Source organism: Stenella coeruleoalba, assembly GCF_951394435.1.
Source record: "Stenella coeruleoalba genome assembly, chromosome: 19".
NCBI classification, from domain to species: Eukaryota; Metazoa; Chordata; class Mammalia; order Artiodactyla; family Delphinidae; genus Stenella; species Stenella coeruleoalba.
In genome coordinates this window covers 5,365,616-5,509,794 of record NC_137165.1, presented here as the reverse complement: position 1 = coordinate 5,509,794, position 144,179 = coordinate 5,365,616, and the positions used below count along the sequence as shown (strand labels likewise).

The 144,179-nt window shown below is 44.8% G+C and overlaps 1 protein-coding gene across 1 annotated transcript; it reads left to right on the top strand.

The window, feature by feature from the left end:
- The first annotated feature begins 50,314 nt into the window (after positions 1 to 50,314).
- MYOCD (myocardin) lies at positions 50,315 to 143,842 on the top strand. Its single transcript, XM_079905746.1, has 14 exons — positions 50,315 to 50,800; positions 85,390 to 85,455; positions 95,346 to 95,401; positions 97,070 to 97,145; positions 99,571 to 99,732; positions 112,640 to 112,812; positions 115,771 to 115,896; positions 120,971 to 121,215; positions 122,800 to 122,953; positions 130,066 to 131,004; positions 133,099 to 133,242; positions 134,541 to 134,669; positions 137,594 to 137,651; positions 139,976 to 143,842. The coding sequence occupies exons 1-14, from the start codon at positions 50,746 to 50,748 to the stop codon at positions 140,548 to 140,550; spliced, it is 2,958 nt and encodes a 985-aa protein (XP_079761872.1). The 5' UTR covers positions 50,315 to 50,745; the 3' UTR covers positions 140,551 to 143,842.
- Positions 143,843 to 144,179: the final 337 nt, after the last annotated feature.

The following is a 144,179-nucleotide window of genomic DNA, read 5'->3' as shown; positions in this document are numbered from 1 at the left end:
AACGAATCACCTTCCTCTGCTCCTAGAATCCTCTGTTCCCATGGTTGGCCCAGCAGGGATCTCACTGGTCCTCAAAAGCCATGGGTGTGACTCTCTTGTTCTATAGTCAGTGACAAGCATTAGGGTAGGGACTCTGCCTGTTCCTCTTTATAACTCTGGCATCTAGCACAGAGCCTGGCACATGGTAGTTGCTCAAGAAATCTTTGTAGAAAAAAAATGTTTCTAATGAGTGAATTCTCAATGGCGTCTAGTAATTAGGGGACTGAGCAGTTCACTACATGGCGGATCCTTCTTTTGTCTGTTTTAAATGTATAAGCTTACTTACTAGTTGTAAAATGAAGAGTACTGTGGGTCTTCTGAAACTAAATCTTTCCAGTTTAGGATGACATGGTTTTGGTTTTGGTTTTTTTTTCTAGGTGGCTTTTTAAATATTTTATTTTTAAAAAATTTTTATTGAAGCATAGTTGATTTACAATGTTGTGTTAGTTTCAGGTGTACAGCAAAGTGAATCAGATATATAGAGATATATAGAGATATAGATATCTGTATATCTATAACTATAGATATAAAAGAGCCCAAGGAACCGCTCCCACCTTTGAGTGAAGACTTCCTCCTTAATGCTTCGTCCAAGGACTTCACCGTTCCCCCAAACACTGCATCTCTTCAATCTGAAGATGCTAAACTTTCGGCTGTCATCTCTGAAGTAGTTTCCCCAACCCCAGCTCCACCCACCCACTATGCGGGTCCACCCCCTGACACTCCGCAGAGTGATGACAAAGAACTTGACAATGCCCGGGATCAACTTTCTGACAGTCTCGGGCAAAGACAGCCTGACCCAGATGGGAACAAACCCCCTAGAGGATAAAGTCGAGGCAAAAGCGAAAGCTGAACACAGAGACAAACTGGGCTAAAGAGATGACACCATCCCACCTGAATATCCACATCTCTTGGATGATGACGATGCGGTCGAATCAGCGACGCCACCTACAAAGAAACCTGAGGCATCAGAGAAACCTGCAGATGCCCAAGACCTCACTGATGCCCTCTCAGGGGACTTTGACAGCTGTCGGTCAACTACAGAAACCTCAGAGAACACAGCAAAGGACCAAGACAAGAAAACTGCTTCCAGCTCCAGAGCACCCAAGAATGGGGATAAAGCAAAGGATTCTGCAAAGGCAAAGGAGGAAACTTCCATTCGAAAAGCTGGTGGAAAAAGTACAAATTAAAGTTCACACTATCTGGTATCTGCATATTAAAATCTTCATCTGGTAGATGGTGACTTTTGAAGAACAAAAGGCTTTGATAGCAGAAATATTTTCTGAGTGGCTTCTAGACAGTGGTATTTGTTGAGTCTTTTGACATCCTAAACATTGTTTGTTATTCTTTTCCTGAAAAGAAACTGAATTTGTCTGGTTCACCTGTGTTATTCTACTGAGTATTGATAAACTTTGAATATCTATATATCTATATCTATTTACATTTACATTCTCTTCCTTTGTAGGTTATTACAAGATACTGAGTATAGTTCCCTGTGCTGTACAGCAGGTCCTTGTTGGTTATCTATTTTATATATAGTAGTGTGTATATTTTAATCCCAAACTCCTAATTTATCCCTCCCCTCCTTCCCTTTGGTAACCATAAGTTTGTTTTCTGTGTCTGTGAGTCTGTTTCTGTTTTGTAAATAAGTTCATTTGTATCATTTTTTTAGATTCCACCTATAAGCAATATATATTTGTCTCTGACTTACTTCACTAAGTACGATGATCTCTAGGTCCATGCATGTTGCCACAGATGGCATTATTTCATTCTTTCCTATGGCTGAGTAATATTCCATTGTATATATATCCCCCCCTTCAAAATGTCCATAGAACTGCTATTCTCCCATAAAGAAAAATTAGCAAAAAGTCTGCATCAACTTTGCAAAACAAGGAAGGGTATTTTCTGCGTGACAAAAAACTCTGAGGACTTTCTGTTAAATGTAGTGCCGATCCGAGCCCACCCACAGTTTCAGACACGCAGTGCAGCACACACCTGAGCAGTAAAGGAGAAAGCACCCAGAGGTGAGCTTGAAAGCCACTGACTTGAGAGTTTGGTGGGACGACGTGTGAGTAGCGTTAAAATATTGCTGGAATAAGTGGGGAAGTTGAGGCCAGTTGGCAAAGCTGACAACATCTTTGAAAGATGATTCAAATAAACTCTACATGAAAAAGAAATTATGAGACAGGGAAATGTGAAGAGAGACTGGACATTTAATGATTTCAAGTAATTACTGTTAGAAACAGACTCACAGACATAGAGAACAGACTTGTGGTTGCCAAGCGGAAAGCGGGGAAGGAGAGGGATGGACGGGGAGTTTGGGGTTAGTAGATGCAAACTATTACATTTAGAACGGATAAACAACAAGATCCTACTGTATAGCACAGGGAACTACATCCAATCTCCTGGGATCAACCATAATAGAAAAGAATATTTTAAAAAGAATGTATATATATGTATAACTGAGTCACTTTGCCATACAGCAGAAATTAGCACAACCTTGTAAATCAACTATACATCAATTTTTAAACGTACATTTATTTATGGCTGCGTTGGGTCTTTGTTGCTGCGCTCGGGCTTTCTCTAGTTGCGGTGAGCGGGGGCTACTCTTCGTTGTGGTGCGCGGGCTTCTCGTTGCGGTGGCTCCTCTTGTTGCGGATCACGGGCTCTAGGCACACAGGCTTCAGTAGTTGTGGCTCTTGGGCTGTAGAGCACAGGCTCAGTGGTTGTGGCACACGGGCTCAGTTGCTCCACGGCATGTGAGATCTTCCCGGACTAGGGCTCGAACCCGTGTCCCCTGCATTGGCAGGCGGATTCTGAACCACTGTGCCACCAGGGAAGTCCCACATACATCAATTTTAAGAAATAAAATAAAATAAATAAATAAAAAATTAAAAGTAATTACTGTTAGAATTTTTAGATATAGTAATGGGACATGGGACTTTGGTTGCGCTTTTTAGAAAGAGTTTATATTTTTCAGAGACATATACTGAAATAGAGTTGATCCTCATTATTTGTGAGTCCATCTTTGCGAATTTGCCTCCTGCTAAAATTTATTTGTATCCCCAAAATCGATGCTCACGGTGTTTTTACAGTCCTTGGAGGACATGAGCGGAGGGGTGAAAACTGAGTCATCCGACACCCCACCTGAGGTCAGCAAGGCAACAGCCGCCCTTGTGTCCCTTTTGCCATCCATTTAGTGCTACATGTTTTGCATCTGTGTGCCTTTTGCTGGTGACTTTATTGTTTAAAACGATCCCCAAGCATATGCTGAAGTGCTGTCTGGTGTCCCTAAGCGTGGGAAGGCTGTGATGTGCATTTCGGAAGAAAGATAAGTGTGTAAGATAAGTTTCCTTCAGGCATGAGTTACGGCTCTGTTGGCCATGAGTTCTGTATTAACGAATCCATGATATATAGTCACTAAGGTGTCTTTAAACAGACGTACGCATAAAACAAGGGTATGTATTAATCAGTTGACAAAAACTTCGTGACCAGAGGCTCTCAGGAACCTAACCCTGTATGTTTCCAAGAGCCATGGTTGAGTATTTGCTATTTCGGTATTCACGAGACTTCAAAAAACATCACTACCACGAGTAACAAGAATCAGCTGTCAACACGGATGAACTGATGTGTGTCTGAAATTTGCTTCAGAATCGTCCAGAGGATTAGAAGCAGGAATAGAAATGAACCAGGTTAGCCCTGAGTAACTCGCTGAAGGAAAGTTCATCACACTCTACTCTCAACTTTTGTATATATTTGAAATTGCCCATAACCAAAAGGTTTTATTTTTAAAAGAGAGAGTGAAAGAAGAGCAGAAACCCAAGTGTGGCCTTTTCTTCAGGCATTAAAAGAATCATTTCATGTATTCTCTAAAGAAATATAATTATTTAGAAGGAGGATGAATTAAATTTCATGTTCAGTATAAATGATCCAGGGCCACGTAAAGTTAATATATACAAATCCGCAAAAGCAAAAGGCAGTGAACGAGGGTGGGCTTTTATAAATTGTAAGGTAATATAGAAACTTCCATGTTGTTTTAGAAAGTGAAAAGCGAAAGGCAAGAGACATCTAAATAAAAGACCATGTTCTGCCATTTCATTATAATAAAGCTCAGTTTCTAACCTTCACTCTTGTTTATTCCATTAATAAAACTGCTTCAGGCTCCTGGGAGGGCTTTGGCCCCTCTGCCCCAGCTTAGCCTCTGAGAGTTCAGAGCAGGGCAAGGGCAGGGGCGAACGCCCTACTTTATCTCCATCAGTTTCCATCACGATGCCTCTACTTGTACTCAAGCCCTCGGACACTAATTCCAGTCACTGGTCCCAAGTTAAAGCCTTTCTATCATTCCATCTTCCCTCACCTCTAACAGTGCTCTCCAAATGCATCCTGAGTGGTCCTAGAGCTCCAGGGAGATTTCCCAGGAATGGGAAAACAGGGAGAACTAAAGGACCCCGCAGCATGGAACCACACCACTTTTCTTTTTAATTGAAGTATAGTTGATTTACAATGTTGTGTTAATTTCTACTGTACAGCTAAGTGATTCAGTTATACATATATATATATATATATATATATATATATACATTCTTTTTTTATATATTCTTTTCCATTATGGTTTATCCCAGGATATTGAATATAGTTCCCTGTGCTCTACAGTAGGACCTTGTTGTTTATCCATCCTGTATATAATAGTTCACATCTGCTAACCCCAAACTCCCACTGCATCCCTCCCCCAACCCCCTCCACCTTGGCAACCACCAGTCTGTTCTCTGTGTCCCTAATTCTGCTTCTGTTTCATAGATAGGTTCATTTGCATCATTTTTTTAAGATTCCGCATATAAGCGATATCATACGATATTTCTCTTTCTCTGTCTGACCTACTTTACTCAGTATGATAATCTCTAGTTGCATTCATGTTGCTGCTAATGGCATTGTTTCACTCTTTTTTATGGCTGGGTAATATTCCATTGTATATATGTACCACGTCTTCTTTATCCATTCATCCGTTGATGGACATTTAGGTTGTTTCCGTGTCTTGGCTATTGTAAATAGTGCTGCTATGAACATAGGAGTGCATGTATCTTTTTGAATTACAGTTTTGTCCAGATATATGCCCAGAAACGGGGTTGCTGGATCATATGGTAGCTCTATTTTTAGTTTTCTGAGGAACCTTCCTACTGTTTTCCGGAGTGGCTGCACAAACTTACGTTCACACCAGTGGTGTAGGAGAGAACCACACCGCTTTTATCTGCTTTATAATGTGGGTTTTGCACAAGATTTTGCAAGGGGAAAAACAATAGTCTGCTTCTTAGGAAAGAAAACATTGCGCAAGCCACGCTTCTGAGATACACGGTACACTGAGGGGACGTGAGGGCTTGGTGGAGACACACCACAGCTGTTCCCCACGGACCTGGCTCACTTCAGGTGAAAGACACACTTCCTCGGAACATTTCACCCTGTTTCTTTAGAGAAAGCAAGCCCTTTCGCAGCCCAGATCAACATCAGTACCTCTGAGATGCTTAGCACTGGCCGCTTCAGGTTGAGAAAGATGTCGAGGACCCTGAGGGATTTTTGAGGCACCGTCCTCATGACCATTTCTTGAGAGCCTTTTGTTTGCCAGTTGTCGCGCTGGTTACTTTGCATTTATTTATTTATTTTTAAGTTTTTATTTTTTTTCCGGTACGCGGGCCTCTCACTGCTGTGGCCTCTCCCGCTGCGGAGCACAGGCTCCAGACGCGCAGGCTCAGCGGCCATGGCTCACGGGTCCAGCCGTTCCGCGGCACGTGGGATCTTCCCGGACCGGGGCACGAACCCGTGTCCCCTGTATCGGCAGGCGGACTCTCAACCACTGCGCCGCCAGGGAAGCCCTGCATTTATTATTTTATTTAATCCTCCCAGCAAACTTGCCAGCTGGGTGGTGGCTTTCTCGTGTATTAGTCAGCACCCTTTTACAGGCAAGTGACAGACACCCAGACCCTAAGCCACAGAAACTCACAGGAACCAAGTGCAAGAAACACCAGACAGAGCCTGCCTCTGGAAGGACCAAAACCCAGGGCTCCAGCCCTGAAAGGGTGGCCGCTACCTTCACGCTCCTTGGTATCTATCTTCACCTTGACTTGAACCCACAGGGGGTCACTGGACGTGCCTGCTTTGTCACTGCAATATTCTCAGCAGATAGACCAATGCCTGGCATGTGGAAGGCACTCAGAATATAACTGTTGAATGAATGGATGGAGTGAAAGCAGGATATGGAGTTTTGTAAGTCCCATTACCCTATGCTCATACCAAGGACACAGGCACTTCCCGGTGTACAGTGTATCAGGGTGAGCACTGAGCAAGTGCATCCCCCAGCCTCTCTCCAGCCGGCCTCCATTAATAGACGATTACATCTTTCCCCTCATAGTTAGCTAAGTTATCATTCCACATGTTTTTTTAAATGTGATATGTGTGAATCTAGAGGTAAAACAAGACCAGAACACTCTCTATGAAATATACAGGCAGGTGTGCACACAGCCGCCGTTGGCTTTGGGTTATTGCGGAGACTACCACAGTTTTCTAAGGAATAATCCCTCTCTGTTACAGTCTACCAAGTAATTTCACTATGCTTTTATAATTTTAATTTGGAAAAGAAGCGTCTTCCCATGGGTTTGGTCCTGAAGAAAGTCAAGTACTTGACCTCAGATCCCCCTACATAAAATGAAAGTTTTAGACCAAAGGTTCAAGGAATCTCTGGTTCCTTCTAAATTTCCTTCTACTTGTCACTCACCCACACTTATGCCCCGTTCCCATCAGTCTTTGTTCACTACAGTAAGTCCCCTACATACGAACAAGTTCTGTTCAGAGAGCGGGTTTGTAAGTCCAGTTTGTTCGTAAGTCCAACAACATTAGCGTAGGTACCCAACTAACACAATTGGCTATATTGTACTGTACAGGTTTATAGTACTTTTCACACAGATAATACATTAAAATTTTTTTTAAATAAAACATTTTTAATCTTACAGTACAGTACCTTGAAAAGTGCGGTAGTACAGGACAACAGCTGGCACACAGGGGCTGGCATGGAGTGAACAGGCAAGATGAGCTACTGACTGGAGGAGGGAGAGGAGGTGGGAGACGGCAGAGCTGAAGGATCGTCAGCAATAAGAGACGGAGGGCGAGCTGCCATTTCACTCATGCCTGACGTTGATGGTACAGGTTCTGGTTCCTTGCTGGAACCAGATGCACGTTCGCATCTTTGAAAGTTCGAAACTTGAAGGTTCGTATATAGGGGACTTATGTACTTGGGACCAGATCCAGTGTATTTTCCTCCATTTGGGCTTTTAAGAAGATGCTATATTTCCCCTACATCAGCCTCAGGAAGGCACTCCAGTACTTAAGAAAATATAAGATGCTAGTAAGGCTTCTAGAAAGGGAAGCAGACAATAAACAGATAATACCATGATATGTTATATAATATAGAATTCATTATTTATTAATTTTATTCAATTAGTTAAGATATATAATGTCAGGTAGTGAAAAGGTAAAGACATAAAACAATGCCATCCAATAGAAGTTTTTAATTTCTACTAGCCGCATTTAAAAAGTAAAAAGAAAGTGGTAAAATTAATTTTCATAATATATTTTAGAAAACCAAATATATCCAAACTATGGTCAACATGTAATGAATATAAACATTGAGCTATTTTACATGATTGTCTTCTCATACTAAATCTCCAAAATTCATTAAAAAAAAATCTGTGAAACCGAAGTATACTTGACACTTTCAGCATATTTCAGTGTCAATGGTTAAAGTGGAATCGGCAGTCCCATCAAACAATAAAGTTGTTTAACAGGAAAATCATTTACACCCCATCAGTTTTTAAATTTAAGTTAAAGACAATTAAAAATTCAGGGACACTAGTCACGTGACCACCTCATGAACCAGCAAGGCAGAGGGAGTTACAGGGTGGGAGATGGGGGAGAAGGCAGTTTCAAGTAAAGACGTCAGGAAGATCTTGTGTGGAGATGACCCTCGAGCAGAGACATGAATGGAATGAGAGAGGGAGTCTGCCAAGATGGGAGAGAACAGCATTCCAGGAAAAGAGAAATAAAAATTGCAAAGGTCCTGAAAATGGGACCATAAATCCCAACGCATGTACAACCTCCGAAGACACGACCTTGGGGGAGTCTATTCTACTTGTTCTAAGGGTGCCGTCGTGGTGCAACATCTCTTTGGTGTTTGGGGCACAAGGTTCCTAAAGTATGCATCGTTTCCCCTTTCTGCGGTTCATTAGAACAAAACATGAGATTCAAGTGCGTGATTAGAAGGACGTGAATGGAGTTTGAGGCTCTGTGTCTGGTCTTAGGGCTGAGTCAGCCGTCTCCCTCTGGCTTCATGGTGTGCGCCCCTGAAGAGAAATCCGAAGAACAAACTCTCTGGATCACACCTGGCAGCGAGGTGCTGCTTGCTCTCAGCCACCTCTGTCCTTGAGAAGGGTTCCTGGTGTCCCTCTGCATTTAGCTAATCTCGGTGTTATTTTCTCTCGCGGTTTTCTGGACAGCTGACACCTTTGACAGTGATAATCAGAAGTAGGTTTCCAAACAGTGCTATTCACGGCCCACTCAGAGCATCTGAGCGAATGGATGAAAGCCCTCCTTATCTCTGCTTTTTCTTAGGCAAGTTAGACAGAGGTGTGTAGCTGCCGAATAATCTCAACCAGGGACAAAAAGTCTAGAGGAACCAAAAGACCAAGAGCTGAAAGGCCCCTCACGTGGGCCCTGAGCTCCAGGGCCGGCAGCGCACAAGGTTGAGTGAAGCTGGGGAGCCAGTTCTTTCTCCACGCTTCGATATCCCTGTGTAAAAAGCAAAATACCTGAGTGTGTGCACAGTATCGCCGAAATGAATTAGAAAGATAGAAGGGTTTAAGCTAAACCAAACATAGATTTTGCGAGGGTGATTGGTTGAAAACTTTTTTCCTTTTATCAACATTGTCTTTAATAATCAGTATTAATTAAAAGTTGTAAAAGTGAAAAGATGCCCACTACCACGAATCATTGGAGAAAGGAAAATCAAAGCCAAGTGAGATGTCCCCTCACACTTGTTAGAATGGCTATCGTCAAAAAGACAAGAGATAACAAGTGTTTGCATGGATGTGGAGAAAAGGGGACCCTGGGAACGCTGTTGGTGGGGATGGAAATTGGTGCAGCCACTATGGAAAACAGTATGGAAGTTCCTCGAAAAATAGAACTACCATGTGAGCCAGCAATCCCACCTCTGGGCATATAGCCAAAGGAGATAAAGTCATTATCTCAAAGATCTTCACCCCCATGTTCACTGCAGCATTATTCACAATAACCAAGACATGGAAACAACCTCAATGTCCACTGATGGAGGAATGGACGAAGAGAAAGTAGTGTACTGTTTACAGTGGAATATTACTCAGCCATAACAAGGAGGAAATCCTCCCATTTGCAACAGCATGAATGGACCTTGAGGGCGTTATGCTAAGTGAAAGAAGGCAGACTGAGAAAGACAAATACTGTATGATCTCACTTACACGTAGAATTGAAAAGAGCCAAACGCATGGAAGCAGAGAGTAAAGTGGTGGTTGCCGGGGATCGAGGGTTGGGGGAAATGAGGAGAAGATGGACAAAAGGTACAGATTTCCTGTTATAAGATGAATAAGTTCTGGGGAGGTGATATACAGCATGGTGACGATAGTTAATAATTCTGTATTATATACTTGAAAGCTGCTAAGAGGGTAGATCTTAAATGTTCTCACCACAAAAAAGAAATGGAACTACGTGACCCCATGGGACTAATGCTACGTAGGTGATCATTTTGCAACATGGAAGTGTTTCACATCAATACGTTGTACACCTTAAACTTAGACAATGTTATATGTCAGTTATCTCGATAACATTGCGGGGGGAAAAGTTGGAAAACAAAAATTCTTGCAACTTTTCATTTAAGGTTAGTCCTGTCCCGTCTTTCAACACTATCAGCCTTGATGACGCTGCTTCCAGAGAAAGTTTGCCCAGGCTTCTCTTGAGCCCATTCCCTGAAATAAAGCCCCATGAGGGTGAGAGTATGCTTGTCCTGTTCACCAAATAGCCTCAAAAGCTCACACAGAAGTGACACTTAGAAAATATTTGCTGAATATTGAAGCACCCATGTCACGTAAGAACTCATCGCCCAAACTACAGGACAGGAGAAGAGAGCAGAAAACAGGAACCATGTGCCTGGTTGGGGGGCGGGGGGAACATGAGGTTTTAGAAAATGAGACCCTGAAGGCATATCTGGGGTGAGATGAGGAAGGAGGTTCCAGGCTGTGTAGAGAGAGCTGCTTTGAAGTCCATCAAAAAGCTATGGATTTTTTTTTTTTTTTTTTTTGCGGTACGCGGACCTCTCACTATTGTGGCCTCTCCCGTTGTGAAGCTCCGGCCGTGCAGGCTCAGCGGCCGTGGCTCACGTGCCCAGCCGTTCTGCGGCACGTGGGATCTTCCCGGACCGGGGCACGAACCCGCGTCCCCTGCATCGGCAGGTGGACTCTCAACCACTGCGCCACCAGGGAAGCCCAAAGCTCTGGACTTTTAAGTCCAGGGACGCAAGGCACTGGGGGCGCCATAGCACCTGCCCTTGGAGGTTCAGGATGTTTGAACCTGAATATGTGTCTGCCCTGAGCCTGGGGAGCTAAGATAAATCAGGCACTGGACTCAGCCCAAGGCCATTTAACGCTAATGGTGAGCTCCGGGCGCCCAGACCAGCAGCTGCCAGTTAGAATGGGGCTCAGGGATCCCTCAGGGGAGAACCAGGAAGCAACGGGGAGCAAAGGACTTCCCTTGCCCCTCCAGTCTGATAGCACCTTTCCATCCTCGGACCTTCCATAATCATATCTGAAGCGTTCTCCCTTAGGAGGGAGAGCAGACTTTCTGTGCTCTTGGAGAAGGAAGATTTCAGCTCAGTCTGATAAAGAACATTTTAGAATCCACCGAACCACACAGAGAGTAGGCTGCCTCCTGAATCAAGGTCACGACCCCAGCCTGAGGGACCACATCAGCGGCATCATGGGGGGGAATCGCCATTCAGAGGGAGTTGAACTTGGTTATCCACCTGTGTAATGATAGCACCCCTTTGTGAGTGGAACCAGCAGCTGTGGCCCATGCCCGGTGCCCTGAGCACACCCCTGCTCCCCTCCAACCTCTGAGCAGAGTCAGGACCCCAAAGCCAGATGGCCCGCTTGTCCCCTGCAAGTAGGGTGACCATCTAATCAATCATGCAAATTTGGACACTTTTACAAGTGAAAGGGGACAGTAATATTATTATAACATACCGCAACAGGGCCGATAGGGAGCCGTGGTCCCCTAACTGGAGCGCACCAGCAGAAAAAAGCCCCAGCCTCATGGTGGGACCTGTGATTCTAAACCACAACACTGATTAATGGGCTAAAAACCTGCCTGGTGCGATTAGAGCCTGAGGATCTCAATGAATCCAGCAATAAGTATAACATGTGGGGTTACGTAAAGCCTCTTGGCTCGGAAGTCTGTTGGATACAGAACACATCGTGTGGGGTTACGGTTGAAGGAGAGCCCTCAGGTTTTTGAAGAGCAGAGGTGATTAAGAGAAGCAAGGCCGGGGTGAGACGTGTTTCAAAACTGCATTTCCAAAGAGACCTTTTTTTTTTTTTTGCGGTACGCGGGCTTCTCACTATTGTGGCCTCTCCCGTTGCGGAGCACAGGCTCCGGACGCGCAGGCTCAGCGGCCATGCCTCACGGGCCCAGCCGCTCCGTGGCATGTGGGATCTTCCCGGACCGGGGCACGAACCCGTGTCCCCTGCATTGGCAGGCGGACTCTCAACCACTGCGCCACCAGGGAAGCCCGAAAGAGACCTTTAAAGGCTCTTAAAATAAGAATAAGAAACTCTCAACTGTCTGTATCCAGTTATACCATTTTCTTTTCTTTTTTTTGGGGGGGGGGGATACCATTTTCTTTTATCTGGACAGCTTTGGGGGATATCTAGAATAGAATTGGGGGAGATAAAGCCCTCTGCTATACTGTCTCCTCACAGCACTGTCACCAAGCCACGCCCCCAAGCTGGCACTGCCTGGGTTTGCTAAGGAACAGTCATAGGACCAGGCATGTTTCTAAACATCTGAACATCAGGTCCGCATCTGTGAAGCCCAGCACGGAGGCCTTTGCCCCTGGGTTTCCACTGTAGCCCAGACCTCTGTGACTTCACTCTCTATTGACCTTCACAGCAAACCAGCTGACGTCATGCCAAGCCCTGCAGAGCTACCGGGGTGACTCATTTAACAACATTTGTAATCTTTGTAAGGTGCAGTTGCTCCATAAAAGAGTTAAAAAAAAAAACCAAGTCAGGAGTCCCTCTGGTGCAGACAATTTTATTATGGCCTGTGCTCTTACTTTCTTCCACTGGCTTCCTATCACCCCACTCCCCCCTCCCCGGGCTCAGACTCACACTGGAATGGTTTGCAAAACTCCAGTCTTTTCTGATTGGGTCCATCTGAATGGAGCCGCACCACTGTCTTCACAAATGGCATTTCCATTAACATTTCTATTTCCGTCCATTCGGGGCACCTAAAGATTTCCCACCAAGATTTACATCATCTATTTTAAGAAAGTGCTTTTGAAAAGCCAGCGCTTTGGCTAAGTTTAAGTCTGACTTTCTCAAGGGATGCTTAAAAGAAATACACAAAGCTTTTTTTAAAAGAACCTTTGTAAGTTCAAAATAACATTCCAAAAGGAGTCACTAGAAAAACATTCAGGGGAAGAGAAAGACTTTCTTTTTTTTCTTGCGTTTGGGGCAGTCCTGGCTTCATTCTCATGTTCTGTGTTTGTTTTTTGACGCACAAAAGTCAAATAGCCCCACGAGTCAGGTAATAATTGAAAGAAAAATGGGTTGTGCCTCCCATATCTAGGATATTTACAACAGAGGGAAGAGTCAAGCCTGTCTGGATCCATTATTCAATAGGCCGGGTAGAAAGAGAAGATTCTGACAAATGGTGGATCAAAGGCAGAGCTTTGGAGATTCTCTTAGATCTTAGAGGAGAAGCGTCAGAACCATTGCCCAGCTATGCCGACTGTAACTTTCCATCACGCTGATGACCCACGATCTTCTGATGCCGTAGCCCGATGGAATGCCTGACATGCTTGGACAGCTGCCAATCAGGAAGATCAGCCGTGGGCGATTGCTTCAACAAAACTGAGATTCGACGTGATTGTTCTCCTAGGCGTGGAGACTGACCTCTACTGACAAAGCAACATGAAGGTGTTAGCATACGGTGTTTGTTTTTCTCTCTCTGACTTACTTCGCTCTGTAGGCTAACACATATATATGGAATCTAAGAAAAAAAAGAAAAAAGGTCATGAAGAACCTAGGGGTAAGACGGGAATAAAGACACAGACCTACTAGAGCATGGACTTGAGGATATGGGGAGGGGGAAGGGTAAGCTGTGACAAAGGGAGAGAGAGGCATGGACATATATACACTACCAAACGTAAGGTAGATAGCTAGTGGGAAGCAGCTGCATAGCACAGGGAGATCAGCTCGGTGCTTTGTGACCACCTAGAGGGGTGGGATAGGGAGGGTGGGATAGGGAGGGTGGAAGGGAGGGAGACGCAAGAGGGAAGAGATATGGGAACATATGTATATGTATAACTGATTCACTTTGTTATAAAGCAGAAACTAACACACCATTGTAAAGCAATTATACCCCAATAAAGATGTTAAAAAAAAAAAAAGATGAATGCCGTCTCAGTGAAAAATGGGTTTTGCTGCGAAAACTGAAAAACCGTATTAGTGGTCTAATCATAAAAAGAGTCGAAGAGGAGGTTTAGGACGAATATAGTGGGACCACAGTGTCATCCGGGTCCCAGGCTCCTAACTGTTTCCTCTACCACCTTGAACATGTGGCTTCCATTCTCCAGTTTACCTCATGGTCCCAGATAGCTGCCAGGTCCCTATTCATCATGACTGCATTCCAAGTAAAAGCAGAGAGGAGATGGGGGGAAAGTGTGGTCCTTTCTCTTTTTGGAGTCCCACACAACACCTCCATTGCATCTCATTGGCCAGTTTGGTCACGTGGCAGTTAGGAGCCACAAAGCAGGCAGAGAGTTTCTACTTTGGAAAGGTATCCCCCCCGCCAGTCTCTTCCATAAATAGAGACTGCAGTGAGTCTTTTCATATCTTCCAGAGGCACCAACTTGCCTAAACTCAGCATTGTAGACTACAGAAGTCTTTATGAATGTTGACTTACCCTTGGACATAAAAAATAATCCAGAAATTTGAAAAGAATAACATTTTCCATGACCTACAATAAATGGTAAGTGTCTAATCCTTAAAACAGTAGGTAAGAAATATCTCCTGGGCTCTCTCCAGAAATGGATATGAACAGATAACCTGTGTTTTACTCTAATAAAGATGTGGTGTCCTAAATTCACTTTTGAGGGAAAATGAGAAAACCATTAGCTTCTAGAGAACCCACCCACTGTGCTTGCAAGGTTCACATCCAGATTCTCAGGTCTGCGTAATTCTACTCAGGATGGCTTAAGGGGTGCCAGTCTGGGTGGAAGTTACGGGGAAGTGGAGGTGGTAAGACCTGTCTTGAAGGTTACTTCCATAGCAAGCACAATGCCCGTAATTTGCTCAAAGTCTGTTGATTTCAAGTTTCATTTTCCCCACTCCCATGACAAGGCAGCTTTGAAGACAGTCCTGTGTTGGAAGCTTTTTCAGTGTTACTACACAACAAATGTCTACAGGGCAGGTGCTACCACCGGAATCGGGCTGTATTCAGACACCTTTCCACGGGAACTGCTTCCCTGGATGCCCGCTCTAGGTTCTGAGCTCTTGACTGAGAATACTCAGTGGGTCTTTCAGCTTTAAATATTTCTTTCCATTTTAACACGTGATACTTTGCTTCTTTCACACCAAAATATATAATGATGAACATCAAAGACTTATTGGAGACTGTGTCCGTTATCTACACACTATGGAAGGAAAAAAAAAAACCATGTTGGTCATGAAACCATTGACCGAAACTGTTATCTACAACAAACTCCGGTAACATGGTACTGATGGGGTCTTTTTAGTGTATTTTCCCAGCCTGAGATATAATTGACAAGATTGTAAGACATTCAAAGTGTGCAACGTGGGGCTTCCCTGGTGGCGCAGTGGTTGAGAGTCCGCCTGCCGATGCAGGGAACACGGGTTCGTGCTCCGGTCCGGGAAGATCCCACATGCCGCGGAGCGGCTGGGCCCGTGAGCCACGGCCGCTGAGCCTGCGCGTCCGGAGCCTGTGCTCCGCAATGGGAGAGGCCACAACAGTGAGAGGCCCGTGTACCACCAAAAAAAAAAAAAAGAACCAAAGTGTGCAACGTGACGATTTGATATATGCATACATTGTGAAAGGATCCCGCCTACTGAGTTAATTAACCCATCCATCACCTTACATATTTATCTTTTTTTGGTGGTGGTGGTGGGGGGATACATTTAAGTTCTACTCTCTTAGCAAATTTCAGTTACACAGTACAGTGTTATCAACTGTAGTCACCATGTTATGTATTAGATCCTCAGACCTTATTCATCTTATAACTGAAAGTGTGTCCCCTTTTACCAACCTCTCCCTATTCCCCACCCAGCAGCCCGTGGCAAGCACTTTTCTACTCTGTTTCTGTGTTCAGGCTTTTTGCTTTATGTTTGTTTGGGGGTCCACTATGTCACCCTGTCTTCCATAGGCAGATCTTGATGTCATTGACAGGAAAGTGTCTCCAGCTTATTCTTTTCTTCCTTCTCTTCTCCCATATGCCCAGAGGCACGGGCCTGGCGCACACAAATAGGTTCAGGGACCTCCTGAAACTGCGTGTCCAGTTGTGTGTATATGTGTATTTGCGTTGGGAGCAGGACACATATCAGAGTCTCAAAGAGGCCTCTAGCCCTATTTTATACCTCAGCAATGCAAACCCCTCCCACCAAGGCTAAACACGCGAGGTTGTCTCCTGCCTCTGAGTCTGCCAGGGGACAGAGAGGAGGCGTCCAGGTAGAGAGAGCCGTGCTGTCTACCTGGTAAACTCTGGCTCAGCCTTAATATTCCAGAACAAAGCCTGTCTTCTCTGTAAAACTTTCGGAGACCTCGAAGGAGATGCAGGCTTTCTTTGCCTGGGTGGTGCTGCCTCACCTCATTTCATCATATCCTGTTGTTGGCATGTTTTTCTTTCCATTTGTCTGTGAATTCTCTGAAGCTCAGATTGACTTTTCATGTAGGTATCAGCTAGTACTACAACTAGTACATCCCAGTGAGTTCCCACTGGATGGGTAGGTGGGTGGTTGGTTGGATGGATGGATGGATGAATGGTGGGAAGATGGGTGGGTTAGTGGATGGGTTGACGGAGAGATGGATGGATGGGTGGGTGGGCAGATGGGCAAATGGATGGATGGGAGGATGGGTGGATGGTGGATGGACAGATGGATGGAGGCTTTCCTTTCATTGCTGGTTTCGCATTATCCACAGATCCACTTTTGTTCCCTAATATGTTAGTCATTTCCTTAACTCAGGGCTAATATTAATTTCAGTGCCTACTATTGCTGAATGTGTAAGCTTTAAAATAAGCGATGCTGCTTAACTGAACTTTGATCCATCCATTTCTGTTTCCTCTGGACAAATTCTAGAGCTGCAACTCTGTTCTGTAAATGGGTCCTGTCTGGTTCCTGAATAACAAATAGTGTCTTCTCTTTGATCGGGGCTGTTTCATGCTTCTTCCTTTCTCGAGAAAGAAAACAGTGTCCAGTCTCAGGCTTATCTGAATGTAGCACCATTTTCCACAAGTTGTTTTTGCCTCATCTCCTTTACATGGCTCTCTATCAATGGCTGGTCCCCGCTCTCCACAGTAACTAGGTTTAAAAAACTGTCCGTTTGGCTCCTTCCTGAGGTTTTGCTAATTTTTAAACTTTCCAGTGCTGGCTTGCATGTTTTAAATTTGCTTATCTCTAAACTTACTCCCAAGAGCCGATGAACTTTCCCTTCCATGTTGATAAGCCGTGAAAGAGTGAAAAATTAGGAGAGGAAAGAGTTACTGTCTCACAAGCTGCGAGTTTGCCTGTCTAGCGTGGCGTTTGCATGAGGCTCATTATTTGTGGCAATGGTGTGTTCCACAGGCAAAAATAACTTTTTAAAAAAAGAACATCTCTGTACCCTCCTGAAATCATCTCAAAAGGAATTCAAGATTTCTCATGAAACGTAGAAACCTTTATCATGGCCCGAGTGGGTCCTTGTATACTTGGCCACACCACATTAAGTCTAATCTCAGTAACATTAGGGTCCAGAAAAAGCTAATAGAGACTTAATGATGAGGTAATGAGAACAGAGGTCAAGGGTGGGAAACAGGTTTTCTATTTGGAGCCACACGACCATGGGAAAATCTCACTTGAGGACCATAAACTACCAAAAAGAAACAATGGAAAGGACCATTCTGATATGGGACCTTTCCCTTACCTGAGTTTAAATTAAGCCCAAAGGAGGTCATGTTTTGAGTCATAAAGCATATTATGTCAGCTTCACATGAGAATCAGCTAAGGAAGAGAGAAAGAGAAGGAAGGAAAGACAGAAAGGGAGAGTTGGAAACAGAGGAGAGGAGAGGATAAAGGAGAGAGAACACGGCTGGAAAAAATAACCAGCACTTCCTCTGTGCCAGGTACTCTTCTAGGTGCTTCCTTCATACTGGTTGTTTGAACCATTGTAAATCTACAAGACCCATATTATTATTCTCTCTGAAGAAGTGATGCATAGAGAGGTTAAGTAACTCACCCAGTCAACACACCTAACAGGTAGAGGAAGTGGGATTTGAACCCAAGAAGCTAGACTCCAGGGTCTTTGCCTTGACGACATTGTGACTGCAGGTGCAACTGAGGGACTGGGAAAGCTGAGCTCTCCTGACCCCAGGCTGACTGTTTGTATCCCCTCGAAATTCATTGAAACCTCATCTTCAGTATGATGGTATTTGGAGGTGGGGCCTTTGGGAGGTGATTAGGTCATAAGGGTGGAGCCCTTATGAATGGGATTAGTGCCCTGATAAAAGAGACTCCAGGTCATAAGGGTGGTCATAAGGGTGGAGCCCTTATGGGTGGAGGTCATAAGGTCATAAGGGTGGAGCCCTTATGAATGGGATTAGTGCCCTGATAAAAGAGACTCCAGGGAGTTCCTTCACCCCACCTCCCGTGTAAAGACAGTTGTTTATGAACCAGAAAGTGGGCCCTCACCAAACACCAAATCTGTCGACACCTTCATCTTGGACATCCCAGCCTCCAGAACTGGGAGAAATAAGTTTCTGTTGTTTATAAGCCACCCAGTCTGTGGTATCCTTTTATACAGCAGGAACGGACTAAGACACCATGGAACTCCCATCCCAAATCCCATTCAGGGTCCAGCTGCCCACATCCCTGCTTTGTACGTTCCACCCCTCTGCTCCCACCTTGGGCTCTTGATAAAGCATTTCCAAGTGCTTTCCTAAGAGTTCTTTCCTTCCCTAAGAGTTCTAGTCTAATAATAAGCTTTGCCTCTAGTTCAGAGGACACAGTAGGGAAAGCCCTGGATTCAAGGTAAGTTGCTTGGAGCGGTGTAATGGATACAGTAGTCTGACACCCAGAGCCCCCAGCTGCTTGGAGTGTTGGGGACTGATGCCTCTCAGCTGAATCCCATTTAGAGATTTGCTCTCAGCCAAAGAGAATTACCCAAGGTTCGATCCCCTCCCCAGGGGCACATACACTCAATGACTGGTCCATGAGGATGGTGATAAGGAGCCCCAGCCTCATTGCCTGAAGGCAGAACGACTCTGAAGGACCATCCCAGCTCCAGAGCTCCTGGGATTCAGAGCCAGGACTAGGATGAGGAGATGAAGGTGCTCACCTCAGCTACAAAACCTAAGGGGGCACCCAAAGTCTCAGTAAACAAGACAGATACAATTTTAATGCAATATTTTTTTTTAATACTGCAAACAAAGAATCCAGGAGAACTATCAAATTTTTCAATGAAGACTGACCTTGACCGGGGTGAGGAGAGTGAGGGCAGTCACACAAGTGCAGGGTTGGATTTTGACTGTATTTAAAATTTTGATAGCGTGTTCATGATGGACTTTTTACCGTTAGCTTAATTTTTTTTTCCCGTTGCATTAAAATACTATGTATCGTGACGACTGCGTTTCCTGGCACCCCTTACATTTCGTCCCAAGGCAAGACTTGCTTCACCCTGGTCCCGGTTCTACTGGGATCTGCTGGGGTTTCCATGGCAATCACATTACAGCTTAACTTCTTTCCTTGCTTAATTCTGCTTTCCTCACTCTCGTAAGAATTATTCCCCACAAGCCTTCTACGACCACACCTAACACTGTCAGAGTCTGTTTCCTGACTGAGGTCACGGAGACAGCTGGAGCAGGAAGCTTATATGATGGGCAGACTTGGGACTGAAGCTCCGCCCTGCAGCCTTCTCAAAGTGCGATCCCAGGCAGGGCACGCAGTCCCCGTCTCTCGGTTTTCCTCCAAAGTAAAAGAGAACAGCGATGCCTATCACTGATTTGATGGTGGGTCTCCGTGAGGAGTCAATGAGCTAATGTAGGGAAAGAATTCAGTCTAGCAAATAACAGGTGTTTGGGAAACGTTCTTATCTTTCCCTGTTTCATCTCCATCTTTCCTGAAGCCCTGAAACAGACAAGACCGGGAGCCTCGGTATAAGGGATGAGACCCAGTGTCATTGGTTTTGCCAAATCGGCCTGGGTCCGACCCCCCTACAGCTAAGTCAACACTCTTTATCCTTTGCTTGCTGATAACCTGATCCACTGCTTCCTGGTAAAATCCCTAACGCGGGAGGTCTTCCCTCTGGGTTGTCTCTAAACATCCATGATTAGGGACAATTAGGGACCAGTGTGCCTGCCTTTCCTCTCCTTTCAGCTGAGGAGGAAGTCCTGATGGGCCATTATCAGGGGCGAGACATCACCTGTCAGCCACAGTCTCAGGAATCTATGGCTCGTTCAGGCCCAACACCAATCTCACTACCTTTATCTGTGTTCCCCAAGTGCCTCCGACTGTTTGCTTCCCACCGATAGAGGAATCCAGCTTCTCCTTCTCTCAACAACCAGAAAAGGATGCTTCAGTAACAAGAAACTAAGATAGGTGTTATGGAATGTCAAGGAACTCGGGAAAACCACATAGGGGATGCAGCCCCTCCTTCAAGGAGCTTCCAAATTTCCCACAGGAAAGAGGGCATAAACATACACGCGAGAGACAGACAAAATCCATAACCACAGACCTATGATGGGATGTACCCACCTCCCTGCGTGCCGCCTGTCAAAACCCATTAGGGCTCCTGGGACACCTCCACAATTAAGTGTCCCTCTCTCCTGCGCCCGCCCCCTCTCCCACGCCAGACAGAAGCAGTTTCTGTCCTGTCTATTTCCCTAGCAAACTGCAATGCTGTTACAATACATATATGTAACAGCTCACTGAAATGCTCTTCTCATTTCCAGATGCTTCGCTCTAAATTCGGATGACTGTGTCCACTCTTGCGTGCTTTTTCATGTGTCTCTTCCACAGTGATTTGTGCAAAACAGGTGCTCAGTAACTGCTTGCAAATGAGTGGCTGGGCTAGAAAAGGCCAGGGACCATGAGTAAAGGAAGGAAGAACAGATTTCCAGGGGAGGTGGATTTTGTGAGATGGCTTTTGAAGGAATGGAACAATATGTCCCTCTGGAGTAGGAGTTACAGGCTGGAGCTCCAAGGGCGCCGTTCCGCCCACCCAAGTGTTTGCTGGGCTGGCGTGGTGTTGTGAAATTTTCAAATCCAGAGGCTTGAGGTTAGCATGTGCATCCCTGCTGAACAGCATGTCCCATCACTTCCTGTCTGCTCTCTGCATCTCTGTTACCTGCCTGGCTCCTAAGGCCATTGGCGTTTGTCTCCTGCTCTGAAGCAGCCTGTCCATAGCTGCTTCCCTCTCTAGAGCTAAGTCTGCCTGGCCAAAACACACGGAGGATGAAGGCAAATGTGTGTGTTTTCCCTGATTTCTCTGCCGTCTCCTTCAGTGTAGATTAAGATCTCTTCTTTCAGGGCCAAATACAGATCTGGGAAGAGAAGGGACAAAGCAGTTATTGAATACTCCCCCTCTGTATAACTAGGCTTTGTTGCATTTAATCCCCACAGCCGCCTTGAAACTGGGTGTCCCCCATCCCCATTTTACAGATGAGCAAACTGAGGCTCAGAGAGGTTTAAAAACTTGCCCGAAGCTCCAGAGCTGGGAAGTAACCAAGCCAGAGCTCAGACCTAGATCTGTACATCCTACATCCTTTACCTAATCACAGCTTGGAGCTGCCAGGGAGGAGAAGCAGTACAGAACCTCCGTTTTCACGGGCAGAATCCTGGGAGGGAGGATTGTCTGAGAACATGTGCTCAGACACATGTTCTGAGCCACACAGGGGTTTGCATGCAAGTAATTCATGTTTATCTGCAGTAAGGCAGGAGACTCATGGGCAGATAATCCAAAAATAGTTTCTCATTTTTCTTGGGATAAATATAAAGTTTTGGCAACAGACACCCCTTTCAAAGTGTGTTTTGATTAGAATTACACGGAAAGGCGTTTTTATTCTATGAGGATTTGCCAACTAACAAGCAAAAGGGAACTGAGAAGTACGCCAGCCCGACCTTTCTCCTGCCACCAGCAGGAGGACTGTGTCCAGGACACAGAGCTGTCAGTGGAAGGACACTGGGTGGATGTGAGCCACCTGGGCTAGGGCTGAGTGTCTCCCGCTCTAGAACTCGAATCGCAACGCAACCCTCCGCATTTCACAGACACATTTCTTACTTCAATCTGGTTAGGAAGTGTCTCAGCCATGGTCCCAAGGCAAGTCGGTAGAGAATAGGAATTAGTCATCTCTAGAGCCCTTAACATCATCTCTTTTCAATATTAACTCTCCTCCTGAACCGAATTCCAGAGTCAGGAATAGCCAGGAATTGAGGTAAAGAGATATTTGCATATGCCTCAAAGTATGCACCCAAAGCATGAGGGACAGAAAATGGTGGGTGGGCACTGTTCTATTTTAGCCCAGAAACTGGGCTTCCGGGAATACCCTACTTCTGAACATTAACGAGGATCTTGGAGACAGTCGTGAGGCAATTTGAGTCAAGGGGACGGAGCTGAAGCTTGCAATCAGGCAGACCCGTGTGGTCTGGGGCACCTTGTTTAACCTCTCTTGGCTTTCCCTTGAATGCAATATTCAGTTATGGTGGGAACTCACAGAGGCAGCCGGCATGTAGAGAAGACTTGATGAATGCAAACAAACGGTCTTGTTGAGGGCGGAGGGATCCTCGTGCTGCAGTCCTTGTGGATGCATCTGGCTTCATGATTTATTGTTAAAGTTATTGATTTAGTGATTTACTGGCGGGTCTGTTTTCTTTCTCCCAAGCACCTGCAATAGATGAAAGGGAAACTAAGAAATTGCCACACAAAGAGAAGCAAGATCTGTCCTCCCAGCCCTTTGGACTCAAAACCCGTGCTCTTCTGTACCACAGTTAGATGTCGAGGGCGTAAGTCATGACACAGCTGGGCAGAGAACATGGGGAGGGGAAGAGGCCAGAAGTGAGAAAACCCTAGAGCATCTGCTTCTGAGAGCACAGGCTCCAGTAGCCCAAGGTTAACTGAAATTGTCCAGCGTGCACAGGAAGAGCCAAACCAATGCACACAATGTTTCTGTCTTTAAGATGAGGTCTGAGAAGGCCTGGGGTTTACCATCAACGTAGTCTTTAATTTTCACTTACTGGATCCTAGCTGATACTCAGGAAAAACTCGGGAATGGTCCGATAGGACCCAGTGATCCCATTTCGTGGATAAGAGAAATTGAGACTGAAGAAAATCAAATGACTTTTCCAAGCATACACAGTGTGTAATGATAGTGCCTCCGTTAGAACCTACTTTACTGAAAGGGTGTGTTCATATGCCTTGTACCTGGTGGAGGACAGAGGCTGTATCTCGTTCATCTTTGTGTCCTCAGTGGCTAGCAGACGACTGGGCTTCTTCAGTAAGGATTTGTTGAAGGGATGACTTTCCTACATAGTATCCTACTATGGAGTGTTATGAATCGCCATGACTCCCTCTCCCAAACAGTATGTGACTTGGGGTAATCCTGGTGACCACAACTGAACCAAGTATAAGTTAGTGAGACAAATATTTATTTAGCCATATTAAAGAGTCTTTTAGTACAAATGTTTTTACATAATCATAATTCATCAGTCATTTCAAAATCAATTGTTTTCTGACTTTCTAAATATAATCAAGATATTAAGAGCCCAAATGGCTGCCCCAAGGAAGCCCACTCTGCACAGCTTCTGTGGGAAAGGGGGAGGGAGGCTATAGGAAGAGCCGTCGCCAGGACCATTGCCCCCCGAGCTGCACAGTTTCTGCTCAGCGCGGGGTCTGTCTTTCTATAAAAGAGCTTCGGGAGAGACCTTCAAGATGGCGGAGGAGTAAGACGTGGAGATCACCCTCCTCCCCACAAATACATCAGAAATACATCTACATGTGGGACAACTCTTACAGAACACCTACTGAACGCTGGCAGAAGACCTCAGAATTCCCAAAAGGCAAGAAACTCCCCACGTACCTGGCCGTGTGGCTGACAGGGTCTTGGTGCTCTGGCCGGGTGTCAGGCCTGTGCGTCTGAGGTGGGAGAGCTGAGTTCAGGACATTGGACCACCAGAGACCTTCCAGCCCCACATAATATCAATAGGCGAGAGCTCTCCCAGAGATCTCCGTCTCAAGGCTAAGACCCAGCTCCACTCAATGACCAGCAAGCTACAGTACTGGACACTCTATGCCAAACAACTAGCAAGACAGGAACACAACCCCACCCATTAGCAGAGAGGCTGCCTGAAATCATAATAAGGTCACAGACACCCCAAAACAGACCACCAGACACGGTCCTGCTCACCAGAAAAACAAGATCCAGCCTCATCCACCAGAACACAGGCACCAGATCCCTCCACCAGGAAGTCTACACAACCCACTGAACCAACTTTAACCACTGGGGGCAGACACCAAAAACAATGGGAACTACAAACCTGCAGCCTGCAAAAAGGAGACCCCAAACACAGTAAGTTAAGCAAAATGAGAAGACAGAGAAACACAGCGGATGAAGGAGCAAGGTAAAAACCCACCAAACCAAACAAATGAAGAGGAAATAGGCAGTCTACCTGAAAAAGAATTCAGAATAATGATAGTAAAGATGATCCAAAATCTTGGAACTAGCATGGAGAAAATGCAGGAAACTTTTAACAAGGACCTAGAAGAACTAAAGAGCAAACAAACAATGATGAACAACAAAATAAATGAAATTAAAAATTCTCTAGGAGGAATCAATAGCAGAATAACTGAGTCAGAAGAATGGATAAGTGACCTGGAAGATAAAATAGTGGAAATAACTACCGCAGAGCAGAATAAAGAAAAAAGAATGAAAAGAATTGAGGACAGTCTCAGAGACCTCTGGGACAACATTAACTGCACCAACATTCGAATTACAGGGGTCCCAGAAGAAGAATAGAAAAAGAAAGGGACTGAAATATTTGAAGAGAATGTAGTTGAAAACTTCTCTAATATGGGAAAGGAAATAGTCAATCAAGTTCAGGAAGCGCGGAGAGTCCCATACAGGATAAATCCAAGGAGAAACATGCCAAGACACATATTAATCAAACTATCAAAAATTAAGTACAAAGAAAAAATATTAAAAGCAGCAAGGGAAAAACAATAAATAACAGACAAGGGAATCCCCATAAGGTTAACAGTTGATCTTTCAGCGTAAACTCTGCAAGCCAGAAGGGAGTGGCAGGACATATTCAAAGTGATGAAAGGGAAGAACCTACAACCAAGATTACTCTACCCAGCAAGGATCACATTCAGATTCAACAGAGAAATTGAAACCTTTACAAACAAGCAAAAGCTAAGAGAATTCAGCACCACCAAACCAGCTTTACTACAAATGCTAAAGGGACTTCTCTAGGCAGGAAACACAAGAGAAGGAAAAGACCTAAAATAACAAAGCCAAAACAATTAAGAAAATGGTGGGGCTTCCCTGGTGGCGCAGTGGTTGAGAGTCCACCTGCTGGTGCAGGGGACACGGGTTCGTGCCCTGGTCCGGGAAGATCCCACATGCCACGGAGCAGCTAGGCCCGTGAGCCATGGCCACTGAGCCTGCACGTCCGGAGCCTGTGCTCCACAACGGGAGAGGCCGCAGCAGTAAAAATGGTGATAGGAACGTACATATCAATAACTACCTTAAATGTAAATGTATTAAATGCTCCAACCAAAAGACATAGACTGGCTGAATGGATACAAAAGCAAGACCCGTATATATGCAGTCTACAAGAGATCCACTTCACACCTAGGGACACATACAGACTGAAAGTGAGGGGATAGAAAGATATTCCATGAAAATGGAAATCAAAAGAAAGCTGGAGTAGCAATTCTCATACCAGACAAAATTAGACTTCAAAATAAAGACTATTACAAGAGACAAAGAAGGACACCACATAATGATCAAGGGATCAATCAAGAATAAGATATAACAATTGTAAATATTTATGCACCCAACATAGGAGCACCTCAATACATAAGGAAAATGCTAACAGCCATAAAAGGGAAAATCGACAGTAACACAATCATAGTAGGGGACTTTAACACCCCGCTTTCACCAATGGACAGATCATCCAAAATGAAAATAAATAAGGAAACACAAGGTTTAAATGATACATTAAACAAGATGGACTTAATTGATATTTATAGGACATTCCATCCAAAAACAACAGAGTACACTTTCTTCTCAAGTGCTCATGGAACATTCTCCAGGATAGATCATATCTTGGGTCACAAATCAAACCTTGGTAAATTTAAGAAAATTGAAATTGTATCAAGTATCTTTTTCGACCACAATGCTATGAGACTAGATATCAAATACAGGAAATGTCCTGTATCCTATACACTAATGATGAAAAATCTAAAGAGAAATTAAGGAAACACTCCCATTTACCATTGCAACAAAAAGAATAAAATACCTAGGATTAAACCTACCTAAGGAGACAAAAAAACTGTATGCCGAAAACTATAAGACACTGATGAAAGAACTTAAAGGTGATACAACAGATGGAGAGACAGAGCATGTTCTTGGATTGGAAGAATCAACATTGTGAAAATGACTGTACTACCAAAAGCTATCTACAGATTCAGTGCAATCCCTATCAAACTACCAATGGCATTTCTCACAGAACTAGAACAAAAATTTTCACAATTTGTATGGAAAGACAAAAGACCCTGAATAGCCAGAGCAATCTTGAGAAAGAAAAATAGAGCTGGAGGAATCAGGCTCCCAGACTTCAGACTATACTACAGAGCTACAGTAATCAAGACAGTATGGTACCGGCACAAAAACAGAAATATAGATCAGTGGAACAGGATAGAAAGCCCAGAGATAAACCCACACACATATGGTCACCTTATTTTTGATAAAGGAGGCAAGGATGTACAATGGAGAAAAGACAGCCTCTTCAATAAGTGGTGCTGGGAAAACCGGACAGCTACATGTAAAAGAATGAAATTAGAACACTCCCTAACACCATACATAAAAATAAACTCAAAATGGATTAAAGACCTAAATTTAAAGCCAGACACTATAAAACTCTTAGAGGATAACATAGGCAGAACACTCTATGACCTAAATCACAACAAGATCCTTTCTGACCCACCTCCTAGAGAAATGGAAATGAAAACAAAAATAAACAAATGGGACCTAATGAAACTTCAAAGCTTTTGCACAGCAAAGGAAACCATAAACAAGACGAAAAGACAACTCTCAGAATGGGAGAAAATATTTGCAAATGAAGCAACTGACGAAGGATTAATCTCCAAAATTTACAAGCAGCTCATGCAGCTTAATATCAAAAAAACAACCCAATCCAAAAATGGGCAGAAGACCTAAATAGACGTTTCTCCAAAGAAGATATACAGACTGCCAACAAACACACGAAAGAATGCTCAACATCATTAATCATTAGAGAAATGCAAATCAAAACTACAATGAGGTATCACCTCACACCAGTCAGAATGGCCATCATAAAAAAATCTAGAAACAGTAAATGCTAGAGAGGGCGTGGAGAAAAGGGAACCCTCTTGTACTGTTGGTGGGAATATAAATTGATACAGCCACTATGGAGAACAGTATGGAGGTTCCTTAAAAAACTACAAATAGGGCTTCCCTGGTGGCGCAGTGGTTGAGAGTCCGCCTGCTGATGCAGGGGACGCGGGTTTGTGCCCTGGTCCGGGAGGATCCCGCATGCCGCGGAGCGGCTGGGCCCGTGAGCCATTGCCGCTGGGCCTGCACGTCCGGAGCCTGTGCTCCGCAGTGGGAGAGGCCGCAGCGGTGAGAGGCCCGTGTACCGCAAAAAAAAAAAAAAAAAAAAAAAAAACACCTAAAAATAGAACTCCCATATGACCCAGCAATCCCACTACTGGGCATATACCCTGAGAAAACCGTAACTCAAAAAGAGTCATGTAGCACAATGTTCATTGCAGCTCTATTTACAATAGCCAGGACATGGAAGCAACCTAAGTGTCCATCGACAGATGAATGGTAAAGAAGATGTGGCACATATATACAATGGAATATTACTCAGCCATAAAAAGAAACAAAATTGAGTTATTTGTAGTGAGGTGGATGGACCTAGAGTCTGTCATACAGAGTGAAGTAGGTCAGAAAGAGCAAAACAAATACCATATGCTAACACATATATATGGAATCTAAAAAAAGAAAAAGAAAAAAATGTGGTTCTGAAGAACCTAGGGGCAGGACAGGAATAAAGACGCAGACGTAGGGAATGGACTTGAGGACACGGGGAGGGGGAAGGGGAAGCTAGGACGAAGTGAGCGAGTGGCATGGTCATATATACACTACCAAATGTAAAATAGATAGCTAGTGGGAAGCAGCCACACAGCACAGGGAGATCAGCTCGGAGCTTTGTGACCACCTAGAGGGGGATAGGGAAGGTGGGAGGGAGACGCAAGAGGGAGGAGATATGGGGATATATGTATATGTATAACTGATTCACTTTGTTATAAAGCAGAAACTAACACAACATTGTAAAGCAATTATACTCCAATAAAGATGTTAAAAAAATTAAAGAAATATATAATCAAGAAGCCTGAGTTATAATTCTTTTTTATTTTAATTAATTTTTATTGGAGTATAGTTGATTTACAATGTTGTGTTAGTTTCTGCTGTACAGCATAGTGAGTCAGTTATACATATACACATAGCCACTCTTTTTTATATTTTATTCCCATATAGGTCATTACAGAGTATTGAGTAGAGTTCCCTGTGCTATACTGTAGGTTCTTATTATCTATTTTATATGTAGTAGTGTATATATGTCAATCCCAGTCTCCCATTGTATCCTTGCCCCCTTTCCCCCCGGTAGCCGTAAGTTTGTTTTCTACAGCTGTGACTGTTTTGTAAATAGGTTCATTTGTACCATTTTTTTCGATTCCACATATGAGGGAGGTTGTATGTATTTTTTCTCTGTCTGACTTACTTCACTCAGTATGACAATCTCTAGGTCCATCCGTAACTCTTTATGAGGCATTGAAGTAGCATCACCCTAAGGTGTTTTTTGCTTAGGGACACAGATTTAGGTGGAAATAAGATGAGGAGGTGGGTCAACTGGGCACATCTTTGGAATTAAAGATGCCACCTTCAGAATTTCATCTGTGAATAGTCCACCATTTCTTAGTCCTCTAAGATAGTGTATTTTGAAAGAAGAACGTTCTTTTCAGCCAAAAAAGAAAAAGTCCTTTTTTTCTTACATCAAGATAACTCTGCCCTTCATCACCTTTGAACCCATCGCCTTGATCTTTGGTTGCATTCTCACCCGTGTGTGATGCCCCCTCCTCACTGTTCAGTTCACTCCCCTGCCTGACTCTCTATGTAGACAGAAACTCTAGGGGCAGGTGTAGGATGACAAGGGGAAGGAAGAGGTCAGTGGCTTTGCACACTAGAAGGAGGACTGAGCTGACCCTTGGGTGGGAATCTGTAACAAAGTTGATTAAACATGTAAGCTGATACATAATTCTCTGCTGTTTGTAAGGAACTAGAAAGCCCTGGTTGACATTCTCATGGGGTAAAGGGAAGGGGGGAGTATGAGTTGGTTTGGGATCATGAGAGGGAAAGCGTGAGTCAGCTCAGGCTGCCATAACAAAATTCCACAGACTGGGTGGCTCAAACAATAGAAATTTATTTCCTCCCAGTTCCGGAGTCTAGAAGTCCAGGATCGAATTGTCAGCAGGGTTGGTTTCTTCTGAAGCCTCTCTTCTTGGCTTGGAGACAACTGTCTTTTTGCTGTGTCTTCACTTAGCCTTTCTCCTGTGTGTGCACCTCCCTGGTGTCTCTCTGTGTCCTAATCTCCCCCTCTTATAAGGACTCTAGTCAGATTAGATTAGGGCTTCCTGCGACAGCCTCTTTAAAGACCCCATTTCCCAAGACAATCACATCCTGAGGTACCGAGTGTTAAGGCTTCAACATACGAATTTTGAGAAGATATAATTCAGCCCATAACAGAGGAATATGTAAAAACACCAAAATCAAGCTTCATCTTCATCACAAATTTTCTCAAGGCAGAATTAGACATTGGACCCAGGAAAATGGAAAACTAAATATGTTTTCTAGAAGCAGTCATTTTCTGGTAAATGTTTAACCACCATTTATCAGGGATGAGGGGCGCCATGACTTGTAGTGTTTGCCAATGTCTCTGGTGTAAATATTCCCACCACCAACTATTTCAAGTTAGCACTGTGATGTCACCGAAAATGGAGTTGGGAAGAGATGCATGCCATCAAACCTCACGAACAGTCCAAGCTGGCTTCAGCACACCTGCAAAGACTGGGACATTGTGTTGTCCCACAAAGAGTGGAATGGTGTAGGGATGTCGTCTTGTCTGGGCCACATTTCTTCTTCCACAGTTGCCTCTGGTTTGAAGTCCCTCCTTGCTCCCCACCAGCTACTGGGTCTCTAATCTGGCAAACTAAAGATCTGTGAATCTAAATGTTTCCCTTTTCCCTTCACCTGGACCCGAACTATTTTAATACCAATACACAAAATCCTTGATAGAATCCATCTCAACTCTCTATACTGGACATATCACCTGAATGGTCATGGAGGAAAAGCGGTAGATGTATGAAAATATTCCACAGTCTCCAAAAAGGGAACTGATCTGATAAAGGAAATACCCCCCCCATTTCAGTAACAGTTACTGAAATAATCATAGGCAACCTACCTCTAATATGTATTTTCAATGTTCTTCAGGAAGATTTTACACTTATGAAGCTGATCCTGAAAAGGAAGCAATCTGACATCAGAAAATATTTATTAGCAAGTGAAAAATGACAGATACATTTTAAAATTCAGTGAAGGTGGCACATATCAAATGGAGTCTGTATAAAAAGTGCATAATTTAATTACAGTATAAGATCAAGACGTTTCCACATAACGTGGAGTATAAATGATAAACGTGGTAAAGTATTAGGCATGATCCAGAAAGTCTAGTATTTATGTGGAACAAAAATTCCAGAAAGAGATCAGAGTATTCAAAGGATCAATGAACAAAGAATTAAAGGAAAATCCTTCCTGAACTAACAAAAGACATGAGTCTTTTCACCAAGTAGCGCACCTAAGAATAAACTAAGACAAACGTCAAGACGTATCTTGTTTGCGTTTTCTTCTAATTCAAGTGTGGGAGGGGAAGAACCCATAAGAATCCATGTATTTTTGTAAAATTACTCACAGAAGAAGTCAGTTCTACATCAAACTTCTCCTTTGCAACACTGAAAGCAGAAGTCCAGTTTACAGATTTCAGATGAGAAATTATTGCAACAATGGGAAATGTTCTTAGACTTACACACTTTAAAATGACACCAATACACCCATTCCTACAAAGTTAATCAGAGAAAGTGATTTCACAAAAGCAGATAAGTATATAAAATACAAAGATATAACGCTAGCTCGAAGAGAGAAAAGTACAAATAGATGATGGTGAGTAATAAGGACAATAAGATTTAAAGTTTTACATTTTTTTGTTAAAATGATTTTGACACTGGATGCAAATGTAAGACCAATTCTTGCCAAAAATACTGTATAATGAAAAAAAATTTTTAAGTCTGAATACTTTCCTCTATATTTAATATTCTTGATTAATTATTGAGAGTTATTACTGAGAGTAGCAGAGGTTAAATTATACTCTAGTTTGGGGCTTCCCTGGTGGCGCAGTGGTTAAGAATCCACCTGCCAATGCAGGGGACACAGGTTCGAGCCCTGATCCGGGAAGATCCCACATGCCGCGGAGCAACTAAGCCCCTGCACCACAACTACTGAGCCTGCACTCTAGAGCCCACGAGCCACAACTACTGAAGCCCGCGCGCCTAGAGCCCATGCTCCGCAACAAGAGAAGCCACCGCAATGAGAAGCTTATGCACCGCAACGAAGAGTAGCTGCCGCTCGCCGCAACTAGAGAAAGCCCGCGTGCAGCAACAAAGACCCAACACAACCAAAAATAAATAATAAATAAATAATTTTATAGAAAAATATTTTTTAAAATGCAGGGGTAGACTACCATTAACCAAAGAAGAATTCAAGGCAAAAAGCATTTAATGACACAAGGTTATGTACCAGTTACTGTTTCCTCAGCTATAAAATAGAGGAAATAAGTGATATTAAGAAAATAATGGAGAAAATAATAAGTTCTGTTTGAATACTAAGTGAAATGATGCTTAAAAGTATTTAGCACAACGCTGCCTGACACATAGAAGGAGTTAAATAAATGATGATTATGTAAAACAAGAGATATCACTGACCAATTCCTTCAAAATTTCTCGCATATCTCACCTTTGTTCTCCATTCCCATTTCTATGACCCTAGCACAGTCTGTCCTTAAATTTCTGCTGGATTACAAAAATAATCCACTATCTGCTTTCCCTGTCTCCAGTATTTTTACAAACTTCAATCCACCCTGCACAGATTAATCCTCTTAGAACACTATTTTAAGTGTTCTTTGGCTCAAAATTTATATACGAGATGAAATCCAAACTTTCCAGCTTGTTATTCAAAGCCCTTTAAAATCTGCCATGATCCCACCTTTGCTTATAGGCTTACGCTGTACCACTTCTCTATATGAACTCTCCATTCCAGGAATGTCTGCCTTTTCAATAGCCCTGAAACATATTTTAATCACGTCTCTCTGTGTGTCTTGTTCACATTTGTAATCTCCCTCCACTTATTTCCATGTCATCCTTCCCTGCTTTCACCTCCCAGCCCCAACTAGATCTCCTTTTCTCCTCTTCAAATGTAGTCTAGCTCCTACTACAAAGAAGCTTTCCTCTTATGATGTCCAAAGAATCAGGTGCTGTATTCTAATACTTAAATAAATCCTCCCTTGTATCATTATTCATCATATATCATTGAATTCAAAAGCATTGATTATAAGGTAAGACATTATTGTATGAACTACTGAGAAAGAGAAAAAACTTCCAAGTACAGTGTGACATTTCATTGATTTTTTTTCTTTTTTTTAATTGCAGTATAGTTGATTTACAAATGGTCAGTTTCAGGTGTACAGCAAAGTGATTCAGAGATAGATAGATAGATATTCCTTTTCAGATTCTTTTCCCTTATAGGTTATTACAAAATATTGAGCATAATTCCCTGTGCTGTACAGTAGGTCCTTGTGGTTTATATATTTTATATATAGTGTGTGTATATGTCAATCCCAAACTCCTAATTTATCCCTCCTCCCTTTCCCCTTTGCATCCCATTGATTTTTAAGAGGCATTGTATTTTGGTGATAGTAAAAGATAGAAGAATGTGCATCTTGGATTCAGTAAAATACAGCGAGTGATTCATACATACATTCATTATTCTGTAAATACTTCCTGACTGCCGACCATGTGCTCAGCACTGTACCGACGGTATCATCGAACAATACCGACAAGACACCTACATTCAAGCTTATGTTCTGGTGTACACACGCCTTTTATGGCCCCCGCCCCCAAGAAAGGACGGTAAGGTCTTTAAAGGTAGAAATGAATGTCTTATACTTTATATCCCCTAGTAGGTAATATTTCACATAGTTTTGCACGTGGTAGACACTCTAAACATTTAGTGTGAGGTAATGAATTTTAAAAAAGGTGCACATAACGTAATAAAGTCTGTTCTAAAAGAATACACAGTCTGTTAGAACTACTTAGCTTACAGGCCTCTCAACGTGCGTGTCTTTACAGGACTTCATAAGTCAGGGGGGAAATATTCAAAAAGTGTGAGATGAAGCAATCGCGTTACGTCCTGTACCTGAGAGCTGTCTCAGGGATTCTCCGGCGGAAGCAAAGGAACACAGAGAATTAGAATTGATGCGTTATTCGTACTGCCTTATGAAATTACTTTCTTCCCAATTATTTACAATAGCAAGTCAGCAGGTCCTTGTCACATGTTGAGTTCAGATTTCTGGGTTTTACTGTTGATGAGCCACTGCAGAGTCCACGCTGTCTAGAAATTCGCCTTTGTCCTGGGAATTCCATCACCTGGGAGGCTGGCACTCAGACGAGAGTCGCCAAGCTGGGGGTGGGCGCAGACTGCCAGCCAGCATCTCAGCATCTCACGGCAGCTTTGTCCTTCTCGTCTTCAGTTTTATTCAGGAACTTGGGGATTCTCAAGACTGCGGGATGTATCCCTTGAGAATGCTGAGGGCCCATTGTAATCTTGATCCACTTCAGCTCTTCATTCTTGGACGTTCTAAGCACACTCCTTGCAGAACTGAGTGAGGAGAGGACCGTGCAGGCTACCAACGATGCTTATTTATTCTGTCAACAAACTTATAAAGAGATTTACAACGTGCTAGGCTCGGTGTCAGAGGGTGGAACACATACAGTAAGGTATATAGTCTCATGTGAATGCAATGGTCCCTTAAGTGAGGACTGTCCTTTAGAGAACTTCCATACTTTTCATTGTTCTCTCTCATTTTCATGTTTCACCCTCCCAACTACACAGTGGAACAGCCAGGAAACATCTTAGTCCCATTTCACAGATGACGAAGGTGAGGCCCAAAGAGGTTCAGAGAACTGCCTGAATTTAGATGGCTACAAAGGCCTCCCAAACTCAGGCCTCCTGACTGTAAATCAAATCCTCTTTGCCAGATTATACATGTAGAGAGTCAGGGATATCAGAGACAATGGATGGAATTTCAGAGTAATTCCACCGAAGTCCTGGATGGGCTTCTAGAAATATTCCCCCCATCCCCAACCTCCAAACGCACACAAAGAATCATGCCAAAGAGTACCAACTGGTTGAACATCTGAAGGTCCAAATATAAATGACACACAGAAGCTTCTGAGCAAACCAAATTAGCAATGGAAAGTGACAGGGAAGTTGTCCATGTCCCCGAGTGTTTCATTCAACCCTCTGTTCTTGTCTGTGGCTTGGCCTGACCGAAGAGCTCCAGATGGAATGGATAGTGTCTGGGGCCAGTCTCGGGCTTGTGTTATGACTGCAAGTGGGCATCTTGCCAGCTTGGGCCTTCACTCTGTCCTCCCCAAATGACCCTGGCCTACTTGGGCTGGCTGAATTATTTAAATATTGTACATTACTAGTTAATAGACACAACATATTGAAAGTTTTACAATCAAATATTTATGCTGCTAGAAAACATTTTACATGATCTTTAAACAGCCATGTCTATTTATTTTCATTCTCTGATCTTTCTGTTTTGTATCAGAATCGGAGAATTTAGCCTATTTACCCAGAAGTAAATATTATGATGAAAACATGGGTTGGCTCAAAAGCAGACTTAGTAAAGTGCAGAAGTATTTTTTGTTAGCGTCAATTGCGCAAGAGCCCCGGCGTGGTAATCCATTAAGACGTTTCTTTGGGATGCTTGAAGCATGGAGATGAATGTTTCATGGCTAGACACTGCCTCTACCTGCCTCTGGCCTCCTTCACGGAGCAGCCTCACCATCCTTTCCGTCCATTCACTCCTTTTGTGAAACGGAGAGAAACTCTTCTGGGGCAGAGAGTGGGCGTTTGCAGGTGACGGCAGTCACGGAAATACATTTAATACGGAACCTTGTGCTGCAAAGTAAGAATTGACACGCAATGATCTGAAGTCTTCTGTTCGGCAGCTGGGGGCCACGCGGCCCTCAGCTGGCCTCCTCCTTTTTTGCCAGATACTTCTCACTTCTGAATACTTCTCCCTAACTCTGTCCTCGTTGCTGCTTTGTGAGGCCTGAGAGCTAGTCACCATGTTTCAAGGGCAACTTATCTCTGCCGTAGAGAGGGTCCAGCCAGTATCTCCTCTTATTACTGAGTCAGAGAGAAAGACCCTCCTTGAATATCAGTGGGTTTTCTCCATGTCCTTTCCAAAGAATAGTCTTAAAGATGCAAAGAGGGCACTAGAAAGTCAAAGGGCCAGAAAGCACCATCTCTGTGATGAGCCTTGCATGGGCCCCCATCTCTAACTTTGGGCTCAAGATCTAATTTCGACCCCTTAGCCTTAAAGTGGCTCTGCGTGCTCTCTACTCCTCGGGCTTCACTCCTCCACTGATGCCTGGTTTTTCCAAGCTCTGGCTGAACTCCCAGTCAGGCTCGCTCTTCTGTCTCACCCCCTCTCTTTGAAGGCCAGGTTACCTGCAGCTCCCTTACCTGATTTACCAGGAGCCTCGTTAGATTTGGAGAAGGTCGTGTGCAGGGCTTAAGGCGAGTGGGACCCGTGTCTTAAGCCATCTCCTAACCTCCTTGAATTTCAGCTCCTGCCCCTAAAAGAAGAGGAAGATGTGTAGGTCACGGGATTACTATGAGGAAAAATATGTAAGAACTTACATGGATTATATGCAAAGTGCCTCATACTGTGTATGGTCCAGACTGAGTGCTCATCCATTAAGGAGCAGTAACTATTATTATCACTGTGTGTGGGACAGATGCTCTGACTTTCTATTTTTTTTTAATGTTTATGTATGTATTTATTTGGCTGCACCAGGCCTTTAGTTGCGGCACTAGGGATCTTCATTGCAGCATGAGGGATCTTTTAGTTGCGGCATGCATGTGGGAGATCTCATTCCCTGACCAGGGAACCTGAGCCCCCTGCATTGGGAGCTCGGAGTCTTAACCGTTGGGCCACCAAGGAAGTCCCTGACTTTCTCCAGGGTCTCCCAGGTCTTGATCTCCCCCAGTTGCTCTCCAGTCCTAGCATGTTTTTTCCCAAGTATCTAAACATTAGCTCTTAATTAGTGGTTCATAGCTACAAGAAGAGGCATGGGGATAGGTCATAGGAAAGAAAGAGAGCAAGAGAGAGTAAAGAAAGATGGGGTGGGGGTTGGAGATACAGGTTAGAACATCCATGCTTTAGGAGAATTACTCATTATATTAAAGATCATAGCCAGTAAAGAGAAGGTAAAGAAGAGAGGCCCCTTTCTACAGGAAAGATGGGATTAAAATGAGATAGGAACTTGAGAACTGGACAGGCAGCCCTGAGTCATAAAAATCTTAGTTCAATTCCCAAGAGGGGTCCTAGACAAGACCCATTTCCACAGATCTCAGCTTTCCCGACTGCAAAGTGAGATGGTCCCATTGGATTCATTGAACAAATGCTTAGCACCCATTTATGGGGCACCGGCAGTGTGCAAGGTGCAGTCCTAGGCACTGGGGTTGCCTAGCAGCACCAGAGAGACAAGATTCCTGCCCAGGTGTCAGCCGTGGAGACAAAACAGACCCACAAACGAAAAACCAGATAACTGAATATGATCATTTCAGTCCGTGATAAGGGACTGGAAAAAAAACAAAACAGAGAAACTGATAGAAAGTGGCTGGGAAGAGTGGGCTGCTTCAAGGAAGAGGTCAGAGAAGGTCTTTCTGTGAAGCTGATTCCCATGTGATTGGAGCCTGGGCCCGTAAAGATCTGGGGGAAAGTGTGTTGCAGGCAGAGAGACGCCTTGGCCACTTGTGGTGCTGAAGGAAGAGAACGGAGTGGTCCGCAGGGCCCACAGGAAGGGAGCACAGGCAAGACTGCCTAGTGAGAGCTGTGGTCTTCACAGGGGATGCTGCTGGGGTCAGGGGACCCTGGGAAACACGCACCCTGACCTCACTCTCCCACCTCCGTGGAATCCCAGCCAGAGCTCCCCGTTGGCTGGACACACCGGGAAGTCAGAGGGCAAAGGAACCTATTAACCCTGGCCGTATTGGTCAACCTCCCGAGCACTGCCCCACCCTTGTGACCCCCTCCCCAGAGTGGAGGGTAGGACAGAGGAAGAAGGAGGAAGATCGGAGATGAAAAAGGAAGAGAGCAGATGATATCCAGAATGGCCATGATGAGGTGTGTGCTGTAACTCCGAGGGCATTGGGAAGCCCCTGGCAGTTTTGAGCAAAGAAGGACTTTAAACAGATTTATGTGAAAAAGATCAAGCTGGCTTCTGTGTGGAGAACGGACTTCCCGGGGGCAAGACTGAACGTTGGGAGAATATTTACGAGGTCATTACACCATCTAAATAAATGTTTTAAAATGCATGTTGGGGTGGTTTAGCATGGTGGCTGAAGATAAAGAAAAATAAATGGATTCAGGAAACACGCTGGAAAAACATTTTAGAAGCAAGTCCTGCCATTGCCATGAGCTAAAGGGAGACCCTTCTCCAATGCTGATGGGACATAAGAATGTACGTACACCCTCAGAGTTGCGAACTCTGGAACCTCGGCACCAGTACCAACTCATGTGGCTCTTGTAGTGCAAAGTGCATTGAGATAAATGTGTCAGCTCTATGCCGTCTTTATTTGTAAGAAGGAGAGAGGAAATAAAGAATTTTCCGAGCCTGGCATGTAGAAAAAGGATGTGTCCAGTCGACCCGATAAATAACAAACTGTAAAGTCTTCTAGTTTTATTGTTGGCATTATCATAAAGAACATGCTGTGCTTATTATCTGGTTAAAGGGGTTTCATTCTTTGTGATGTTGAAGTGAGTTATAATCTTTAATAAACAAATAACGTCAGTAATTTTTAAATTCCAGAGTCATGAATGTTTGTAGGATTTTTTTTCCCCTTTCTCTCTCTCTCTCTCTCTCTCTCTCTCTCTCTCTCGGATGACGCTTTTTGTCAGATATCAGAAATGCTTTTGCTGTGATCCCAGATGACGTATCATTTCCAGCTAAAGAGCTAAAGTCCATCAATGTCTCTAAAAATCCATCGATGTCTCTTTAATCACAGACTATATCAGTGATGAGCAGTTTAAAGGCTGGTGCTATAATACCAATCCCAAACCATTATTCACTCCTGAGAAGTTCTGATGTCCCATAAATAAATGTAGGTAGACTACCAAATGCATATTCTTATGGAAGGTAGGCCTAGCCTGTAGCTGGTCATAGATCAAAGGAAACTGGGGGAAGATTTTTGGCTCCTCTGCAAATAAATGACTTAAGATAGTCGAGGGAATTGATCTTTTCTGCCAAATGTATACATAAGCATCACACCCCCTAGAATCTTTAAAAATAAAGAACAAATATGTGAAGCACTTCAGACACATCTGAGGTCAAGTCACAGCCCTACCACGAAGCAGCTGGACGATCTCGGTCAAATCGCTTCACCTCTAAGCAGGGCTGCTTAGAGCAGGGGCTTTGGGAAAATATTTTTCCCGAAGGCAGGGCTCCTGTCTATATAAACACTCTGAGTAACTCCAAATCAGCATGGCAGCATCATTCTGGCAGCCTGATAACACACCAGTGAGAGGAAGTTATCAGCTCACCAGGCTGCCCTCCTGGCACCAGGGCAGGTCACAAGGATCTGAGATGATTCATTAATTAGGCTGCAGTTCTGGAGTTCATTGGGCATCTGGTCAACCCCACCACAGGCTAGAGGGTTAGAGAACAGCCCAAAGGGGAGAAACAGAGACCAGGAAGTAGGGCCCACCCTATCTGACTTGGGCTCAGAGCACCTAGCCCAAATGACTCTGCTGGCCTCCACAGTTCTCAGAAGACCTAGAAAATTTCAAGGAAGGCAGTCCAAAGCATAGGGGGGCCCCTGAGATATGGCATCTGGGTCTGAGGATAGTACCCTCTCCGGACCCCAGTTTCCCTACCTGCAAGATGGGAATAAAAAGTGTACCTACGTCCTAAGGCCATTGTGAGTATTAAGTGAGATAATAGAACCATTCAGATCCCTAGTATAGAGTAAGCATTTACTTCATGTCAGCTACTGTTGTTGCACACGTGTGTATTATACACATAAATGTGTTTATACACATAAATACGTATGTTATAGCCCAGATTCAGAAAACTTTTGGATGACAGATGTATCTATCGGTATTTAACACTTGGCTCTATTCTCTGGCAGGTGCAGTGTGTGTCCAGCTTCAAATCACCCATCAGCAAACCCAAACAGAGCAATAACAACAACAAAAAAGAGGACACAAAGCCTTTAGAGTTCTGAGTTCTAGCTTCACAAATTTCTACCCAAGTAGATATTAGTTTGCAGGCTTTTTCTTTTTCTTTTCAAGGAGGGCAAGAATAAAACTTCCAAAGTCTAACTGCCTCAAAATTGAATATTGTTTCCATTTTTATGAGTCACTTAAGCATGGCTCATTCCACATTTGTATTTCCAGTGGAATCTTTAGAAAAAAAACTCAGATGCCAGCCAATCCAAACCTGCAGCTCAGGGATCTGACTGTAGCATCCCTGGCAATGGCTCCCCCACTTGCAGGACCACAGTCTGCTATGAAGCACTGATTTCATGCAGGGACAGCCTGGCCTGATGAAACTGGAGGGTGTTTAAAGGATGTTGACTTTCTCACTGCGTTGGAATGACTCTGGCTGTTTCCACCACAGAAAATAGTTATTTCCCAAATGACCACCATTCACAGACTCTAATATGTAGCATTTGTAGAGCACTTTAAAGTATGTGAGGTGCGGGACGTCCCTGGAGGTCCAGTGGTTAAGAGTCCACGCTTCCACTGCAGGAGGCGTGGGTTTGATTCCTGGTCAGGGAACTAAGATCCTGCATGCTGTGTGGTGCAGCCAAAAAGTAAAAAAAAAAAAAAAAAAAAAAAAAAAAAAGTATGTGAGGTGCTTCTCTGCACCTTAGCTTTGCCCATAAATGCCTTGGTCAATGGATATGCACGACTGTCAGCATTGCCATCACCGCCACCATCGTAGCCATCTTTGGAGGGGAGCGCTCCTTTTGGGGGAACTTCCCACGTGCCAGGCTCTGTCCTGAGTGCTTTATGTGTATCTATTTACCTATCGGGTCCTCTCTGTAACTTTTTGGATTAGACCACCATCTTACAGATGAGGACACCGAGGCACAGAGAACAGAGAGGTTAAGTAACTTGCCCAAGGTCACACAGGTAGTAGAAGGTGGGACCAAGCAATTACATTCAGGCATCTGGCTCCAGAACCCACAACTTTTGCCATGACTAGCCTTTATGCCACTGCTGCACCTGACCACAAAGGGGAAAATTACACCTCCAACGGCTCCATGTTTCAATAACCTTTCCAAACCCAGCCCTCTGCAGACATGTACATTTTATTGAATCTTCTGGGATTCATCTTTGGTCATTTTTAATAAGTTTTCTTTCAGACACACCGGAAGATACCCCCAGCTTCATGTCATGAAAGCCTTTGACACACAGTTACCATTCCTTAGCTTTAAATGCTAATGTAACAAAATCCTGGCTTTTATGGATTTTTTTTTGGTGGGGGGGAAATGGGTCAGTACCAAGGTCAGTTCGTAATAAAGAATTTTCCAGAAGAAAAACAGAAATTGGCAACGTACTGTAAGAAAATCCTGCATGAGCCAGGAAGCAATGAAGAGATGTTTAAATTTTCCCTGACACGAATACTGACCACCCAGGGGAATAAAGAAAACACCTGTTGAAGCCTGGGCACATATATACCCAGAGAGGGAAACCAGAGTGGGCTTCTGAGTCACCTGTCAAATTAGAGGCTGCGTGAGCTCGTGAGAAGAACAGCCACACACAGGCCTTGAGACCCGAGACCTGGTCTTGCCTCTACCTAGAGGGACAACTTCCCATGAATCAGTGACCCTCTCTCCTGCGTCAGTTACTTCAGCTGTCAAAAAGTGTCTCAGAGAACTCCCAGAATGGCTACAAAGGAAAGTACACACTCCAGGGCTTTAAAAAGTTAAAAGTACATGTGACCTTGGGGAAAAGAAGCATGAAAATAGTGCAATTATAAGACAGGAAAATCTTAGGGCAGGGAGGGATGAAAAAGTGGAGCACAGAGGATTTTTTCAGGGCAGTGAAACTACTCTGTATGATGCTGTAATGGTGGTTCCGTGTCATTACACAGTTGTCCAAACCCAGAGAAGGTACAACAGCAAGACTGAACCCTAATGTGAACTGTGGACTCTGGGTTATAATGATGATTCAATGTAGGGTCATCAGTTGTCACAAATGCATTCCTCGGGTGGGATGCTGATAATGGGGGAGGTTGTGTACGTGGGGGTGGGGGAGGGGAGATACAGGAACTCTCTGTGCCTTCCACTCAATTTTGCTACAAACCTCAAACTGCTCTAAAAAAATTAAGTCTTAATAAAAACAAATCTTATAAAAAGAGAACTACTAAGGATTGCAACCCCTGCCTGAACATGGTGTAGGTTTCAGTCTGAGGGTTTCAGGAATCCATTTCTATCAAACTGGCATATCTGTTCTCATCATATCCATAAGGAGGAATTTTGTAGCAGAAGCATTTGGTGGGTCTGAAGGTCCCTTGACTATTTGCTGAAATGAACGATTTTTTTTTTCCAAGTTTCCTTTTACTGAGACCAGCTGAGGGTATTCCTGGTTAACAAGCCTCCCACCATGAATTTTCTTTCCTGTTGTCATAGCTGGTTGGAACAGCACTTGGAATTTTCCCTTTTCAGACATTCTCACTTGGAATGTACTAATTATAAAAGTCAGATGTCAGTTTCAGTTAACCTGTTCTAACTCTCTGTGTGGTGTTTCCAAGGGGAGAGAAATAGCCTTTCTAGACCAGGTCCCCTAGAACTAAAAGTTCTCCTCCCTGACTCACAGCCCTGGAAACGTGGGGTGAGATAAAGGTGAGGTTTGGAAAGCTGTTGAGTGATTGGGGTCCAGGAAACAGCACTGCTGGCCTGCCCCGCCCCTCCCTGCTGGGGCGGTGCTTCTCCATTCCTTGGCCATAATAGGCGTCCAGGGTTAATGAGACTAGGCATGCGTGATTTGTAAGGTCATCTGAAGCAGGTCAGGGATTTATGGGCCTCCATTCTGTTTTCTGGGGAGCGGGGGAGATGGCAGGAGACTGAAGCAAAGGGAAGAGTTAGGAAACAGAATGTGACCAGTTGCAAAAAAAAAAAGGAAGGAAAAAAAACAAAGATTTGGAAGAGAAAGCACACTCCCACATCAGATCACACTTTATGAACCAGAAGCAGTTTCATCATCTCTGGAAAGTGTATAAGTTTGCATCGGGCCCTGAATGGAGTGAATCAGAACAAAACAGCCCCTACACCCCAGGTGTCATCCAACCAACCCCTGTTATAACAACTATTTGAAAACCACCATTTAAGATGCCTTGGTAGAGAGAAAGCATCTAAGATGTAGCCAAAGCCCTCAAGAAATGTATAATATATTTGCAGAAGAGAAGATCAAAAACCAGAAACACTATCCTGTAGACAGTAATTCAAATACAAAGTAGGTCAAAGGGCAGTCTATTATGAGAGGATCAACACAGGAAATCAGCAAAGTAGAACAAAAGGAAAAATAGTGGGTTACAGATAAATGAACAGGACATTTCTGTCCCCCAATAGCCTAGAAACTAGTGGAGGGATGTTCATGTCAAAAGTAATCCATAATACTTGATCAATGCAATAACAAAGTGTAAGCGAGATATGAATGCAGCAAAGCAAGGAGGGTGTGATTAATTCTGCCTGGGCCTGTCAAAGGTTTTCTGAATAAGGTAAAGTTTGAATTGGGTTTTGAAGTATAAGTAGGATGTCTCTAGACAGAGAAAGGAAGAAGGAATTCTAAGTAAAAGAAACGGAAAGGAAGGGGGACTTCCCTGGTGGTCCAGTGGGTAAGACTTTGCGCTCCCAATGCAGGGGGCCCGAGTTCGATCCCTGGTCTGGAAACTAGATCCCACGTGCATGTCGCAACTAAGAAGCCCGCCTGCTGCAACTAAGAAGCCCACATGCTGCAACTAAGACCCGGTGCAGCCTAAATAAATAAATAAATATTTTTAAAAAAGAAGAAAGAAACAGGAAAGGAAGAAAGAGAGAAAAGCCTCAGTGTTTTTAAAATTCTTTGTTATTGCAGGTATACAGAGGATGAAACGGGAAGAAAGGCAGGAAATAAAGTAGGAGTTAATGGGTCCAAATTACGTGGGGTTCTCCATGTCGTACTTAGGGGTGTGGACATTATCCTTCAGCAGTAGGGAGCCAAAGAAAGGTGTAGGCAGGAAGCAGACTGATCCCGCTTATGATTTAGAAGTACCATTTTGATGACACCATGGAAGATGGGTTGGAGCAGGGAAAGAGAAGGGCAACCACTCAAGAGACACTGGTAATAATCCAGGAAAAAACCAAGGGGGGCTTGAAGTAAGGAAGAGGCATTAGGAGCAAATTAAGGGGTAGGTTCAAAAGGTATTTAGGTGGAGAATGGAAAAAGCATGGTGACAGATTGGTGATGGGGCGAATGAAGGGATGGTGGGCCATCTCCCAAACCAGAAACTCGGGGGCTACTGTTCTGTTCACTCAACAGGAACTGCAGGAGAAAGAGTAGGTGTGTAGGGAAACTTGGTGAGTGGAAGTATAAGTTAGGTGTTGTACCTGTTGTTTTGAAGAGCTTGGGTAAACCCCAGCAGAGAAGGCGTTTGGATATGTGGGAAAGGACCAACAATGCCTGATCCCTGAGAGAATCTAGAAAGACAAAAACTGACAAGTGTCTATTGGACAAGTAGGTAATTATTTGTCGTCCTAGTGCCCTCACAGAATGGACAAAACAGGGCTTCCCTGGTGGCGCAGTGGTTAAGAATCCGCCTGCTAATGCAGGGGACATGGGTTCGAGACCTGGTCTGGGAAGATCCCACACGCCGCAGAGCAACTAAGCCCATGCGCCACAACTACTGAGCCTGCGCTCTAGAGCCCGCAAGCCACAACTACTGAAGCCTGCGCACCTAGAGCCCGTGCTCCACAACAAGAGAAGCCACCGCAACGAGAAACCCACACAGTGCAACGAAGAGTAGCCCCTGCTCGCCACAACTAGAGAAAGTCCGCGCGCAGCAACAAAGACCCAACGCAGCCAAAATAAATTAAAAAAAAAATAAAAGACAAAGGGGAATTGAAGAATTTGCACCATGCAAATGGCACCCATCCAATACTGAATGACAACCATGAGTCCAGCTGTGGGCATCACACTTCCAAATTCCATACTCCCCATGGCAAGCAAGTCACAGCAGTGTGACAGGCTCTTGCGTATACCCTGGACCCAGGGACACCATCATTGCATAAATTCAGTGCAAACCAGATTAAGCAATACTCGTAATGGAGCTGGGACGACTGGTGTAGATTGATTCAAACACTGTTAAATGCACATTTTTTAAAAATTGAAGTATAGTTGATTTACAGTGTTGTGTTAATTTCTACTGGACAGCAAAGTGATTCAGTTACACATATATATACATTCCTTTTTAATATTCTTTTCCATTATGGTTCATCATAGGATAGTGAATACAGTTCTCTGTGTTATACAGTAGAACCTTGTTGTTTATCCATTCTATACATAATAACTTACATCTGCTAACCCCAACCTCCCACTCCATCCCTCCCCCATATTTTAGATTCCACATATAAGTGATATCATATGGCATTTGTCCTCTTTCTGTCTTACTTCACTTAGTATGATAATCTCTAGTTCCATCCATGTTGCTGCCAATGGCATTATTTCATTCTTTTTTATGGCCGAGTAATATTCCATTGTATATATGTATCACATCTTCTTTATCCATTCATCTGTTGATGGATATTTAGGTTGCTTCCATGCCTTGGCTATTGTGAATAGAGCTGCTACAAACATAGGGGCAGATGCACATTCTTTATTTCAGATCTATGCTCCTCCCACCCTCTTAAAGTGAGAGCAGCAAGGAAGAAGCTGAGGAGGAGGTGATGACAGATGCATGACTTTTTAACACAGTGACCCTGTCCTCCAGCAAATGTGGCCCAACTCAGTGGCTCTAACTCTGAATTATCAAATCGGATTCCCTTTTCCTGGGCAGGAACTAGGATAGAGAAGTGAAAGAGAGAAGGGAAGGGTGAGAGGTATTGCTGGTAAGCAGGGGAAGAAGAAGGAGCTGCGACAGATACTTTCCACTGAAACTACTTTCTTTACATGTGTTTAACTTAAAGTCTTTGTTTAAATCAGGCAAAAGTCTTTTTGTACTCACGTTCATGAAAGAAAACAGGCTATATGAATAGGGTGGGTCACACGAGTTCCATCTGAGATCTCATTACTAGTGTAATAATGACGTTGGATTTCTGGTTTATTGGGAGTTTGTGGAGGCCCTGCCACCCTATTCTTGTCCCCTGGAGGTCCAGGATCACATCTGCTTTATCTTTATAACCCTTACAGTGCTAGAACAAGGTCTGTGCTTTATAAACATTTCTGGAATTGAGACTGATAGGCTGAAATTGACAGGAAATTGACACTGAAATTGATAGGTGGAGGCTGTATTCCTGAAGTAGGTAATTGGTAGTCCAGATTTCACCCCTCCATCCCAGGATCTAGGTGGAGCTCCTTGGAGATTAGAGCACAAATTTCGTCACAGGGGTCGCCAAGCGGGACTGCATGAATCTCCCTGAGCTCGCACACATGTTCCACTGGCCCCAGAGATGGACTTACTGTGAAGGCAATGAAGCTGAAAATTAAGGGACTTGCACTGGTGCTATGGGTGCCCGGAGGAGCTGAGAATTCTCGAGAGTTCCAGGTGGGAAAAGGAAACCAGGATGTAACTAGGAGGCATTTCTGAGTTGCCATTTCCAGTCAGTTGACTTCAGGGTCCCACGAGAAAGAACTGAGTCTTCATACTCTAGTCAGTTGTCAATCAGAGGTGATACGCTACATTACCCACCACATTTCTAATTTAGCACTCATTTTTTATTTTTAAAAATTTTTTCCATTATGGTTTATCCCAGGATATTAATATAGTCCCTTGTACTATGCAGTAGGACCTTGTTGTTTATCCATCCTATATACACTAGTTTGCATCTGCTTAACCCCAGCCTCCCAATCCATCCCTCCCCCATCCCCTTTCCCCTTTAGTAACCATAAGTTTGTTTTCCATGTCTGTGAGTCTGTTTCTGTTTCATAGATATGTTTATTTGTGTCATGTTTTAGATTCCACACATAAGTGATATCATATGGTATTTGTCTTTCTCTTTCTGACTTACTTCACTTAGTATGATCATCTGTAGTTGCCATTTGTAGCTGCAATGGAACATTCTTTTTTATGGTTGAATAATATTCCATTGTATATATAGACCACATCTTCTTTATCCATTCATGTGTAGCTGGGAGGGGTGGGTGATGTGACAGATGACACTGCCATGATTAGATTCTGTTCTATGGTCAAAGTAAAGAGGTTTTGCAGGTATAATTAAGGTTCCTAATTAGTATGACTTTGAGTTCATCAAAAGGGAGTTTATCCTGGATGTGTCTGGCCTAATCAGGTGAGGACTTTAAAAGAATCTTCCCTGAGAGTGAGATTCTCCTGCTGGCCTTGAAGAAGCAAGCCACGATGAGTTCTAGAGCTGCAAGGAACTGGATTCTACCAACAACCAGTGAGTTTAGAAAAGGATGCTGAGCCTCTGATGAGACCACAGCCCCAGCCAACACCTGGATTGCAGCCTGTGAGGTCCTGAGCAGTGGGCCAGCAGCGCCAGGCCCTGAATCCTGACCCATGGAAACTGGAGATAAGAAACGTGTGAGGGCTTCCCTGGTGGCGCGGTGGTTAAGAATCCACCTGCCAATGCAGGGGACACGGGTTTGAGCCCTGGTCCGGGAAGATCCCACATGCCACAGAGCAACTAAGCCCGTGCGCCACAACTACTGAGCCTGCACTCTAGAGCCCACGAGCCACAACTACTGAAGCCCACAAGCCACAACTAGTGAAGGCTGCATGCCTAGAGCCCGTGCTCCGCAACAAGAGAAGCCACAGCAATGAGAAGCCCGCGCACCACAACAAAGAGTAGCCTCTGCTCGCCGCAACTAGAGAAAGCCCGCACGCAGCAACGAAGACCCAACGCAGCCAAAAATAAATAAATAAGTAAATTGGAAAAAAAAGAAACGTGTGGGCTGTTGCAAGCTGCTAGATCCGTGGTAAGTTCTGACACAGCCTTAGGTACCTGAGGGCAAAGGAAAGGAAAGCCAAAACCAGGGAAAAGGATTTGGGATTACCTGGTATGATCAAGAATGGATGCAGAAGAGGGCAGGGTAAAGAGAAGGACCTAAAACACGCAGGAAGAATTGTTCTGGGTAATTATTATTCTTCCAGGTGCATTATTTTGTTTCAGTGCCCCAACACTTCTGGGAAGTGAGCATTTCTAGCTCCATTTTACATGAAGATGCCCAGCATCTCAGAAGACTTCAGTCACTTACTCGAGGTCACAGAGGTAGCTTAGATGCAAATGGAGAGCTTCCCAGCAGCTCATGTCTCTCCCTTACATCACATCGCATCCCAGGCTCACGCTAGGCCTCAGGGGGATAGCAAGGCCCCCGAGAAGTGCTGCCAATGTGGTCCAACTGCAGGACAGAGCCTGGGGGCCTGCCGTTGCTGCGTTAGCCCGCTGCTCCCAAAGCACGGCAGCTTGGGACACATGTTTCCCTCGGGAACATCCTCTTTAAATTCCACCAAAAATGTTTTTTTTTTTCACAAAAAATGCTTGCATAGAGGGGGGAAGGATGAGCTTCTATATGAGAATATTTATATCCATAGATATTCCTCGCCATAGGGGGTATAAATCCCAGAGGGCTGATGTCAGCAGCTCCATGCTCCGATGGGAAACTTGAGGAAGGCTATGGTTACCAGCATTTCTCAAACTTACTCAAAAAAGAAACCCCCCCCACACACACGCACACGCACACACACACGCTCTCGGGCCTGCAGAGGGAAAACAATCCACTCCTGTCCAACTCATCTGGGTCAGGCAGACCCTTATCCCGACTTCCACTGCAAGAATTCTCCGCCAGGTTGCCATGTATCGCTCCACAGCCCTCAGGATAATAATCTGTTTGGCTTTTTTTTGTTGAATGTGGCTCTGAATAGTTTTTTCTCTGCTCAGATAATTTAGCAATATTCCTTCTCCCACTGGTCTCCTCCCTGTCAAGGACCTCCCTGCCACAGGTATCTGAAAGCTGGCCAGGGTTCTTCCAGGCTCCTGGGCAGCTCTATTCCCAAACCTCCCTCCACTTGACCTCTTTTCATTGAAGATCACGAGCCTGGGGTTCAACTGAGGACAAGAACAGGCTGGTAGGAAAAGGGGTCACTCTGTGTCACAGATACCGTAATGCCCCTACCCCCTATGTTCACATCTTAAACCCCAGGAATCTGTACGTTACATCACATGGCAAAGGGTTAAAGATGCAGGTGGAATGAAGGTTGATAATCAGCTGACCTTACAACGGCGTTTATCCAGGTGGGCCCCGTATAATCACAAGGTCCTTAAAATGAGGAGGGAGGCACAGACGAAAGGGCAGGGCCATATCACGTGAGAAGAACTTGACCCATCATGCTGACTTTGAACGTGAAGAAGCCAGAGACAAAAAACATGGGCGCCCTCTAGAAGCTGGAAAGGGCAAGGAAACTATTCTCCCCTAAATCTTCCACAAGGGAAAGTAGTCCTGATAATACTGTGATGTCAGCCTAGTGAGACCCACCTAGGACTTCTGACCTCCAGAACTGCAAGATAATAAATTCTTGTCGCTTGAAACCACTCAAGTTGTGACAATTTATTCCAGCGGAACTAGGAAAGAGATGCCTTGTGTATGAGTGTGTTTCATAATAACTGAGATACTCATGCACATCTTATCCTCCGTAAACGGCCTCTGGGGACAGGCCTCTATCCCCAAGAGGAACAAGGATGGGATTGCTCCGCCTTTCTGACATATCAGGAATTAAGTGGTCTAGTCCAGAAGACCTCATTTATACCAACGACTGGTCAGTTCCAAAGGGTGAACTCAAGGATCCGAGAATTTGGGCAAGGCCCAAACTCAGAGCATTAGAAGCTGTCCCAGGAGCTGTGGCCATATTAGGTCTTCATCTGTCACCCACGGATCTTTGAAGGGTTTAGCACTCTGAGACATAAGCAGGCGTGCATGTAGTAGATGACACTTCGACGCCCACGTGCACAGAAGGTTGCAAATAAATTCAACCCAACACTATGTGTGTATATAGTTCCGTGTTATTTTCTGTGCTGCCAACGATTAAGCAAGCTTCTCGAGAGCATGTCTTTATTTTATTTACAGACGAGCCTATCACACCTGGCACATTCTGGATGCGCAATCACTTGGTGTTGGATTCGGGACTCACTCGTGGGAAAAGTCTTTTAGCCTTTACCAGCTGAGCCCAAGCCCGGCTCGGACATCCCTCTGCTCCAGAGACCCTCCCTCCTTGAGTCCCACTCTACTGAGCGCCCCAAAAGGGCTTCCAACTCGTGTATCTCCCGCAGGAGAGAGAGCACTGTGTCCTGGCTGCACCTGCAGACAGCCTGAGTCAGGTTTGTCCAAAAAGAGCATATCCCAGAAAAATGAAAGGCGTTTCGTTTTCTCCGTGGACGTGTATCCAGGTTTGATACGGGAACTGCGACATGTATGCTCCGTCTCTGCCTGCGCAAACGGAGAGAGAATGTGCTCACCCTGGTGCGTTGGAAGCCTCGGTTATTTGCCAGGGGTCCAGCCTGCTTGCCAAGCTCGGTGCGCCCCGGGTGCGCGGGCGCGCAAGTCCCCTCCCGGGGTGGGCCACGCCCGCCGCCCGCCGCCCGCCGCCCGCCTGCCAGGCTGCAGGGATGGAGGCCCCCTCTCCCCCGGGGTCCCCACCCTCCCACCTGGCCCGCCCACCTGCGCGCCTGACGCTACGCGGCGCCCCTCCCCTCCCCGCCGCTCTCGGCTCCCGGCTCCGCCCCCCGCGCGCGCCCTCCGCATCCCTGCCGCCCGCCCCCGCGCCGCCCGCAGCCAAGAGTTCAGACAGGCTCCCGGGACTCCTCCGGCTGCTCCGCGTCCCGGGCCCCGCTTGCCACTCCTGATTGGCTGAGCTCCTGTCAGTAGTAAAAGAGGATCAGATAGCAAACTGGGGACCTTCATAAAGGCGTGGTGGGGATGCTCGAGGAGCGCGGGCAGCCTATGACATCAGCCGCGCACGCCTGGGATGCCACGGCGCCCCGCCAGACCCCGAGGAGGCGCGGCGTAGCCCCGCGCGGCGAGGCCGCCACTTTTCTGGGGACTCTGGTTTCGGTCACTGGCTGCCACTGTACTCCTACCCGGGGGAGCTCGCGGAGAGTTGGATGAATTCTGGGTTGTTAACTGCGGTCAACTGGGCTCCCGGGAGCCCGTACCTGGTGGAAGTCAGGGGCCATCTGGCCAAGGGACCAGCGGCTCGCTGAGACTCAACATGACACTCCTGGGGTCTGAGCACTCATTGCTGATTAGGAGCAAGTTCAGATCAGGTAGGGCTAAGGCACTTGGCATTCCTTCTTCAACTTTTCCTCTTCTGCACGTCTCAACTCCACACTGCTTTCCAATAAATGTTTCAAAGCCAGCGCCTTGGCTACTTCAACTCTGTTCCCCAGAAGCACATTTGGCAAGTGAAGAATTGTATGTGCCTTGGGGGGCCTTTAATGTCTTCTGTTGTAAATGCTTTGAGTCATAGAGTGTGGTTTTTGTTTGTGAAAAGGCCAGTCCTTTTACTTTTGTCTCTCTGTTTGCGAGTAGAAATTCTGGAGGGGGTCCATCCAACAGGAATAACCTTGAAAGTGAGCAAATAGGGGATTTCAAGTTGGAGAGCTGCACAGTATCAGTCAGAATTGCTGAGACAACGAACCTGATGCTGTTCTATTAGATACAGGAGCCACTTCAAATGGAGCTAATCCAAACAAATGTATTTCCCAAAAAAAGTCACTTGGGGGAAGTAAAAATAGCAAATTTGGAGCACACCAAGTATTTAAAATGACATCACTGTAGGAAAAAAAGAAGTCCAGTGCCACAAATATTTTTTCCCAAACCATCTGATGTTTATAAATGGAGACTTTTCCCCCAAATTTCTGTGTTAGTGGCAATAGAGGAACTTCTCAGAGGACGCTGAGTGAAGGTGAGTGCAGAGGAGACGGGCCTTTAACTGCCTCACACATAGGGTGGTAACTCGCCCCTGGAAGGTGTTGATGTGTGTGGGTCTCCACACTGAGACGGGGAGACTTCTTTGGTTCTTTGTCAATAGCTCTGTGTAGAATATCGGTTTTATAAAAGCGGTAACAAACTGCTCAGTAAACGGTACAACTTCCGCTTAGAAGATGGGTTACTTTATATAAACTGTGATGTGAACATTTCCCATAACAGGTGTTAGAAGGATGCTGGCATAGTTTGCTAAGTTTTCCATAGCCCTTCTAAGTGGGACCACGCAGCATTTCACTTGGACGGATGTTACCAAAAAATGAGAAGAGTGGATGCTGGAAAGTAGGGTCCTCTGGGACTTGCTTAGATGCTCCTGGCTTTTAGATGTCTTGTGGGGTCCACTGGAGATTTTCTATGGCTCTGTACCGTCAAAGCGAGATGAAACCTTGAGAACGGAGGCAGCTACAAGACTCAGTGCCCCGAAGATCCGGGGCCGGTCTGTCAGGGACTAGGTTCTGCAGTGGATTAATCCATCCTTTCCTTTCCGTGGTGAGGTGAGGCGGTTGGTCTGTTAATCCACTAGAGACATGGCCACTGCTTTGCAATTTGGTCAAAACCGCAGGGCAACACTGCCACCTTTCTGAAGAAGAGAGGATGTGGATTTGTTTTGCAAGAAGCTACGCTCATTTCAAAGGCACCCTTGCCAGTTTCCTGCAGGGGCAGGGGAGGAGCTGGTTTGTCTCTAGATGGACTTGGTGATGTACTTGATAGTAGAATTGCGAAACAGACTTACCAAACGAATGCTTCCTTCAGCTGCAGTGCAGAGGCAAGGAAGACAGTGCTCCTAATTCCTGCTTTGGTGGGTCCGTGGAGTCCTGGTGTCTCCCAGGTGGACCCTGCAGACCTAGACCCTGCAGCTTCCGAGAATTCCGATGGCAGCCTCACTTTGGTTTTTTTTTTAAACTGGGACAGGCTTCTGTGTCACAGGAAGGATTGCTTTGGGAAGACATGCTATGCTATCGAAGCAGACATAGGCAGGCTTAATCCTCTACCTTTGATAAACAGGGAAACGGGGTCTGGAAATGGACAAAGTGGTTTGGTCCTCTGAATGCAAGGGGTTGATAATCTCCTAAAAGAGAAGAAGACAAGTTGAATGTAAAACTAAGTAAATGTAGTGTTGAGGACGGGGATTATTCTTCCTGGAGATAATTACAGCCCTAGCTGCGGGAGCACAGAAGTCTGGCTGGCAGCATGCGAACAAGAGGGCCTCTTCCTAAGAGTCCTCGATTTATTTTATGGCTAACAATGAATAAAGAAGGCCTCTTCTCTGTTTTGATTTCTCTCTCTCTCTTTCTCGTTTTTTTCGTCTTCTTCTTTTCTTTCACAAACTACTCAAAATGTGAACTCATAAAACTATCTCAGGGCTAATGTTTGCTTTGACAGTGGGTTCTGGTGTATTTCATTTAAAAAGTTTCAAACAAAAAATACAGGAAACGAAATTGATCATACCAAGGGGCCTGTGTGTAGGGCTGGTTTGTAAGGGAACAGGTAACTGTTTTGACTCTGAAACTGACATGTATGGTAACAGCTTGCAACTGACTTGCTATAAGCTGTATTCCAGTGACCTTGTTATTAACTGCCAAATCGGTGCTACTGGAGCAATAAACATGAAAGTTTACATGGACAATCGTGTTTAGTGATATAAACTCATCTTACTGGAGAGGCCGCAGGGTTTCACAATTGAATGTGCAGATCTAGTGCCAAACTCTGGGTTTTTAGCAGGTACTTCTCCTTATCGGCTGTATAACCTCGAACCTTAGCTAAATTATGTAACTTTATCTGCCTCAGTTTGCTTCGTTTGAATGATGAGAATGATTATAGGATTGTTGTGATGATTAAATGTGATACTACAAGTAGAGCATTTAGAAAAATGCCTGGCACTTAGTAAGCTCTCAAAAAATATTGTTCTATTATTTAAATTCTTAGGCAGGGTGGTCCTGGGTTTGTCACTTCTTCTCTCTGAGTCTTGGTTACTTCATCTGTAAATGTCAGGGTTGGACTAGGTGATTTCTCAGACCCTCTAGAAACATTTTATGGTTCTCTGAAAATGCAAAGATTGGGAATAAGCAAAATTGTGATTGGGCTGTGTGCCAGTTGGGCATAAATCAGAGGCAGTTTACTTAAATGCAGTCATTAGTGTTGCTTTTAAACTAACCACATTTTTATTGTTTTTCATCTTTTCACTGTTGTTATGTCAGTATCTGTAATCAGTATCACTGTCAGTAATTTTCCTCAATACCATAATCCTTGTGTCAGTAAGACACAAGGACCCATACGTGTGTACACATACACACACACACATCATGCACAGAGGATCAAAACGAGAGAGAGAGGTCCATTAGTGGGTTTCCCTTCTAAAGAACTATTGTGTTTCTTTTGCTTTTTTCTCTTTTTCTCTTCTCCCCAAACAGCTCATACAAAGGGAGACTCTGCTTCCTGCCATGACCTTACCTCCATCCCCCGAAAATTTAGGGCTGTCAGATTTCGCAAATAAAAATACAGGATGCCTAATGAAATTTGAATTTCAGATAAACAATGAATAATTTTTTAGCCTATATTGGGAGCATACTTTCACCTGAACTAGGCACTTTGCATTTTCTGTGGCAACTAGGCTATAAAACTATATATATTTACCTAATTTAATTGACCTTTTCAGATCTCATTTTTGTCATCTACAAAACAGAGGATTTGACTGGTTCATCTCTGCAGTTGCTTCCAGCCCTAAGATTTGATATTTTCCCAAATGAACGTCCCTGAGTACTTCCGTAAACTTTTGAAGACTATAAACTTCATAGAAGTGTTACTGTGACATTTTTTAACTGTTGTATCCTCAGGAACGGGACATAGAGTAGATGCTCAATAAATTTTTCTCACGTGGATGAATGAATAATTCACACCTGCCATCTTTATAATTAATCCATTATTATTCTAAGATATGATTATTCTAAGACAATCGTTTAAATTGCTTCACGTGTTCAGTCTTCTTTTCTAAATTTCCTTGACAACTTTTGGGTGTGACGTTTACTGGAGCACAAATATCTATTCCCAAATTCCATTTTGCTATTGAAATGACCAGTAGCATATTGGTATATATTCTAATATTAAAACAAAGGTGAATTTTGAAGTAAAATTATTTCAGTGATATAAAAATTTACTACTTGTTTACTTAATGTGCTATCAGAATATCTCTCATTTGCCCACGGTTACAACATTTTCCTGTAACCACAAAGGCAGAGCCTACTATATGCCGGGCGCCGTGACAGATACCGGGAATTTAAAAACGAGTAAGATTTTACCCCTGCACTCAGAGCTAACTCTAAGCTAATAAACGGAAAATATACAGGATAATCCCCCTATTTTAAAAGGTCAGTTGATCAGCAGCCTTAATTCCCCTGTAACAAAATACCATAGACTGGGTAGCAAAACAACAGAAATCTATTTTCTCACAGTTCTGGGGGCTGGAAGTCCAAGTTCAGGGTGCCATCAAGGAAAGGTTCTGGTGAGACCTCTCTTCCTGGCTTGCCGACGGCCACCTTCTCGCTGTGTCCTCACATGGCACGGAGAAAGAGAGACAGGCAGACAGCGAGCTCTCTGATCTCTTCTCACAAGGATACTAATCTCATCTTGAAGGCCTCACCATCAGGACCTCATTTAAACCTAATCATTTCCAAAGGCCCCGCATCTCCAAATACTATGACATATGGGAGTTAGAGCTTCAACATGTGAAATCTGGTGTGTGGAGGACACATTTCAGTCCATAGGACCATGTAAGGTAACATATTCATTGGTTCCAGGGATTAGGATGTCGACATCTTCGAGGAGGGGACGTTATTCTGCCTGTGACAGCAGCTTCCAATAAGGCATTCCTAACTGTAACCCCTCCACATGCCTCTCTCCTGCAGACTTTGTTCTGTAGCACTTTTCCTTTAATATAGATTATTCAGCCATAATACCTGTGTTTTCCCCAGGGAGGTCCACAGAAGACTAACTCCACAGTACGTTCAAGTTGTTCAGCAGGAAATTTAAAAAAGAGGGAAGCAAAGTACAGTGAAAAATTAAATTGGATTTTTAATTGCAGGATTTCTGAAGCCCTTACTATTTCTCATGTCTATTATGAGCTTCTGAAAGGCAGGGATTCCGAGACATGCTTCACCTTTATTCACACAGCATCTCAGAGGACAAGTTTAGCTGGACAAACACATCGTGGAGAATTCTTTCTGGACAGAAAAACTCACGGTTTCCGACAGTGATTTCTCTCATGGGGTTAATCTCTGTGTCTAGGAAGCTGGCAAGCCCTCCGCACCCAGCCAGGTGCGCACTCTGTTGCTTTTCCTTCCTGGCTGCTTCCTCCCGTGCTGGGTCCCCCTTTCACTGCTCAAACCTCCGTTATTTATTGGCACCAATGCCCCACCCCGGGAATATCCATCAGAGGATTATAACCCATGTCCCCAAGGAGCTCACAGGCAACCTGAAAGGTGCTGAAAAAATGCTATACGAGAGCTACGTATTCATTCATTCGTTCAACAAACATGCAGGAATATTTCTTCCATGTTTCCCTTGTAATGGAGACTGTGTTAGGAGCTGGGGGTTCGACTGGGAAGCAGAAAAGACCCATCCCATGTCCTCACGTGGAATGTTAGAGCTGACCCTCTAATACCCTGTGCGTGGTTCCTGCAAGCCTTCTAGAAGTCCACATGAGAACACAGTTACCGGGATTTTAAAAGATGAGTGTGTTTTAAGTCCTAAATGGGACTTTTAAATCTTTTTTTAAAGCTAGTGGAACATTCAGGGGCCAGCCCATCTACTTCAGACCATTGCATTCACCTCATATACCAGATGGGCTCCCCCAGCATCTTAATTACTGTAGCAAGAGCCCCAAACTGCCCCCCTGCACCTAACCTGCCTTATTATTATTATCCATAGCTCCTAGCACTATGGAGGACACTGAACATTTTACTTGATCATTCAGTTATTTGTCCACGAGGGCAGGAATTTTTGTCTGTTCGTTTTCACTGCTTTATTCCCCCGGCACCTCGCACAGTGATTGGCATAGATAAGGCACCATTAACAATGCCTTGAATAGATGCATTTTATTTTCCCCCACAAAGACTATTCAGAAACAAAAGTAACCAGTCTATGTTTTTATATAGATTGTAGGCATATTGAAGGAGTGGTGCTTAAGACTAGAACAAAAAAAGAATGAGTGAATATAAGTACAAAATTCAGAAAAGTAGTTACCTCTGCAGTAGGAGAGGCAAGGGGAAGAGCTAGGCATGGAGCCTGAGTACGAGAAAGGTTGTTGGTGGTGGTCGTAGGTTGAGCAGTGGTGACATGCACGTGGATTATTCAGCAAATTAATTAAATAATGTTCATTCACGGGCCGATGATGACAGTGTGACTTGGACCAGGGATGATGATGAATCCAATTATGTGTATCTGGGGTCTTTGAAAAAAATTGAAAACATACGTTTTTTAAGACCATAAAGAGTGGCATTCATCTTTTATCTGCTACAGTATATGACAGACACAGTAAGAGTTTGTCAAATAGGACTGAACCAAATTGAATGGATTCTGATCTAATTGGGTGGAATTGGAGAACAACAGAAGTACCTGGCAGAAGCAGAAGTGCTCAACCCAGCACTCTGAGGATTTTACATACCTCAAAGAAGCCAGACCTGAATAGGAGATGTTGGAACATGAAGTGGTCTTTCATCTTTATTTCCATCTTATTAGCACGAACTCACTGGTCCTCTAGCAGATGGTGACGAGCTTTTTTTTTTTTTTAAAATTAAATTTATTTTATTTTTTATTTTATTTTTGGCTGTGTTGGGTCTTCGTTGCCGCGCGCGGGCTTTCTCTAGTTGTGGTGAGCGTGGGCTACTCTTCATTGCGGTGCGCAGGCTTCTCATTGCAGTGGCTTCTCTTATTGTGGAGCACGGGCTCTAGGCGCACAGGCTCAGTAGTTGCGGCTCGCGGGCTCTAGAGCACAGGCTCAGTAGTTGTGGCGCACGGGCTTAGTTGCTCTGCAGTATGTGGGATCTTCCCGAACCAGGGCTCGAACCCGTGTCCCCTGCATTGGCAGGCAGATTCGTAACCACTGTGCCACCAGGGAAGGCCATGACGAGCTATCTTGAATCTCTGCCCAGATCAGGAAAGGGAAGCTGGCAGGTGTATTTCCCAGGTATGAGTCTTTCCAGTCTCATGCCCGCTCTCCTGTGGGCAGACCTGTAGGGGGAACCCATCACGCCTACTCTCTGACTCCAGGATCTTGGGAAAGTCATTGCAGCTTGCTGGGCATCTGTTTCCATAGTGGTAAAATGATCCCTGCTATTTGTTAGGGAAAGAGTTTTGTAGAATTATCGAGGCTTTCTTCTGCAGAAAGACGTCTCCATTCCCCACGTGGGAAGGGACTCCTTGACCTGGTGGCAAGAATCGCACAAGAGAGAAGCATGGAGTAGTGGTTTTGATAGACGTAAATAAGATTTTAAAAAATAACCACCCATTAGCCAAATGATAGTTTTTTGCAGCCTTATGATTTTAGTATTTAGTTTTTTCAACTTTATTAAGCAGACAGTGTTTGTTTAAGTCAGTAATTTGCACTCATTTCTATTCTGATATCATCTAGAACAGCTGGTAAGTCAAGCTTTACCTAACTACATTTGCATTATCATTCTTAGAGGAAAATACAAGGGTCTCCAAATTTTTTATACTGTCATTTATTCCCAGAAATTCGGAATAAATAAGGCTGATTCCTGACTTTCATTTTTTACAGAGCACAGCAAAGTGCCCTCAGAAACCACTGAAGGAAGAATAATTGCATTCTTTTCTCCTGTTGGTTGAGGAAGATAAATTCTCCTGTTTCTCTGTAGATACCGCTAGAGTAGTTCTCTCACGTTTCAATTACACCAGTTGACGTTTGCTGTATTCAGCCACCTTAGATCATTAGAGAAAGCAGTAGAATTCTAGCAGTAGAAGCAGTGGATTAAGCCACCGTAATATTGTAAAATATATTTATTGGGTTCCCCCGTGTAGGACCTTAACCATCACTTGGTATGCGCAGCAATGATCAGCAAATGCACAGACTCTCATGTCTTGCCTAACATCTCAGTTTGAACTGCCACTCAAACAAGTTATCCATCCTTCAATCTGCATCTCTTTCGCCTTGGACTCTTAAGTAGTGCAAAGTCATCAGTTCTTTCTCATAAAATATAGTCCAGTAGCCCCCAGGAATATCCCTGTTTCACAGATAATGACTGGAAAATACCCCATAAGCTGTTTTGACGTTCCTACTTCCGGGAAACACTCTCCTTTCAGGAAGTCATTCGACTCTGTTGTCCTCATGACTGATTGGGCTGGTTTCTTGATCTGAGGGAAAGTTCCACACGGGACATTCCGATACTCAAGCTCCAGACAGGGCCGTGGGGCTTCAAAACAGGCTAACTCCAAGAGAATGCTATTCAACATTCATTGAACAATCATTTCCTCAGTACTTCAAATGTCTTTACTGTTTTGTGTTCCCTTCCTGCCCTTGTGCAGACAGGTAAAGAACTTTACAAAGCTGTGGTCAGAGCGTACGCCTAAGTTAAACTCAGCCTTTTTAGCGGTCAGCGCGATATCATAAGCAGTTGTCCAGACTGCTCCGTAGTAGCATAATTCTTGCTTTAAAGACTGTATCCTATTCCACCAAGTGAGTACATACTAATTCCACTTGTAGTGGAATGTTAAGCCAGTTACACTTCTTATGTTCTAAATAACACTACTATGGAAATCTTCATGCACATAGGCTCTCTCTTCCTCTGGACTGTTTTACAGGATACTCGTCCTTTAGAGGAAATAATCCAAGTGTGGGAATCATGGATAGGAATCTTTATGATCCGCTAGGGTAGCTTGTATTTCTGGAGCACTTAACAATGCCCCAAGCTTAACCTTAGTCCCTTTTCCGCATGGCAGTGACTATTTGACCCTGTGATAGAACTAACTCAGGGTCATCTTGGATACTTATCCAATGTGGACTGCCGTTCAGTGAGCTTTTCACACCTTTTCAGTCAAGAATGAAAAGGAAAAGGAGCCACAAGTACCTGATACCTTTGGAAACCTTTGGCTCCCTCTGTGTGATCTGCTATTCGGGGACCACATGTGACCGTATTACCAGATATGATTGATGCTTCGTCAAAGGAGAAGAGAACAGGACCAAGAGTTACTGGGAACCTGTTATCTATGACATTTTCAGTATCTCATTTAATCCTTACAGAAAATGCTATGAGACAGGTATGCTTATTCCGTTTTATAGATGAGGAAACTGAGGCTCAAGATGTCAAACAACTTAGTCGGAGTAACATAACTGGTAAACGGCAGAGACGAGGTCTGATCCCATCTGTGCCATGATGACCATCTCTGTCACAAGCTAAACCTCGCTTCTCCCACCCTCCCCCTCCACCGCCCATCCCACACACACACACTTGGCCCAGTGGATTTAATTCTACATTCCAGTGGAGTTCTGGACTACAACTTCAGGTTTATACCCAATTGCCATTACTGTCCGTGATTTTCTAAATAGCGATTTACTAAGCTACTTGTTTCTAATACTAATTAACCTGTAAGTTATACATGCCATCTCTCCCAAATCCCAGGACTTTTAATGAAACTTGAGTATTTTAATCTCAGTTTATCTGATTAAAAAATTTCAAGAGATTTTTGAAAAACAACAACAACAGACTTGCCCTAAGACACTATACATGTAAGAAATATCAAATAACAGAAGAGTCCAGTGGCGGTTGCCAGGGGCTGGGAGGTGGGGGAAATAGGGAGAGGTTGGTAATAAAAGGGCACAGACTTTCAGTTATACAATAAATAAGTGACATGACATAAAATATTAGAAGACAGTTTTAAATTTAGCACCCTCCCCAAACACACACAGAAATGTCAGTAGATTCTAAATATCATGCTCATTTCTTGATCAAAAGGCAGTGAAAAAAAAAGTTTTTGTATTTTTAAATTTTTTATACAATTTTTAAGTTACTTTCCATTTACAGTTACTACAAAATATTGCCTATACTCCCCATGTTGTGCAGTATATCCTTGAGCCTATTTTATACCCAGTAGTTTGTACCTCCACTCCTCTACCCCTTTATTGCCCCTCCCCCCTCCCACTGGTAACCACGAGTTTGTTCTGTGAGTCTGCTTCTTTTTTGTTACATTCACTAGTTTGTTGTATTTTTTAGATTACACCTATCAGTGGTATCATACAGTATTTGTCTTTTTCTGACCGACTTACTTCATTTAGCACAATTCCCTCCAAGTCCATCTATGTTGCTGCAAATGTCATTCTTTTTTATGGCTGAGTAATATTCCATTTTATAAATAGACCACATCTTCTTTATCTATTCATCTTCATCCATCTGTTGATGGACACTCAGTTGCTTCTGTATCTTGGCAATTGTAAATAATGCTGCTGTGAACATTGGGGTGCATGTATCTTTTCAAGTTTGTGGTTTTGCTTTTTTCAGATATATGCCTAGGAGAGAAACTGTTGGGTCATATGGTAGTTCTCTTTTTAGTTTTTTGAGGAACCTCCATACTGTTTTCCACAGTGGCTGCACCGACTTACATTCCCACCAACAGTGTACAAGTGTTCCCTTTAAAAAAAAAATACTTTGATAGCTGAAATATTTTAAGCTCAGCAAGTTAGGGATCAGAACACACCACAAATGTACCAAAATCATTCAAGCATAGAACAAAGTCTAGAAGGATCCATTCTCAGTGATTATCTCTGGGTGGTGAGAAAATGAGTAATTTTTAATTTTTCTTATCTTCTTTCTTATATTCCTATATCCCTTATTTTGATGATCTATTCAGTGTCTCCTGTATCTTCTATAGTAAGCAGGAATAACTTTGGTAATACGTGAATTAGCAGCGGACATTGCTTGCGTATTCAGTTTTAAGCCATGCAGTCGTAGGAGATGAAAGATTCCTTAACTGAGGAGCCGCTGAAACAGGTTGGCTGAACACCTAGGAGGTTTAAGTTGTTACAAACTCCCGCCAATCCGAGAGCACATTCACGTTCAGACTACAACCGAGGAAACTTGGTCCGCAGCTGAGACTGAACATTGGCACCCCCTCCGATTAATCTGTGTTGGAAAATTCTAATGTGTATATCGTGCTACAAGCCCTACAGTCTCACTGACCTGGGCTCAGATCCTGGCTCCACCTTTCCTGGTCGTATGAACTTGAGCATATCCTTCAAGCTCTCCACTCTTCCGTCTGTGAAGGTGGGAACAAAATTGCCTGCCCTGTGGAAATTTTGCGAGGCTTTAGTGAAATGACAAAAAAGGTATCGGACCTAGTGCAGGGATGTACTTGTGTACTCCGTCAATGATAATGGTTTTATCCACGGATTAATATTCATGATTATATCATTATTTATATCAATATGCTATAGGAGGTTAATCTGCAATATTTAAAATTACTTCAATATTATTATAAAATATCATATTGTTTCTAAATTTACAGCCATCTTGTGGTTACCTCGTGAGATTTGCTGCTACTTCTCGTTTCTTTTTACATTTGAGAGTGTTGCAGATACTCATGATCATTATAGGATTTACACTGTATTCTATAAAGTGATTTATGTACGTACTATCACTTATTCCTTCCCTTTCAAAGAAAATTTTGAGAAAGGCATTATTATCATTTTCATCCTCCAGACAGGGGTAGTTGTCCAGCTCAGGTCCATATGTGTTTCCGACAAGAGCCCCAGGCCTTGTCTGGGACCTTGCAAGGTTACCAGTTGGCTGTAAGGATTAGCGTGGCTCATGGCTGTTCTTCGGGCGCCACTGAGAGCCCAAATCCTACACCCTTGTAATCGAAAATATTGTTCTGTCTAAAACTGAAACCAAGGCGAAGAGCTCTCTCCAGAGGGAACAGTGTTGGAGGATCAGACAGCACTCTGCTAAATTATAATACCTTTTATTTTTATGGTGCATTAAACTCGCAGGTTGATACGCTTATATTTTCATAACAACTCTGTGCGATTACAAAACTGGTCGTGCCGATGAGATTGAGAGCCTGGGACATTAAGAAATCTGCCCAAAGGGCTTCCCTGGTGGTGCAGTGGTTTAGAGTCCGCCTGCCGATGCAGGGGACGCGGGTTCGTGCCCCGGTCCGGGAAGATCCCACATGCCGTGGAGCGGCTGGGCCCGTGAGCCATGGCCGCTGAGCCTGCGCGTCCGGAGCCTGTGCTCCGCAACGGGAAAGGCCACAACAGTGAGAGGCCCGCGTACCGCAAAAAAAAAAAAAAAAAAAAAAAAAGAAATCTGCCCAAGGTTACTCATTAGATTTAGAATCAGAGTTCTGGGCTCCCAGAACCAAGTTCTCAGTGTGATCCTCTGAGGAACATGCAGCCTGGGAAGACATCGATGGTGCAAAGATGGGCCGATACCTGGCTTTTTGAAGGCCAGTGGCTCTCAGCAAAATAAATGGTCCCTCTGCTTAGAGCGTTCTTCGCACGTAGTAGCCATCTGCACTGGCTTCAAGGTTCAAAGGGCTAGATTAGAGATTCAGCAAGTTAGATACAGTATTAGCTGGGAGAGGAGAACAGAATAGGCATAGAAATGGCAAAGCAGCCTTTGGCTTTAGTAGAATACCAGTCTCTGCAGAAGGTTCTGGTCTTAGCACATAGACTAGAACCCAGCGCTATGGAATGTCCCAGAGACAGAAAATGTTCTTAAATGTTATGTTTGGTTGTTTCAAAACCATGTAAAAACAGTAGAGCCAAGATTATTTTCTAACGCTTAAAAAGAATTTTAATATACCTACATTTACTATTTTCTCAAACTTTAAAGGTACAGTATATGTGTACATATATATATATACGCACACTATTATATGTTATATATATTTATATCAATCACTATTATATAGATCATGATTATATAATGGTGTGAGTATATAATATACACATATGTCTATTGTATACTATGTATATACTATACACTTCATATGACGAGTCAAAGATCGATATTCTTGGTAGTGTTATACATGCTACAGAAAAACTGAAGGAAAAACTCAAAATGCTCAACAAAGGGAGAATGTTTGAAGACACTGAAATGTAATATAACGTGCATGTTATATATGGTACTTTCAAAGAATAGCTAATGAAATGGAAATATGTTTTATAACCAGAAGAGGCAATATGTCCTTTCAATGCTAGCACCGTATACCACACGCTTCACTTAGGATCTCAAAAGAACTTCAGTCTATTCCAGGACTACAGCGACGTGGAATGAAAAATGTCCCCTTAATTTGGAGAGAATTCCTTTTCCTTGCCCTCGTAAAGCACACCCTTGGTTCCAAGTTCTAATACCAGTTCTCATCCAGGTATTCCCTGGACGCCTACGTTCACCTCTCGAATGTTTGTGTAGTCATTTATCCCAGCTCACGGAGTCTTCGTTTGATCACGGCAGTGACCCTGTGAAATGGGTCTAATGATACCTTCCTTAGAGGGATGGGAAAATGAGGTTCAGAAAGGGTTCGTGACCCACTGAAATTCACACGCAGAAACATGGCAGAGCGGGGCTGAACCTGGATCTCGTGACCCCCTCCCAATGAATGGTGGACCCTGGGAGGTGAAAATCAGAGTCCCTTTCCTCCAGGACCACCCCCCACCCCAGCACCAGCTTTCAAGGAAAGCAGGTCAAACAGCAGGTTCTGGTCCCCCAGGCCCCTCCTGCCCCCCCCCACCCCGCCCCGGGGTGGCACGCTGTCCACCTAATTCACTCGTGGCTCTAGGCCATGGAACACATAAACAAGTGGGGAAAGCCTCCGGAGGAATCTTGATGCCCACATGGAACCATTTGTCTTCTGAAATGATTGTTTGAAATTGTTTATGTCAGTTGCCGAGTTTCTGTTGCACGCTTCAGGGACCTATTTGTGATGGAGGAAAAAATTTCCCTGCAGCCGAGTGGTCAGGGCTCAGCGGGCAGTTCTGGTGGCAGCATGGCCTGACGCCAGCTGGTCCTCCCCACACGGGGGTGGCTCTGGGGAGATGCACCGCAGTCCCAGTAGAGCACCCCAAGAATGATTGGGTGCTCACTGTTTGCTGGGTACTGCTTTCAGTGCCTCACATGTACGAACCGAATCCACACAACAGTCCTGTGGGGTGGTACCTTGGGTCCCCCTCCGTCCCGCCACATTCACCGATGGAGAAATTGGAGAACCCAGCCCCGAAGGGCATTTCATAGGACTCCACGACTAGTAAATGGAAAAGCTAGGACTTGAACATATGCACCCCTGGCTTCAGAGCCTACGTCTGCAACTCCTACTCCGTACTGCTTCTCACAGGCATCTAGGCTGGCCGGAGCTGGCTTTCTCACCCTGTCCTCCCCGAGAGCAGGCAAATGGCACCTTCTGTCCCCTTAGTGACATCGTCAGCCCCACAGCACACCCACTCGAGGCCTGCGTTCCTCCTGCCTGTAGTGTCTTGAGATGTTGCAACATAAAAGCCCTCAGCTCACAAACCTGGCAGCTGGCTGCGTGAGAGAGAATTCCTTTTGAGGCATGAATTAGTCTTCTTCAAATGTTTTGACAAACTGAGAGTGTGGTGCTTAGGGAAAGGATCGCTTCGCACTGTTTGTGTGAACAGACATCCTTCTCAAACTTGAGACTGTGTGTGAGGCTTGATCATTGAAATAACTGCGTGGTCATTCTGAGCTGGTGCTCTTTGGATGTGAATATCCCCCTGGTTTTTACCCAACACGTGCCCAGTGCTGGAAGCTGGCCTGGATTCGTGTGTCTCAATCTCCTCGAAGGAAGCAGAGTCGGGACATCTCGTGAGATCAAGAAAGAACAGTGGTGCCTGGTCCCAGCCTCTTCCCTGCATGTCTGCTCATCTGTGAAGACGACTAACGCCAGTCCGGCAGCCCAGGCTCCCCTTCTCCATCAGACCACAAAGGGCGCATCAGTCACCTGATCGTCATTTTCTCTGCCTCTTCTCTCGATGCCCCCAGCAATGGACGGGTACCCAGTCAGCTTCTGTCCTTCTTGTTCACCGTGACCACGTGGCTGCACACAGGGCAACGCTTGGTCAAGGGAACAGTTATTCTTGGTACCTGGACTCTGAAGGCAAGGAGCAGGGTGTGCTCAGATGTCAGCAGGACACACAAAAATAATCCCTGGCTTTCAGCCTTGTTTGGGGAACACGGCCAGGCTTGGGGCAGGAACAGTGTAGACAACGTGGCCTAAAAGGCCACATTCTCTCAGTTCTCATCCCCCCATCTCCTCTGTACTAGGCGGGTTGATGCCCGTGTACCATCAGACCCACGAGTGACGCAGCCTGCTCCTGGGAAGGGGGTCTGTCCCAGAGTCGGAAAATGCCGGGGAAAGGAAAGAATTCTGTGAGTGGGCCACCCGTTGGGCAAGGAGAGAGCAGTTATTTCTACAGTCTGTGTCCGACAACATCAGCTCCCAGCTCTGAGCATCCCTGAAACCTCCAGTGGTGGTCCTGCTTGTTACTTGCCAGGAGATCCTCCATTGCCCTGTGCCTGACGGTGTCCTTGAAGGCAGTGACGTCGAAGTCGGGGGTCGTACGTGAAGGTTGATCCAAACTCAGGGTGGAGCTCAACAAAAAGAAGTTCAAGGCCAAAATTTTGGACAGATACAACTGCCCCTTCTGAGGGGAGAGCTTTCAGTCGACTATCGCTCTGTCGTGTCCAGGGCTTGTGGTCTTTACCTGGCATCGGCTAGAGAGGACGCCACATTAACAGCCATCCAGGATGCTTCCCGTGACGTGCTTAACTTGGCCGCCTGGGTCTGCCAGCATCGTGCTCTGGGGTGTATGTTCTGCCACCTCTACAGACCCTAGATCTGCACCCCTAGGAGTTTTGACTCGTGGACCAGGATTTTAAAATAGATCTCAAAGCTTTGCTTGCTTGTGCTGGCAGCTTTCCACCACCACCGGCAGCCCCCGTTCAATACTAATCGGCAGGGAGCTTCTTGGTTTGCAACCAGTAGAGAATTAAATCTTGAACAAGCTTAAACAAAGAAAGAGCACTTACTATAAGCATCCCGGGCTGTCTCATGGAACTCGGCAACAGCAATGTGGTTGATACTTGGAGGAGAATGAGCTGGAATTGGGGATTGGAATACCTTCAGGCCACTCTCCCTGGCTCTCCCCATCCCTGTTGGCCAGCTTCACCATTTTCCCAGTTCAAGCGGTTGAAAACGGCCACTCCCGACAGCTCCCAAGTAGACAGCTCTCGCCCGGTCCAATTTCCAAAATTCCTAGGGAAAAGCCCAATCTGGCTGGGGGGATGCCCATCCTTGGGGGAAAACTGAGATCAGGAAGAGAGGCCATCCTGTGGGAACATCTTAGCTACACAAAACCCACCTCCAGGGGCTTCCCTGGTGGCGCAGTGGGTGAGAGTCCGCCTGCCGATGCAGGGGACACGGGTTCGTGCCCCGGTCCGGGAAGATCCCACATGCCGTGGAGCGGCTGGGCCCGTGAGCCATGGCCGCTGAACCTGTGCGTCCGGAGCCTGGGCTCCGCAACGGGAGAGGCCACAGCAGTGAGAGGCCCGCGTAACGCAAAAAGAAAAAAAAAAAAAAAAAAAACCACCTCCATAGCAGATCAGAAAGGCATTTCCTTGTAAGTTCAGTGGAAAACCGTTCAGAAGAGAATGAAAGGCAGGTATGACTTGCTTCTTATTTTCTCTTTTATTCCTCACTCTGCCAGGGACTTTATTGTCAATATCTCCCCCTTTCTTATCAGGGGAGCCAAGTCTTTCGGAAATGGAAACTACCCATGCGTGCGCACGGATGCACACACACAAAATGGGCTGTAGTTGAGTAGAACTGAAAGGAAGCAAATTAAGTGCCATGGGCTTAACAACTCCATTTATTTATTTGCCTAAGTTTCCTGGGAGAAAAGACCAGAAAAGCCTCTCTAATTCCCAAACGATGTGAAACTTCCTTTTCATAATGTACCCACAGTTGTGATTATTTGTTTAATGTCTTTTGCCTCCTAGGCTGTAAAATTTTCACAGGCAGAGTCAGTGACCGCTTTATTTGCAGCTGGACCTTTAAATGTCTAAAACGGTATCTAGATATTTAGTAAGAGATCAATAACTATTGAAAGAATGAAATGAAGGATGAATGATGTTAACGCACTCACCTTACTGCCAAGTTCCCAGATGAAAGCATGGCCTCAAAGCTCCTGATAGCCCTACCAATTTTGCTACCAATAATTATAGTAACAGTGCTTTAGTTTGTTTGTTTGTTTGTTTGTTTGCGGTACACGGGCCTCTCACTGTTGCAGCCTCTCCCGCTGCGGAACACAGGCTCCGGACGCGCAGGCTCAGCGGCCATGGCTCACGGGCCCAGCCGCTCCGCGGCATGTGGGATCTTCCCGGACCGGGGTACGAATCCGTGTCCCCTGCATCGGCAGGCGGACTCTCAACCCCTGCGCCACCAGGGAAGCCCAGTGCTTTAGTTTTTGTGGTTTTATTTCTTCTTTGCCAAAGTCTGATGAAAGAAATTGTCATGTAAATTTGATTCACCTGTCTCTGACTTTCTCTCCATCTTTAATTTATTATCAAGACATAGTGATTCTTCTTTTCCACTTGTTTCTCAAAACTTCCCTCTCGTCTCCATTCTCACCATGTCCAAGTGACCTTTCTTGCTTTACCCACGGAGCCTGATAAGAGTCTTCACACCAGCCCCATCTCTGCCATTCATGTTAACACGAGATTAGTTATCCTAAAATCTCAACGTTACCATATGACTCTGCTGCTCAAAATGTGCCAGTACTGGACTTCCCAGGTGGCGCAGTGGTTAAGAATCCACCTGCCAGTGCAGGGGACACAGGTTCAATCCCTGGTCCGGGAAGACCCCACGTGCCGCGGGGCAACTAAGCCCGTGACCCACAACTACTGAGCCTGAGCTCTAGAGCCTGCGAGCCACAACTACTGAGCCCGCGTGCCGCAACTACTGAAGCCGCGCACCTAGAGCCCGTGCTCCACAACAAGGGAAGCCACCGCAACGAGAAGCCCACGCACCGCAAGGAAGAGTAGCCCCCGCTCGCCGCAACTAGAGAAAGCCTGCGCGCAGCAGTGAAGACCCAACGCAGCCAAAAATAAATTATTTTTTTAAAAAAAGTGCCAGTACTGCCGTCTTTCTACAGGATAAAGTCTGAACACTTCAGCGTAGGTTTCAAGGCCCTCTTTCCATGAATCCCCACTTCCTTTCCCAGTATTATCTCTTACCGCCCCACGATAGGAGTCCCTCTCCTTGAAAAGTTGGTGTTCTGGGGCACACTACATATCTGGTGAGGGCCCAATGCAGCATTATAATGTGGGGTCCTTTGTTCAAAATGATCACAATTTCAGGTGGTGACAGCACAGCGTTAAACTAAGCACAGGGCCCTTCTGAGCGTGGGATGCTCATGGCACAGGTCATATATGCTCATGAAGCTGGCTCTGGCCAGGAGGTACCATATGGATTCCACATTCCAATTTTTAGGCATGCTTTTCCCTTGATCAAGAATTCCCTTTATCAACCATCTTTCCTATAAGATTCTCCCTTGCAAATATAAAGGTTCCATTCTTTTATCCGCGGTACCCTTCTGTGAATACGTATTCTTTAATCATGTGTTGCCTGACACTTTATTTATCTAACTCATGTGTGGGCATCTTCTCTTCTTCATTAGATTATTCATGCCTTAAATTACTGTGTATCATCCTCAATGTCTGGAGATGCCTCAGCAAGGGGCTGTTAAATACTTTTTGAGAGACTGAATTGGTAGCTTCATGGGGGGCATCGTAAAAATTCTGGGGCCTTTGTAAAAATAATAGCTGTTTGGGGTCACATTTGCCTCTGGAGGTTCACTTTAAGACCCTGCATTTCACATCTGACTTCTTGGAACCCTCGATGGTATACTGCTCTGCTATCTTGCACTCTTTTTCCTGCACTTCGAATATAATGCTAAGAACTATTACAAGACGTGTCATCATCTCATGGGGAGAACTCCTGAGATTAAGAAACATCTCAGAGGCTTGAATTTGGAGACATGCACAGAAAGACCCTGGTCAAAGATGAAACCAAAGGTCATGAAATGTTAACGCTCTTAGTAGGAAGCCGAGGCCTGCAGAGGTGACCGAGGTCACACAGCTGTTTCATGGGAGCAGCAGGACCTGGTCCCCTGAACTCTCGTGTGACTTGCAGGGGACATCCGCTGTTGTATTCCAGCAGGCAGAGCTCAGGGTGATCTTCTAACCAGTACTCATAAGTACTTTGCCTGCGTGCAAATGAGAAATTCACCGTAGATGCAGGTTATTATTTTTTTTTAATACAATTCACTTAGGCTTTCTGTGAGATTCTGGACTTTGGCATCTGTCTTCCAATATTCAGATGATAAAAAGGATTCACATTTAGACAGAGGGCATATTGTATATGCAGGACATGAAACAACGTATAGAGCAATGAGGATACAAGCAGTGTTACCGGTCTGACGGAATGATTGCCCTTGTGGTTGCCAAGGGATGCTGGCTGCTAGGCAGGGTACAGAGGATTCTACCAGGAGACAAGAGCGCATTGTAATAAGGTGCTAAAGAAGCAGTGAGAGCCCACCACCAGCTGCTGATGGGAGAGGCTTCCCTCTGCTGCTGTTGCTAAGGAACCTTGGCGTGGTCCTCTGAATCGGAAGCTTTACCGCCTCTCGCGAGGCTTTACTCCCCCGCAAGGAGGGTTCAAAGGACCAAGTTGGGCTGGAGGAACAGGGTTCTCTTGATGCAATGGCGGCGCCGTTATCCGCCCCTCAGACCCTCGTTCCTGAGTAAAAATCACTCCATCTGTTCCTAAGCAATGTCTCCTTGGAGGTTTGAGATTTTTTAGATCGAAATCACAAAAATAACATTTAAGTTGGAAGGGATTTAGGGACGACCCAACCCAATGATTTTTGAAACTACTCCACAGAGCTCTGACATTTCATGAGAGGTTTTGCTTTTACTGTGCTCCCTGGTACTGTTTTGTTTTGTTTTGTTTTTCCTTCCATGTAGGATTTCAGCTTGAAAAAAAAAAAGGTTTCTTTTTTTTTTAAGTTTGAGAACACCTAATTCTAACTTAATCTGTCCTGTCCTTCATGGGTAAGGAGGCTGGAGCCCAAAGAGATGACTTTTTTTTTTTTTGCGGTACGCGGGCCTCTCACTGTTGTGGCCTCTCCCGTTGCGGAGCACAGGCTCCGGACGCGCAGGCTCAGCGGCCATGACTCACGGGCCCAGCCACTCCACCGCACGTGGGATCTTCCCGGACCGGGGCACGAACCCGTGTCCCCTGCATCGGCAGGCGGACTCTTAACCACTGCGCCACCAGGGGAGCCCGAGATGACCTTTCTGTATTATTATTTTGAAGTGTTGTTGGAAGAAGACCTTTGGGTTCGCTCAGCAAAATTGGGGGATTGATTTTCACCTTACCACGTAGTCAAAGCAGAGCCACTGTTGGAGTGGAATTTATGGAACATTAGAAGGAAGATGATTCTCTAGATGATGAATATATGGTTGGTTTAGTGAGTACATGTCTTCCGTTTATCATTTACCTTCTTTGAGGTGTTTTTTCATTCATTCCCTCCCACAAAAATGACTTACTAAATGTAAAATAAACACAAATTAGTTTATGACTTTGGTTACGTTTAAATACAAATTAATTTATAATTCAGAAACAGTATCTTGTTAGACCATGCATTCTGGGGTTCCTTTAGAACAGGGGTCCCCAATACCCGGCCCGCAGACTGGTACCGGTGTGCGGCCTGTTAGGAACCGGGCCACACAGCAGGAGGTGAGCGGCAGGCGAGCGAGCGAAGCTTCATCTGCCGCTCCCCGTCGCGCCATCGCTCCCCAGAGCTCCCCAGCGCTGGCATTACCACCTGAACCATCCCTCACCCGCCGTCCGTGGAAAAAGTGTCTTCCACGAAACCGGTCCCTGGTGCCGAGAAGGTTGGGAACCACCGCTTTAGAAAATATGACCATTCTTAGAGGCCGAAGGGTGATGGCAAGTGAGCTGCGTAGAGACCACAGGTAAAGCGAGGCTGAGAGAAATTTGTTTAGGAAAAATGGAGGATTTGGTAGGAAAAAAAACAGTTGAGTAGAGGGAGGGTAGAACAGAAAATCAATCAAATATGAATAATATGATGGTCTTAGGAAGGCAGTGTCTCCATGGCAACACGGGAGGTGTGATGGGTAAGGATGATGCTCATCGCAGTGATGGTTTACTTAGATGGACCAAACAGAAGCTTAGCACACAGATCCCAGCAACTTCTTTGTAGGATGCAACTTCATGGGCCCATGTCGTATTCTAGATAGAAAGTAATAAACAAGAATTCACAACTGCCGAAGAGTTGGGAAACACCAAGACACCTAGTGTTATTGTTTAGGGGGAAAGACAGCTACTCTCCACCATCAGTGGTCGGAGGAAAGATATCTGGGTTTCACTTGGACCTGCCAGCTTTGTCAATACAGCCCAAACTCAAGTATGAATGGGTAATAATCCAGCTTATTGGGTCGGTATAGATGGCTCCCATGAAGAATTCTACTTCCCAAATTGCTGCTTCGAAATCCCTCCCTCCCTCCCTCCCTTCCTTCCATCCTTCCCCTCTCCCTCCACCTCATTCAGAATTAGAATCACCTCCACGCTGGGCCCAGGGAGGCAGCTCATGATCTGGGTGGAAGCCTTACAAATCCATAGTGGTACCAAGACACTAGGCCCATCTGTGGTTTCCTTCCTGGAGCAGAAACTCACCCTTGATTTAACTCATCTTTTATTTTCCAATACATACATATGAACTAATCGCCTTCACTGGGATATTCATACACACACAAATATTCTCCTCACAGTGAAAGAAAACGAAACCTTTTGCCTACTGTCTTTCTTTTTGTTACTTCCTCTTTTTACCTTTATCCCATCCTTGCTTTCTCTTCTTTTGTCTGCTCCCTTTTTCCCTAAAATCCTCAGTACATTCAGAACTGATTCAGACTCAGACTTCATCAGATTAGACTTTTCCTACCTGTCGTATATAAACATTTCCATGAATACGTGGCACTGTCTTCACTTTGATATGTCACCTCTGTTGCTGGTGTGAATAGAAGCTACTTTCTACCAGTTGGTCCCTTGAAACCTTGTAATTACTTAGAAATCATTCTGAGGGCTTGGTTTTGATCATCTAAACAAGGATTGTGTAACTGGAGGGCTGAGGGTATTTCAGATTAGACTCCTACACCGTACCAAATGTATGTTTAAGTCAAGGATCAACCCAGCCTAACAAAACAAAGTATCGAGGTCAGAAGATAAAGAAAAGTATCGAGGTCAGAAGATAAAGAAAGGGTAGAAAAGGATTCAAGGGTATAGAAGTACTATATATAAGTATTATATGACAGAATCTAGATCTAAAATCCATTTAATTCGAAATTAATTATGTTAGAATAATTAGTTAACAATTTGAAAAAACCATGAAAGCCTTTTTTAATACTATATACTAAAATTAATTCCAAGTGCATTGCAAAGTCAGATACAAAAACCAAAACCATAAAAATATAAGAACATTTAAGTGAATATATAATCTGGAGATGAAGGAGGTTTTTCTACATATACACCAAAGATACAAATCATAAAAGAGTTTTTAAAAAGATTGCATATAGAAATGTTAACTGCCCAAAATCATCACAAACAAAATTGATGGGAAACAAAAGACCAGGGGAAATTTACAACATATATGACTATGTTTAATGTGCTTCAGATATAAATAGCTCTCCCAAACCTATAAGAAAATATAATCCCACTGGAAAACTTTGCAAAGAATATTACCAGGCCACTCACAAAAGAAAAGATACTAGTAATCAACAAATCTATGAAAATGTGTCTGAGTAATTAGAAGGAATAACGGATACCACCATTACTTATCAAATTAGCAAAGCTTTTCTCCTCTTTAATAGCACTGTTAATAAGGTGTAGTGAAATGCGAACCCTCCAAAAGTCCCAGTAGGAGTACAAAGTGATACATCATTTCTGGAAAAAAAAATTAAATGTACAATAAAAGGGGGTTTGTTAAACAGATCGTAGAACATGACAAGACACTATGTGGCCATTAAAAATGAGAGTGTACATATACACACCCACACAAAAAGTGACAATATATTAGCAGTGAAAAAGCAAGGCACAACGCAGTGTAAAGACATGGTCTCATTTCTTCGCATAATATATTTGCTTATCTCTGTTTCTCAGGACTACTTCTTTCCTCAGAATTTCCTGGAATGTTTGTTAAAATATACTTCCAATATACACCAAAGCTATTGGACTGTAGTCTCCAAGGAAAGATCCCAAAGAAATGTTCTTTTCCAGGTCCCAGGTGACTCTTGATGTGAGATGAATTGGGAGAATCCTGATCTAAGCGAATCTAATCTCTTCTGTTGCTTTAGATTAAACTGAGATCCAGAGAGATTCTGGGACCGGTCTAAAGAAACAACTACGTAAGAGCAGAGGGGGTTCTAGAATGACATGCGCTGTATTCCAGATAAGTGATCCCTTTTTAGGGCACCAGGCTTATGCAGACCGATATTATTAAATCAAATTCCCATCAGCCTCCTTCTATTTTGGTCAGACAGGTAACAGAACTTCTCTTCAACTCCTCTGTTTCACATTCAGTAATGATCTTTCTTTGTTGATGGCAAATGGAAAGTTTTCCATTTCCACTGTTCCCTAGCAATGTGACATTTTCAAACAGTAGCACAAAACTCTTTAAATAGAAAAGATCCATTTCTACTCTATCGTGACTCAGTAACAGACCCAGGATTCTTCTCAAACTTTCCTAAAAATGTCATCTTTGGGCTGGACTCAAGAGGAACATTTCAGCCAAGGAGACGCATTTTCCACTCTGTCAGGAATGAACAAGCATGGGGTTGGAACATAAAGTGTTTTGCAATCCTCAGAAAAGCAATACTTCTCACCAAAACCATGGCAACAACTCTGTGCGATGCCGTCAGAGTCTGGGATCATTCAGGAGCCTCATCCTAACTGGAGACTCCACTGAGCCCATCACCTGTGTTGGTGAGAATGGTACTCCACATGACTGTTGCTATGGAAACACTACGGACAGTAATGCTGAGCTGAGGGTCCCTTACGTTGGGTTACCAAAGAGGCAGGGAGCATAAAACATGCCTCGTTTTCTAGTGGCTCCTGATTCTTCATTTGAAAGGAACCCTTCCAATGGAGGAAATACATTATAACATAAGGTTTAACATGGAAGAAGTTACCATTTTATCATCCAAATGGTTCCATTCAGGATTTGCACCCATGAGGCAAAACTTTAAAGTCCAAAGTCACGGGTTTGAAGTTCGCTGTCCTTGCTTCATAAGTCTATGGCCTTGGATGAGCTATTTACACCCTCTGGGCCTTATGAGTTTTAACATAGGGATCAGAATTCATACAACTACAGGATTAATGGGAGGTTTCGATGAGATGATTTATATAAAAACTTGTGTCCGAGAGACTGGCACTTCTCAATTCTACCAATGCCAGAGAGACGGGGAGAAATAGTGAACAGGAAGATGGAAGAATTGATCTGTGTTGAGTTACTGATTCAGCTTCTACCATTCACTTCCTTTTCTGTCCTCTGCCTTTCCCACTTCACTCTCCATACTGTATAACCTCTGTACCTCTGGTCCCTTCTTCCTACAAATCCCTCCTTTACAATTTGCATCAGCTGCCCCCAGCAACTGCTAGCCCTGAACTTGGCCAGTATTTAAAGACAGCAGTGACTTTCTAAAACTTATACTTTAGTGCTCCCACTACAAGTTAAAGCTCCTTCTCTTCAAATTCTGTAACCAGAACCCAGCAGTTGGGCTTTCTCCCGAAGCAGCTATTAGCAGTATAAAACAGAAAGGTATTTGACAGCCTCGTATAGGTTCGAAAGTGGTTAACTCGTTAACTCCATCCCAATAATCCTGTGAAATTGGTTATTCTGATTTGTTATTGACACTGTTGCTATACACAGAGAAGGCTAGGACTCGTAGACAGAGTGACTTACTCAAGGTCACGCGGCTTGGTGGAATCAAAGTTGAGTCTCTGTTTTCCATTCCCACCCTTGCTCCATCGTATTGCTTCCCTTTTGCATCAGGAAAGGTCTGTCTGGGCATATAGCAGAGGTGGTTTTCTGTGTGACAAGAGAAATGTCACAGTGTCCATCAATCCCGATAGCTCCCTCCTCTTTAACCTGAAACTCTTCAGAGACGTGCACAGTTGTACCCGGTCCTTCCCATCCTGACTGGCCCTGCTTCCTCTGCTGGGCCCAGGCAACTGACATGTTCTGGTTGCAACCCAGTGGTGTGTAGAGATATTCTAGCTCCCATCCTTTTTTTAAATTTATTTACTTTATTGAAGTATAGTTGATTTACAATGTTGTGTTGATTTCTGCTCTATAGGCAAGTGATTCAGTTAGACATATATATACATTCTTTTTCAGATTCTTTTCCATTATGGTTTATCACAGGATATTGAATCTAGTTCCCTGAGCTCTACAGGAGGACCTTGTTGTTAATTCATTCTATATATAATAGTTTGCATCTGTTAATCCCAAACCCCCAATCCTTCTGTCCCCTACCCACCTCCCCGTTGGCAACCACAAGTCTCTTCTCTGTCTGGGAGTCTCTCTCTCTTTTGTAGATGGATTCGTTTGTGTCATATTTTAGATCCCACATGTAAGTGATATCATATGGTATTTGTCTTTCTCTTTCTGACTTACTTCACTTGGTATGATAATCTCTAGGTCCATCCATGTTGCTGCACATGGCATTATTTCATTCTTTTTTATGGCTGAATAATATTCCATTGTCTGTGTATACCACATCTTTATCCATTCACCTGTCGATGGACATTTAGGTGGTTTCCAGGTCTTGGCTATTGTGAATAGTACTCCTAGCTCCCATTCTTGGGTTGGGTATCCAGTCTCAGCCCCAGCTGCATGCAGGGAACCTAGTCCTGGTCCTGCGCTATACTTGATCCAGAGGTTTCTATATATTCTTTAATAATCTTAACCAGGATGATGCTACCTATCCAGGTAGGGTTCGCACTTGTGATTAGAGAATATTAAAGGAACATATTCCTCCTGCTTCTGGGGAGGTAGGTTCTTGGGGTGATGATGGAACCTGCTACTCACATCCTGAAATTCATTTTGGGGGAAAAGCAGGCTAGAGTAGTCAAGACACATTTATAAAAGAAGGGTGATGTGAGATCCTCCCTATCAGGCATGAAAATCTATCATAAATCTAGAATAATTCAAAGAGTGTAGTACTGGGGCAAGAAAAGCCCCAGACAGATGAGAAACTCAGAATTGAGAGCCCAGAACTTATGAATAAAGAAGCAACTTGATTAGAATAAATACCTGTGTTTGTACCAAGAAAACCAAATTGGACTAATTGTCAGTCTTGAAGAGAAGTTAATATAGTAGAGCTGGTATTTTATGATTAGATTAAAATCACTAATGTAAATAGTGTGTAGTAAAGAACAGCATGTACTGAGGATTCCTTTTTGTTTTAACCTTAATATTTTCTCAGATCTTCTTATTGGTTCCTAGGCAAGTTATGGAAATTTCTAGAATGATACAAATATTGCCTAACAATTATTGTGTAATTGGTCACAATAATTATCACGTTTTTATTTGAACATTGGGAGGAAATAATCACATTGGTTTTTATTGTCTCTTTTTGTCCTTAAATATAACATTGTAATGATTTTGATTTTTTTAATAAAGAAACTTAATTTAAACAAAAAAGAAGCGACCTGAGTGCAAACATGTGACTCTTAATTCTGGCAACGACGCCCAAATGAACACAAAAATAGAGGAAGAAACATTGCTTTGTTTCTGAAAGCTAAGACAGGCTGACACCCGAATGCAGCACCATAAGGGAACATATTGGGATGACATGGAAAAGACGCCAAGAACTCACTCCCTTTCACCTCCCAGAGATAACCGTATGGCCTCAAAGGAAGCGAAGAGGAAGCTCCATGGATACCCGTAATTTGTAGGTGCTTGGAACTGGGAGTGGGGGAAGGCTTGGGCTGAAAAGCAACCCTCTGCTCAGAGTATTTTTAGCTACAGTGGAGCAGTGGAGGTTTGCCAAGAGCTCTGGGGGCACAAATGGCCACAGCAGGCTGAAAGCAGGGAGGGCAGTGCTGGTCAGTAAAGCACAGAGAGACAGTCAGGGATGGAGGCCAGACAATAGCTGAGGACAGCTGTGCCCAGAGGGAAAGGCCAGTAGCGGTACGGTTTCTGCCCCAATATCAGGGATCTCCCACATGCAGCCGGAAGCAGGCATGGAAAGGGAGGTGGTCATTCAGTGTCCACCTCTGTAGCATCAGAGCTTTGCCAAACCTGGAGAAGAAGCCTCCCAGGGACAAATGCCACTGCCAAGATCATCCTGCCCTTGGCCGTCTGGCCTCTCCCTGTAGGCTTGGAGCACTGAACTGGCAACCAGGCCACCAGCTTCACTGGAGAGAAGGATTACAGCAGCTTCCAAGTGATAAGAGCAGCAAAGCCAAGGGTGCTGGACAACCCTGCCGTGCTTTACTTAGCTAGTGAGAAGAACGTCGGAATAACCCCTCAAGAGAGCTGTTTGCTTTACGGACCAAAAGCCTGCAAACGGTTCCACTTCTAAGAGTGTATCCCAAAGTAGTATCTTGAGGACGTGGCCCCAGATTAACCACAAAAAATGTCTGCTTCAGTTTTACATGGTAAGATACGGGAAACAAACTCATTATTCAATGACAGGCATTTCGTTCAATCACTTACGGAATAATCAGAAAATGAAATACTATGCAGCTTATAAAATTGTCTCTTTTGAAGGGTATTCAATGGCATAGGAATATATTTGTGATACATTACTAAAAAGAGCAGCTAATGAAGGAAAACTTACTGTATGATCCCACATAAACATATAGGAAAAAGGAGCTCAAGTACATGAATCGAATATTAGTAATAGTTATCTCTAGCTCAGGGATGAGTATTTTTTTTCCTGGAAGCCTTTCCGTATCTTGCAGTGTTTCTACATTGAGTCCATATTGCTTTTGCTATCCACCCTTTATCCCTCTATGTTACATTCTAAGAGAATGGCTCAGACATCCAGTTTACTGATTTATTTTTAACTGTATTCATTCAGCCATCCACTTGAGTGTGTTTATTTTAATGAACTAAGTTATACTGTGACCTTTGGCTTATTTTTTAATTTTATTTTTCTGATTATAGTAAAACACATAAAATTTAGTTTAATCGTTTTTAAGTGTACAGTCAGTGGTATTAAATACATTCACATGGTTTTACAGCCATCTTCAGATCTTTTTCATCTTGCAAAACTGAAACTCAATACTCATTAAAACAATAACTCCCCATGGCCTGGTCCCCTCCTCCCCTGGCAATCACCATTGTTTTCTCTGTCTCTATGAATTTGACTACTCTAGGGACTTCGTATCAGTGGAATCATGCAGTATTTGTCCTTTAGTGACTAGTGTATTTTACTCAGCATAATGGCCTCAAGGTTCATCGACATTGTAGCGTGTGTCAGAATCTCCTTCCTTGTTAAGGCTGAATAATACCCTACTGTATGTCTACACAACATTTTGTTTGTCCATTCATTCACTGGTGGACACTTGGGTCATTTCCACCTTTTGGTTATGGTGAATAATGCTGCTATGAACCTGGGTGTACAAGTATCTCTTCTAGTCTCTGCTTTCACTTCTTTTGGACGTATACTCGGAAGTGGGATTGCTGGATCATATGGTAGTTCTATTTTAATTTTTTGAGGAGCCACCGTACTGGTTTCTATAGTAGCTAAACTAGTCTACATTCTCAGCAGCCGTGCAGTTTCGTTACATCCTCACCAACACTTGTTAATTCCCACTTTTTAAACAGTAGCCATCCTATTGGGTATGAAGTGGTTATTTTATTTTATTTTTAATTAATGAAAATTATCTTGCCTGCCTCTGAGAAATACCTGCTCCGTTTGTTCACACTGTTTTGTTGAAGTTTGGAGCCTTTCTTTCGTGGTGCTGACATTCCTCCCAGGTTAGGTGATTCTTGGTTGTACCCTCACGTATGCCCTGTGGATACCTGTTAGACTGTCTGATGCACAGGTGAGCACAGTCTGTGGGGAAAAGACATGTTGCTTCACAGTCTGAAGCCCACCACTGTGTCTCCCAAGATGACTTGTTTACTGCTCCCACCTGGAGACAGTTTCATCCCACATAACCAATGCCCGATCCAGTGTATGGAGGGGTACAGGACATAGTAGGGGCAGACCTCTAGCTTTGGTACCCCAATTAACAATACTGTTACATTGAGCCTTAGACTCCTTCCTGCTCCAAGGCAAGGAGGATTCTTGGCATGGCTTTCAGTCACTCACTTGTGTATGTCTTGGGATGAGTTTTCCAATCCAATCAATTCCATATTCATTTTATGTCTCAGAGATTACTTACAGTTCCAATCCACTGAGGAATCCCCTTTTTCTTTCCCTGTGAAGGTATAGAGTTTTTAAACTATCATTTCTGTTATTTATAGCAATCAGTTGTGTACTCCGTCTGCCATCTCGAAACAGAAAACATTTACTACTTTTGCTGCTAAGAGGAAAGAAAAGGATAAGAAGTGTAAATTAGTATAAATTAGAACTTAGCACCTAGAAACAGATCATGACTTATATTGGAACTCTAATAAATGATGAAAGCAACATTACAAATCAGTGAGCAAAGGAAAATTCTTTAATAAATGGCAGAGATATATGTAGTTTGCCAATTATTTGGAGTTATAGTCTAGCCTCAAGCCATACGTCAGATTCCACATGTGGGGATATATATATATATATTTCTCTCTTCCTTCATATCACCAAATTCTTCCATTTTTTTTGTTCAAAAGTGTTTTCATATTTTTTTCTTTCATTCACTTCTATTTAATGCAGTCAATCTAAGTCAAAATAGCTTTATATCTAGAGAACTGAAGCAGGCTTCAAAATGGTTGACACTAGTAATGGGATATCTCTCTAAACTTTTTCCTTTATTGGATTAAGATCTATGATAAATACAAAATAATTGAGGATTCTTACTTACTTTTGGTGTAATATATAGAATATGGAAGTTATTTGACGGAGAACTTGCAAAATCACTTATTCCAATCACAATATTTTGATAGAATTTACTAGTAAAACAGTCTGGGCTTGGAGGGTTTTTTGAGGGGAGAACTTTTTGGTAATCAGTGTAATTTATTTATTAAATATAGCATATTCAGATTTCTGGTTCTTGTATCAATTTTGGTAAGTTGTAGTTTTCAAGAAATTTTATCTAAATTGTCAAGTTTATTGGCACAAATTTGTTAATGATATTTTCCTGTTATCCTTTCTAATGTCGAGTGTCTAGGGTGGTAATTCCTGATACTGGTAAAATTTATCCTTTCTCCCTCTCTCTCTTTTTTTTTTTTGTCAGTCTGGTGAGACTTTGTCAGTTTTGTTGTCTTGGCAAAGAACCAGCCTTTGGCTTTGTTAATTTTCTCTGGTACTTGTCTGCTTTCTGTTTTGAAGATTTCTGCTCTGATCTTTCTTTCTCTTCCTTCTCCTTACTTTGAGTATACTTCTTTTTTAGCTCACTAAGGTAGAAACTTAGGTCATTGATTATTTAACTCTTTCTCCTAATCTAACAGAAGCACTTAAGACTCTAAGTTCCCCTCTAAGCATTGCTTTATCTGCATCCCATAAATTGTAGTATGTTGTATATTCATTATCATTCGGTTCAAAATATCTGTAATTTCCCTCGTGATTTATTTTTTGACCTATGAATTATTTAGAAGTTATCACCTGGTATTTTCCTAAATAGCACATTGGTTCCCATTTCTAATTAATTCCAGTGTGATCAGAGAAATACTTTATATGAGTTCAGTTTTTTTTATTGAAACTTGTTTTATGGTCTAGTATATCTTGATGAATGTACTATGTGCACTTGAGAAGGATGTTTATTCTGTAGTTAGTGGGTGTAGAGCTCTATAAATATAAATTAAATCAAGATGGTTGATATTGTTGTTCACATCCTCTATGTCATTAGTAATTTTTTATCTAGTTCTACCAAGTGTTGAGAGGGATCTTAAAAATCTACCATGATTTTGAAATTGTCTATCCCTTTAATTCTGTCAGTTTTTGCTTCCTGTAATTTGAAGCTCTTATTAGATGCCTATCCATTTATAATTGCTAGGTCTTCCTGATGAATTGTCTTTTTTATAATTATGAAATGTCCCTTCTTTATCTCTGTTAATACTCTTTGACTTAAAGTATATATTAACTGATATAGCCATTCCACCTTCTTATGATTACTGTTTGTATGGTGTATCTTTTCTCCATCTATTTGTTTTTAACCAATCTGAGTCTTTATGTATAAAGTGTGTCTCTTGTAGACAGCATATAATTGAATATTGCTTTTTTAAAAATCCCTCCTGATAATCTGCCTTTTGAGTGTTTAATCCATTAATATTTAATGTAATTATTGATTACCACTTTATTACTCATTTTCTGTTTGTCCCTCTACTTTTTGTTTCTATTTTCCCCATTTCTTGCCTTGTTTTAGATTATTTGAATATTTTTTAACATTCCATTTTAATCTATTTATTCTTTTAAATTATACCTCTTGGCATTTTTTTTTTAGTTGCTCTAAGGATGAGAATATACATAATTAACCTTTCATAGTCTACCTACAGTGTCTACCTAAAGTCTACCTGTAGCCTTTGCTGTCACAAAGGGCCCTTGATGTTATAATTGTTACCTGTATTACGTCTACATGCCTTAAGAACATCACCAATGATATGACTTTTCTCTAAACAGTTATATATATATATACACACACACACACACACACGCACACACACACACACACACACACACACACACACATATGACATATATATTTCTTAAACTTAAGAAGAAAAAAAATCTTTAAAATTTACCCAGCTAGTTACCATTTCTGATATGCTTTCATCATTCTTGAATATCCAGGTTTCCTTCTGATATCATTCCCCTTCAGCCTGAAGAATTTCCTTAAGCATAGTAGTAAGTAATAAGGAAATTAATTCCTTATTGTAGTAAAGTTTGCTGGCAACAAATTATCCTGTTTCCCTTTTACCTGAACATATCTTTATCTCACCTTCGTTCCTAGAGGATATTTCCTATTCTGGGTTGACAGTTTCAGGTTTGTTTTCATTTTGTTTTATTTTCTGGACTCCATGATTTCTACTGAGAAGTCTGTGATTATTTAAATCAATGTTTCCCTTTATGTAATGTGTTGTTTTTCCTGGCTACTTTCAAGATTTTCTCCTTCTCTTTGGTTTTCAGCCATTGGATTATGATGTATCTAAGTGTGGTTTTCTGTGACTATATCTGGTTTGGGGTTTGTTGAACTTTCTGAATCTGTAAATTTCTGTTTTTCACCGAATTTAGGGAGTTTGGGCAATTATTTATTTTTCTGCTCTCTCTCTAGGACTCTAATTAGCTGATATTAGACTTTTTGATATTGCGGCACAGGTACCAGAGGCTCTGTCCACTTTTTCCATCATTTCCCTCTCTCTTCTTCAGTTTGCTCTGTGTTCAAGTATACCGATTAATTACTCTAATATTCATTCTCTTTTCAGGCCTTTCGGTGAATTTTTTATTTCAGATATTCTACTGTTAAGTTGTGTATTTCCATTTGATTCCTTTTTATGTGTTCTGTTTTCTTGGTGAGACTTCCTGTCTTTACATTCATTTCGAGTATGTTTTCTTTTACTTCATTGAGCATAGTTGAAAATAACTAAAGGCCTTGTCTGATAATTCCAACATGTGGGTCATCTCAAGGTTAGCATCTCATTATTGTCTTTTCCATTTAGAGTGGGTCACATTTTCCTAATTCTTAGTGTGTAGAGTAATTGTGCATTGCATCCTGGACATTGTGAATCTTACACATAGACTCCTACGGTCCTCAGGAGAATGCTGATGTTTTTGTTTTAGCGCACAGTTAACCCAGGTAGAGTCCCACTTTAAGCTCTCCCTTGCCTGTGTGCACAGATGTCCAAATTCCAGTTTAATTTTAAACCTTTGCTGTGCTGCTTTGAATCTGCCCCATGGAAACATCATTAGTGGATCAACCTGAAACTTGGAGAGATTCACACATGGAATTAGGGAACCCCCTCCTCCAGCTCCCTCCCTTGCTGATTTCCCTCTTACTCCCTGGTGGGCAGCCTTGGTTGTCTGGGCACCTTTTCCTGATTCCTCTGGCCAGAAAGATGAGCAGGTTTTCTATTGGAGTTTTAACTGCCTATGACTTGCCACTTCATGACCACAGGCCACCCTCAAGGCAAAGCCTCCCGCCCCAAAATGAGAAACTCACCTGCATGTAAGTCACCTCTCCAAGTTTCAACTCCTCCCTACAGTCTGCCTGATTTTGTCACTATTCAGAATCCTTACGTAGTTATTTTTCACATTATGTTCAGAGTTTATGGTTTTTATCAGTAAGAGGGTTGGTCTGAAGGAGGGCTTGAATAATAAATGCTCGTGTCGTTTTCATGTATCCACAAAGTTAAATAATTTAGTCCTCTTTGTTGTCCAGTCCTAAGATGGAGTCATATGAGGCTATTCAGTGAAGCACAGTCCAGCCACCAAAAGTAATTAAAAGTATTTCAGCAACATTGGTCTCTCCCAAAGAAGTTTGGTGAGAAGCCAATTCAAAACCCACAGCAACACTTTTTAAAATTGTCTTTCTCCATTACTCTCTCAGTGTATCTTATGACTGCATTTGCTCTGAAGCCTCACTCTGAAATACTAAATGAACTTGAACATTAGCCCACATATCCTTTTCATCTTTGCTTCTCTTCTCTCCATTCTAATTTTATCTTCATAAAAGCAATGGTTATTCTCTCTTTTCATTATAAGGCGATTAAACCAATCCCTCGCCTTGAAAATTTCTGCTCTTTTTGTTCTTTTCCTGAGCAACTTAAACCCGGGAACCAAGATGGCGAACTCAGAATCTCCCTGAGAAATTGTAAATGTCCAAAGATGATGGGTATTTTTTTAGGAGGAAAGGGGTGAAGAGAATGAGAAAATCATAAATAATATGCTAGGGATAGTAACAAAGTTTTATAATTTATAGTTTGGACAGATTACAATGTTTTAATTTTTCTAAGTAAAGCATGACTCCAATAGCCCTTCTCTGAATTTCCAGGTGGATTCTAAACTCTCAGAATACTACCATTTATTGATGACTTAGGTGCCAGGCACCCTGCTAAGCAGTCTGCATACACAGTTTAATCAAACTATATAACAATCCTGTAAGGCAGGTGTTGTTCCCAGTTACAAATGAAAACACTCTGAGGGTCAGAGACGTTGAGCAACTTGCCCAGAGTTACCCACATAGGAAGGGGCTAGAGATGGGATTTGAACCCAGGGGAGAGTGGAGAGGCCAAGCTTCCTTTACTCCGTCTCCTCTTTGGAAATCATGGCCGAGCTCCCAGCAGTGTTTGATGGTATTCACCTCCCAGGTGGTCTAGCAGGGGAAGACAGGGCATGCTGCTGTGAAAGTAACATTCACTTCACAGAGGAGACAAGTCTTCTAGTCTCTGGCTGTTACCCACTCGCTGCAAAACCCTGCAAGCCCCTCAGCTTCTCTCATCCTTCCTCCTCCACGTCTACAACAGACGCGCAAGTGTCCTTCACGCAGACTTTCAGAACTGTTCTAGAAATAATGCAAGAAGAGTGATGCAAAAAAAAAAAAAAAGTACGAGGCAAATAGAAGTGATTGCGATCAGTCTTAGCCCAACTCACAAACTAACACTTGCTTTTCTAAGTTTTACAGTTACGGCTTCAACAGAGAAGGACCCAAGAACAGCTGGCTAACCAAGGCATCATACCACGTGAGTAGCTGCAACTCTTACTGACTGATCTGTACCATGGGACCATGCAGCTTGAGAGCTGGAAAGCACCTCAGAGGTCATAGTCTAATTCCATGGATCAGTCTCCCCAGATCCTCACAGACCCTGTGTCAGCAGGAACCCCAGACCTTGGCAAGGAGGCTTAGCCCCAAATGCTACTCACCTGTAAGCGCTTCCCTTTAATCACATAGGTTGTACCGAAAATTCTAATGTGGTGGTTTGTTTATAGGACAAACACAATTCTATGGGCGTCCGTCTCTCTCTCCTACTTTTAGAATTGGATCTAATCACTCTTCTTTCCGGAAGCATCAATCACATCACCTTTTTCTCACCTCCTCGGTTTCACTTCTGTGTGGGTACCTGAGTCCACAAGTAATTGAATATTGTCCAGTGCTTCCTTTCTGGAATAATGAGTGGCAATACCATTCTAGTGTAAATGGTATAACATTGAATTACTGGCCATCATTTGGGTCAAAGAAGAAGGATTATCATATCTTTTAGAAGATACGTTTGAAATTTCCTGCCAGTTTAGCAATGGAAGCTAACTTTGGGTTAGCTATAGAAACAGGAAAAGTACTGGATAAATGGAATCACCATGTAAGCTCCTTTAGGTGACACTTTCGAACTTCTCACCCCAGCAAGATTTAAAAGTCAATATCCATAATGACTCCTGCAGAAATCCAGGTCCTCGTCATGACTGTGGCTTCAGGGTTAAGCATGTGCCCTTGATTGAATGTCCTGCAGGTAGTAACCTTGGTGCCCTGTGATCCAGGGTCCAAACAATTTAAGTGTTGTCGGTGCTTCAGAACCAGAACAGAACTAAGACTATTTAAGTCCCTTTCCCTTGGTAATTCAGGTGAAGTTCTTTGTTCATGGCTAAGCGCTACAAAGAATGAACAGCAGGTGACCTACGGCAAAACAACTTTTTTAGAGGTTTGCTAAAGCACAGAAGAAAGATCTCACCTTGCAGCTGAAAGGCTGCTTCAATAAAATGTACGGTGAGGAAGAGAAACCAAAGGTACAAGTCTGTGTGGCCTGTTTCATCTCAGTCAGCCCAGCAGGGCAGGTGCTAAAACCCAGGAAAGACCAAGAGTCTGCAGACTTCAAGACAGATAAATCCGTGCGCACTCCAATGGGAGCAGGCCAGTCTTTTTCAGAATCCTGTTGCAGACACGTAGAATCGAACTTGTTTAACCACGTCTAGAAGAACGATTCACTAAGAATGGAGTGTAGACAAGTCTAGATCCACCAGGATCCTCTCCGTAGACCACAGTCTCTGCCACGTGCCCTCAGATATAAGATGAGCACATCGGTTTCAGTGGGATTCAAATAACCTGTTCCTTCACGGGTGTTTCTTTCCCTTAATTCTGGAAAGGCAATTGGAGTAGAGAGGCCTGGTACCTTTGCATCCCCTCAAGCTGTTCACAGCTGATTTAAAGTTTAACCTACGTGCTTAAATAATCCAAGCCCGGGTCTTGCAGCTGGCTTTCGGATGAGAATAAACTTTTGTTTTTAGGTTGCTGGGGTTAAATTTCAGGGAGTCAGTGAAACACCTAATAAAAATAGGAATGAACCCGATGGTGCATTTTTACATAACACCCTTATGTAAGTCATGCAAATTGAACGTCCATTTGTAGAGTCGAATCCAATGAAGATATAATATTTTGTTGTCCAGGATTTTCAGAATCAAGTAGTGTACATATTAACGAAATACTGCTTGACAGAAATTTTGCATCCATAGCCCATTGTCTGATTAAGATAATTGCTGGGGGAAAGTCTTAAGAGTAATGCAATGATATTTCTTTTTAATTCAGAAAAATGAGAAGAGTTGATTAAGCATCGTCAGTTTTCCTTACTCTTTAGCCATCTCCTCTCCAGGCTTCCCAAGGGTGTCGATTCTGCTGTGGAAAAATGTCAGAGCCGCAGCAGGTGCACCCTGCAGGCCCAGCCCCTAGACCTCGATGACTTAGTGCTTCTGGGGAAGCCAGACGCAGTCGAGCCCCTGCACCTGCTGAGAGGCTGGGGGCCGAGATGGTAGCCTCATCAACCCAGACATGAAACATGCAGTCTGTTTACTCAGCGCCCCCGGGGGCATGTGTGTAAAAGCAGCCGCTCTAGAGGAAGGAACAGGAGCCCACGGTCTCAGGGTCCTTTCAGCTCAATCAAACTCAACATATTTCATGATGAACTTGGCTCTCTGCAGGGTGGTGTGCCAGGTGCTGTGGGGGGCCACAGTGAGCAGGACCGTCCTTCGCGGAGACTCGAGATTTCAGGGGAAAAGGTGACAAGAGACACAGATAGTATGAGTCAGGGTGAAACTAGTTATGTTCTACAAGAGGGCTCTTTATGTCTTCGTTCTATCATTTGAATTTTTTAAAGTGGAAGGAAAGAGGAAAGGAGGAAGAAAGGGGGTAGAATGGAGGGAAGCAAAGCCGGTAGTCATTGGAGATCATCTAATTTACTGATGTTCAATGTTTTTTAATAGTTAAAGATAGTGTGTCTGTGTGTGTGTGTGTGTGTGTGTGTATATATATATATATATATATATATATATATATATATATATATACACATACATATACTCCCCTGGTGGCGCAGTGGTTGAGAATCCGCCTGCCAAGGCAGGGGACACGGGTTCAAGCCCTGGTCCGGGAAGATCCCACATGCCACAGAGCAACTAAGCCCATGTGCCACAACTACTGAGCCCGCGAGCCACAACTACTGAGTCCATGAGCCACAACTCCTGAAGCCCGCATGCCTAGAGCCCGTGCTCTGCAGCAGGAGAAGCCACCGCAATGAGAAGCCCACACACCGCAACGAAGAGTAGCCCCTGCTCGCCGCAACTAGAGAAACCCCGTGCACAGCAACGAAGACCCCAATGCAGCCAAAAATAAATAAATAAATAAAAATTTTAAATTTATGGGAAAAAAAAAAAAAATATATATATATATATACACTGACTGGAACAGGGTCGGGGTCCTCTGTCCCATTCACCCGGCTCCCCTCATCCCTCCTAGATGACCCTGATTATCCTCCCCAGAGCGCTGGTCGTCTTTAAACAGAGTTTGAAAATCCCTTCCCTAGTCCACGTCTCATTGTCTTTAACCTCCATGAAGCCGAGATTGGAGAGGCCTAGGAGGCTTTTCAAACATCCCCAAATCAGGGCCCAGTGTGGTCCTACTTACAGACCTGAACTGTGAGACCTTAAATGCACACACGATAAAATTAGTAACACGATCTCACGTTATCCATACGTTGGAAATAATTGCAGTGCTCCCCCTGAATTTTCAAACTTGTCATAATTGCCTAAATGGAAAGCTTATGGCCAAGTGAATTGTCGATTGTCCTTATGGTGTTATCGGATGGCTCTGCAGTTTTTAGCTGGTCAATGGAAACGCCTGGTCTCCTTGGACAGAATTAGTCATGAGTTGTACATTAGATTAAATCCCAAGGGCATTGTCCATTGCAAAAAAAGAGTGCAGTCCACTCCTAGTGCGGCAGAGCTGAGGCCAGAACCCGTGTCTCCTGATCCTGGTGTAGGGCTCTTGACTCAAATATTCAAAAGGAATCACTGGAACTGTAAAAGCACTTCCTTAAGTTTCTATCATCAAACATTTTGTGGCCAGAAAAATTCAGTTGGAATTTGGGAAAATAAAAACATGTATATGTGAAAATGCCAAGGAAAAGCCCATGGTTTTAATGAAATGGCTTTGGGTTCTACGTTGTAATCTATGTCTCACCATGACCAAGAGTGAATGGAAAATTCCACTGAGTTTGCTCTGTGGCTGGTCTCATTTCAAATGTGCACCAAACTGATGATGAAGTAGAAGGTTTCTCCCCCACTGACTCCAGTGGGACCATGGGTGATTTTCAGTAGACGAGTGAAACTGGTCCACATGGATTGAATTTAATTTCTTCCTCCTTCATGGGCTTGCATCCTGCAGGTTTCAAAGTTGCTGATGAGTAACCAACAGGCCACAGCAATCACAGAATCGAAGTCTCTTTTATAATCGCCCTTCATCACCTCTCTTAAGCATGTACTCCTATCTTACTTGTATATATTATAGGTTTAGGATTTTCCCCTTCCAGTGCTTTGAATGCCCTTAAAGGCATTTTTCCTTGAATTTAGTCAAGGAAGGCACACGGCCCCTTGAACAACTTCAAACAGTGGGAAAGCGTTCTCGGGCCAGAAGCATGGGCCCAGGTTGGCTTCTAAGATTGCTTTCACGTTTATAGTATCAATGGCGGAATTCACATTTTCCAAAGAGTCGTGAAATCTGAGTGAAATAGCCTCTCAACATTAACTTAGAAATATTACTTTAAGAATATATTGTTTGGACTCCTCTCCAAAATCCTACCTCTGAATCTCAAAACGGAGATTTCAAATTGCCTGCTTGTCACCATCAACTAGAGTTCAAAGGGATGGCTTTGCCACCCCTCCCTGCCAGGCTCAAGGCTGCAAGAGGACATCAAGGTTCTCTTATTTTCTCTTGCCTTTGAGATAGAGCCCAGGCTCGTCCTCTGGAGCCCTATGGATGGGGCTCAGATCTGTTCATTATTTCTCAGGCAGATTTTCCCCACTATCTTCTTTTCTCTGGGCATCACTCTCCTGGGTTGAATCTTAAATACCGTTTTATTCCAACCATTTCAGAAGCCTTAGTGCAGAAAGACGATCAGCTCTGAGTTTTCAATGCAAAAAAAAAAAAAAAAGAAAACAATGGTCATAGAGCAATTCAGTAAATATTTCGACCATGGAACACAAAGGAGTCAGACATGAATTCTGTTTCAAAGAGCCTACAGTCCAGAAGGTTCCTTAAATCGCTCCTGCTTAGTTATCCCCATTCATAATATTGGATAATGTCCCACCGCTACACGGAGTGAGTTTCTGGGAGAATTGAAGGAAATAGATGACTTTCTCCCCCTTTCCTTCTGCTACTACAGTGGGGCTGATCTATAGGAACCCAGGGGAGAGAGGAGGGAACATTGAGTTTATTCTCCGGGAATATAGAAAACGAGATTAGAGAACTGAAGTGGATTACAGAGGCCCAGGGGCCCAGAGAGGCTGCGACTTCTCCCCAGAGACTCAGAGAAAGCACCGCTGGCCAGAAAGAAGTTTCTGGGCAGCCTGGTTCCATGGTCTGATCGATGTCAATGAATGGAAAGATACGATGAGCTGTCTGTGAATGGTGCTGCCTTTATTTGTTTTGCAGACTAATCCAAGCCTCAGCAGCCACATACTTACTGCAAAGCCTTGGTAAATCCCTGAATTCTGTGATCCTCCTGCATAGCAAGAAGAGTGACGGGGCACTTCCTCTACCCACAGCACATGCAGCTTCCTGATAGTTTTGAGACGTTGACGGGGCAAAGTCTTCCTTCCCTTCCTCAGTGCCTCCATCTGACTTGGCTTCTCCCCACAGCACCCTCCGTACCACACACTGTTGGCTGTTTGAGCAGAACACGGCACGAGGGTTTCATCTGTCCCTCTCCCCTTCCTTCTAACATCTCAAACTCAGAGAGAGGAAAAAAAAAAAAAAGGCGCCCTGGATTTTCATGCCAAGCCCCTTTGGGTCTAAAATCCTCACTTCTTTATTTCCCTCCCTCTTTCCTTCGATTTTCTAGTTCCTTGCTCCTTAGAAACTAGTAAACCAGTGATGACAGGCACCCTTTGAATTTGTCTTTGAACCCTTCTGCGAAATTCCAAAGTATTCATGTGTGATGCATTAAATTCTCCAAGTGCGCAAGCCAGGCCTTAAATATTACAGAGCTCCGTTGGGAAAAGGCACTCTTTTCAGACCCCTGAGGCCATCCTTTGGGTACCGAATAGGCAACCTGTTGCTACCTAAAGAGTTAAGACAATTTCCAAAGCATTATCACACCCATAGCATGGAGCCCATTTGTTTGGGGAAAAAAAAATACTCGTGGGCCAATTTGTCCTTAGCAGCAGAGCCAAGAGAGGACAGGTACTACTAGATGCATTTTGTAAGTGGGAAACTGAGAACACAGGAAACCTATCAGACGTGTTCAAGGCTGTTCCAAAAATAGATGGCAAAGCAAGGACAGAGCCCGCAGGGAAGGCTCCCAAAATTTTAGTCACTTTTTAAACTATACCCATTACTGCCATAGGTCTTGCGTTTGAATTAGTTTTGTCGTCCTCCCAAAGAACCCTACATATGTGAATTATTAATCCATATATCTGTCTTTAATTAGTGGCATATAAGCTTACCAGCCAGTGCTTCTTGATGAGAACAACCAGTTCTAACCCAAGTTATTCTGATTCGAGACAGCAAGTATGAGAAGTGGCAGTTTCATTGAGCTAAGCAGCCTTTCTCTGGGCAAACACACCCTTTTTCTTCAGCTTTTTGAAATACTGAGAAATCAGTCCTAGACATCATTCGCCACTTTTTGAACTCTCAGTTTCCCAAGGACTCTAGATCAGCACCCACTGGCCTTGTAAACGCCGGGGCGCCAGGATCTCCCAAAGGGCGTGTTCCAACACAGACCCCTCCGTCCCTCTACGTCCCACCTGAGCTTTGGATTCTGTAGGCCTGGAAATTGGTATTATTAACAAGTTTCCAGCTGCTGCTGAAGATGCTGGTGCAGGGGCCACACTCTGAGAACCATTGCTCCATCTGTTGCCCAAGATGCGGCCTCTTTGATGCTGCCTCTTGGTCCCTATCCGTATACCAGTGGAGCTGGGTTCTCCCCTGCAAGCCTGGCAGTGTGCGGCCCTGGGAGAGAAGGCAGGCCCTGCCTCTGCCACCAGAGCTGCTACCAGCCCCAGGCCCCTCCTCTGTGAGAGCCAGGCCCCTCTCCCTGACGGATTGTCCATGGCCTTGCAGCCTGTTTTCTCCTTTTGCTGGGCTCCTGCTGGAAGCAGGAGGTTAGCAGCAGGGGACCGCAGGAGGCCTGTTCTTATCTTGGGATCTTTTCCTGAGCTCTAAGTAAGCAAATGTTTATACACACAGCTGACCTAAATTAGCTGGAGCCGCGGGGACAGAAATAGGAACAGCCCCTAACTAAACTCCGCGGCGAGAACATGAATTCCCCTGTGAGAAGCGATTCATCTTCCTCCAGGCGGAATGAGTTAGACGTGGGGTTGACTGAATTTACAACCGTATTTTAATTTGAGATCACATTGACTTATTATTTTTTTTAATTTAGAAATCCAAATTCCTTTTCAATCCTAAATGTCAACGTCCCTTAAATACAAAATTGTGCCATTGGATACTCCCAGGGCTGGCAGCAAAGGAGGTCCTTTCTTCCAAAAAGTCAACTGGGATAGGGGGTGCATTATGGCTTTCGCTGGCCCTCAGGGGAGGTGGCTAAAACCCACATTCTCTGGAATCACAGAAAAGGCAAATGTCAATCACAGGGCCCATGGCAAGCCAGATGGTACCCCACGTAACACCCCTTAAGCCCCGAAAAGAAGAGCGTGGGGTAGAACGCAGTGTGTGGATGTTTTAGCTTCCTTCCCAAGTTCTGGCTAAATGGGCGTAGCCTCTCCCACCCTGGGGCAGAAGATCCCAGAAGACCTTTGTGCTCCTGGCCCTGGAGAACTGGACTGTACAATCATTTCACAGGGGAATAGTTAACACCAAGAAGTGATGATTTATAGCTCTGCAAGCTAAGATACAGGAAACGCAGTGTTTCATAGGAGAATTAATAAGTTCCGCAAATAAGAATTGAAAAACCTCAGGGATAAGAGAACCAGATGAACTGCCCCTAAGTCCTAAGACCAATTAAAACCAATTGAGTTTGGAATGTAAGAGCGATCTCAAGATAGATTCATGCTGTTCCCTTAGGGTTGCTTCTTAAGGCAAAGGCTGTGTTGCTCTTTTTAACCACTTAATAAGGCCACACTGAGATCAGTTCCTTTTCTGGATTATGGAAGAGATTAAGCCGCACCAATGTATAATACCCACTTAGGTGACCACCAGACCGTCGGACAGAGGTGCAGACCTATGGGTTCAGGTTGTACAGACTCACCAGGGCCCACTGGACTTCAAGCAGATTCGTAGCATCTGGTTGCCTGGGGAAATGGGAGATGGTTTCAAAACTCCATCAATATAAATTGCAACTGTGATCAAGTGCAAATAACGGCAAGCCTCCTGACTCAGGATGAGGGTCAGACCCAAATCAGAGAAAATGCGTGAGCAACGCAGCAGGCCTGCACAGTTTTCCAGATGATTCCTCAGAGCCACTGAGTGAGGAGACAGGGAGGGGGAAAGCGGCTATTGAAAAGGACAGGGTTGGCAGAGAGGCTCATTTTAAGCATGAAAAGCAGCAAAGAGAAACGGGGGCTGTTAGATCCATGGGAAATAAGATAGTCAAGCAACGGGTGATTCTTTTTTTCCTATAAGGAAGGAAGCCTCTTAGTCTCTGGTCAGATCGAGGAGAATAGTGTGCTTGTCCATTCTCCTCGGCACGAGGCAGTCAGCTGGGACTACTCTGTGCGTTCCTTTGGTCAACATGGCAGATGTCGGGGTGAGACAGGAAGACTTAGAGATGCCTTAGTAGCTTCCCAGGCAGCATCCTCAGTAGAGGATAACGTGGTCGATCAGTTGCCAGGACCACAGTGGAGTCTGCCTGCTGTCCAGGAAGCCCGTCTGAGAGCTGGGCTCAAATTCGGCATGGTCTTAAGGCTGAATGAGGCACACACACTCACGCACATGCACACACACACACACACACATGCACACACACACAGCCCCAAGTGCCCACCTGGCTAGAAATCCAATTTTTTTATGCCAGCCAAGGTTTGGAAGAATATTTTCTTGCCTGCCGCTCGAGAGTTGACATCTGTGGGAGTGAATATGAGAAACCTGGATCACGTGATTCGCCCACTTGTCCAGACCTACTATCCAGAAAACTATCTGATGCAATTCTCTAACCTCTGAACCGCCTCATCACTTCTGATGAAAGGTGGTCCTTTACGGCTTCTGGTTGCAATTGTTCCAGGGGATCAGGAAAGCCAGTAAAAAGGTAGAATTTTGCTGAGTGATGTTCTACTGCTTTGCAAAGTCAAAAGCTCAGTGCATCGTCCCGAGGAGTTGCTGGGAGCTGGGAAGGGGAGCAGTGGGTCTTGGAAAGAAGGGAGGCTGGCGTTCGGTCCAGGTTGTCTCCGGCTGCTGTGAGCTGTGAGGGACCAGTGCCCTGTCGACTGGTTGTTAGTGTTTTGAGCATCACACCCTGAAAGAAGTTAGGTTGTCAGAAGACCTAGGCTCCTAGCCCTACCTGTGTGACCCTGGGCGAGGCAGTCCCGTTCCCTGGGCCTCCGTTTCCCCATTCCGCTCAAGCTTGGAGCTGTATTTCACCATCTCCAAGGTCCCTTCCAGCCCTCAGAGTCTGATTCTGTGCTTCTCACTCACTGCCCTTTGGTTGCATGTTCCTACCCCACCAGCCAACTCCCTGACCCAAAGGACAAGTCCCCTCCTGCAACGTGGGACAAGGTTCCTCCACAGACTGCAGTCTCCACCCAGACTTGCGCACTCAAGGGCAGAGCGAAGTCAAACAGGGTGGTAGTCACCCCAGTCTCCCCTAAAGCTAGAGCATTGCCTGGTCTCCTCCCCCAGGCCTGTCCCTCCTCAGCATCTTGGAATGCCCTGTCTCTGCCACTTCTCTTCCTGTCGCGTATTCTGTCTCTGCTGCTCCTCTTGTTTGAGGCTGACGTCCGCCTTCCTCTGGATTCTCCGGCTGCAGGGAAGCTGGTGACCTCCAGGCCTTTCCTCTTCCATTGCTTGTGGCCTGATGAAGGCCATCACATGTCCATCACATCTCCACTGTGCACCGCTCGGCAAGCACACCGGCAAGCACCGCGACGCCGCTCCCAGCCCCAAGCCCTCTCTGCTCACGTCTGTGTCTTTCTGTTTCAGCCCTGAAAAGCCCACCTGAATTCCATGAGCAAAGAAAACGTTTGGATAGTGGCAAGGTAACTGTTTGCAAACTTCCCACTTTCCTGAACTCAGGCCCCAGCCTCTGGATCTCTGAATGCTAAGCTTGGGGGAAAGCGGGTAGAATTTCTCCTGCAAACTCAACCGATTTGCTGGTCCCCTCCCCGCACACCATGTGGAATCTTCCTCCTAGAAACTGAAAACTGTGGAAATGGGATCAATAGTATTGGCTTTGAAGCTACTGTTTATTAGCCTTAAGAAAATGTCCCCCATCTTTCTGATGTCGGGGGGTATCCCTGCAAGGATGCGGCGGGGGTCAGAGAGACATGAAACAGGGAGGTAAGGTGTGTCGGCAAGCTGCCCCCTCTTTCGTGACAGGCTTTTCTCAGCAACAATCAGATTATTTTAAATCCAATTCAGTGGTAGGGTAGGGCCTGCAGATACAGAGCTTATTCGTGGCTATTTAAAGGCAAAGGGAATTCTATTTATTTCTCTTTCTTTTAGCATTTGGGGGGGGGGGAATCGGTGTATATTCTGTACCTCCAGAGCAAATCTCCGCCACTTGAATTTATCAATACAGTAAGTGCTATTGAGCAAGCATCAGCAGTGTATGTAGAAGGAAAGGCCATTAGGTATCTTTCTCCTGGGACGTCTTAGCCTGGCAACTAGTGAGGGGAGGGGCTGGAAGAAGGAGCAGAGCCCTGGGACTCTTCAGAGTCACTCGTGAGAGGCTGGGGTTCCTTACTGCCTGGAGAATAATTGTCTTTCATCAGAACTGGAGTGATCCCCAGACTCCTCTCGGGGGCCCATTAAGAGATTCAGGACAGTGGGATAAAAACCCAGAACTAGAAATCAGAGCCCTGAGGTCCAGTTGTGGCCCTGTCACAGCCAGCGCCGTCCCTACAGACAACTCCATCATCAAGAAAGCCACGAGACTCAGTAAATAACTCATCTCTAAGTGTCCTCCCAGCTTACAGTGGGTCTCGGTCTGCAGGATTTACATTTTCACGTCTTGAGAGAGAGATCAAGGGCAAAACAGGAGGGGGGCACATGTTGTCATGTTATACTGGATGGATTGAGGTTACATTTCATCTCTGACTCTAGTTAATTTCTGACTCTTTTAAGAGGCAATGGAGGGCTTCCCTGGTGGCGCAGTGGTTGGGAGTCCGCCTGCCGATGCAGGGGACACGGGTTCGTGCCCCGGTGCGGGAAGATCCCACATGCCGCGGAGCGGCTGGGCCCGTGAGCCATGGCCGCTGAGCCTGCGCATCCAGAGCCTGTGCTCCGCAACGGGAGAGGCCACAACAGTGAGATGTCCGCGTACCAAAAAAAAAAAAAAAAGAGGCAATGGAATAGGATTGGCTCTCATGCAAAAGCAGTGTAGTATCATTACAGTTTTATTAATATTTTATAATTAGGTACCTGCCTGGCCTTTAAGTGTGGAGCGCTGAGGTGGACCCAAGCTTTTGACCTCTGTGTCTTATTTTTCTATCCTAAAATTATTAGAGGTCTTTGTGAGCCCTCCTTCATCAAGACATAGGAAAACAGAGATATTTGCATGTTGCATTTGTCAAACAAAAAACAAACAGCAAACAAAAAGAGACATTTTCCCGTTGAGAGAAAAGGGGTTTCTTTTAAAGTTAAAACTAGGTGACTCAAGTGTATGAGGTTGATAGCAAAATTCATTCTGTGTCTGTGTCTGACAGGCTGAAGACACCCTGAAGCACAAGGTCAGAAACAGGTCCGACCGTGCAGACGTGGTGAAAATGCACATACTCCAAGGTAAGGTTGCCCAGAGTCATAAACTGGGGCCCATCAGTGGGAATGGAGCGTGGGCCGTTTTCCAGGGTCCTTTGTCTCTGCACAATTGCTAACTCCCCTTAGAAAGGGTCCCCTGCCATTCCAAAGTGGTGGCTTTGAGCTCTCATCTAGTCATTTGAGGCCATGTAGACAGTCAAATTGGGAAGCCATGTAGTGGCCAAGAAGTACCAGACCTGGCATTCATTCTGGGCTGCGCCCCCTCCCAGTTTTCTCTGAGCACATAGGGAGTGTCCAACATATATCAGCTTCCTTTAAAATGTCCATCCTTCATACCAGTAATAAATGTCTAGTATTGTATCAAAAAAATAATAATCAGACATACAAAGATTTATGTACAGTGGCGTTTATCATGTCATTACTTTAAATAGCGACACAGTGAAATCAGTGGAACGTCAGAAAATAGTAGAGAGACTGAATAAATTATGCACCATCCGTGTGATTAAATAACTTGCGGCTACCACAAATGAGGCTTTAGAAGAATCGTGTTTTAATGAGAAAAGGCTCCTTAGTGAGGAGACCAGAAAACAAAACTATATTTACAGTCAAAATCGGGGAGGCAAAAATATATACATAAATTGTATTTACAGTCAGATTCTATGATGAAGAAATACAGACTTACCAATAAATACTGTATAAGTAATTAAGAAAGATGCCCAGTTATTAAAAACAGTTGACCCTAAGTGGGGAGTTTCCTAATGCTTTCACTTCTTTTGCATAATGTTTTAGCGTTTTCCATACTTACGACGATACGTATGTATAATATGATAATCAAGAAAGCATCATCTGTTGTATCAGGCCAGTCTTGAATTAAAATATCAGGCTATGAACCACAGAAACCCCAAGTTTAGTCTCTGTTGGTTCCCATGAAACCCACCCTTCCCCCCCACAGAAACTGGAAATTGGCTCCCAGGTGCACAAAGGATCTACTAGATTATAAATGACCCTTGCCCTCCAAGGGTTCATGGTCTGATTTTGGAAATAGCAATATAAGATTAGGGACCACTGCTTGTAACTGCTGGGGGTAGTCGAAGCAGAAGGAAGCTATAAGAACAGGAGTCAGGAAGACTTTGTTAGGGCGGGGAAACAAAGTAAGCAAAGGTACAAAGGTGACCTCAGGAAGATGGGGGGCGGGGGGGCAGAAGGCGAAGGACCAGGCTCGCTGGAGCGGTAGTTTGGACATCAACCATCTCAGGTCACGTAGGGGGTGGATTCAGTTTCTGGCGAGCCTGCGAAACTGGACTGAGAGATGGATGGAGAGGACCATCTTGGAGGGGATGCAAGAAAGGAGCGTTTTCTGAGGATGAATCCTGTATGGCTGTGCAGGATAGGTCAGAAAGATCCCTGAGGCAGGGGGTGTAGCAGAAGCCCTTGCACTGGCCTGACGGGTAGTTGGGAGAGGATTTGGGCTTAGAAACTTCCATTTTGGGGTTTGGAATATGGATGTTTTCTCCATCCCACATCGAGTGCTTTGCAGATGTAGCTTCTAAGCAAGGCTGACCTGTTGCAACCATGAGACATCCCTAGCCCTCCCCTGTGTGGAGAGTTCTAGAGCAGCGGCCAGACACTAAGCCTGGGTTAGTAGATGGATATTAATAGAACAATAGGACCAGGACGTCCGTAAAGGTCTCAACTTCCAGATGTGCAGAGTTGAGCGGAAAGCTACAAACTCCCGTGGAACCCTAACTTCCAGTCCCGCGTTATAGCCACCGCCGGCTCACAAGATTCTCTTCCACGTTCTTGCACAGAAATAAGTCTGGGCCTCACCCAAAGAGGAATAGAGCGGTGATTCAGGGCTTGTCAGTGACCTTTCCCACTCTCCCAAAGATGAGAGACTGCCTGTTGGATAAATTCAATTTTTTAAAATCCCTGTTTAATTAAATATTCCCCCCCAAAAATTGTTTTTCTTTTACAGCTGGACCTGGACATTTGAATCAGTTAGTAACACAACCTCAACAAGTCTAAAACTCTTGAGAAGTCACGCTACTACAATTAATTATAATAATAGATAATATTTACTGCCAGCTCAGCCTGGGCCGGGCAGTATGTAGACAAGGCTTTGCATGCAAATGCTATAGTTTAGTGTCAGCAAGCAATACAGGCCCCGTGGACTACTTACTTACAGAATCGCCAAATTGCACATTTTTTTTCCCCCAAATCCCCACAAAGCAAGTTTCTCTCACTCTTCCGTGCTTCTCTATTTGCCTTTATTTGGAAGTGTCTAGTCTTCGCTGCTAATCCATGTGAAATGAGGATGATTGCATTGAAAAATTATTAGGATGGTGGAGTACAATGTGTCAGAGTGTTTGGGTTACAAAAGCAAAAAAAAAAAACCCCACAAAAATAACATCGAATTCTAGAGCTGACCCTTTTGATTTTAACCCCTTAGGCTCCACTGCAGAGAGATCCGTTCCAACTGCTCAGATGAAGCTGAAAAGAGCCCGACTTGCAGATGACCTCAATGAAAAAATCGCTCTCCGGCCGGGGCCCCTGGAGCTGGTAGAGAAGAACATACTCCCTGTGGATTCTGCTGTGAAAGAGGCCATAAAGGGTAGGTAGCACAAATGAGTGGCACGCTTCCCTCCGTGCTGAGGTCTGAGGGCAGCCATGGCTCTGAAACGCTGGGGCCCTGGGGGTGAAGACCTCTCACTAGACAAGAGTCAATCCATGGGTCGCTGTTCCAGAGTGTTCCCCGTAACCAGAGGTCCGGGGAGTAAGGAAGAAACTGAAACCCGCTCAGCCTCCAAAGTCAGGTTAACATAGACCAGTCTGGTTCTGCTCAAGCAGGTTGGGGAGCTGACTTGATTTTAAACCTCAAAACATCTTCCCTGCGAGGTTCCATCACTTTGGGGTCCTGGCACTCTCCGCCCTTCCTCTTTTAAAGGGGTGTAGACTGGCAGAGCGGGAAGAGCGCTGGACCTGAATGGGAAGACCTGGACGCCAAGCCCAGTTCGGGTGCTGTGGCTTGGGGCTTCCCCAGGTCCCTTCACTCCTCGAAGATGAACACCCAACCAGCCCAACTCATCGGCTCTTGGGAGTGAGCTTCAGTTCTTTAAGCACGTGAAAACTCTTTGACAACACACATGTGTGCTACACGGTTGAAGTACAGTTACTGAAAGAGGAGACACAAACGTTAATTCTCTCATCAGCTGCGTAAAATCATTTTGTAGACCTTTGGAACAGTTGAAGCCACGTGGATCCAAACGGCCGGAGGGTCCTGAATTCCTTCACAGAGGTGTTGAGGTGGAATCTGGGAAAACCATGGTAGAAGGAAGCAAGGGGATCCTGGCATTCCCACGGGCAAATTACACTCTTCCAATGAAGCCTACAAAAGCTCTAAGAATTACTGATATATAACAAGCAATGCACATTTACATGTTTTGACATATTGTCCAATATTATGCATAAAGATGTTTTATGAAACGCTAAGTTCATTGTTAAACTTATCCACATTCTAAAATCGTGCACCCAACCAGTCAGAGGCCAGCCACATGAATTTTGTATTTGGAACCCGTAAATATGGAAGAATCAACTCTAGGGGAGACAGTATCCTCATCACTGCCCATTAAATATCTCACCGTGGTTTTCTCTCTTCTTTACTCTCTCTGTCCACACTAAATATCTTGTGCCTTTGAACTTGGACTAGCCCAGTCAACAGTGCACCATCCCCATCTTTACCTTGATGAGATCTAGGACAGAAAAGATCTCTATCGCGTATCTCTTATCATTTATTGAAACATTATATTTATTCCATGCATGCAAATTTATCTTTGAGTTTTATACGATAGGCAAAATATCTCATTTTAAATCGCCTTCTTTGGTTTATAGAGAGATGATGTTTTTCCATGGGCTCTTGTGTCATTGGCAATTCGTGGCTATTCCTTTTTTCTACTGGGCATTTTCTTCCCTCACTATAAAAGCTATTTATATATATTGAAAAAAAAAAAAAGCTGATCCTCCATCTGTCACAGGTATTACACATCCTTTTACCAGCATGTCCTTTGCCTTTTATTGTTGGCTTTGTTTGATGTTTGTTTGTTCGTTTCTGTCCTTTGCCTTTTGATTTTGTGTGTAGTGTATTTTACCTGTAGCAGTTTTTAATTTCTGTATCGTGCAATCTCTTAATCTTTTACTTTGTAGTTTCTGAATTTGTTATTGCTTATCAAAAACACTTCCTACCTCAAGAATAGAGTTATTCACCTATACTGTCTTCTAACACGTATATACTTCATTTTTATATTTCAGTCTTTACTGCATATTACATTATTTCAGTGCACGGTTTAAGAGACAGGTCTAAGTTTCCTTTTTGCACGATTTTAGTGGTGTATTTTATAATTCGTCTTAATATCTGTCTTCACAAGTTGCTTTACATTGGTCTGATTTTTCTAATGTTTCTTGGCTACTCTCACAAGTATATGGTGGGTGAAATTTAGAATCAGTTTATCATATTCCAACTTCAATCCTATTAGAATTTTGTTTGGGATTGCAGTGAATTTATAGATTAGTTTATGGTGAATTCATAGGTTTAAAATATATTAATTCTTCTGAGGCAGAAAGATAGTATCTCTTTTCACGTCTACACGTCTTCTTTTATTTCCCTTGGTAAGGTTTTTTAAAATAAATTCACATCAGTTATTACTTACATATTGGAAACCTCTTAATTTTGCACATTTATTTTGTAACTGGGCATCTTTGAAGATTTTCTTAATTGTTCCGATAGTATCTCATTTTATCTTTAATTGTTTGCGTGGACAATCACATCATCTACAAATAAGGAAGATGCGCCTCCTGTTTGTTTTTTCTTTCTGCCTTGGAGCGCTGGCTGGTTGTTGAAAAGCAACGTCATGGAATTATTAATAAATTACACAATTAACATCATTTTAAAAGTTACATGCAGTATATTCATAACATAAATTCAATATAATTTTATGTATTTTATTTATAAATTAAATATTTTATTTGTAAATGATATATGTTATAATAGTATAATATACTATACAAATCTATATATATTTTATCATATATAAAATATTTATATCACGTAGGTATATATCTTACATATAAAATTATATGTGTGAATTATATAAAGCACATATTATTTATATTATTTTGCATTATGCAATATTTCATTATATAATTTAAAAATTATTGCTATATTACATAGTAGACAATTATTATTCTTGGTACATTGCCAGTGCTTCAAAAGCAGTATTATATAATGTTATATATTTGTTATGTTGATGATAACATTTTTTTTTTTTTTTTTTGGCTGCGTTGGGTCTTCATTGCTGCACGCAGGCTTTTCTCTGGTTGTGGCGAGCGGGGGCTACTCTTCATTGTGGTGCGCGGGCTTCTCATTGCAGTGGCTTCTCTTGTTGTGGAGCACAGGCTCTAGGCACGCAGACTTCAGTAGTTGTGGCACACGGGCTTAGTTGCTCTGTGGCACGTGGGATCTTCCCAGACCAGGGCTCGAACCCGTGTCCCCTGCATTGGCAGGCAGATTCTTAACCACTGCGCAATGAGGGAAGCCCGGTGATAACATTTGTTGATTCAGTCTTCAGTGGGAATTCCTCTGGTCATTCACCTCTAAATATGACACTAACTTGTGCTGGAGGTAGATGTTCTAAGGAAGTGTTTCTCTATTCTGTTCCACTAAGGATAGCTTGCAAGGTGGATGCTGAGTTGTTTAAATGCTTTCAACACGCATGAAAAGATGATCATATGGGCTTCTTTCTTTGATCTAGCAATGTGGTATTGCTATCTTTCCTAATCGTCCTTGGCATTTCTGGAAATAAATCCTCCTTGGATTTTTTTCCCTAGAAGTTGCTAGTATTTTATTTGAGACTTTACATCTCTTTTGTTGTTAGTTGGGATAACAGAGGCTGCTAAACAAACCACAAAATTTCAGCTGCTTAACCATAGACGTTTATCTCTTGTTCATAAACAGTCCAGAGAGGGTTTTCCTCGACAGCAAACCCTTCAGGCACTCAAGCTCCTTTGGTCTTGCTGCTCTACCATCCCCCAGAGCCAGGGTGGCAAACTTTTTCTTAAAGAATAAGCTGAGGTCTCTAAGCTGTCACAGCTACTCATCTCAGCTGCTGTAGTGGGAAAGGAGGCATAAGCAATGTGTAAACAAGTGGTCATGGCTGTGTTCCAATAAAACTTTATTTACAAAAACAGACAGCAGGCTCACAGGCCCTAATTTTGCCAAGCTGTGCCCTACAGTCTCATCATCCTCTGGATCTAGCCAGTGAAGAGGAAAGAAAAAATGAAAAGGTCCACCCACACGCTTAAAAAGCCTCAACCTGGAGATGTACACATCGCTTCCACTCACATCCCACTGTGAAAACACGGCTGGCAGGGGTGGTGTTCCATGACTGAACAGCAATTTCACAGCAATGTCTCTGTACTTCGGAAGGGGGAACATAAAATCTGATGAACAGCTTTTAGTTAAGAGTCTGAACAAGAGTCGTGCTGTGGGTACCAAAAAACGAGCATCTGAGAGGTAACTGACGTTGCATCATTAGATGACCAGTAGAATATGTCAGTGTGAACAAAAGGAAGAGTCAAAGATGACAGTGAGGTTTCCCTCTTGGTCAACTGAGTAAATGACAGCCATGTATCAAGAGTGGAGGAGCAGATCTGGGGAGAGATGATGAATTCCCGTTTCAACTGTTGCAGCTGATAGGTCTGCAGGAACTCCAAGGGCAGGGATTCGATAAGCAGTAGATTCTATCCAACTAGACTTCAGAAGGAAGTATTGGTCTAGAGCTGTAGACTTGGGAGACTTTAGTGTTTGCGGTAATTTAAACTGATGGACTCGATAAGCCTGCCCTTTCGTTTATTTAGTTCTTCATTTAATATTTATGGAACATCTTCTACGTGTCTGACACTAGACAAACGTACAAAAATTTCTGCTCTAACAGAGCTTATATTATAGTGCAGGAGACACAGACAACACACAAAACCCATAAATAATTCTATATCCCAATAAATGGTGGTAGATGCTGTAAAAATAGAAGCTGCGCAGGGTACAGAGAATCAGGAGTGCCCGGTAGACGGGGTGTGAAGGGGGAGCTGGGGGTATGAAGGATGTATAAGAAGCAAAGAGGGCTAGGGGGCTCTCATGTAGGAAGATGTAAGACAGAGGCAGGGATCTGTGAAGAAGAGAGAGAAGGCATAGCTAGCGAAAGAGGTGGAGGATATAGGTTGACCTCATCCAAGGAACGTCCATGCCTCAGGCTCTCTAGCGGTAATCTTTCAATGTGCGTGAGTTCCTATGGGCAAGGCCGTGGCATCCTGTGAAGTGTCAGAGAGGCAGAGGGAGTTGCTCAGCGACCGGTTGTAGAGACGGCGCTCTGAGTAGCCCTTCCGGTGGTGGTGATGATGCCGACCCCTCACCTATCTGTCACTTCTTGGGGTCACATCATCCACCCTCGGTGAAGTGGTGACTCAGGGCTGTGGTTTTCTGTGTATCCTTCTCCTGGCATCTGTGTATTTTTCCTCCTCTGTGCACGTGCCTTTCCAGATGTGTTTACATTTTCCAGCTCCCTCTGCAGCTGTGCGTCTGTGTTTCTGCCAAGCCCTGAGCGAAACACTCATTGTCTCCCTCCCTCCCGGTTTTATTCAAGACCAACTCTTCTCCATCCCAAACATACAATAATCCAGAACCTCTCTCAGTGCAGGGAGGGAAGGATACTGTAAGACAGGGAACCAGCCCCTACTCTGGGATTTTTCTTCTCCTTCCCAGATGTCCCCCCTCTTGCACTCAGCTGAATGACTGTAGCAAATCGTTTCCCCCCAAACTTTCCTCTTCTTTCTGGGGTGCCAGCTAGTCATCTGTCTTCCAGCCTGGAAGTTTATTTTCTGAGTCAGGTAGAATTTTACAGATTCCCTGGGGAGGAAACGTAGGCTTGTGTGACCAGAGTGACGCAATGTGGATGAAGAGGGGGCCTTGTGGTTCTACTGACACAGAAGGAGGCTTGGGGCGCCTCGTGGCTACATCTCAGAACATACACCTGTTTTCCCTGTTTCTCCTTCTTAGAAAACCTCTAACAGCTACTCTCTCTCAGGCCAGAACTCCAGATGCAACAAGTATAACATTATGTGGGAGTGATGATTTACGAGAACAGAGACTGTACACTGGAGTTGAGCCTGGCTTTGTTCTGCTTACACGTGGGCATTGTCACTTAGCATCCCTCAGTTTTGAGAGCCGTACTCCAAGCCTGTTAATCCTCTCTCTGGTCATCTGGGTGTCTTCTTAACTTGCCAGGAGCATCCCTTAGGTACCAAGGAAGCTGGCTTCTGCTTGGGTAAAAGAGAACCGCAGCTGGCTTTCCCAACTCTTCAAACAGTGGAAGGGTCCCAGCATCCTGCTCTAGTGGACAAGCCCCTCCCCCTGAAGTGTCCTCCTCTTTTCCTTGAACTGAGCCAGGCTTCCCACTTGAATCCCTGAGTCTGCTTTTCAGCTCTTTTTTTTTTTTAATTGAACCTGTGATTCAGAGTATACAGCACCATTATCCAAGATAAAGCAGTTCTTTTTATCACCATAACCCTTCGACACAGGAAAGCAACGTTTCTGTCCGCCAGGGATGGCCCAGGAGTCATCCATTTACAAGCGTCGTGTACATTTTTCTAGAAGCTCCTACGCTAGTCTTCGCTCACCTGTAAGCCCAAGGCTCAGACTTTATAACTAAACAGAACAAAAATTCTTGTTTACTAAGTATCCAGTCATTCTTCAGAGACTCTGGAAGTCGACCACTCCGATCATGCATCTTTAAGACAAATAGACAATAACCACGGCCTTAAGGCAGATGGTAGCGTCGTTTGCTTTGGCATAACTTTCTCGTGGACAAAATCTGTCATTCCATAATGAGAAGTTATTTCCAAAGCGCGAATAATCCTTGGGGCAAAGAAACGCACGGAGGCATACGTGATAAATACTTTTCTGAGGAAGGTTCTGGAAAGGGGGTGGGAAAAGAGAAGTAGGAAGCCAGTAGCTTTGAGGGGGGCGGTGACAGGGAGGAAAGTTAGGGTGCCCTGAGACAGTGCTAATGTATCTTTGCCCACCTAAGAATTCGTTCCTGGAGAATTAGCCTCGAAAGCTGTTACGGGACAAGTGTTTATGCAGCTGAATTGTTTTTCACAACTCGTGTGTTCCTAGCATCAGGGTCTATCTAGAGACTTAAAGCCAATTTCTGAAGTGCCTGGGATCTGAGGAAAAAGAATGCTTGTTCCTCCAAAATTCCACTTTCATCGATTTCCATCCTAAAGGCATCTGACCCCCTGCAAGGGCAGTAGGTTCGGTCTTTGTTGGACGGCATAATCCATCTCCTCCGGACTGTGGTATCTTCAGAGTACTGAAATCTCTTGAGGCAAGAGCCACTCTTAAACTATAGCTACTGTCACCGGACCACCTCCTCCCTTAGGAAGTGGATTTGGCTTCAGTCCCTTCCAGGAGGACATGGGGAAGTCTGATCATGAATTAAAATAGCTGTCATGCGAACACCGCTCAGGCCTGCAAACAGAAAAGCGAGCGAAGCTTGTTCTCACATTCCCACCCCATGCTTTCCAGCCCCTGGTGTGGGTCCCGGCGGAAAGGTAACCAGGACTCTAGCCATCGCATTTTCATCTTGGAATTTTAAATGTTTATGCAGAGGAGAGTCCAACTGATTCATTCATCCAATCACTTCCGAGAAAGAGGGGGAAAGCGCCGAGTCACCAGGCCGAGATCCCCAAGGGGCTGGTGCCCAGAGACAGCCCCGTGGGCATAGCCTGGGGGTGAGTCAGGGCTTCCAGAAGCAGGTCCTTGTCATCACAGCGCCTGACGTGTCTCCAGGGACAGCAGCCAGCGCCCTACTCTCCCACAGCGGCCAGTGAGCCCCGCGCCCGCCGTGGGGGATTGGAGCAGGGGCCCAGGGTCACAGCACGGAGCCAACAGACTTTGCTTGTTCCTGAAGCAGCCAGATAAGGTGACCTTCGTCCCTCTACACCGAGCCCGCCTTGAACCAGGCAGGAGAGGGGGGAGCGCGCAGCCTTTCCTGTGACACTCCTGCTCTGGGGAAGGTCTGTCTTTGCTTTCCCGGGAGGAACCTCTCAGTGTTTCTGGCTCCGGAATTGGGCTGACCTTTGCAAAACTGACCACAGGATAAACTGCCTCTTGGGTGGTCTTTGTTTTATTTTTTAAAATTTTTTTTGTGGTACGCGGGCCTCTCACTGCTGTGGCCTCTCCCATTGTGGAGCACAGGCTCCGGAGGCACAGGCTCAGCGGCCATGGCTCACGGACCCAGACGCTCCGCGGCATGTGGGATCCTCCCAGACCAGGGCACGAACCCGTGTCCCCTGCATCGGCAGGCGGACTCTCAACCACTGCGCCACCAGGGAAACCCCCCTTTGTTTTATTTTTGATCGTGGTGAACTTGAGACAAGCAGACACTGCTACCAAAAACAATAATAACAACAGCGGCAGCTAGAAATGACTGGACACGTGTGCGTCAGGGACCATGTGAATAACATATAAAACATGTAAAGCGCAGTGCTTTTACGTGCGTTATTTTAATTCTCAAAACCCCGAGAGGTGACTATGATGATGTTGCCCATTTGATGGATGGGGAAATTGAGGCTCTAAGAAGTTGAGTAATTCATCAGCAGTCACTCCACCACCGAAGTGGTAGAACAAGAAACAAACCGACCTGTCTGGCCCACACTGAACACCACGTACCTCAGCTCCAAAGGCAGCCACTGCCATGCTCTCGGGGGCCTCTTGCTGTCACCGTTCTAATCAGCAGGGGCTGAGCCTAGTGTGGGCTCATCTGTCTGCCCTGTCGCTCACCTTCTGGCCTCGCAGTCAGAGATCCAAGCCCTTTGTGGTGCTGGGGGACTGGCAGGGCCCCCTGTGGTCGGCTCTCTGAGTGTGGACAGCCTCTGAGGGGTCCTCAGTGTGTCTGTTGGCTTATTCTGACCTGGTACAACATGCTTTTTAGAAACTAGATGGGAGTCATTTCGGGGGCCTTGGTCTTCACCCTGTGTTTGTTCATTCAGGTGTGAACAACTGCCCTGTACGGGGTTGCATGTACTCATGGCTTCTTCATGTACGGGGTTGCATGTACTCACGGCTTCTTCGTGTATACAGTTGCATGTACTCACGGCTTCTTCGTGTATACAGTTGCATGTACTCACGGCTTCTTCGTGTATACAGTTGCACGTACTCATGGCTTCTTCCTTGACTTAAGCAGAGGAACCTCTTTAAATGATGGATGTCACTTGTAAAGTAGACTCCTCGAAGCTGTGTGTCTCCAGGAACTGGATCTTAAAGTAATCCAGTCCGGTGGCTGGGAGAGTTACTTCTTCATCCTTCCCACACCAACTCTGCTCATCACCACCCTGTGACTTCCCTTCTGCGCCCCGCAACTCTTGCCAGGTGCCCTCCCCTTTTCTGTCATCCTGTCCACCGTCATTTCAGGCTCAGCTCCATCCCACCTCGCCTGGGAGTGAGTCTGCCTGGACGACCCACATCTCCATCCCCTTTGTCTGCTAGCCACCAACAGCACTCACCAGGCAGTCTAGTCCTTGACAGGTTCTCCGGTTATGTCCCGTGCAGATAGACGGATAGCATCCTTCTCGTGGTTTCCGTATCTTCACCATACTGTATCTGATTATACTTCTGCTTGTCTCACTCCTCTCTGAGTGGGAAGGCTGGAAGTGAACAAAATAGTTGAGGAATGTTCCATCCAATTCTGGGGAAAATGGGACTGGTTACCAACTCCTTTATTCCAAACACTCTACTTCTAGGACGTTTCCACATCATTCCAGGCAGGTGCCGAAGTGAAAAGGACACGCTGATTTATGGCCACAACAACAGGGCTTCACAATCCTCCCAATCCCTTTTCTGAGACAGTGGCAATGAGATCGAAGTGATCGCCTGCCTTCTTTCTTCTCACAGTCAAGATGTCACGTTCAGTCCTTCAGATCTCAAAAACTCGAGTAAAAGATGTTGTGGAGAATGGAGCTGTCCTTAGTATGTGTGTGCCGAAAAAGAAATGGACGTTGGCCGATTTCTACGCTACCCCTCCCCACTGCCACCAACCCAGTGGGTCTTGCGATGTTCCCTAAACAACATATATCTGTTGACCTCCCGGGAGGGATATTGATTTTGCCTCCCCCTCTGCTGGAGGCTCTGAGCATACAAAGGCTGGGCCTGTGTCTTAGCTCGGTCTCTAAAGAACTGGGGGACCTGGATCTTGCGATGTCCTCGTCTGCAAAACAGAGATGAGAGAATGTGGTCCTTCCTCTGACTTCCTGGACCGTTCTAAGGCCTAACACAAGTTGATTGTTTCTGTTACTCCTGCCACTGCTAAGTGAACTGCTGATGCAAACCACTGTTTTTCTCATTTGTTATCTTTCCCCTTGAAACTATTGAAGGGGGATAGTTGGGGGATTAAGAGAGAAATTTTCTCTCTTTCTCCCATCCCCGCCCTTCTTGTAACATTTCCGTGCGTGTTAGAATGCTTGGACAACTTTGCAGTTTGGTTAATTCCCTCTCATTTGCACGCGTTTGGGACATGATCCTTGATGCGGGTGGAGGTGGCAGGGGGCGGGGGCGTCGTCTTTGTCACACGAAGTGTCAGATCACACAGAGAAGATCCGTACCATTCAGACTGAAGGAGGTGGGGAGGGAGTGTAATGCTACAGCTCTCCCCACGGTGGTCCTGTTGGGCAGGGCAGGCTGGCTGCCCCCAGGGGCTGGTACGGTCACACACCAGGGCTCTCTGAGTTGGTCTTGCCTCACGGTCTACGCCAAGTAAATCCCAATGAAATGCTGTGGCTTCTGAGGTGGGGAGGGCTTAACACCCACTCCCCCCCACCAAATCCCATGCCCACCTGGCCCTGAATAATACATGTCATCTTTTCAACAGGGACAAAGCCTTTAATTCCACAACTAGAAGTGGGGCCTGAAATTTCAATGAAAACGTGGTTTCTAAAGTAAAGAAATTAACAGGTTGAGTTTACAATGGAAGGTATTCATGGAGGCTCCTGGAAGGACCTTCCTAGGAAGATCGCAGGCACATGATCCCCTGGAGAAAGGGGAAATGGCATATAAATTCCTTCACACTGTGTGAAAATGACAGAGGGAGGCTTCTTTGCAGAGCCCCGGTGGGGGGGGGGGGGGATGTTGCTGTAAGAAAAGAAGGGAAGGGTGTGAGCTAGCTCTGGACCTTAAAATAGAGAGGGAGGGAGGAGGGAGAGACCAGATGGGAGAGAAGAGCGACTCCTGATTGCAAAGAAGAAGTTGACATTTGTCAAATACCCGCTGAAAGCCCTTTCTGTTAGAAAATGAATAGGTTTCTGATGCAAATATAGGAAAATACTGGCATATATTTATTTCAGGTGATTCACATGTTTTATATTATTCTCTGTACTTTTCTATTATGTCAAAAATTTTATAGTTAAAGATAAGGACCCCTTGGGAAATAAAAGTTGGAAAACAAAAGTTCCCATTCATACAATGAAATATTGTGTAACTGTTACCAAAACATTGAGGAAGATCTCTGAGTTCACATGTAAAGATCTCCAAGATACACTGTAGGGTGAAAAAAGCAAGTTTCAGTACAGTGTCTTTCACTCAGTCCTGTCTGTTTGAAATGCTTTTTCAATATGTGCGTGTCCTGCTGTATGGATAGAATTAAGTCTAGAAGAGGGAATAAATCATTAACGGAAGTGGGATGGTTACGTACCTTGTTATGTACGTTTCATATGGTATGAATTTTTATAAGTAAACATTACTTCTATAATCATAGAAAAGTAATAATGACTTTTATAAAGAAATCTTGAAACCAAGGAGCAGCAACGCTGGTCCCCGGGCCTTTCCAGGTTAGCAGGCTGCCCAGCGGGCCAGTAACTGGAGTTCCCACCTGCCCTGTCTTGGTCCGGCCTCTCTCCTGATTTGACACTTGCGTGTCTGAGTGAGGGTCCGTGACAGATGCCAGCAGTGGTGGTGATGACAAGCCCCAAACCACATTCATTCCATTACTTCCAGCTCCTTGCTGCCTCTCCAATCTCCACAGTGAGAGCTCCTCTCTCTTATCTGCCCCAAGCCTGAGTCAAAAGTTCTTGTCAGTGTAACTGCAGAATACCGGGCTGGAAACCTTGCTGATAATACATAAATTCCTTTCGAAGACCTGTGCCTGCAAGAGGGTCACAAGAGCTGTGTAGCCTCAGCACATTTTGTACTGTGTATTTGGATAATAAGCCAGAGGAGATTTGGCAATTAAAAAACATAAGGGAGGGACTTCTCTGGAGGCACAGTGGTTAAGAATCCACCTGCCAATGCAGGGGACACAGGTTCGAGCCCTGGTCCGGGAAGATCGCACATGCCGCGGAGAAGCTAAACCCGTGCGCCACAACTACTGAGCCTGCGCTCTGGAGCCCACGAACCACAACTACTGAGCCCACGTGCCGCAACTACTGAAGCCCGCGTGCCTAGAGCCTGTGCTCTGCAACAAAAGAAGCCACTGCAGTGAGAAGCCCGCGCACTGCGACGAAGAGTAGCCTCTGCTCGCTGCAACTAGAGAAAGCCCGCGTGCAGCAGCCAAAAATAAATAAATAAAATCACAGTACTATAAATGATCAAAATGATAAAAAAAGAAAACACATAAGGGACATAAAAGGATGTCACGATAGTCCCATCTGGTCTGGTAACCCCACTCCCCAAGCCAATGTCTGGGTTTCCCTCCCGAGACCACGCAGGCTGCTGGGGAAGAATCTGAGCTCGTGTGATTCGCTGGGGATTTCCAAAATAGAGACAAAGATGAGAGGAATAACAACAAAATCCAAATAATAAAAATAAATAAGTAAAGATCGCACTCCAGTTTCTGAAACACGGTTATGGCTTTTATAAACAGATATGCGTTCGTTGAGTGGGGCTTTGGGACATTCTGGTGACAGCTCTTCTGACACTTAGGAATTTAAACTTAGGAGCTCCCTGTCTTCTCCTTAATAGCAAAGTTCGCGAAACATTTTGCGCCGGTTGCCCCGCTTTATGTTTGAACACGATGCAGATGGCCCTCTGTCATTTCAGTTTCACCTCTCGTCGTAAAGCCCCAGGGAGACAGGGACCTTCTCCTCCTGCACCCGGTGGCCCCTGTTCTTTCCTTCATCTTCCCTGATTTAGCTTCAGAAAGATAGGGGCTCACATACAGAATGTGCAGGAATGGATCAGGCTGAAAATGAAGTTTAATAAAGATGATAGACCTTTGATATGTCACTCATTCGTCCCTGTCAAACGTGTCACTTATATAAACACAAGTTCCCCTGTATGGAGTAAATAGAGGGGAAAGCAAGTCATTTTAAATATATCTCCACTCCTACCTTGAACTGGAAACATCTAAGGAGGTAGGTAACTGCTCCTAAAAGGGAAGCACTGCCACTGACCCAGTTCTTCTTGGCTTTCACTCCCTCAGGTAACCAGGTGAGTTTCTCCAAATCAGCGGATGCATTTGCCTTTGAGGAGGACAGCAGCGATGGGCTTTCTCCGGATCAGACTCGAGGTGAAGACCTCCAGGGCTCAGCAGGATCCCCCCCAGACATGAAAGCTACAGAGACCCCTTCGGCGGGTCCTCGGGGGAAAACCCAGGTAAACAAGCCACATCTCAGCCTGTCACCTCTTCAGTCTTGAAATCAGCGGTGCTGAGGTGGTTTTGCTTAGAGACCCCAGAGATGTCTCTTCATGGCACGTCATCTTGATCCTTCTTCTCACCCTATTCGGTCCAGGGGTCTGTGTGTAAGGGCAAAAGCTTCCAGATAACACCGAAAGAGAATCCCCAGAAATATGCCCTTTTGACTTAGGTTTTCGGTATCTACTCTGTCAAGGAGATCTCTTTTATCTCCACTTTTAGAGACAAGGTAGAAATGAGGCTCTCCAAGATGAGATGACCAACCAACAGTCTCCTGGAGAGAAAGGGCCTCAGCAGGACTGGTTTCAAAGCCCACGGTCTTTCCAGGCACTGGGTTACCACCTGGGGAGTGGGAAGCAGAAGGCACTGATTGGCTACAAAGCTGGAGCCCCGAGCCAGTTCTACCCTTAGCAGGCGTCTACCTGCCGAACCCCTGGAGCAAGGACCGCTTCCAGCCCCAGCCCAAACACAGCATTTCCCTTTTTCTGGACAAATCCGCAGACTGTCGAGATGTGAGAAATGGATAGTGCACATACTGTTAAAAGCACACTTATAAGGAGCAGTATAATGATGGCTGACATCATCTACTGCCATTATTAAGTGCCCACTGTATACCAGGGCCAGTGCTAGGCACCTTGCAAGCGTTTTCTGTTAGATGTTGCGGAGAAGGAAGTGAGGCTGAGTAGCTGTGTGGCCCCCAGAGCATGCAGGGCCCCCCACCAACACCTGGAGCTCCCCCTCTATGAGCCACACCCAGGCTTGCCGGGACTTTTCCTTGGGCTGGCAGGATGGTATTCCCAGAGCCCCCAGAGGAGACGAGTGTGAGGCCCACACAGGAGGGGGAGGGGTCGCACTCGTGGGACAATGAGATGTGAATCTTCCACCACATGCTGGCTCTGGAGAGAACCCTCCGACCGCAGCCCCTACCCTTCAGGAAGCGTTTACTCCTCTTGGCCTCACAGGAATTATTCGATGACTTGAAATCAGAGATTTTATATATATGATGTATATTTCATTAACAGATATTATTTTATATATTTTAATTATATAGAGATATCTCATTTTTATTATATATGGATATTTTATATCTGTATGTACTTCTGGTTTTTTAAATTGAGGTATAATGAACAGATACCGTTATATTAGTTTCAGGTGTACAACATAATTGTTTGATATTGTATATATCGCGAAATACACAATGTATACAGTGTATACAATATCAGGTGTACAAAATAATTGCTTGATATTGTATCTATGGTACGTATACACGTGTATTGTGTATTTCACAATATGTACGATAGATACAATATATCATTGTATGTATTGTGAAATGATCACCAGGGTAAGTCTAGTTCACATCCATCTCCACACATGGTTACAAATTTTCTTTCTTGTGATGAGAGTCTTGTAAGATCTACTCCCAGCAACTTTCAGAGAGACAATACAGTATTGCTAACGATGGTCACCATGCTGTACATTACACCCCCAGGACTTACTGTAGAGCTGGATGTTTGTACTTTGTAAACCGTATTAGATAGTGTATTTGAAAACATTTTTACACTGTAAAGCATGCAGGGATCGGGGCAGTTTCAGGAATTATTTACCACGATGCTGTTTCCTGAAACTGTGCTGTTACCGGTCGTTGTCAGGCCCTTCTTCACTCCATCAGAACAAAGCCAAGGCTGCCCAGGAGGAAATGTGGAACAGGAGGGAGACGGGAGACAGAAAAAGCAGAGCCAAAAGAGCCGTACGTTTATTGTGTAAGAGTTTATAATCAAAGCATTTTTCCTTCCCCTGCATCCCGCAGCTGGTCTCTGCAGCCCAACTTCTTTGATAACATCAAACAGTACATCAGACCATTTGTATCTTATTACTCTGACAGTAAATTCCTCAGCTTCTGATTTAAAGATGCTTTGGGGAGAAGACGCATTCTTTTCTTTTTAACCTTCGGAGCGGGGCAAAAAGGGAACAAACGCTGAACGATGCCAGGCAAAATGCAAAAATCATCTTATGTCAGTTCATCCGGCAGCCTCATGTGACAGATGAGGGCACAGGCTCTGAGAGAAAGGGATGCTGCAGACCTTTGATAGGTGCTGGGGCCCAGGGAAGGGCTGAGCCGCTCGGGGAGATCGTGGAGCAGCCCCTGCCCCTTTTTCAAAGTCATGGCCTAGGATTGTAGGGGAAAGAGAGAGGGCACTTGGTCCATTTCAGAGTCCTCTGCATACGGGAACGTGCCTTTCATAAAGGTTTTCCTGATACTACACACATACACACACACACTTACATAAACACACATGTTCATATACATAGACATACACAGACACAAGTATACACACAGACACACGTGCAAAGGGATACATATATATATGCACACATACATTACACAGGCATACACACAGACACACAGAGAGGCACACATGCACACAAATACAGAGACCCAGATGCGTACACACACATACACATACCTACACACTCTCCCTCCATCTGCTAACCCCCGTTTCATCTAACTTTTTTGTTGTCCTACTTTCCCCCAAAGCTCCTACACCCACTTCTCCCACTTCCTCTCTTTTTCAATCCCACTGTCAATTCCAACAGGTAGACCTAGCCGCAGGTAGGTGGAACCCTCACCCAGGGTGACCAGATGTCCCAGTTTGCCTAGAACAGGCCAGTCCTATACCTGTCTGCTGGAATCATTATTAATCATGCCTGCTTTCTCTCTTAAAAGTGTCCTCAACTGGATGACAAATTATACACACGACTCCTCCCGCTGGAGGACAGAATCTGATGTTCCTGAGATGAGATAAGCCAGGATTAACACAGCAGACCTCGGGGTGGGAGCGGGAGGCTCTCCCGCAACATTTCCACGTCACGCAGTCTTTACTCCCGCATCCTAATAATGCTCAACTTTGGATTTTTAGGATCTTATTTCTGGCTCAGAAAATGAAAGGAATGACTCGGCCCCCCAGCCCGGCAACCAGTCAGACCCGGGGAAGCAGGGGCTCGGCCCCCTGGGCAACCCCGTCCCTGTACACGCTGCTGTCAAGGTAAGGTGGGCCGGCCTCCACGCCCGTCTGAGCACTCAGCTCACAGGGCCAGCTCGGGGCAGGGAGTGCCGAGGTAGGTCTGTCAACAGGGGGAGCGTCACACGGACCCACGGACGTGTTTGATCCACCGGGAGCATCGCAAGACAGGAGTTGAGACCTGGGCCATCAGTGTATATGGACCAAGATGCTCTTGCCCAGCAGGGGTCTCCCCTGCAGACGAAGACCCCCGCTGGGCAATGTTTGCCCTTCTTTGGGATCACAGCTCAGCCAGCCTATTCCTGACTTAAAAGGCTTCATCAGCTCAGCCTAGAGATAGACACAACTGACTGCAGTGCACACAGGCTTTGTATGTGGCGTAAAACAGGTGTAGGGCAGCTGCATTTTATGCAAGGGAAGCAAACCTGAAGGCCTTGCCTACAGCAGACCCTATATCATTCAAGCCAGTCTCCCTATGGAAATAAAGACAAAGCAGAGGGTTACACTCACAAGAGACACATAACTACAAGCACGATCACATACTTTTGGTTTAAGTTTCTCAGGATTATATCTAATAGTTCACAGAGTACTTTCTCCTCAGTGAACTGCCTGGTAGTCATTTGACTTTCTTCGTTTTATCCCAAATAACTTCTGATTGATCGGGGGGCATGTTCTCTCAGCTCTAAAGCCACCGCTTGATGCTGAGATGATTCTTAAGACACATTTTTTGAAAAGGTTGTAAATTGAGTTAGAATCAATGCTAAAGTAACGGTGCCCACCTGCCGCCCCCTCCACTGCATGTACACAGGAGTGGTTTTCATCTTATAAATGGAGGGCGGGTATTTCCGATTTCCAGGAAAGCTCCCCAGACTGCAGTGGCTTAAACCCAGCCTACAGTCCACTCAGCTCAACAGCGTTGAAAATAAGTGGCATGGATGAATTTTGTTCCCTGCAAGTGGAGGGTGGAGGGGATGATTCAGGGATTTCTAACGTTGTGTGCCAGGAGAAATTGCATCGGTATTTCTACCAAAGTATTTAAATTCTGCCTAATGCAAATGAGCAAAGCCTTCAGCCTCTTGGTACTAAGGGAGTATAATAGTTGCCCTGAGGAAGGACAGTCAGTTTCAACGAGGAGCAGGGTTGATAACCAGCTGGTCCAGCAGGACTCACGTGAAAGCCAACAGCTCTTCTGACTGGTCAGTGCCTGTGGGTTCTCAGCTGATGAATATTCATCATCTCTAAGCTAGGAGGCTACTAGAGGGCTTCTCAAAGAAGGAAGCAACCCAGCTAGGGGAAAACATCTCTGCCCTATCGACTGCGTAAGCTTCACATAAGGCCATTGAGAGCATGCACAAGAATACTCTGAAAACAAGGCCATGGAGAGCATGCACAAGAATGCTCTTTGAAAACTGTAAAATCCTCTATAAGAGAACGGTGCTCACATTGCAGGCTCCAAGTAGTGCATATCAGGTTGAATAAAACATGATTCCTGGGCTTCCCTGGTGGCGCAGTGGTTGAGAGTCTGCCTGCTGATGCAGGGGATACGGGTTCGTGCCCCGGTCCGGGAGGATCCCACATGCCGCGGAGTGGCTGCTCCCGTGAGCCATGGCCGCTGAGCCTGCGCATCCGGAGCCTGTGCTCCGCAACGGGAGAGGCCACAGCAGTGAGAGGCCCACGTACTGCAAAAACAAAAAAAAAACCCCATGATTCCTGCCCTCAAGGAGCCTACAATCTAGTCTGATATCACAGCCACCACTAGTCCATATGGGGCTTTGAGCAAGTAAGAAAAATGTGCCCCAAAGGACTTGAATAGACATTTCTCCAAAGATAAACAAATTGCCCAACAAGCACACGAGAAGGGGGTTCCATGTCATTCGTTGTCAGGGAAATGCAGCTCCAAACCACGACAGAATACCACTTCACACGAACTAGAATGGCTAAAATTTTAAAAATGGAAAATAATAAGTGTTGATGAGGGTGTGGAGAAATCGGCACCCTCGTGCACTGCTGATGGAGATGTGAAATGGCGCGTCTGCGTGGAATGCAGTTTGGTGGTTCCTCAGTAAATTAAACACGGAATGACCACGTAACCCAGCGAATTCCACTCCTAGATACACACCCAAAAGAATTGAAAACAGGTGTTCCAACAAAAATGTATGCGGCAATATTCATTGCAGCTCTATTCCCAATAGTCAAAAGTTGGAACTAACCTAAATGTCCATCAAGTGAAGAATGGATAAATAGGGCATATCCATTCAATGGAAGATTATTCAGCCAGAAAAGGGAATGAAGCCCTGATTCTTGCTACGGCGTGAATGAACCTTGAAAACATGCTGCGTGAAAGAAGCCAGACACAAAGCACCACAGTGTCTGATTCCATTTTTATGCAGTTTTCGGAATGGGCACATCCGTGGAGACAGTAAGCACGTTCGTGGTTTCCAAGGGAAGCGGGGATGGGGAGTGACCGCTTAATGGGGATGGAGTGACTTTTCGAGGTGATGAACATGTTCTGTAGCTGGGTAGCAGTGATGGTCGCACCCCATTGTAGATGCGGTAAATGCCACTGAATGGTGACTGGGGATTTCTGTGTTCCTTGTATTTTACTGCAATACAGAAGGAGAGTCCCCTTCCCCAGGTGGCCACAGCCCCCCATCAGGGCCAGTAGCCTCGGGAGCAGACCTGGGGCTGGATGTCCGTCTCCCTCCCTCCTCAGCAGGGTCTGCAGCAGTGTGACCGTTACGGGGCAGCCTCGAGTGTCATGTGAGACATGCAGAGGAGAGGCCTCACTGTGGGTTAGGAAAGGCTTCCCAGGTGAGCCAGGGTTTGAGCCAGCCTCGAAGGATGAGCCGACGTCAGACAGTAAGCAGAGGAGGGAGTCGCAGATGGCAGAAAATGACAAGGAGAAGAGTCAGGAGGGGTAAGCCATTGGAGACGAGTATGTTTAGGCAGCTTGGTGATGGTCTCCTTTGCAGGCTGCAGTTTGGACTTCAGTGTGCCGTGCGGGATGGACAAACTGAGTGCAGGTGGCTTGGGGGGCGTGCTGCGTGCCCGGCGCAGTATGTGTGCGAATTCGAAGCAGAAGGCCTTTAGGAAGTCGTGCCCTCTCTAGCTGCAGGCCCCACCACTCCCTCTTGCCTTACACTAACTTGCTTTATACATTCATGCCCAAGTCTTAAACCACTGGATTTGGGATCCAGGTCTGCTTTAGAAAGATGACTGTGCTCCCCTTCTATCGGCCATGCAGTTCTAGAAAGAAAACAAAAGCAAACCCACAGCCTTAGTATCCTCTGGTGTCAAAAATATGAAACTGTACAGTTCCAGGGATTCGGAGTTCCATGGGTTCAGCGGCCTTTGCCCCTCACTATCCAGAGAAAATGGTCCGATTTTCGTACCTTCTAAAATGTTCAGAGTCCCTATGTTAAGGCGACAGATAGAGAAAATGCCTTAGCCCCTGACTTAATTGCTAGACCCAGGGCTGCAGCTCCCCCAGACAAGCAAGTTCTAGGAGTGGGAGCGGAGGCTGCACCGGAGCAAAGCAGGGCAGAGCTGACTGTAGGAGCCCTGCAGAAACTCTCCCAAGTGCAGAAGACTGATTCATTACCTGGAGCGCTAACCGATGAATGAGCAGGGAGGAGAGCCCCTAGCCCACGGGAATACTTGAGTTCATTGTTCATTGGTCTCCAAGAAGAAGCCTCCCTGAGAAAACACAAAAAAAAGGCTTCGGTGGAGGGATGCGCTGAGTCAGAGAAAACTTTTGTGGTTAAAACGGGGAAGCTGCCCAGTCACAACATGCCCGCCAGCTATTCAGGAGCCCCCTCTTCTGGACACTGCTGGTACCACACCTTCCCTCCCACTTGTCCCCAGATCCTCAAAAGACTCTACCATCACCATGTCTATGTTCCTTTCAATCTTCTGTAATAAAGTCAGGGTTTGGAAATGTATGTTTTTTAACCGATTCCAGTATGGATCTATTGCTTTCCAATCTATGGAGGCCTTTGGATTTTAGGAGTGGGTTATAAATATAATCACACTGTCCTTTGAAATCTGTTATTATTTCAACAGTATGTTTCACCATCCTTCCATTGATTACTGAGATCAAAAGTAGAGAATGTTTTTCCCAACTTGCAAGTGAGGTAATTGAGATGTCATGAAGTTGGATGATTGTACCATGTTCAAAAATGTGTCTTCACTTACGAGCCTGTGTCCTTAACTTTTTTCAAGGGTCCAAATCGTGCTTCATGATGGGTAACTTCTGGAAAGGTCCCAGTGGGTGACTAGCCCTTCTCATAGTCAATAAAGAATCTTTAGTTCAGAGAATGTCACTTCCTGATCTTATATCAGTGTTTGATGGGAAGGGGAATTGATCTTACGTTTGAGGTAACAAAGGTCCACATTCTGGATTTTCAGAGGCAAATTGAACTTCATCTGAGTTTACGTCATTAATAAGTCAGCGTACTAAGGGCTTCACTAAAGGTGATTACATGCATACAGATGAAAGAGCTTTCTTCTGAATCCATCCCAAGAGCAGAATATCTCCTTCGTTAGGCCGTCAGGTGGTTTTAGGTTAAGAAGTTGTCCTCGGGCTTCCCTGGTGGCGCAGTGGTTGAGAGTCCGCCTGCCGATGCAGGGGACACGGGTTCGTGCCCCGGTCCGGGAAGATCCCACATGCCGCGGAGCGGCTGGGCCCGTGAGCCATGGCCGCTGAGCCTGCGTGTCCGGAGCCTGTGCTCCACAGTGGGGGAGGCCACGACAGTGAGAGGCCCGCGTACCACAAAAAAAAAAAAAAAAAAAAAAGGTGTCCTCATGAAACACAAGTGTACCTCTCCCTCTCCTCCGGGAAGGAAATTCTCCTGGAGCCACTTCTAAGACTCAAGACTCCCCGCCTCAGGGGTGTCCTTCCTTTGCGATGCATTTGCAGTGGATCTGCCCGTTAGGTACCTTAACGTCCAGGATCTCTTTGTGCATCCTGCCTTTGCTGTATTGTGTGTCGGGGGTTCAGGAACATCCATCCCATGAAACCTCCTAGAGATAATTCATGATGCCAAGCCATTCCCATCCATCACCTAAAGCACATGCCGTTTCTCCATCCGCTTTGCAGTCCAAGTCCTTGAGCGACAGTAAGAACCGCCACAAAAAGCCCAAGGACCCCAAGCCAAAGGTGAAGAAGCTCAAATATCACCAGTACATCCCCCCGGACCAGAAGGCCGAGAAGTCCCCTCCGCCCATGGATTCCGCCTACGCCCGGCTGCTCCAGCAGCAGCAGCTGTTCTTGCAGCTGCAGATCCTCAGTCAGCAGCAACAGCACTGCTTCAGCTACCCCGGGCTCCACCAAGCTCAGCTCAAGTAAGTCAGGCAAGCCCAGGCTGGCGCCTGGGGGCAGACGCTGCTGGTGGCTTATCTGGCCGAGGCCCCCGGGCCAGCCCCTGGGGACCCAGCGAGTCCTGCGCTGCACCACATCCCGGTCCGGTGTGTTTAGAGCGTGACGGTTCAGAAACCACGCCCACTTTTTCAGGGACGGAAGGCCGGGAGGAAGCAGGTACATCAGTGCCCCTGGTAAGAGGCCTCTTTGGGGAAAGTATTAGCGCTAGAGAACGGAGGGGAGGAGCCATCTAAGAATGTAACGCTGGAATTGGGAGCCAGTCCAATACGGATTACGTTTCAGGAATTGGCTCAGGGCTGAGTGACTGGGTGACAGCCCCAAAGATTGACTCCTGAGCCCAGTGTGTGATCTCACAGTTAGGTCACCTTGTAAAGGGTCTTTCCCCTCAACCATGAAGTTGGGATGTAGGTTCCCCCACCTGCCTCTGTTCAACCTCGGGTCATGCTGGTGATCGTGCCACGTGCTGTACGCGATCAAGCTTCGTGCGCACGCTCCTTCCTCCCCAGGACAGGGCATCTGCTAAATCACAGATGGACGGGCCTCTCCCGCGGCCACAGTCTCCACCACTCCCTCTTGTCTCCCCAAAACCAGCTTGAGGGGTGCTTGCCGCTTGCCATCTGGCCCACTCTGGTTCTTCCTCACCCTGCCACTTCTACTGATTTATTATGACGTTGCACTGATTATTGTTGCTGATGTATTTATTATTACACGCCTGATCCTTCTGGGCAATTAGCTTGTGATCCAGTCTAACTGCAAGCCACCCCCTGAGGGTTCTGGTCACCCAGTTTTCCCCACACTGCCAAGCAACTCTCTGACACCAGTCCCACAAGACTGTCCCCTCCCCCTTCGGACACCAATCACAAGTCCAAGTTGTCACCTGTGCTTCTGACAGACCAGCTACAGATGGGAGGTTCCAACAATCCCCTCCTTGGGTTCGATTAATTTGCTAGAGTGGCTCAGGGAACTCAGAGAAACATTTTACTTACGAGGTAACCGGTTTATTGGAAAAGCATGTAACTCCCCATGGGAACAGCCAGATGGACGAGACGCTTGGAGCAGGGTACATGGGAGGCAGGCAGAGCATCTGTGGCTCCTCCAGGTGCACCAGCCTCCCCAAGTCTCCACATGCTACCCAACCCGGAAGCTCTCCAAACCCCATCCTTTTGGGTTTTTATAGAGACGTCATTACATAGGCACAGTTGATTAGATCATTGGCCATTGCCGATCAGTTCAACCTCCAGCCCTCTGTCCTCCCCAGAGGTCGGGAGCGAGACTAAAAGTTCCAACCCTCTAATCACATGATTGGTTCTCCAGGCCACCACCCTCCATCCTTAGGTGGCTTCCAAGAGTCACCTCATTAGGATAACAAAAGACAGCTCTGCGCTCTCATGACTTAGGAAATCCCAAGGGTTTTAGGAGCTAGGCCAGAAACCAGGATGAAGACCAAATATATATTTCCTATTCTAAATCACAGTATCGCACCCCCAGATGTATAGCTGACTGTATTTGATGATATTTTAAGTGCCTCTTTTCTGTTTGTTTTTCAGGGAACCAAATGAGCAGGTGGTCAGAAATCCAAACCCTCCTTTAGCACCGCTGAGCAATACCCCTTTGTCTCCTGCCAAAAACAGTTTTTCTGGACAAACTGGTGTCTCTTCTCTCAAGCCAGGCCCACTCCCATCCAACCTAGATGATCTGAAGGTATACGGTTTGACATGATTTTCTTTCTTTCTTTCTTTTTTTAACAAATATATATATATTTTTAACCACTGTGGTTGGATACCCAATAGAACAGGAGACTGGGGGCTCCCAGCTCAGCTCTTCTCTTAATGTTTCTGCCTCTCACATTCCTCCTTTGCAATGAGTCATTGTAAGAGTCAAATAGAATCGTATACGTGCTAGCCCTTAGCGCAGAGGGCGGCTTTGAGATTGATACAAGTTTCCAATGGCCAACTTCACGATGAACTTTTACCAGTCTCTTGAAATAAGAAAAACAAGAGCCACGTCAAGAGCTTTTCATGAATCTAACTGCGTTCAATATATCTGACCAGTCTTTATTTGAAGTATTTATTTCCCCACAATGTTTTGAATGTCAAAACATCCTTTCCATCGGGAAATGATGGCAGCAGTGGATAGAAGTTGAGTGTTTCTGGTGTTTTATTTCTTTTTCTTCCATCAGGATGCTATTAAATACGGAGAATAGTCCTTACTCAACGAGGTAAAACGTTGGGAACCCTACGTCGATAATACAATTTAAGACCAGGTGCTGTTCTATTATGAAATCCCCAGTTCTGAGAACTTCTGCCCTGAAGTGTAGCAGCAGCTTGTTAAGGGATACACGTGCGCTAGCAGTTGACTCTGGATCACACTCATGGATCTCTGTTCACTGAAAGGACGCTGGCCTTTTGAGTTGAACCTGGTGTGTTTCAGAGCAGTCCTCAGGATCGCCAGATTCGTCTGTCCGGTGTTTACAAAAGGACAGAAAAGGATGGAGGCAGGGCCCTTCCGGGTCTCCAATGCGTGGGCACACCTCCCTCTAATGCCTACTGCAGCTCCATGATTGCACCTCTTTACCTAGTTTCCACCCCACCGATTACTCTTCTCCCCAAGAGGATCTTATCATTTTTCCCCAAAAACACTAAATTCCTAAAGGCCCCCGTGGTCCTCACTGGGCCAGTCCTATGGCCCTTCCCCAGCCCTCAGTCCTCCTTGGTCATCCTTCTTCCCATGCTCAGCCCTCAGTCATTCTCTCCTTTGGGGGAAAAGTAGGCTTGGGACTCTTTCAAATTAGAGGAAGTTCAGTGGCCACCAAATGTCAACACTGGTAGATAAAATGTATCTTGGGCTTTGATATCAAAGGTTTCTCTGTTCCTTACACTTGGAATAAAAGTGCTTAGGTTTCGTCGAGTTTGTTTCAGTTTGGCAGCTGTAAACCTAGAGGAGGACGTCAGGTGTATGACGTTGCTCTGCAGAGCGGTGGCCCCTCACCCTCCACACCCCCGCAGATCATCAATCCATAGAGACAGAAGTAGCTCCTCTCACCTGGAAGACTTTATGCTAAGTGAAGTAAACCAGACACAAAGGGACAAATATTGTGTGCATCCACTTCTGTGAGGTCCCTGGAGTCCTCAAATTCATAGAGGCAGAAAGTAGAATGTTGGTTCCCAGGGGAGAGGGGAATAAAGTGTGAGTGTTTCATGAGTACAGAGGTTCAATTTGAGATGATGAAAAAGTTCTGGAGATGGGTGGTGGTGATATTTGCACAACATCGTGGATGTACTTAAAGCCACTGAACTGTACCCTTACACATTATTAAATGGTAACTTTTATGTCATATGTCTTCTACAAAGATTTTTTTTTTTTAAGTAGTCTATCTCTGGATGGGAGCTCAGATCACGTAGGACTGGAGATGTCTTGGCCCCAAAGAAAACATAGTCCAGCTATGATGTGCCTATCAGAGCCCCTAGAGGTGGTTTCCTTGGCGTGCACATGCGCAGAATCATTGGCTGGTTATAGTTACAGTAATTAACAGAGGTATAAGGAGATGGTGGTGGTGACAGTGGGAACTACCATTTTTTGAGTATAAACTATCGGTCGGCCAGCTTTCAGAGGTTTGCTTTAGAATTGAGTTTGGGAGTGTTCCTTCCTCTGCAATTTTTCGGCATAGTTTCAGAAGGAGAGGGGTTAACTCGTCTCTAAATGTTTGATGGAATTCACCTGTGAAGCCACCTGGTCCTGGTCTTTTGTTTGTTGGGAGTTTTTAAATCACAGTTTCAATTTCAGTACTTGTGATTGGTCTGTTCATATTGTCTATTTCTTCCTGGTTCAGTCTTGGGAGATTGTACCTTTCTGAGAATTTGTCCACTTCTTCCAGGTTGTCCATTTTATTGGCATAGTAGTCTCTTAGGATCCTTTGTATTTCTGTGGTGTCCACTGTTTACTTCTTTTTCGTTTCTAATTTTATTGATTTGAGCCCTCTCCCTTTTTTTTCTTGATGAGTCTGGCTAAAAGTTTATCAGTTTTGTTTACTTTGAGATTTGGCTTAATTTTTGCCCCACAAGATAAGTTTTAAATGTAAACATAATAAATCAGGATCTTAAAGAGGTTAAGTGAAATGCAAGTTAACCAGCTTCTACGTGACAAAACTGGGGCTTGAACTCAAGTGACTGATATCAAAGGCTTTGCTATTGTCATTCTTGAGAGTGGAAAGGGGGCGGGGGGTAGACGGGAGAAACCTGAACTGGGCTTGACTACTGGGTGTATGGGGAGAGGTGTCACCTGGGAGAGTTACAGCAGTAGCAGAAATTGGGAGGGTAGACTGAGGAGATGGTTTCAAGGTATGTTGGCAAGTTCATTCAGTTTAGAAAAGTTGAGCACAAGTACCAGGAGGACAACCAAGAGAAAAAGTCTAGGCAGTTTCCATCAGTTAGACGTATATTAGCCTCGCTCAGCTCACCTGTTCTGTCAGGGATAGGAACAGAAATCTTGGAATCGTTTGTATAATGGGGAGGGTTGGAAGTAGAGCAGCAAGTGAGATAGAAGGAGAACAAAATGGAAAGAGTGGGAGGGAAGGATGGAGAAGGCGGAAAGGAAGGAGAGAAGAGGAATAAAGGAGGTGAATGATGGAAACATCTAGGGAAAGGAAGAAATCAGAGGACTTAATGAAGGTAACCCTCAAAAAAAGTAATCAGAAAGGTAAGGCAATGAAGGTGATGTTTTCCAGAAAAATGCTTATGTTTTGCTTCATAGAAGTAAAAGGGGAAGGGCTTCCCTGGTGGCGCAGTGGTTGAGAGTCCGCCTGCCGATGCTGGGGACACGGGTTCGTGCCCCGGTCCGGGAAGATCCCACATGCCGCGGAGCGGCTGGGCCCGTGAGCCATGGCCGCTGAGCCTGCGCGTCTGGAGCCTGTGCTCCGCAACGGGAGAGGCCACAACAGTGAGAGGTCCGCGTACCACAAAAAAAAAAAGAAAGAAAGAAAAAAAAAGAAGTGAAAGGGGAAAGGCACTGAGAAAAAAATTTGATTTCTCATTAAAAAGTTCTAAGTGGAAATTTGACAGTATATGGATTTTTTTGTATCCTGCTTCTAACAAACTGGAGAGTCAGAGAACCAGAGAGCATGGGGGGTCGGGGGAGGAGAGAGAAAGTAAATGGGAAGTTTAAAAAATTGGGAAAATATTTGATGGATATTAAGAAATAATTATTCATCTTTTTAGGTGTGATAATGATCTTATATCTATATTTTTTAAGTACTTACTTTTTAGACAAAGATACCAAAATATTTACAGATTAAAATGTATAACTTGCTTCCACATAATTCAGGAAATGTAGGGGAAGAAGTAGTTTGGGGTGTAAATCAAACAAGATTGGCGTATAAATGAAACAAATGCGGGCTGATAATCGTCAGAGCTGGTTAATGGGTTTGTGGGTTCGCTACACTTTTCTATTTACTTTTGTGTATGTTTGAAATTTTTCGTAATAAATGGTTTAAAGTTTTATCAACGATTAAAACCCCAGGGAGGGACTTCCCTGGTGGTCCAGTGGTTAAGACTCTGTGCTTCAAATGCAGGGAGTGCGGGTTTGATCCCTGGTCGGGGAATTAGAATCCCACATGCTGCATGACACAGCCAAAAAATTAATTAATTAAAAAAATAAAACACCAGGGAATGTAAGAAAGAGGTTTATACAAATCTTTGTCCCAGGCAAGCCTACACAGCATAATATTCTGAAATTTATAGCAAACTGGACTGAACAAGTATTCATTTTATTTTAGAATATGAGCCGCATTATTTAATAATGTTGTTTAAATTATTCAGTGCCAGAGCAGATTCTAAAAATAAACGTAGAGCTCATTAATTTTAAGTAACTCTAAATTAAAACAGTAATGAGCTGCCATCTTGCACTTTTTCAAACCAGCAAATCTAAAAGAAAATGGTAAAACAATGCTAGCCAGGCTGGGGGGCCGAGAGCGTATTTTATTGCTTGTGGTACGGTAAGTTATTCAAATCCTTTTTGAGATAACTTTTAAAATAACTCTTAATGTAATATATATTCACTATTGAAATATGATAACGTATAAAAAAGTGAAGAGTATTTTTTTTTTGGTTGCACATCATGTGGAATCTTAGTTCCCCAGCCAGGGATCGAACCTGCGCCCCCTGCAGTGGAAGGCGCAGTTTTAACCACTGGACCAGCAGGGAAGTCCCAAGTATTTTAAAAGACAATTAACTCACAGATTCGGTATCCTTCTAGACTTAAAATATGCATGAACGTGTTTGGTTTTAAAATAATTATTTTAAAATAATTATGTGAGCGTATACTTCGGGCATGCTCTTTTATTTTATTTATCATGGACTTTTTCATAACGTTTAATATTCAATAAGATTTTTCTTTTTAATACTGGCATATCATTTCTCCACCTCGTTGACATCCCTCTATTGGACTTTTAACTTGCTTCCAAATTTTTGCTATTAAAAATATAATTTGTGGGCTTCCCTGGTGGCGCAGTGGTTGAGAGTCCTCCTGCCGATGCAGGGGACACGGGTTCGTGCCCCGGTCCGGGAGGATCCCACATGCCGCGGAGCGGCTGGGCCCGTGAGCCATGGCCGCTGGGGCTGCGCGTCCGGAGCCTGTGCTCCGCAACGGGAGAGGCCACAACAGTGAGAGGCCCGCGTACCGCAAAAAATATATATATAGATATAAAATTTGTACACACATTTATTAATTTCTCTAATTATCTCCCCAGGCTAAATACATGGGAGTGGAACTTCTAAACCAAAATATATAACTATTTTTAAGAACTCTTGATCCATATGGCCCCATTCCTGTCCTGAACATTTGTGCCAATCTATTCCCAGAGGTAGTGTGTTAGGGCAGCACTTCTCAAGCCTGAATGTGCCCAGTGAACCACCTGGGGCTCGTGGTGAAATGCAGATTCTGATTTGATAGGTGTGGGGAGGGGCCTGAGATTCTGCATTTCTCCCGTAAGCTCCAGATGCTGTCTGATGCTGCTGGTCCAAAGACCACACTTGGAATAGCAAGGTATTAAAAAGCTTTTTTTTCTTAACATTTTTATTCAATTATTTTTCTGCTACTTCACTGACACAGTGTTATTATTCATTTCTTTGTCGATTTGATGAATACAAAGCTAGGTACATACTTATTTTATTTGGATTTCTTGGAACACTAATGATGGTACACATATGTTATTGGCCATTTTTCTTTTAATTTTATCTTTTGTTTGTGAAGGATTGGATCATGTCCATTACCCAGTTTTATACTGGGTGTCAGTCTTTTTCTTTTGATACATTGAGCTTACGAACACTTTATTACTTGCCCTGCAATTATTGTTTTAATGAGATGACTGTTTGCATTTGCATTTTCTTCCAGTATTTTTGACTTATAGTTTTCAATTTTTGTGGTCAATATTTTTATTATTACTTTCTTTGCTTTGAGGCTTGAAAGATCTTTCCCTGCAAAGTATCAGAAGAATATTTCCCTATAGATTTCTGGCTGTTTTATGGAATTATTGACATTTAGGTATTTAATATATTTCCCATTTTAATTACAAAAGTAATATGCTGATGTGGGCTATTTTGGAAATACAGGTAAGGAGAACGATTGTTAACATTTTAGCATATTTTTATCTAGACATTTTCATCTTGCAAGCATAGGTTTAAGTATATATATATATATATACACACACACACATATACACACATACACATGTTTATATAATTCTTATAGAAATAGAATCAAGCAATTCAAACATTTCTCACTTAATCATATACCATAAATAATTACTCATTATTCTATATCAACAAATAGCGTCAGTTTTAATGGATCTAAAGTGTTCTATCATGTCTGTCATATTTTTACATATCTGTGATTTATGAACACATGGAATTATTTCAACCCTGCAATTTTATATAATATATATATATTATATAAAATTGCAGGGTTGAAATAATTCCATGTGAATCAACGTAATAATAATAGCAAACACACTGCACTAACAATTTGTGAGGCACTACTCCAAGCCCTTTACAAATTTTAGGCCATTTTAATCCTCACAAAAATGTATAAGGGAGGTACTGTCAGACCCATTTTACAGAAAGATCACTGAGCTGGGAAGAGGCAGGGCCAGGATTTGAATGATGGTCTCATCTCCGCACACACTTCTCTCAGTATATGACTGTTACCAAGCCAGTCAGTAAAATTAGGACATTGATGGTGAGGCAGAACTGCAAGGCTGAGAACCTGGTCCTGAGACCAGTAGCATCTGCATCCTCTGGGAACTTGCTAGAAACCCAGATTCTCAGCCCCCAACTCAGACCTGCTGAATCAGGAACCCCGGGCTGGGGCCCAGCTGTGCTGTAATGCTCTTGCCAGTGGTGGCAAAGAGGTGGTGGACAGGGCACTCAACTAGGATGCAGAGGTCCTGGGGCGTCAGCCTGCTTTGATGTTGTGGGTTGAGGGTTGATGTCCAAACCCAGGCAGGTATCAGTTTTCTCACCTGTAAAGTGGGGACAAGGACCCAGATGGGGGTTGGAGAGCAGTAGACCAGATAACCGCCGTGGTTCATTTGAGCTGGACATTTCTATAATCTGGACCCGTGAAAACATGGTGTATGCCAGTATTTTCAAATCAGTAAAATTGTGCAAAACCGTCGAACATCTGGTGTAGGGGAGGAAATCGGAAACAAGGAAGGGGACATGATAAAATCCCATTCGTGATGTCTTAAAGTTTCTGTGACAATAAATACATTTTTAAAAGATTGTCATTAAGCAGCACTAACGACGGCCTGGTTTCTTTAGGTCTCTGAGTTAAGACAGCAGCTTCGAATACGAGGTTTGCCGGTGTCCGGCACCAAGACGGCCCTCATGGACCGGCTTCGGCCCTTCCAGGACTGTTCTGGGAACCCTGTGCCCAACTTCGGTGACATAACGACTGTCACTTTTCCCGTGACACCCAGCAACGCGCTGCCCAATTACCAGTCCTCCCCGTCCACCGGCGCCTTGTCCAACGGCTTCTACCACTTCGGCAGCACGAGCTCCAGCCCCCCAATCTCGCCCGCCTCTTCGGACCTGTCGGTGGCGGGGTCCCTGCCGGACACCTTCAACGATGCCTCCCCGTCCTTTGGCCTGCATCCGTCCCCAGTCCACGCGTGCCCCGAGGAAAGCCTCATGGGCAGTCTCAATGGGGGTTCCATCCCTCCCGAGCTGGACGGACTGGACTCCGAGAAGGACAAGATGCTGGTGGAGAAGCAGAAGGTGATCAACGAGCTCACCTGGAAACTCCAGCAAGAACAGAGGCAGGTGGAGGAGCTGAGGCTGCAGCTGCAGAAGCACAAGAGGAGCCACTGTCCCGAGAAGAAGCTGCTGCCTTTCCCGGCCGCCCCCATCAAGCAGGAAGACGCCACCTCCAGCTGTCCGTTCGCGTCCCCGCAAATAGCTGTGAAAAGACAGAGCGCCTGCTCCGAGGGCCAGCCGCCGGCTCGTGAAGATGCTCAGCTCCTGCCCCTCGGGAACGCTCACTGTGCGGAGCCCTCGGGTCAAACCAGCGTACTTTCTTCCACATTCCTCAGCCCGCAGTGCTCCCCGCAGCATTCGCCCCTCGGGGCTGTGAAAAGCCCGCAGCACATCAGTTTGCCCCCCTCGCCAAACAACCATTACTTCCTACCCGCATCTTCGGGCGCCCAAGGAGAAGAGCACAGGGTCTCCTCACCTGTCGGCAGCCAGGTGCGTACTGCACAGGTAAGAACTCCTGGCCCCATGCCTGGTGAACCCGTCTTCCTGGAAGCGGGACGTGGACGTGCAGCTGCTACAGAGCTGACGTTGGAACTTGTCACGGGGAGGGTTCGCCACAAACCCAGTAGCAGCTGCCCGACGCCACGATGCACAAGCCTTTACAGTAGAGCGAACTCGCTTCCGAGACTAGCGTGGCTTGTTCTGGAAAGGGCTAGATCATAAGTGGTTTTGGCTTTGTGGGATGTACAGTCTCTGTCACAGCTCCTCAGCCCTACGCCTGGATCACGAAAGCAGCCATAGACAACTGGTAAACGAATGCACGTGGCTGTGTTCCAGTGAAACTTTATTTACAAAAACAAGCCAGGGGCTGGATTGGGCTCGTGGGGCTGTTCCCAGGACCCCTTGGTATCTAGCCTTACCATAGGCCAAACCAACTCATCAAGAGGGCCAAAGAGGGAGTTACCATGGCCATGTCATGGTCTGCACGGTGCAGATCTTTACCTACGGTGTGCCAGGCTCTGTTCTAGTCTCTGGGGATTAGTGCTGAGCTGGCCAAACAAAATCCCTATTCTCATGGGGAGACAGATAGTAAACAAAAGGTATAAGTAAGTGTTTAACACATTAGAAGATGATACATTTTACAGAAAAAAGGCAGAGAAGGGAGATTAGGAGTTTGGAAGTTTACAACTTTAAAGGGAAGGGCCCGGGACATTTGAAGGAGGTAAAGGAGAAAACCTTGTAAATACTTGAGGCAAAGGCATTGCAGGTGAAGAAGGAGCAGCAAGTGCAAGGGCCCTGTGGTAGGAGCACGTGTGGAATGTTCAAGGACCAGAAAGAAACCAGTGTGTTTGGTGCAGAGCGAGAGTAGGGATGGCTTAGAACAGTGACCCGTTCAAAGACTAGACCAAGGTGACCATCCAGGACTTTCCTTTTATCCATGAAAACAAAGAATTATTAGGAAAGTCTCTTTGAGAAAGACAGTTAACGTTATCAAAAGGTTCTGGAATCCATGTTATTAGAAAGGGAATAGGAAAAACACTTACATTAATTGGATGCCTGCCGTGTACCGGGTAATAAGAGGCATGTACATGAGTCATCTCATTCATTGTCACAACAACCTTACGAGTTCCAATTTATCACTCTTTGCTATTGAGGAAAATAAGGCCCAGGGAGGAGAAGCCAGTTGCCCAGCGTCACAGGAACCTAGGTTTATCAGATTCTAAAATGCATGCCCTTTTCCCACTGAATATTCTCTACCCTGGGAGTATGAGGCGTGGCCATAGGTAAGGCGAATGCATTTTTATGAACCCACCAGAACAACACATTCACGTGAATGGTGCTCAGACCTCAGTCAGCACTCTGGGAGGAGCTGAAACTCACACGGATTACCATCCTCATTGACAACAGGTATTGAGCGCCTCATGGCCTAGGCAACAAAGGTGAAAATAGCTCTTGAAATATACAGCTGTGGACCAGAATGGGCTCAATTGAAGGATATCGATACTCTGAAGAAGAACTACCATTTGTACAGTCATTGATGGTTTACAAAGCACTCTTTGTAAAGACATGAATGATTCCATAATAAAAAAAAATCAAAAGATAAAAAGCAATATAGGATAACATCACTGATGGGCACTTTTGACATTAAATGCCCCCCAGAGCATGGCAGTGGGTGTTGACCATGAAGTGCTAGAAAAGTCTGGAAGGCTTTGCAAAGGGGTTGAACTTGAGAAGTGGAGTTGGAGAAGGAGAGTCGGGAAAAGATCACTCCATGTGAAGAAACACAGGGAGGGAGTATGTCCAGGGCCCGGAGGGGTTAGTAGAATTTAAGCTCGCAGAGGGAAATCGTACTCGACTGTGGAGCGTCTGGAAGACTTATCCTGGTTAGATGTGGAGACCCTACGATGTAGATGTGTGGAAACCATGGAAAGTTTGTGAACAGGAAATGATACGTCGAAAGCCAGATCTGAGACTTTGGTGATGGAATTCAGGGAGGTTTGGAAAGATGAGATACCAGGGCAGGGACTAGTTGTCTCAGCAAAGGTTACCCTCAAATATGCTGCTGGTGGCCATTTAATTTGTCCTTCTTCCTTTCTACAGAACTCAGGGGCACGTGAGGGCCATCCTTCAAGCTTCTCTCCCCAGCCTTCCAGCCTTCACCCCTCTTTCTCTGGAGCCCAGGCAGACAGCAGTCATGGTGCCGGGGGCAACTCTTGTCCCAAAAGCCCAGGTGTACAGCAAAAGGTAGGCACCTGGGAAGAGCTTTAAACTGGGGGTTGGCTTTGCCTCTTCTCTCTCTGTGGCCCCTGTTCTCCAAATGTTGAGGTTCAAAGGCAGAAAGAAATTACATTTTGGATAGAAACAAGTCCACTTGAAAAGGACAGAAATGGATGTACAGATAAAAGTGAGGGTATTCCAAGGCACTGTTTCCAGGGTTCATCCCAGAAATCATGCCAACTAACACGGCCTTGGTATGTTTGCGAAACATCATGGCAAACAGACCTGGTTCAGTGAAGTTCAAGATTGGAGTCAGGGCTCATGGGAAAAAAATGTGGAGAAAGAAGTAGTGGGTCCTCGGAAAGGACTGGAGAGATGCAGAAAGTTGGAATCATGGTGCAAAAGGGAAGAGATGTTACGTGTCAGCAGGTGGGACAATCGGGGATATAAAAGATGCGGATACATGTCAGCAGGTGGGATAATCGGGGATATAAAAGATGCGGGACACAGGGAATTCAAGGAGCAGTGGGAAGATGGTAAAAAGGAGACAAATGGGCTTCCCTGGTGGCACAGTGGTTGAGAGTCCACCTGCCGATGCAGGGGATGCGGGTTCGTGCCCCGGTCCGGGAAGATCCCACATGCCGCGGAGCGGCTGGGCCCGTGAGCCATGGCCACTGAGCCTGCGCGTCCGGAGCCTGTGCTCCGCAACGGGAGAGGCCACAACAGTGAGAGGCCCACGTACCAGAAAAAAAAAAAAAAAAAAAAAGAGACAAACGTGAGACGGCCATGACACAAAAGTGCTGCAGGCCCCAGGGCAGGGCATCCTGAGGGGACAGAGACCCTGAAAGGTCCCGGGCACTGCACAGAATGCTCTCACAATCCCCAAGGCTGGCTCATGAAGAGATACCCTGGCAACACCTGCCTGCAACTGTCTGCATATACATCCACTTAGGAATGAAATGAGGTGGGAGATAAATCACTCTGGAAATTCCTGGGTTGGTGGAGCTCTTCATGTCTGATTGGATGGACCCTTTGCTTTATTTTCTTTTCTCATCTCACTTTCTCCCAACAGACAGGGTGTACCTTAGAGGGGGGAAATGAATTTTCGAGGTTCCCATCCTGAGACGCCTCCAGCTTTGAGTCCATAGTGATGTGTACCATTGTTAATATGTATCTGTGGTATATATGTAACATAAATTTAAGCTGCAGCTTTTGTTTTGCCTTAAGTCAATGTTTGCAGAATTTAGCCTGTCGTTTCTAAAACAGAAGCTGTACCGTTTCCGACGCATGGATTGATTGTCTTTCTCTGCGTTTTACTCACCCAGATGGCTGGTTTACACTCTTCTGATAAGTCAGGGCCAAAGTTTTCACTTCCATCCCCAACTTTTTCTAAGTCAACTTCAGCAGTTTCAGAGATAAGCCAGCCTCCATCCTATGAAGATGCAGTAAAGCAGGTAAGCACATGATCTGGTCTTTACGGAAGAGTAGGCTGACTCAGCGGACGTGTTTTTACATGATGCGGCCTCACGCGTGGAGATTCTGTTGTTGAGCGTGTCTGTCACCTCCCTGCTGGAATGAGCAAAATGTCTAGATGCTCACTGTGGGGATGTGTTGTGTGTGTACAGATGCTGCCTGAGGCAGAGAGAGAAGAGGTTGGCTGGACGCCCAGATGCCTGGGCTTCGTGCCAGCTGCCTCTCCCACTACCGTTGGGCAAGTATTCAACTTCTCTTACATAAAATGGGGACGATATCTACTGCATAAGGATTTCAGATGATGCAGCATTTATCACATGGTCCAGACATGGGATAGGTACTCAAATATACGAGAGGAATTGCTGGGCCAGTCGTTTCTAAGTTTCTTCCTAGCTTCAAAATTCAGTGATCCTAGTAAAATATGAATGGTTGTAGAAGCTGGGTAATCGTGGAGGTTTGTCGTAGCCTCCACTTCCATTTATGTTTGGAAAATTTTCAAATAATAAGTAAAAAAAAAAAAAAAAGAAAGAAAAAACCAGCAATGCGTGATCTTATATTTCAAATGGCCTGAATGTGGATAAAGGATCACGTGGCCCTCTGTGTGTGCTCAACCCAGAAAATACCATCTCCATCGGTGGCTGCCCCCTGGTATCCTGCAGAGCAAAGTCAGCCTGCAGTTAGATTTCATTTAGATGAGAGAGTGTTTTAAATATCGGGAAATTTTATGCAAAACGTAGGCTTTCCCATTTCTGAAAAAAAATCAGAGAACTGGCAACCCGGAGGCACATCTCTGCCAGACAACCATTGCCTGAAACAAAGTATCGTCGCCTCCTTGGACCAGAACATGTGTTCTAGCCTCTACTCCTCTCTCTCTCTTGCTCTGCGTTTGGCTCATTTACATGACCTGCCAGACCTTGTAGGCATTTAATGCAAATGATTCGTTCTCTAAGCAGTGCTCTCACCCACGTTGATCATTGATGCCTGTGTTTATTGGGACCCAGCTCTCAGAAGAGTGAGATCCAATTATGCCTCTGTTCTCCCCATTCCTGTCCCCTGGTATCTGTAAACATCAACACATCCTTCTTGGTTTCAAAAGAAAAAAAAAAAGGCCAGGCAAAGTGGACTTCCATAAACGGACTCTGCTTCACAACTCAGATGAGCCAGAGGGGAAGGTGTAGTCCGTACAAACGATAGATTCCACAAGCTATCACAATGAGGAACCAGAGAAATGTGAACCAGGTTCTTGGGTCACATCCTCAGCAACCAAATGGGAGGCAGAGCTGAGTCACCTCATTTCTTATTTTGTTTATTTGGGTTCTCTCTCTTTTCTTCTTGGTGAGTCTGGCCAGAGGTTTGTCAATTTTGTTTACCCTTCCAAAGAACCAGCCTTTGGTTTTATTGATTTTTTTCCTATTGTTCTTTTAATTCTTCCTTGCTTCTGCTGACTTTAGGTTTTGTTTGTTCTTTTTCCAGTTCTTTTAGGTGGTAAGTTGAGAATTTTCTTGTTTTTTTGAGGAAGGCACGTATCACTATGAATTTCCCTCTAAGAACTGCTTTTGCGGCATCCCATAGGTTTTGTACGGTTGTGTTTTCACTGTCAGTTGTCTCTGGATATTTTTAAATGTCCTCTTCGATTTCATCGCTGACCCACTGGTTTTTTTAGTAGCATGTAGTTTAGTCTCCATGTAAGCATTTTTTTCTCATTTCTTTTTCTGTGGTTGATTTCTAGTTTCATGCCATTGTGATCAGAAGCGATGCTTGAACTAACTTCTGTCCTCTTAAATTTGTTGAGGCTTGTTTTGTGTCCTACCCAAGTCACTTCAAAGTGATAAAAAATGACCATACTATATATGTGTTAAGGTGCCCATCTCCTGGGATGGAAGCTTCTCAAACAACTGAATTCACTCTGAAGAACTCTGGGCTGGGGAGCATTCTGCCTCCTTTTCCCCTTCTTTTGTTGTAATAGATTGTTCTATTCAGTAGTTTTCCTGTCTAGAATTCATACTGAGCTTTAATCACACATGGTTCAAAAACCTTTAGTCAGTGACACCCATATTCATGGCCGCATTATTCACAAAGGCCAAAAGGTGGAAGCAACCTAAGTTGGTTGAATGGATGAATGCATAAACCATTGATGGAGGTATGGATAAACCAAATACATATTCTGTACATGCAATGAATATTACTCAGCATTTACAAGGAAGGAGACTCTGACATACGATACATATAGCGTGGATGCACCTCGAAGACATTATGCTAAGTGAAATAATCTAGCTGTAAAGGGAAAAATGCTGTATCAATCCACTTATCCGAGGTACTCAGAGTTGTCAAATTCAGAGGGACAGGGCTTCCCTGGTGGCGCAGTGGTTGAGAGTCCGCCTGCTGATGCAGGGGATGCGGGTTCGTGCCCCGGTCCGGGAAGATCCCACATGCCGCGGAGCAGCTGGGCCCGTGAGCCATGGCCGCTGAGCCTGCGCTTCTGGAGCCTGTGCTCCACAGCGGGAGAGGCCACAACAGTGAGAGGCCCACGTACCAAAAAAAAAAAAAAAAAAAATTCAGAGGGACAGAAAATAGAACGGTGGGTGCCAGGGGCTGGGGGAGGGTGCAATGGAGAGTTAGTGTTTAATGGGGACAGAGTTTCAGTTTTGCAAGATGAAAAAAGTTCTGGAGCTGGACAGTGGTGACGGTGGCACAACAATGTGAATGAGCTTAATGCACTTGAACTGCACACTCTGAAATGGTTGCGATGGTAAATTTTATGTTGTGTGTATTTTACCACAATTAAAACAAAACAGACCCTAGCCAGACCTACTTCAAAAGCCTGTTGTGCTGCTTCTAATGATTTCCTACAGAAGCGGTTGCCATTTTTTAACTTCTCTGTTCTCCTTTGGTTACTTTGCAATAGCAAATGACCCAGAGTCAGCAGATGGACGAACTCCTGGATGTCCTCATTGAAAGTGGAGGTAAGGCATCAGGATGCCCTGCACCTGCATGTACTCTGGGGAGCAAACCTTAGGATCAAGGTCAGATGCTCATTGTAAGCTGGACCAAAAAGTCGTCTCAGGGTTGAGTGTCACTTCCTCTCAGCCTCCCGTCCACATTTGAAGCAGAGATAATGTGAATAGAAGGCATAGATGATGATTCCTCACTGCCTCTGTCCCGTTGTCCTCAGAAAAATTTTCATCAGTCATTTTAACAGTTTTCATCTTTCAGCTCAGTCCGTGTTTCCCTAAATGTTTTCTCCTGCTACACCACTTGTCCCTACTGTTCTAATCCCAACGTCCCCCTCTTCTTAATTATAAGAAGAAGAAAGCAGATAAGGCAAGTTTTGTGCTACCTACTCAAAATGAAATTTAATTGGTAATCTCCCACTGATGGCCCATTCATGTTCACACGGCATTCAAGTAAAAAATGGTCAGTGTGTTCTTTTTGCCTCCTTTTAAGTCATTCATTTATTTCTTTTTTAAAAATTACATAGTATGTGCCTAAAATTTGAAACCACACAAATGAGTAGGATCATGTAAGGAGAACGTGTGCATAGAAAGAAAAGACTCCAGATCTGAGCCCTTAAGTAACGACATTTAAAATTTCAGGGAGAAAAGTGGTCAGGCATCATACTAGGTTCAATACTGTACCAGGCACAATCTCCACCTTTAGGGGGTTTGCGGTCTGGTAGGGGAGATGGGGAAAAAGCAAGTAAACAGGCAATTCTTCCATTGTAACAAGAGGGAAAAAGGAAAAGATGGACACAGGGGTATGTATCGTTGTAAGTTTTGTAATGGAAAGATGAGTGGGTTCCTATCAGACACCCTTATATTTTTAATGAAGTATGTTGGCAAGGTCTGCAAAGAGTCGGGGTACAAGAGGGGAGCACGGGAGGTTCCAGGAAAGAAGAACAGTGATGAATTGATCCCAAGTGAATTGAGTTTTCTGGAGAAACACAGTAGGATCCCTAGGCGGTATTAAGTGCCCCTCGTAGGCTTGACATCATGAAGTTAAAGAGAAACCGGGCAGCTTCATTGTGTAATTTTTCTCTTGAACGTCCAGCCGATCCAGGGCAGGCTCAGAGAAAACAGATGATAAGATTCATCCAGATGCGGGCTTTTGCCAAGGGAGTATGGTGATGGGAGAAAAGGAAAAGGGGATTAAGGATATTTGTGAGAGAGTAATTACAATGGTGTCTCAGGAGTATAGGCGGGACAAGAAGTAAAAACCAGAAGGGGCTGATGGATGGTGATAAAACAGCAGAGTTGGTAGGTTGGGGTGACCCCAGCGGGCTGAGAAGTTGTTGTCGTGGGGTCCTTATGAGGGGAGCTAGAGGAATAGGAGGAGATGGACAGAGAGTTGGCAATATTGATCGAAATCGAGCTTTCAGGGGGATGCAGTGTTTGGGGACAACCAAGTCCAGGCTGTGTCCGGCAGAATGGGAATGGCGGAATCAGCTGGGTTGGAGGGATGGAGTGTCAAGGAACGGAGAGGCCAGCTGGACAACGGGTCACTTCTGGGGATGCTGAAGGCACAGAGGATGGCAAGAGTTGAAGTGGGAGGAAAACAATGAACCGGAAGTAGAGTTTTCAGTGGATGAAGAGGAGGGGCCAGGAGACTGGGGGGCGGGGGCGAGGCCAAGGAGAGCAGCATGACCCTCGAATCCACTGAGGAGGGCTTCCCTGGTGGCGCAGTGGTTGGGAGTGCGCCTGCCGATGCAGGGGATGCGGGTTCGTGCCCCGGTCCCGGAAGATCCCACGTGCCGCGGAGCGGCTGTGCCCGTGAGCCATGGCCGCTGAGCCTGCGCGTCCGGAGCCTGTGCTCCGCAACGGGAGAGGCCACAACGGTGAGAGGCCCGCGTACCGCAAAAAAAAAAAGAAAAAAACCACTGAGGAGTTAATAATAATGAGGGGGAGTGACAATCAGAACGTGGCAATGGGAAAGGACCTGATGACCCATCTTCTGACTCTGCAGCAAAGGAACCCCCAGTGAGGGTGTAACGGAGGATGTAGTGTCCTCAGGGGACAGCCAGGTGTCAGTGAAGAAGCAGGTAAAAGAACCTGCTTTGAGCAATCAATAATCACAGAGTGGAATTTCCAGCAGGAGAGGGTTTGGGTAGAGACCCAAGGGAAGAACTGAGGATATACAGAGCAGTTTGGGGATCAGACTGGGTGATGAGCAGTGACCCGAGAAGCATGGCCATCTCCTGTGTCTACACGTAAGTCATTCATTCCAGAGATTCATGCACGTGTCATGCTCGAGCGGAAGTGCTTGAACAATTCCCATTGTGTTTTACCAACAGAAATGCCAGCCGACGCCAGAGAGGATCATTCATGTCTTCAAAAAGTCCCAAAGATACCTGGGTCTTCTCGAAGCCCCACTGCTGCCCTCCCCGCCAAGCCCCCGGCTTCCTTTGAACCAGCCTCTGCAGGAGGCCAGCTCTCCTTCGATCACTACGGCGCCGACAGCAACGAGCACCTTGAAGTCTTATTAAATTCCCAGAGCCCCTTGGGGAAGGTGGGCGACGTCGCCCTTCTGAAAATCGGGAGCGAGGAACCCCCTTTCGATGGGATGATGGATGGATTCTCCGGGAAGGCTGCAGAAGACCTCTTCAACGCGCATGAGATCCTGCCGGGCCCCCTCTCCCCCATGCAGACTCAGTATTCACCCTCTTCCGTGGACAGCAGTGGGCTGCCCTTAAGCTTCACGGAATCTCCTTGGGAAAGTATGGAGTGGCTGGACATCACGCCACCCAGCTCCACCCCGAGCTTCAGCTCCCTCTCCACCGGCGGCCCCAGCATCTTCAACATCGATTTCCTGGATGTCACGGATCTCAATTTGAATTCCCCCATGGACCTCCACTTACAGCAGTGGTAGATGCCTGACGCAGCGTGCTACGGAAGACCAGTAGGAACCCGGTGGGGGAGAGCACACAACCGTAAATACTTACATTATCCAAAAGAAGGAGGAGGGGGGTGGAGGAGGGGAAGGAGAAGCCGGAGAGAGTTAAAAAGAAGCAATGGAGACTTCTGTGACAACGAACAAGAGCAAATCGGAGTCTTTTCTATATAGATAGATAATGTAATATTTACCAGCCTTCAGTGACAGTTCATGATTTCAGCAGTGCACTCAAAAATATGCTTTTTCAGACCAAGAATGCCAAAAAAAAAAAAAAAATTCTTCCACTGCCTTTTCAAACACCAGTCTTTTTTCTAGCCCGTACTTCTTCTCAGGCATCGTTGGGGCATAATCTCACTTTGTAAGCTTTTCTCATGAATTTATTACACATACCGTGGAAAGAAGATGTAAGCTTTCTAGGGAGCACAGGGAAGCCAGTCCATCAGAGGTGATGGAGGACGCACCCATGACGGAAGCTGCTTCCTGTCTCTCCGTCACCTGGCTTTCAAAATAGAAGTCAGGCCCAGTGTCAGGTTCTTAAGGCAGAACAGAGGGACAGGACCAATCCATTCCCAGGGGAGTGAAATGAACTCAGCGTCCCTCAGCCGCAAAGCTGCCCCGTTGTGGTGGCCCCAATTCTATCCCACAACCGACCCACCTTTGGCCTCAAGAACCCCACCTAGAATTTCCCTCCTTCTCAACCAGTAGCCGAATCATTCCCACTGTCTCCGTGGTGATAAGCGTTGTGAAACAGGTGAGAACCCTAAAGCAAGAAGAAAAGCAAAACCTTCTGCCGTAGACAGTTCTCCAGCACAACCCCCTTTAGTGTCGAAGACTAGAGAGGACCATGTAGGCAGAGCAGAAGGACCTCCCTAGCCTCAGGAAGCCGTATCAGAGATCATTCAGACAGGACTAGAGAACATCGTTTCACGTGTCCTGGAAATAAATACCGTGGGTTACTATAACAGGACGATTATAGAAGTCAGGCTGCTTTTCTTGTTTTCTTATTGGTGGGAGGTGGTCCACCTCTGTTTACCTTTCTCCCGCTCTGCTTTTCTTTCAAGATATCAGTCCTTTCTTGCTCCTGTGTTGGAGATCTTTCCTTTTCTGCCCCACCATCGGGAGAAGAGAACTTCTGCCTTCTAACCAGCTGTCATACCCCTAATAAAGCCATATGTTAAAAAGCTAAAAAATCGAGGTTCTCCTGGAGAACTCATTCTCCGTATGCGTAATCTGCTATAAAAGGAAGTCAAAAGAATGCCCTCAGGAAGAAACCAATGACTCGGCCCATTAGTCACAAAGCTGTCTCTACCCTCATTTGATTAATAGCAATCCCTGATTTGGGTTGCTCTGGGGAAATCGGAAATCATTATATAGTAAAGATAAATACGAATCATAGTTACAAGGAGAGAGTATTTCAGGTCTGGGTTTCTGAAAGAAAACACAATTGCACGTTGAAAAGGATGGAAGGAGAAAAGACGACGGTCTCGTGTGCATTCCTCATTACCTCTCGTGCTTTCGCTGGGAACTGAAAAACTTAACTTGCAGGATCGTCTCCCTAAGGCTCACTGTGGTTCCAGCTCACCGTTTCGTAGTGTTGCATGCTGTAGAAAGTAGCTATCGCTGTTTTTATTTTTTATTGAAATCACTAAGGCACTGTTTTCTTCGTTTGTTAAAAAAAAAAAAAAAAAAATTGTTCACTGTGCACTTATGGAGAAAATAACCAAACATGTTGTGATTTTAGAAGTTCTCTTTTTGAAAAAAAACCAAAGATTTAGAAGTCATTCCATTGTTAACTTGTAAACGTGTGTGAACACAGAGTGTTTTTGGTGACTGCTACTCTGAGAGCTGCCAGATCTTATTGGGGGGTGAGGAGGGAAGGAGAGGGATGTACACACACACACACACACACACATGCATGTGTGTATAGATATATACATATGTATATGTATGTGTGTCTATAGGTGTGTGTGTACATATGTATCCATATATACACATACATATGTACATATACATACACATATGTGTATGTGTGTGTATCTTCAAGGCAGTGTTAGAGTTCTATACCAAAAGCCTTTAAGCCTCCATCTGCTGTGAAATGATCTTGCCGTTTCTCACTGCGAGTTCCTGATTAATCACCCAGATTACACGTTGCCTCTCTGTTTATGACTCATGGCTCCAACCCAATGACTCACAGCCACCTGCTTACCATGAACAAGCGCGTCTTGACTGTGATGTGAAAAGACGGAAGAGCATCACCGTTGGTCGCTGGAAAGGGTACTGCCGTCTCTCACGGGAGAGCACCAGTGGAAGATGACAGTTGTTTTACATTCCTCCATCTGCGTTGTGCTTTAAAAGAGCCACACGGTACACTTTGCTTTTATCAGAACCAAACATCTAGAGGGGAAGATTGCCAGTCTCTTCTTTGACGATGAAGCTATGGAGAAGAAAACCTTCGTGACACATTCCTCACGTTTGTGTGTTCCTCAGACGTCGAAGTTGTATTCAGATCTTGATAAAGCTCGCTGGTCCGTCCATTTCTCCTATGCCACGTTGTGTGATTTTTTTTAATGTTATTTTTGTCCCCCTTCCTTTGGAAAACAATCGCACAGCAATCTCTGAGACTCTGGTCTGAGTGTCAATTATTTTTTCCTTTGGGTATTTCTGTCTGAAGTGCTAGACTTGGTTAGGAGGCCCCTATCTTTGTAAGACTATGCATTTTCATTGGGATATTTTTAGGATATTATCAGGCACTGACATATATGCCTCACAGTGAAGATACTCGCAACTACAGACCAACACACAACCCGGAGCAGCCTCCTGGATGGTTGTTTTTAACCTCTTCCCACAGTCTTCACCCGCCATATTCACTGTCTCTTCGTAGATATGATATTTGCAAGATAAAACTGAGGATAATTGGGAGGAGGTTGAGGATTTTTTTTTTTTAAGTTCTTTTAAACTCTTAGTTGTGTCTCCTTTTCTGGTGACAAATTGAGCATGACTAAAAGATGTACAGAGACTTAGGAAGATGGCCAGGGTCAAGGTTCGCTTGAAACTAGCCACATGTAGTTCTCTTAAGACCCCTGGGACCCCCCCGTGGTAAAGCAGACCTGCAGACATTTGCAGCTTTTCCCAACGCTCGTGCAGTAGGTTCACGCTTATCCAGTGGAGTCAGGAAATTGCTTTGTGCAGATGATTTCATTAAGCCAGTGCTCATTAGAAGCTCTGCTGCTAACAGCGTTACTGAGATGACACACACTCTGCTATAAAGCCGGGGGGGGAGGAAAGAAAGAAGGAAGGAAGTTGAAGGAAGGAAGGAAGGAAAGAAGGAAGGGAGGGAGGGAGGGAGAAAGAAGGAAGGAAAGGAAAGGAAAGGAACGGAAAGGAAGGGAAGGTCCTAACCTCTCAGTTCAACTAAAACTCTGCATTATGAAAAGCAAATTGCAAAATTTTGGATGAGAAATGATTCTCTCCAATGAAATGATTGCACTGGTAAATGAGGAAAGCAAGAGGGTCTTCACCTAAATAGTCAAGGGGTTGTGAACTGGTGGCCTTTGCCATTCAGAAACATTTATTTCCAATCTGAAAAAAATAATCAAAAACCTACC

Excerpts from the sequence above, each read along its gene's own strand:
- MYOCD (XM_079905746.1), top strand. The coding sequence starts at position 50,746 with ATGACACTCCTGGGGTCTGAGCACTCATTGCTGATTAGGAGCAAGTTC. Across the intron at positions 131,005-133,098 it reads GCCAGGTGCGTACTGCACAG|AACTCAGGGGCACGTGAGGG; the intron begins GTAAGAACTCCT and ends TCCTTTCTACAG. Across the intron at positions 133,243-134,540 it reads GCCCAGGTGTACAGCAAAAG|ATGGCTGGTTTACACTCTTC; the intron begins GTAGGCACCTGG and ends TTACTCACCCAG.